Source organism: Telopea speciosissima, chromosome 8, assembly GCF_018873765.1.
Source record: "Telopea speciosissima isolate NSW1024214 ecotype Mountain lineage chromosome 8, Tspe_v1, whole genome shotgun sequence".
In the NCBI taxonomy this organism is placed as follows: domain Eukaryota; kingdom Viridiplantae; phylum Streptophyta; class Magnoliopsida; order Proteales; family Proteaceae; genus Telopea; species Telopea speciosissima.
The window spans coordinates 10270532-10412785 of NC_057923.1; the positions used below are offsets into that span (position 1 = coordinate 10270532).

Here is a 142254-nt window from a genome sequence, read left to right on the forward strand (position 1 = left end):
GATTTGGGTGAAACTTCAAATGTGAACTTAAAAAAATGGTTAAATACGGCTATGTTAAGGGTTTAGGCTCTATTTGGGACAATGTGGTTACAAAATGTGGGGTAGGGGTAATTTGATAATTCTTGCCATTCAGTCACCACACGAGTTACGAACTTTACCATCATTGCCAAGACACACTTCCCAGGTGTCAAAATGTGGTATCTACACTCGGGCACATGAACAAATCCATGGAGCACAAAAGCTACAATTTTTTGCGGACAAAAAACCCTAAACACCCACAGAACGGGCCCACCACTCCCCAACACAGCTTCGCAGGACTGGTCCTGTTATACCCGCACCCCAGGAATATAATTAATTATTATTTCTTCCTCGTGACGTGTAGATACCGCTGCCATGTATGCTGATGACCTGTTCTCCATGATGGTCAAACCCATCTACAAAATCATTGACCACGGTACGGGTTTGCCTGTGGAGGAAAGATTCCTCAACCGACAGTGGGGGAAGTTCGTCGATGGAAACTTCGTCGACTATCCTCCAAGTACCAACCCGAAAAGCGAAGAGTTTAGGAGAGAGCATCCGGGACCGTCACCTCAATTGGACACTTCGTTCAGTGATGAACTTGGCATTGCTGTGGCGAAGCTATTCGGAGTCATGGGTGACAAACCATGACGGCTAAGAAGTATGTTCCTAACCCTTTTCTTTTGTTGTTTATCCTTTCTTTGATGTCCTCGAAGTACGGGTCAAGGTTTGGACCGCCCGGACTATTTCTTTAGTGAAGGGAATATTTTTTTATTGTGGGTCCCACTTACTTAGGGAAGCTTGTGTGAGGGACTAATGACCCCATATTAGGTGGACCCTATTCTTTAATAATCTTCTTTCCTATTTAGAACCAATGGGTCAACCCATTTGGCTTAATGACCCATTTAACTTAAAGTGACCCATTTAACTGATGGACCCAAGAATGGGTTTATTCTATTTTCTTGCCCAACCAAATGGACCTTAAGCCCCCCCACTTACCATAAATAGAACTAATGGGGCATTCATTGGCCTTTAATTCTCCCATCTACCCTAAACGTGGAAGAGAGAAAGAAGGAAGGAGAAAAGGAGGAAGGAAGGTGGAGGAGCTTGGCTGGAAGCTTGAGGCCTCACCTTTTGGAGCCCTCAACGTGAAACTCCTCTATCTTGGGGGTAGGTAAGTAATTAAAACCCACCTCTCTTCTTCTATTTGGGTTTTGGGTTTTGGGGTTTGGGAAATGGGAAAGACTTGACCTAGGGTTCCACTTGGAACCCAAGGATCAATTGAAACCTCTAACCTAGGCTACTGTGGAGTTGTTGCAGTCCATTACTGGCCCTAAGACTCACAATCTCATTCTATTTGAAAGACCTAGGATTTCTTCCCTTTTATGCCTTAGAATAGGTTCTCCTTGGTTTCCCCTCTTGAATCCCTTGGGTTGTATGGACCTAATGTGGTCTTAGAATCCTAATGGACCTAAAGGGGAAACACCTTTGAAGTCTCCATACCTTTAAACCCCTTAGGAAAGGAACCCTTGGTGAGAAACCCCTTGAATTTTGGACTTGCAAGTATGAGGTTTTACATGTGGTTTTAAGACCTACGAGAAACCACCCTGAAATTTATCTTCCTGAGTAAGCCTTTGTTAAAGTCGGATTTACGTGCGGTTTCATGTTCTGAGAAAAATCACCCATAAAATCGCACTTGACCGAGACCTTCCTGAGCCTCTGGAAAGCTAGGATTTACATGCGGTTTCAGGAATTAGGCATGAGACCACCCATAAAACTACCCTGTCTCTGAAACCTTATACTTAGAGGAATTAAGAGAGACCTTTTGGGGATCCTTCCCTTCTCTTGTTTAACCCTATTCTCACTCTTTCTTTAGGTTTAAAATTCCCATCTTGTGACGTGTTACTTAATTGCGGCAACAACTTGTAACTTCGAGGCATAACATATATTGTGAGTGAGTTTGGTTGTTGTTTGGGCTTGTTATTATTAAATGTACATGTACCATGCTAGTAGTATATATTTTATTAAGCATAATTGTGCATTTTGCATACTTTTAATACTTGATGGATATAATGATGTTCTGGTTGATTTCCATTTCTTATTGGGTTACGGTGTCGGTGAATGCTGGTGCTGGAACCCCAAAATATATATATAATACATTTGATTGAATGTCATATTGAACTGTATGTGCCGTGCTGTGCTGGTACCCGGGTGCTAGATGGAATGGGACGTTGATGCACCTAGAATACCTCTCGGGATGATAGAACTTGCATGTAGTATATCTGCGGCTAGGACTTGGCACCCTTATGCTACGACCTTTACCAACAGGGGTTTAGGTGTTGGATAACCAAAACCCGGATTCTGTGGTGTGAGAGAGAGCCAATCATGGTAGTGATGGTTATCGGGGTCTGCCAATGGGAAGTTTTGGTGGCTTTGTCCGGCGTAGGCCTCCGAGTGACAATTGAGGTTTCATTGTGACGATGACTGAAGTGACCCACAGTGTTACCCGAGTTGTCATAGTAGCATATACCTCTGACTTAGTTGTGTAATAGGTGGAGAAATAGAATTAACATGTGCATGCATCATTGGACTATGTGAATTACGTGTTTGTGCATCCCCATCCCCTCACTGGCTCAGTGGAGCTAACCCCATCGTGTACACATTTTTTTAGACTATGATGCAGATGGCGGGAATCTTGCGGGACTTGAAGTCCAGCCCTTGGGATACGATGACATTGGTACAGGGGAGCCGAAAGTCGTGTTAGAGAAACATGGTGACGGGTATCCTTGTGATGATTACACCTACGGGCCGTGAGAATATTTGGGACTTGATCCCTTTTTGATTACTTTTGGGGCTTAGGCCCATGTATAAACATTTACTATTATACCCTTTTAATAGTTATTAGATGGTCATGGGAAATGTATTTATCTACAGTACTTTATCATTTAGCCTTTGAACATCTTGTAACTATTTGATTATATACGCTTCCGCAAAACTACTGATCATTTTGTAATGTAATATTCCCTTTCCGTATTCTGATATTATATTGCTTTAATATTAGTTATGACAGTGCATTGGGACACTGTGTCAGTGATCCGGACGGCTTAGTAGGATGACACACGTCGTCCTAGTCACCCCTTATAACGTATTATATTCCTTGTCTGAAATGGGGGCGTGATAGGTCCAGCCTCACAACCAATCGTAGTTCCACTGTGCCCGAGCGCAGGTCGGCAAATCCACAAGAGCCAACAGCGAAGACTGAGGCGCCAGCGCCGGTACTATCCCAAACGAAGTCAAGGAGCTCGCTGTGGGTGTCCAAGGCCTTGAGATTGAGGATACAGAGAGTGCCAGCGGAGTCGCTGCCAGAGAGCCCGATACTCTTAAACTTAGATTCATTCCTGACAAACGATAAGGAGAGCCCCAACACCAACACCAACTCCTCCCTAACATACAAATCAGGATCTCTGGTGTCGTCAACGACGGCGATGAGGATGAGTACGCCAACAACCTGATGGTCGAAGATCCAAAGCGTGAAGGTGGTATTGCTGCCGGAGATGCCGTCAGAAATGCACCAGATGCAGAGGAAGTCTGTTGCCTTGCGCTCTATGTCCCAGAAGGTGAGGTCAAAATTGGAGGTGCCGGAGCGCTTGGCCTCCGCCTTGCTGTTCAGGTTGCCGTTGAGATGTTTGTTGAGCTCCACACATTCGTTGCCACCAGATCTGGTCTCACCGTCTGGGTCGGTGTCTTCTTCGGTGGTGGTTCCGATAGTCATGATGGAAGAGATGAGGAGGAAAAAATGAGAAAGGGAAAGAAACATGCACAAGTCGGACGAGATACACGCACGGCGACGGAAGAAGGGAAAAAAAGGAAAACCCAAAGCGATAGGGTTTTTTCCTCGCTGAACGGCGGAAGAAGGGAAAAAAAGGAAAATAACTAATAGAGAGGGAGAGAGAGAGAGAGAGAGACTTCTACCATAGACTTCTGATTATTGATGTATTCCTCTAATTCTCTGTAGCTCTCTGGGTCGAGCTCTATTGACCAAGACCAGAGCAAATGCTTCTTTTGCTCACTCGTATTCCAAAAAGAACTTCCCTTTTACGTCTTCAGTAGTTTCCTCTAAATTTTGGATTCCAATGAAACGAAACCCTCCTTATCTCTCACAACTGGCTTGCTTGAGAATCTGAAATTTGTACAATGAAACTTTTGTAAATGAAGAAAGATTGTAGAGAGACATCATTTTATTTCTCTTCAGATAAATTTTTAGGCTTTTTGCGTTTGAATGGACCGATTATTGGAACATGAGGTGTTTGATGAAATGCCTGAACATTCTAAAATCTAGTATGCGTTTTAACTAAACATCCAAATTCCAAACAAGGGTCACTACTCGCTTGATCATTTCACAGCCACTTGTGAGAGGGCGTAGCCGCGTAGGAGAACATGATCAGGGAACATTCTTTTTCCCTTTATTAAATTATTACTTATTAACACTAATCATGACCAATAAATTACATCCCTACATAAAGTTATTGAAGCAAATGCCAATTAACTTAGTAACAAATATAACTAGTTGAAACAAAAAGGAAAAGACGTCCGGGGAACCCAAGGTCAGCCATCTAGATGACCCCCACTTAGGAGTATCTAAACACCTCTATAGGTGTATATAGAACTAGACAGCTTCTTCTAATGGCACATTTTTTTATTCTTAAAATTTATCTAAGATAAGGATATAAAAAGTTTTCAAAAATATTTTGAAAGTGATATATCAATGTGTCATTTTCAAAAGGTGTTATTGTCATGCATATTTTTTTAGTATACATGTGAAATTAAATATTACCCTCATAGAAAAAATTTGTATATTATACTAAAAAAGGAAAAAAAAAAAGGTTATAAATTACTTGATACCTTAAAGGGTGTCATAAGAAAGTCCTAAAATTATGGTGTTGCTTATTATAGTCTCTCTCCCTCCTTAGAAGGGGAATTTTTTTTTGGTAAATAAATATCCATTTTTGTATGTTTACATAATTTTATATTCAAGTAACATGGTATGGATAAATGCATATATAGAGAATCACTTGGTTTGAAATTTGCTTCATATCCTCCCCACAAATATGAACTCCGGTTGAATGATGAATATATACTTTGATATTCTACCAACCAAAAAAAAAAAAAGAATATATGCTTTGATAGATTTTTTTTCCGGTAATAATATGTTTTGATAGATTGTATGGCCTAAAATTCAATTGGGAGAAAGAACGCTATTTGGCCATGCAGCGCACACTACCCCTGCGCCCATACACAGGGGCGCTCGTAATGACCGCCGCATCCCTTAGAAAGATAGAAATAACCAAGGGTGCGACAATCATTTCACGTGCCCCTATGTCTGGACTTAGGGATGGCATGTGTTGCACGATTCTTAATTTGATATAATTTATTTTTGAAAGATGATCTTACAAATCCCCTCTTCATAATTAAGAAGGATTTAATAATTTGACAAATACTTCATAATAACATTAATATTAATTTTTTCCCCTCTAATTTAAAGAAATTTTAAGAATAAGAAGAGACACAATCAAAAGAAGATTTCAACTTTTTATCTCACCAATTTGGTAAACGATAAGATGCACCCATATGTATGTATAACAATTGACAAAAATAGTGTGAAAATAATAACTTTTGCCTCACTTTTGTATTCAACACAAATTAACTATGTTAGTTAATAATAGTGTTTTAGTGAGCCGTGAATGGCACATGGCTTGCATGTGTTTGAATGGGCATGGTAACATGTTCAAGCCCGGATCCGATTCGATTCCAAGAACTAGACACTTTAGGTAGATCTGGTCAAGAATCAACCCGAATTGAGAAGTGGTGTTAGTCTCTTCTTATAGTAAGTACTAAGTAGTAACATGGGGTTCACATGCGCGTGTTGGAATTGGCACATGGAAAAGATAATGCTTGTCGATAGAAATCTCCTTATCTATTTTTTGGGTAAAGGGGAGATTTATTGAGAAGCGGTGTGTGTACAACCAGCAGCTTCAGCCCTACAAAGTTGCTGAAGCCACTGCATGGAATGTGGTCAATCTGTCACACACACAATAGACAGGGCCTTCCTGGCTAGGGCATCTGATATAACATTTATAGCCCTAGCAACAAGAGAAAAAGAAATCGAAGAGAAAGAAGCCGAGAGATTCACCACATCTTCCACCTCCCAACTCGAGGATTTCTCTCCATTGAGAAAACCAACCGCATCAGAGCAATCCGACTCCACTAGGATGTGATCAAAGTTCATCTCCAAAGCTAACAACAGAGCACATCTAATAGCAAGAACCTCCCCAAGAACAACCGAACCAAAGTGAAGGGGTATAGAACGAAATCTCCTTATCAGCACGGCCTTATTGCCACTCCACATTTGCGGCAATTCAAAGCTGGGCTAAGCCCATCCAAGCCCACCCAAACCTAACATTTACAACAAATGAAGAAGCTGAGTTAGAGCTAGGTATCATAAATAAGTCGGGTTGGTTTTGAGATGTCTCTCTCAATTAAGGGTGTCAATTGGGCGGTTCAGTTTGATTTGTTTTTTCCCCGATTTAGGTGTAAGTTTTAGGGAAATTGAAACCGAACCAATAAGGACTTTCGGTTCGGTTTTGGTTTTGGTTGGACGAGTTTGGTTCAGTTTGTGATATCAGTTTCAATTCGGTTTGAAAATCGGGTATAAACTAGTTTTGAGTAGGATTACGTAGGGTTTTTAGGGTTTGGGAGGTCGGTTTCAGTGTTGGTTCGGTCCTCTCGGTCGATAAGGCTGCGGTTTGGTTTGGATTGGGCTCAATCGGGTTGGTCCACGCCGATTTGCTCTGTTCGGTTTAGGTTTTGACACCCTTACTCTCAATGGTTTTAGAATTAAAAGACCAATTTGGAACAGAAGTTGGAACACGGCATGGCAGTCGGCGACACGTTCGGCCCATTCCATGGATGGTCGGCTCGATTTGGTTTTTTCTGATCAATTATCCTTCATTATATCAGTAAACCGGATTGGGTCTATTCAATGGTAATCAACCCTGACATCATTTTCTTTCATGCTGGGCCATCGGTGTAAACGAAGCTTATACATTAAAATGGTGATTGTAACGTGTAAGAGTTGCTTCGAAGTAATATCAGACAAATTTTTTTTTCCATCTTTTGAGTCTAAAAGAAAGAAAAGGAAGACCCATGACTAAGTAAGTCATTATCATGAGAATTAACATCAACAAACAATTAAGTGGTGGTAATTGATTTAAGAGATTGATATCTGGATGGGTTTTTGTCAATAAACCTATTTGACTAAGACATTGCTTCTTGGAAGTCTATGGTTGAACAAACCACAAGCAATGACGTATTGACCGTTCATCTCCCTATTATGGCCACTAATTTTGTAGAGAGAAAGAGAGAGATGTTGAGGATTGATGTCTTGCATTCTATCGTTTGGGTTGTGGGTCAACTAGAAAAATTTTTAGGGTTTGCATCGAAGTAGTTTTGGAAATTATATCTTTTCATTTTCCCTTTAAATTAGTAGCGATGAGGATTATTAGGATTATAGAGATTTCTTTGTAGACAGGGAGGCATGAGGTAGAAAGTGTGCAAACTCTATTCTCCATAGCTAGTGAAGACAGTCTCATCTTACAGTAGATGTAGACACTTTGTCGAACCATGTACATCCTTATGTCGTAATTATATATTATGTTTTCTGTATCGTGAATAACTTTCAGTTTAACAAGAGAATGTTATTTGGTCTTTTCATATCACATGTAAAAGAGTCTAACTCAACCATATGATCCAACATATACGGGGTTTTCTCTTATTTAAGCTAGGTTCTTGTACTACATCTAATAAATATATGTTTTACGTACAATTAGCTAATGACATTTGTCCCTAAGCATAAATATACAGGTAGGTGATCCAAACTCATAAAAACGACTATTCTAATACATTAAAATGATATTTGAATCAAACTAGCTAGTTTGAAATTCTACCGCATGCTTACATTATAATGTGGACACATTTCTACCTGTTTGGAAATACTTGGTCCAAACTTCAAAAGCCCAGCCATATATTTGACTCTTATATACATGAACGTACATCACAAGATTTGAGTAGGTCAAGAATCTATCTAAGGGTGTCAATATGTTCAGTTTTGGTTTTGTCGGTTTGATTATTGTTCAATTCGAAATATGATATATAGAAATTGAAAACAAATAAGAGCTTCTTTTCCAAACCACAATCACATTGGCACGGTTAAGTTTCGGTTTGGTTTTTATTTCGATCCATATTAGGTCCACTATTTGGTTTTGACTTGATTAATATTTGGTTAGGGTTTTTATTTAAGTGTTTGGGCAAACTTTTTACATCTTCACCAAATTTTTTCCAAACATTAAAAAAGAATATAATTTATCATCCACCATATTGATTAACAAATTTTAAAATAAAATAATTTATTCGATTCCTAATTCAAACTCAACCATTAAACTGAAATCAAACCAAACCAAGAAAAGATTGCATATTTTGAAACCATAATTGAAGCGATTTGTTTTGGGTCAATTAGGTTTTAAACGGTTAGTTTCGGTTTTAGTTTCAATTCTAAATTAACACCTATAAAGTTAAATAGCTCAATACCATGGTAATTAAATCTTCTTACATGAAGATTTTATTTAGATCAGTATAATCAGGGACAAGGCTGTGTTACCCAATAATACAATTAGGAAAAAGGCAGTGTGTCCAATATGTGTCTTCTTCTATCCCATCCTTTTGGAAAAGATCCCCTTGCCCTCATGTGTCCAACCATATGATTGGTGTATGTCGTTAGCTTACCGAAAGCTGGCGACATGTCAAACCCTCTCCCATACCATACAATTATATCAAATGTTACAAAAGGCATTTTTATTCATGAAAATGTTAACTCCATTTACATTTTACAGTCGTATTTATTTCTTAATATTTTTTAGGGAAGCAATTTTCTGTACAGGAGTGTGGCCTACGCTAGCACTCCCATGTCTCTATCTCTCTCCTCCTTAAAACAAGGGGGCAGAGGTGTCTTCTCACATGAGGAGGAGAGAGATAGACTCATGGGAGTGTTGGCGTAGGCCACACTCCCGGACAGAGAACTTTTTTCCTATTTTTTAATAGAACCAATCACACTTGTGAAATGAGCTTCCATAGTACTTTGGGTCATTAGGATTGATAAGTGTTCAACAAATTAAATGACATATTTTTTGGTAGAAAGACTCATTTGGTAGTTTAACTACAAAATTACATAGAATAAATTCTTTTGATATTAAAGCGTCTGGTTAAAATAGAGAGGAGGAGAATGTTGGGACAATATACCCTAATGCTTCTCATAAGTAGAGATGCCCATCCCTGGCTCTAACTGGCTAACTGCACACTTATATGCAATAGACATTTCAATTATAGATTTTAACAATATTTACATTGATAAAGTCCTCATTGGACAAGATAAATCAAATAATAAAGCATAGTTCTCTCAAGGCCATCCTTTACTGTTTTCCTACGTTAGTCAATCCACCACTTCTTAAGAATCTGTCCAAACATATACTTGCCTTCATCCTTGTGTTAGATAAAATAATGCCCAGAATGACGATTTTGTAGAAGAAATTGCAAAGTGAAAGAGAACACACATATATAAGACAAGATTTACGTAGTTCACCCCCAAGTAGGAAGGCTACGACCACGGTTGAGCGATAGTACGAATCCACTAATTAGGAAGCAAAATGCGAAACCCTCTCCCCCATCTCTCAAAGAGATAACAAGATTATATAAGAAAACCCTAACCCCAGAAAGTACAAAAATGCCCCTCCCTCTGAAATCCACTCGATTTGGACTTGAACCGAAATAGGTCAAAATACATATCAGATCGAAGCTTTCGACGAGCACTACAGGGGCCATCAATCAAATTACTATAAGGACGGGGAAGTAATAAATTCGGATCGAAGACCTAATGGTCCAACGACAAGAATATGCTTAGAAAAATCGCAAGAGAGGAACACATGCCATTCCGTCTCAGTTTCTTTCCAGTAAAAACCACAAATTGAATCCTCAGATACAAACGTAGTCAACTTACTCTTTACTGGCAATGCCCCCAACAAACAACTTACTCTTGCTAATCACTAGATGATTAGCATTCCTTCAATGCAAATATTTCAAGCTTATCTCTTCAGTTTATTTTTGTTAAAGGTCATTGAAGAATTTTTATATTTTTCTTTTGTTATAGGAGTTTCGTATTGCAATGTCAATGACTCTTTATGCATATGCTTCCTTCTGTCCAAGTATGTGCATTATCTCCTTAGTTTTTTTGATATTCAATCTATATACCCCATATAAGTAGATTCTCACATCTATATCCATGATTGTGAGAAAACTATTGTGAAATTCTACTTCCATTTCTAGTGATAAATGGCTATAAAACCTATCCAAAAAATGGACCATTTTAATAACTTGCTTATAATTGAAACAAGAAAATATATCTCTACACTGTTGACATAAAATAAGATGTAGATTGCATTTAATTAGTCCTTCATATGGCTACTCATCCTAGTCATTGGTGCTATCAATAGTTACTAAGAAGGGATTAAAAACCTTAAGCCCATGTGTTTCTACATCAAATAAGTTTTCTATCTTCTTAATGCCTTTCTAGTTTAGTAATACAAACAAGTGCTAGCACATTTCCATGCAATTGCAAATATTTTGGTCCCTGAATGGTGTATGGCAATGTAGCTACAATAATTATTTATTTGCGTATTAAAAATAAAAGTCAGAAAACTTAGTATCAGGGCACATCGATCACTTGTTGGTTCTAGGAGCACTATTGTTGGAGTTGGATGAGTAGACCTCAAGGTCCTCAGTAAACTGGCAAAACTTGAAAAAACAAAGCACTGTAAAATTCATGACTATATGAAAAAAAGAGATGGATGGATTATGGAAGACGTGCATAAACATACATGAGAGACTAAATGATTGCATTTACGTGAATTGCCACATCACTCTTTCACATGGTACAAATGAAGCATGTCATAAGAGGTAGGTTCCTCTTTAGACGAGCCATTTGAATAAACTTTTCTGACTAAATATTAGAGAAGTCAAGTGATATCTCCTTAACAAGCTATTACTTCCATTGTTAAGCTTTAATTCTTCTTCTTCTTCTTCTTCTTATTATAACTCACTTGATTTTCATGAACCCCCATGATGATGAGAGAATCTCTTCATCCATGGGTTCCAGCGTTTCGATGAGACTTCAAAAGCAATGCTAAGGGCACTTAAGACATTCGTCATCTAAGGCTGAGAAGTCATTATGAGATCACAGCTGTGGATTATTTCTCTTCACCCACGGTGAAAAAAACTTTCTTTTTTTTTGATAAATACTTTTTAGTCATGTGATTGGTTTGACTATCTATGTGAGAACCCTTCCATATCACTCTTGCAAATTTAGATTTTAGCTAGTATGGTCAGAAGCCACCTACTACCATTGTTTCTCATCCCTCACTTCCAAGCAAAAGAATAATTAAGAGCTCTCCTTTCACCCAAAAATATAAAAAGAGTAATTTTTGTTGTACAATTCAATTACGAGCAGCCTGAAATGGCAGGCTTTATGGTAACTTCACATTCCTTGAACTCTAAATGTAGACCCAAACAAAACCAATGCAAATTGAATGTTGCCAACCATTCAATTTTGGATCATTTCTCTGCCTTGTCCATTTTCCCAAGTTCCTCTAATAAAGGTGAAAATGATCACCCTATCCCCTACTCAAACACACTGTCTAGGTGGGATCCACTCCCCCTATTAGAAGAACTAGGAAAAATGGACTGGACAGGAAATGGAGCAGATAATGTTCCTTTAATTTTACAGTACTTCATAACAAAAGGTTTCAAAGAAGCCATACTTTGATCCTACCTTGTAGAAGGACATACCATAACCAAACCATTAGAGGTGATACAAGGTGGGTACCCACTTTGACTTGCCTCATTGTCATCCCTATTATTACCCAATAATCAATGGACACGTGGCAAAAAAAAGGCATGCTCCTTTAAAACCGTTTATTTGAATTAAACCAAACCGAATAAAGCATGACCTGTATAAATTGTTCATACTAAATTCTACAATCACGTGTTTTTGGTTTTTTTTTTTGGGGGGGATAGAAATCACTTGTTTTTGTTGAATTGTGTGAAATTTTCTGTTAAATGTTTCTTTGTTGAGTTGTGCAATAAGGGTTGAACATAATAGATTTGACATTTTGGGATTATATCTTCATGAGGTAGTAATTTAGGGTATGCATGATAACACTTTTGTTTTTTTATTTTTCTGTTTTTTTGTTCCTGGGAACAAAAAAATAAGAGAAATCCGTTTGTTAATATCGGTTCATTTTTTGGTTCCTGGAAATGAACTAGGACAAAAAAGTTGTTGAGAAAAAAAAAAAAGAGCTATAATTTGAAGCTTCTCTGTTCCAAAAATAAAAGGAAAAATTAAGAGAGTTGTTCTTTAATGAGCACATGGTTAATTTGATGGGCAAAACAGTTATTTTCATGTTCAAAATAAAACATCACTTCCAATGCAACTTCAACCATCACTGTCGCCGCCGCCACCTCCACCACCGTTGTCGCCACCTCCTCCACCACTACTGCCACCACCACCACCTCCACCTCCACCTCCACCACCACCATCGTTGTTGCCACCACGGCACCACCTCCACCTCCTCCACCACTACTACCACCTCCATCGCCACTACCTCCACCGCCACCACCACCTCCATCGCCACCACCACCATCACCACCACCACCACCACCTCCACCTACGCCATCGCCACCACCACCTCCATCGCTACCACCATCACCACCGCCACCACCACCTCCACTGCCACCTCCATCACCGCTACCACCTCCATACCACCGCCACTATCACCACCACCCTCACCAAATTTTTGGTAATTCAATGACATTTTTAAAATTTTATAGAAGTTCTAGGAACAAAAATGATTGTACATAACAAACGCATTTTTGTTTCTTTTCTGGCCCAGAAATACAAATTCTTTTGCGTTAATAAATGCATTTTTTTGCCCAGAAATTTGTCCTAGTAACAAATTCACAAAAATTCATTTCTAGAATAGAAACATGACCTAGAAACAAAAGTGGTATCATGTAGCCTTAATTCCTAGGTTTATTTATTTCAGTTGAATATTTCCATTTAAATTGAATTATCGTTTTACAAAAAAAAACAAAACTGAATTACCAAAACTATATGTACGAACCGAATGAAACCGAATAAGAAACCCAATAAAACTGAGCCATTTTAGTTTGATGTTGAGGTTATGAAAATTATTTGGTTTTGATTTGTACATATAGTATCTTGAATCGAACCAAAATTGAACCAAAAAAAATAAAAAAATAAAACAATAAAAACTAAAAAGATGCAGTGTACGCCTTGTCGCCTTAGGCTCAGAGAGTTGTTTTTTTTTTGTCCAAACAGAAATATAATAAATAAATAAATAAATAAAAATAAGAAGTGACTGATTTTGATTTATATTAATTTGATGAAGAAGAGGAAAGTTTGGTTGCGAGTCTGAGACTGTGACTTACTAGAGGTTTAGAATTGAGTCTTTGGGAGCAAGCTAGCTACCTATAGCTCTACCTATATAATATAATACAAAGTCAGACATATATAGATTGACCATCGTGTCCTACTATACCACCAAGGCGTATGTTAGTACAAAGCATCGGCAGGAATTGGTGGGCATTTTAGCTAAAACATTCGGAAACGATTATACGTATAAAACAGTATGGGATGAGTAGAGTTCTGTTCTGCCCGACCTACCAGTAGTCCCGTACTGCCCTTGCTGCGCTACCAATTACACCCTTCGCTTCGCCGTCTGGATTCTGGCGTGGTCTCAAATAACTATTTCGTTTCTTTCTCCAGGGCCATTTCTTCCTCTCTCTCTCTCTCTCTCTATTTTTCTGTGAGGACTGAGATCGCGAGCGGAATCATCGCTTGGAAGGCGGCTCGATATCTCTTGAATTAGCTACTTCGAGTTGATTAGCTGTCGACCTGGATCTGAACTGTGGAGCGTCAATTCGATCGGGGTATCAATCTTTGCCATAGATGGTTGAGCCCTAATATTGGAATTCCCTTGTTTCGAGGCGTCGTATGAGCGGAAACTAGGGTTTTTGTTTTTGGAGAATTCCTGGAGATGGTAATACAAGTATTTGGAACGGATCTAGGGTTTCTTGCTCCTCGAATTATTGAACGACTTTAGGGTTTAGTGGATCGGGCGGTGGAATTACGGCGGGATTGATGTTTCTCGTTCGGGACGAAGGTGGGATCGAATTCAAAACCGGCGAAGATGCAAGGCTATGCATGGGCGGGAAGGTGAGGAGAGGAAACGGAGGCGGCACATGTGGCCGGTCCCTGCTCTCGGTACGACGACTGTAGTTTCTGATTCTACCACATCATCTACCGCTGATCACTTCTGCAAGGTATCATACCTTCTATATCTTCGGGTTTATTTGCCTTCGTTCCGACTGTGTTTTCGAGTTGATTTGGTCGATATAGATCCATTGGCGTTCTTTTGTTGGGGCTTCGTGATGGTAAGCATCGGTAAGAGGAAAGAACCTGACTTTCGGGGACTATGGAATCTGTGCATTGACGTTGATTATGGAATTCAGAATTCTATTACCTGTCCCTATTTACGCCTCTCCTCTTTGTATTTTTTGGTGGTGAATAACGAGGAATGATTGGGAATTTGTTTGGTAGACTTGTAGTCGATGGTAGCGTTTTCATTCACTGCTTTGTGTTTTATTTTTTGATTTCCGTTTTTGTCTGGGGAGTGTCTTTGATACTATGCGTGTAGAGAGTTCTGTATGTTGTGAAAAATGGGAGTTGGAGTTATGGTTGGTGTATTGAATTCGATTCTTTTGTTTAGCTGAAACAATTGTAACAAGTTCTGGGGTTGTATTCTTCGTGGTTGATAGTTTCTGAACTGAATTTACAGGACAGTGCAGCCTCTTTGATTATTCTTAGATTGCCCAAGTTATTTTATCGTTCATGCTCTTTTGGGTCAGATATTGAGTCGATTTTATGAAAAGTGAATCTGGTGATATTGCATTGCTAAGTTTGCTTTCATAAAAATCATTCTTGTTGAGCTTATTGAAACTTAGTGAAGTATGTTTCTAAAGCTTTTGGCTGCTTTTTGATATATCAATAACCTTTTTCATTTGTTGTCAATAAAAAAAAAATTAGCTGTCTTGTGTATCAAAGACATTGCATGACATATTTGGATATGTATGTTGGCTGTGCCACACTGTGGATGTTGTTTTGGGTGGAAACCGCGTGGAAATGGTGATGTATGACCGAGAATTGGGCAGTTTCATATCAATTGATTTTTTCCTTCTGATGAGTGTATTTTCATTGTTTGACAGAACTTGATTGCTTTCATGCCTGATGAGAGGATGAGAGCTGATTCCCTTATGACAATTCTTGGTTATGTTCTCTTCTACATTTGGAATTGAGGGACTTAAAGCATTAGCTTATTGGTTAGAAAGAACATAAGGGAATTTTTTTTTTTTTAATGTGGATGGTCCATTACCTAAACCTTCTTTCTTTTGAACTTGTCCTATTTGTGGATGGCTGTCGTGTATGGCCTCCTATGGTGTTTTGATAGCAAATTCTCACACTTTTCTTTTTTATAAGAAACTTTTCTCATTTGTTATGGGCTTTTGGTAGTAACTATTTTTTTATAATTCTTCTTACCATCTTCATTGAACATTGTCTCTAATTATATATTTTCACATATTACTATTTCAGTCTAGTTGAGTCCTTTTGCTATAATGTGAAGCTTCTTTATGGTTTTGTCATTTTCTTCGGCCTTTTAACTCCATCTTGTCTGATTTTCCATCATCTAGACACCTACTGCCTGGTCAGATCTAGATGCAGTTGGATTTTTATAAATTCCAGCTTGGTATCCAAAAACAATGTTTGCAGTTGCAATTAACAAACCTGTTGGTTGTTTCTCACCTGCTTGTTCATATCCCAGCATATTTATCTCTGAAGTCTTTTGTTGAATTTTGGTACCATTAAGTAAGTATGATTTCCTTCCATGTCCACCTAATTGGGAGTCACTTGCTGGGTAGGGATAATTGTTTAAATTGCAATTTTAAGTGTGTCATTGGCAGAAGTTCCTGTTTGGAGACAATAAAGAGGTCATTGGTTTTGATGTATGTATGAAATTTCTGTTAGGTGGTGGAAAAGGAAAATCTAATGATGGCGGCACTGATATATAATTAGTTGGCTTAGCTTCTTCCCTATTCTTCCTTTTGAAAACTTGTATTCTTCTTGGGGCCCACTGGATTCTGAATTCCTGAGTTTGTGGTCATCTGCGAAATTTTTTGTTGTTTAGTTTTGGATATGTTGCTGATTTTATGAAGATGGTTAATTGTTTGGCCATTCCAATGGTAATCCTATTTATGATTTGTTTTTCTATTTCCTGATGATCCAACCTCCAATTTCTCTTTCTTCGAGCACAGCTCTTATTTGTGACTTGTAGTTTTGTTCTGTACGCTATTTTGTATTCCTTTTACTTATTGTACTTCCACTGAAGTTTCTCTTGTTTTGTAGGATGGACGCAAGATTAGTGTTGGTGACTGCGCACTTTTCAAACCCCCACAAGAATCCCCACCTTTCATTGGCATAATACGGTGGTTGACATCAGGCAAAGAGGATAATCTTAAGTTAGGTGTAAATTGGCTTTATCGACCTGCTGAAGTAAAGCTTGGCAAAGGCATTCTGCTGGAAGCGGCACCGAACGAAGTGTTCTATTCGTTTCACAAGGATGAGATACCTGCTGCATCGTTACTCCATCCGTGTAAAGTTGCATTCCTTCGTAAAGGTGTTGAACTTCCTTCAGGGATATCCTCATTTGTTTGTAGGCGAGTTTATGACATTGCGGACAAGTGCTTATGGTGGCTAACTGATCAAGACTATATCAATGTATGCTTTGTAATTTTCTGTCTATGACCTGATTCTGGCATGTTTGCTTGCTGTTCTGATTAAATGTGTAGTTCTTATAATACTCTACTATTTTCCGTAGGAGCGACAGGAAGAAGTAGACCAACTACTAGATAAAACACGACTAGAAATGCATGCAGCTGTGCAGTCAGGAGGGCGTTCTCCAAAACCATTGAATGGTCCTACATCAACACCACCAATAAAGACTGGATCAGATAGTGTACAGAATAGTGTCACCTCATTCCCTTCTCAAGGTAAGGGAAAGAAGAGGGAAAGGGGTGATCAGGGCTCTGAGCCCATCAAACGAGAGCGTTCGTTGAAAACAGATGACGTGGATTCTGGTCATTTTAGACTGGAGAACATGCTGAAATCTGAGATTGCCAAGATTACAGACAAAGGAGGACTAGTTGATTTGGAAGGGGTTGAGAAATTTGTGCAGCTCATGCAACCTGACAGATCTGAGAAGAAGATAGACATGGCTGGCCGTATAATGCTTGCTGATGTGATTGCAGCTACTGATAGGTTTGATTGCCTTGGCTGCTTTGTGCAGCTCAGGGGTCTGCCTGTATTGGATCAATGGCTCCAAGAGGTGCATAAAGGGAAGATTGGAGATGGTAACAGCTCCAAGGAAGGGGATAAATCGGTTGAAGAGTTCCTCTTGGCATTGCTTCGTGCGCTTGATAAGTTGCCTGTGAATCTTCATGCTTTGCAGACCTGTAATGTTGGTAAGTCTGTGAATAATTTGCGTAGTCATAAAAACTTGGAAATCCAGAAGAAAGCTAGGAGTTTAGTCGACACATGGAAGAAACGTGTGGAGGCAGAAATGAAAATCAATGATGCTAAAACTGGGTCTGCACATGCTGTTTCATGGCCGAGCAAGCCTGGTTTTTCAGAAGTTTCACATGGAGGAAGCAGACGGACAGGAGGATCTTCTGAGGTTGCCGTTAAGAGCTCCATTACTCAGCCGTCTGCTTCTAAATCAGCACAAGTTAAGATTGGCCATGGAGATGCTTTTTCCAAGTCAACGCCGGTTTCTCCTGGGTCTGTGAAGTTGTCAACATCATTTCCTGCTCCTGTGGCTACTGGTTCAAAGGATTCACATTGCAAAATGGCAGTTAGTGGTGGTGCCTCAGATCCACCTCTGTCTACGATAAAGGAAGAAAAGAGTAGCAGCTCTAGTCAATCCCAGAACAATAGCCAGTCTTGTTCAAGTGATCATGCAAAAACTGTCGGTTCTTCTTGTAGGGAGGATGCAAGGAGCTCCACTGCTGGGTCTATGAGTGTGAATAAGGCTTCCAATGCTGCCTCCCGACATTGGAAATCAAGTAACGGTTTCCTGGGATCAGCTGCCTCTGGAGTTCAAAAGGAAACTGCAGTTGGCAAATGCAGCTCCATGACCAGGAATACCACTTCTGAAAAAGTATCACAGTCTGGACTAACATGTGAAAGAGCACCTGATACACCTATTGGTGATCATGGAGGTAGCCACAGGCTGATTGTTAGGATTCCAAACCCTGGCCGCAGCCCAGCACGAAGTGCCAGTGGAGGTTCTTTTGATGATCCTTCCATCATTGTTAGCAGAGTTTCTTCTCCTGGGAACTCTGAGAAGCATGACAACTATGATCGTAAGGTGAAGGGGAAGAATGATGCTTGTCGGGCTAATATTGTGGCAGATGTGAATACTGAGTCATCATGGCAGAGTAATGATGTAAAAGATGGAGTTGTTGCATCTGATGAGGGGGATGGGTCACCTGCTGCAGCTCCTGATGAGCAGTGTAGAAATACTGATGAGATTGCTAAAACAACCGATGTATCTAAATGCTCATCATCCGGAAATAATCCGAAAACTGGTAAATTGTATGAGGCTTCTTTCAGTTCCATGAATGCTTTGGTTGAAAGTTGTGTCAAGTACTCTGAAGCGAGCACATCTATGGTGGGGGATGATCTTGGAATGAATTTGCTTGCCAGTGTGGCTACTGGAGAGATGTCAAAATCTGATCTGGTTTCTCCCATTGGTTCTCCTCGGGGAAGCTCACCTTCACAAGAGGATTCCTTTATGAGTAATGGCGCCAAATTTAAGTTATCACATGAAGATGCTGGACCTCGAAGCCAAGTTCAGCCTGATGAGTCTGCAGATGATGACACTGAGAAGCAAGGTAAGATTTTTTGGGTCTTCCATAGCTTAAGGATGTATGGAACCATATCCTTGGCCTGAATTTTTTTTTTAAAATTTTTGTTCTTCAGGGGACAGCAAAATCACATGCTCTGATGAGAAGGTAACAGGGGAGCGAATTGAGCAGCTTCAAGCACCCGGTAAAGGTTTGCAACAAAGTGGAGACTTGTGCTCCATATCCGATGGTAGACCTGACGACAACATAGGTTCTGCTTCCTTGACTGTGTGTACTCCAGAAGCTAGAGCAGATGGTGTGGAGGATGAAGGCGGCAACCAACTTCGGGAGAGGAAGAAGTCAGCTGTTCCTGGGGTCCATGATGGTTTATCAGATATAAAACTGAAAACTAGGAGTCCCCTGTTGGATGAAAAGAAGAAAGTTGATCATGTGGAAGGAAAAATTGCTAGTAGTAGTATAGCAGAAGCTTCTGATTTTGTCCATGGTTCGGTTGTTGATGCATGTAACACAGACAATGCAGTTTCTATTACAAAAGTTGAGAAGGAATCTGTTGATGAATCACCATCGTGTCCATCTGTGGAATTAGATAGTGAGAACAAGAATCATGTGCATTTGGGGTATAATGCTGGCGTTGCAAATGATCGGAGGCTACAGGGTGGTGTAGATCATGGGGCTGTAGAGTCAAGTGATAAGGATGCGCTGCTGCCCTCTGGTCTTGGTAATGTGATGGCTCCAGAAAATGAGCTCCAGGGTGAGAAGTCTGATGAGATGGATGTCAGAAATCATTTTGGGCAGAGTGATAGTCAAAGAAAGGAGCAGACAAGTAATGGTCCTACTTTTGATGAGCGAGGTGGAGCCGTGGGTTCAGTTGTTTCAGATCATGGAAATGAAGGGAATGAGGAGAAGAAGACTTCTGAAAAGAGGGAGCATCTTGAGACCTGTTCTGTTGGATCAGCTCCCAATGAAGAGTCGTCCCCAAAACCTGCTGGAGAAAATGACCAGGCCTTGAAGGCAACTGGATCAAGGTTGACTGGCCCTGAAGCAGACGATGTGGAGGAGTGTATGACCATGCAAGAAGCTTCTTCATCTGCCACAGCAGGATCAGATATGGCTGCAAAGTTAGATTTTGATTTGAATGAAGGCTTTCCTGTGGATGAAGGGAACCAAAGTGAGCCAGTTACTTCTGCCATTCATCTTCCAAACCATCTGGCCTTTTCTGGTCCTTCCTTGCCAATTGCTGTTCCTGCTCAAATTACCATTGCTTCTCCTTCAAAAGGGTCTTTTCTTTCTCCTGAAACCCTGTTGAAGAGTAAAGTGGAGCTTGGATGGAAAGGTTCAGCTGTTACTAGTGCATTTCGTCCAGCTGAACCGAGGAAGGTTTTGGAGATGCCACTAGGTACAACTGATATCCCTCCTGATACGACTGCCAACAAACAAGGTCGTCCTCCATTGGATATTGACTTGAATGTTCCAGATGAGAAACTTCTTGAGGACATGGCCTCTCAAAGCTCTGCTCATGAGACAGTATCTGAATCTAGGCCTGCTAATAATCGTGATTTGGGTTTGGGTGAGATGTTTGGGTCTTCAAATGCACCTGGCCGTAGTGCTGGAGGACTTGACCTCGACTTAAATAGGGTTGATGAAGGTACTGATGCTGGGCAATTCTTGGTGAGTACTAGTTGTAGGTTAGAAGTCTCTGTTATGCCAGCTAAGTCATTGTTGTCCAGTGGGCTACCTAATGGTGAGGTTAATGTGTTGAGAGACTTTGATTTGAATAATGGGCCAGGAATTGATGAAGTGGGTACAGAAGCAGTACCTCGCAGTCAGCATTCCAAGAGTAATTTGCCATTCTTACCTTCTGTTACTGGATTTAGAATGAACAATGCAGAGCTGGGAAATCTCTCATGGTTCCCTCCTGGCAACTCTTATCCTGCTGTTGCCATTCCGTCAATCTTGCCTGATAGAGGGGAGCAGCCTTACCCAATTGTTGCTACTTCTGGGACACAACGAATCTTAGGGCCACCCACTGGTGGCACCAATTTTGGGCCTGATATGTACAGAGGATCAGTTTTGTCCTCATCTCCTGCAGTAGCATTCTCTCCGGCTTCCCCATTCCCATATACAGGATTCCCTTTCGGCACCAGTTTCCCTATACCTTCAACCTCTTTTTCTGGTGGCTCTCCTACATTTGTAGATTCCTCACCGGGTGGCGGAATTTGCTTCCCTGCTGTTCCTTCACAGCTAGTGGGACCTACTGGTTCAGTCACTTCTCATTACCCGAGGCCCTACGTGATTAGCCTTCCTGATGGTGCTTCCAACACGGGGGCTGAAAGCAGTCGGAAGTGGAGGCAGGGTCTAGATCTAAATGCAGGTCCTGGAGCTACAGATATGGAAGGGAGAGATGACAGGATATCATCAGCATCAAAGCAATTTTCAGTTGCCAGTTCCCAGGCCCTAGCTGAAGAGCAAGTTAGAATGTACCAGGCAGCTGGTGGGGTACTGAAGAGGAACGAGCCTGAGGGAGGGTGGAATGCGGAGAGTTTCAGTTACAAACAACCCTCATGGCAGTAGGAGAGGTTTGACAGAAAAGAGTGCTGATTTATGGATGCTGGTGAGCTCAGTATTTACTTTTCATAGAACCTTGAGAATGTTGATGGACATAATGTTCATATTATTTGTGCTGTGGCATATATTGCTGGTTTACACGATGAATTACGTCTGTCTCTCTGAGTTTCAAACTTCACTCCCACATATGATGCACTTCTAACTGTGAAAAGAAAATATCATTTATTGTAATGCCTTAAAATCTCAACATGCTTTCCCTGAAATGATTTTCATGGCGCTGCTGTCTTCCTTGGTTTTTTTTCCAGCTCTCAGGATGAGTACTGGCCAGCTCCAAGAGGACTTTATATCAAATGTGTCTCAGGGGATGGGTGGTAAGTGAGTTCTTTCCATATGTTTATATAGCTTCTGACCACCAATTCTCTGTTGTACTGCTTGTAACTTACAAGAGTCGTTCGGCTTGTGGAAGCTGTTTGTTCCTTGAAATTGTTCTGGGTGAGATGGCCTCTGCAGATCAGTTTCCCTTTGTAGATATTTAACTACTGGAAAGAACCTGTGCTATGTTGCCCAGATACTCGGAGATTTTGGTTCACAACATGGTTTGGTACCTTGGCTGTATCCTGTAGGGTCAACATCATTACCTTTTCCCATTCCAGTCCCCTATATAAATGGGTCCGGGTGTATGAACTGGCCTGAAGCCCTTTCATATCTTCATTGATGTTATTTATGTCTTTTTTCTTTGCATATATAGATATAATTTAAAATGATCAAAGAATTTTTGGTAATTGAGGCTTTGGTTCTTGATTCTGGCTGGAGTGGTGCTCATGTACATTTATTTCATGTTATATTTAGAGTCACTCTACCCTAAATGTAGTTCCACAAATACCATTTTGATGTCTTTTTGAAGTTGTTCTCATTTAGCTTTGAACAATTTTGACTTTCAATAGTAGGTTTGACCTTTTGTTTATCAGATCTTAATTGTTTACAGGAATAATTGTTGGCAAGAGTTGAACGTGTTGACAATGTAACGTGGTTGAGCATTGCAGGTTTTCTTTCTTCGTGGTTGTTGGTCTGGTGAGAGGGAAAATTTGTAATGTTGCCTGTGTCATCATGTCCTTTGTCATGTAATGTTTTGTAGAATGCTCATCACCTAGATCCTATTTTATAAGTATTATAGGAAAAAGATTGATACACTGACCTTGTACAGATTCCTTTATACCCTCCTCACATAATAAACAGTGGGACTCATACTATACTGATAATTTTACCTCTTATTTTGACCATGTGAGCCCCATATGGATGATACTATTTTTCCAACCTCTTTCATTGGTTGTAGTGTGTAGATTTCTTCATACAGTCCTTGTAGGAAACCCTCCTCCTATAAGGGACATCTATGCCCCCCCTCCCCTTGTAATTTCACTTGAGAAGGTCTAGCGGGAGCAGCCCCTTGTGGTTTTCCATGTATTAACCTCGTAGTTGTGTTGTTGCTTGAATGTGCACCCCCTTGTGTGCCAGACGGTATGCTACCTTGATTGCATCTGTGAAATCTGTCAAATATGCGGGCTGTTGGATTCCTGTTGCTTGATGGAATTTGTTTAGTGCTTGCTTTTATGCTGGTCTTGAGGTTTGTGTTGATATCCATTGAAGCAAGTAATAGGATTGATCTGTGGAAAAATTGGAGGATGAAAGTTGTGTAGGAATCCCGTCACCTTTGATGGCTGTGGGCGGGGGGGATAGTAGATATGTTCTTTTGTCTGATCCCAATAATAGTATAGCCTTGGGGCAAATTGGCCTAACCTAAGAAATTTCAAATTGGAGGAAGGGGTTGTGTGCCTTAGGATCGCACTTTTAACTTAAAATGTTTGAATGCTTGGGGAAACGTGTTTGATTCCTCAGCGATAAGATGAGAAATTCCCCCCCTTGGATTGTACGTTGTATGAGGCAAGAAAATAATGGACGGGCGAAAGATACGCGTGGGACAAGGGGACAGCAATAAGGTGAGAGGTTGTGAAGAACAACCAGCTAAGAGCGCTAACTCAATCTCCTCAGGAAAGAAATCTTTGCAACAACTGAAACAGGTCTGGAATTTGCAGGGCTCTAACTCCGATGATGGTGATATGATAAAGTGATAAAGTGATAAAGTGATAAAGTGATAAAGTGATAAAGCTGCACGCTGATGTAGGTGATTGTGACTCTTTTTTATGATAAGGACAGAAAGGGGGAGGAGTGGACCAAATAGCACCTACGGACAGGGACAGCGGGGGGTGGGGCGCAGAGCGCGGAATGCCTAAGCTATTCCTCGACCCCCCACTAGCAAAATAGATTCCGATTTGATGTTGACTTGTAATGATCTGAATGGCCCACCCTAAAGTCTAATCAGACAGTACCCTCATGTGGTATTAACCTCGTCGTCGCACGAAAGGAAGCACCTTTCATTTCACCACTAGAAATGGGGGTCAGGCTGACATATGCTTATACACTGAATTGAATTCTGCGGTCTCCCAATACGGACAAAAATGTTACGTTGCTGTCGCGATGACATTGTCGCCAGTCAATTCAATACATGTGAAGAAGCGTCAGAAACTTCCGAAATCAAATATCGTGTCGCTTGTATGCAGCATGATATTTTTTAATCTGGCAATTCCTCACAATACAACTTTCCTTGTACGACACGGGGTGTTAAAAAAATCCTGTGGTGGAGATTGAATTTTTTCATTTCATTAAGGTCAACCCGATTTGGTTTCCGGATCAATCTTAACCCGATGAGATTCTAAATCCAAAATGCAGAAGAAAGTAGGAATGAAAAAAAAAATTTTAAAAAAATAGAGAAAGTATACATTTTCAAACCTCAACTTTCGCTCTCTGTCTCTCGTGGTTCATCTCCTTGCCTCCTTCCCACTTTTGGAGAGCTTCAAACTAGGTCTTGAATGAGCCGTCTCTAAACCCTTTTATTTTTCTTGTTTCGAATCTATTTTGATTCCTCATTTTGATCCAACTGTTGAGATCATTGAAAATGGTGTTTTCTTGTTCATGGATCTTTTATCGTTGCTTTGAATCATTGGGTTTAGACATTATTTCGGCAATTCTTAATCATTTCAAAATGGCAGTAACATACCTTTAGTGATTTCCTCGGAAATGAAAAAAAATCGATCTACTTTCATTTGTATTTTGCATTTTGGCTTAATTTCTTTTGCTCTTTGATACTCAATCAAATCCTCTTTTTTGACGATTGAATGCACCTCTATAGTCCCAGATTTTGTAATTCCCGAGCTGTTTCTTCCGTATCGGGGGTCATCGAAATATGCAAGAATACTGTTTCTACGAAAAATACCATTTATGGGTATTTCAATCGAGATACCCAAACAGGATATTCGTTCGTTCTCCCAGCAAGAATAAAAAATTTATTATCTACCTACTTTTTCTATTTTGAAAAGAATAAAATCCGAAATCGAACTGGACAGAATCAGATTGGTTTTGGTTTTGAAAATGTGTTTTTATTCTTGGTAATCTAGAATGATTTTAACAATGGTTTGTTATGACTTCTGCTTGTCTATACACAAGTTGGTAATCTCATTTTCACTTCTAATGGGGGGTATTTGACAATAAGTACATAATTGAGATTGTCACTGTAGGATTTTGCTCGCTGTGTTATTGGGATGTGAAGCATAAAATCTTGCCTACTTGGAGAATTTCAGATGATTGCTCCTCCAACATCTCCCGACATAAATTCATCAATCTTGTCATCACATAGTTCTTCAGCATATGCCATTTAAGAAACCTGTCTCAACAATCTAAGTCTGCCCTGATGGAGCCTTAACCAATGTTGGTGTCGGTAAATTGCTCCAGATAAGTTGGTCTTCCAGTTTTTAGAAGGAATTCTTTCTCTTTCAGTTGATTTAAACTTTTTCGGATTGTGATGCCTCTGTTTTGGACTTTAGATTCCGGGATTCTATGCTCTTGGCGGTTCAAAGGATTTGATGGTCAGACTGTTCTGCTTGGAAATATTGGATGGCTTTAATAAGCCATTTTTGTTTCTAAGGCATTAGGATACCATCGTAGGTGGCTTTAATGTAGACCAGTCACAAGTGCTAATCAGTCCACAAGAGGGTCACAAACTTCAGGTCCAACAACAACAGTAAACACAACAAAATAAAATAAAAAAGAAATTGAAGAAGGGAAGAAGAAGATAGGGTAGTCTCTCTTAGACTTGGGTTTCTTACCCACGGCCTCTTACCGTATTTTGGTCTCTCATCAATGGCTTCTCACCATACTCTCTCACAGATCAAAGCACAAAGCTATTGTTTTTTTATATATATATTTTTCTCAATCTCATTAATCAAATTCGTGAACCAAGTTGTAGCCCTTACAAATTTATATATAAGATTCTAAAACAAACTCAAACACTAAAAAGAAAATGCCTAACCCAAACCTTAACTAATAATATAACAAATTGACTAAGAAACAATGCAGGGACTTAAATTAGAGTGCCCTTTCCCCTGCCTCCAATTGGGTCAGAATAGAGTGACCCTCCAGGGCAGCAGCCACGCGCTCGTCGCTCCACTCAGCAGGCACCTTGCAGCTGTGACACCCCTGTCTCCCATGCCAATACGGCCCCTGTTGCCCCTGCTGCCTCCACACCTCATCTTACGCCTGCCCAGATACAGCAGCTCCTCAGTCTTTGGGTACCGATTCATCTCTTCCTAGCGCCCATTTCGGAGATACATCGGCCAGTCTCTTCGTTTCAGGTATGTCCTCGCCTACATGGATTCTCGAAAGTGGGGCTTCGGACCACATGACCTCTGATCTATCCAGCTTGGATCACCCTTCCCCCACCCTCACGGCTTCCCTTGTCCATTTGCTTAACGGCCAAACCCTATCCATCACTCACCTTGGTGCCTTGCGCCCTGGTCCTGATCTTCTTTTATCACCTGTCCTGCACGCCCCTTGTTTTCAATATAATTTAATTTCTATTAGCAAACTCACCTCTTCCCTTAACTGTGCCGTTATTTTTTTCCCACCTTCTATGTTTTTCAGGACTTGACTACGAAATTGGGGTGGGAACGATGCGTGATGACCTCTACTATTTTTCGCCACCATCCACCTCACCGTTGCTGGCCCTACTTGCTATTTGTGACTCTTCTTCCCTCTGGCACCTACGTCTTGGGCACCCATCCTCGGATCGTCTCTGTCTCTCTAGCTTGTCACCCTTAATTGCTCCAAAAAATAATGCTTTAATTACCCCATCCTCATGTGATATTGTTTGCCATTTGTCCCACCAAATGAGTTTTTCTTTTCCATCAAGTACTCATCGTTGCACTAAACCATTTGCCTTAGTTCATTGTGATAGTTGGGGCGGTTATCGTACCCCCTCCTTGTCTAGTGCACATTATTTTTTGACCTTAGTTGATGATTTCTCACGTAGTGTTCGGGTATATCACATGCGCCATAAATCTGAAGTTTTTTCATTATTTACTGGTTTTTCTTATATGGTGAATACTCAATTTCAATGCCAAATTAAATCTATTCGTACTGATAATGGTTATCCACGATATTTGGGGCAGTTATCCGCACACCAGAACTGCTTAAAATCCTTCTCTTCATTGCATGTGCACCATACTAGTGTTTTGGGTCTAAACCAGATTTCCCCAAAAAAATAAAAGAAAATCAAAGGCTTTCAAATAAGGGTACCAATTTAGGTCAAAATCCAAAACAATTTGCTGAAGTCTAAACAAGAATTCCCCCTAAAAAACAAAAGAAAATCAAAGGCTTTCAAATAAGGGTACCAATTTATGTCAAAATCTAAACAATTGCTGAAGTCTAAACCAGAATTCCCCCAAAAAATAAAAGAAAATCAAAGGATTTCAAATAAGGGTGGCAATTTAGGCCAAATCCAAACTGATCGTTTTTAAATGGAACCGAATTGAACCGAAAGGTCCGAAACCAACTGATTACTTCTTACTATCTTGACTGGGCTAACTAGGCCAATTTATTAATACAACAAAAGAAAACAAGAAAAGGCCTATATAAGATTTTCTGGGTAGGCTCAAAACCAAGGCCCATCTGAATAAGGTTCAAGAGCGATTTGGGTTAAAAGGCTTTTCTGAAATTTTCCTGCATAAAAGTCATAAAACACCAGAATTGTTGGAAATTAAGAACTACCCTCATAATTAAAAGTCAGAACCTGAGCTGTGCAGCCATGAGATGAGAGTTGTCATCAATTTTAGGTGTCATGATTGCTAAAGATACACCAAGCCATGAAAGTTTCCAAAACCGCTGAGCTACCACATGTAGAGAGCAGTTTATGTAGACTCCATTTTTCTTCTCCTCTTTTTGCCTGTGGGGTTGCAATTCTATTTTTACTCAACTCTCATATGAATTCACAATTCTCTCTATTCCCTCATGTTAAATTAGGATTTAAAAAAAATAAAATAAAATTATGCAGAGTTAGAATTAAGATAGAATTAAATTTAAACTCTATCCCCTTTTCAAATTTAGGGTTAGGGCAGATTTCAACCTAAGGATGCAAAAGTTAAGCCCGAATCGGTCAGATTGATTGAATCCAATCGATTAACCCAGACCGAACCCTTATCAGTTTGGTTTTAGAATGGGGTTTTATGGAACTGATAGAAACAGTTACCAAATGTACACTTACAAAATATAAAAAAATCGGGCCGAACTTGATAAAAAAACTTGAGACCAGACTGATAGCAACTAGATAAGTAATCGGAAAAAAACCAGGAGTTTCCCATTAATTTCCTTATGTATGCATGTAAACCTGAAACCAGGCTGGACGAGACCCGATAGTAATCCAAGTACACGCCAATAACAAAAAATCGATAAAAGACTGGACCAAATTGGACTGAAACAATCGAAACCAAAAATTTCCTTAATGGCTTGGTTTCAAGTTAGCCTAATTAACAGATCAAAATAGATTCATCTCAATGGAAACAAAACCAAAAAATTGACACACTTATTTCATCCAATTCTAGCAGATTTCAATCAATTCCGATTGATTTTGATTGAATTGATTTAACTCCAAGGTTTTAGTAATTGGGATTGGTATCTGTTTGATATTGGCCTGTATTGGTCTGGATCAGACAGTTATACCCCTGTTTTCTTCAAAAAATTATTTTTTTTTTTTTTTTTTTCATTTTTACTCTTGGTCCGTATCAATCCATTGATACGGGATTAATGAGGAATTAATATCGGTCTCTACAGATACCAATTATATACGAATCGGCCAATCCGATACGGATCCTCAAATTATGATCCCGATTCCACTCTATGAAACCTTGTTCACAACCTCCATATTCCAAAACCAGACCATATTTAAGTCATAGGAAACGGACAAGTATGTCTCCCCCTCATCAATGAAGAAGCAAACCAAAAAGCCTTAACATGAAATATTGAATCCCCAAATCTCCTCCCTCTCCACTTAAATGCTGAAAATTCCCTCTCCCTTTCTCAGTATTACCTTCATCTCATTCCAGTCTCTCTCTCTCTCCTTGAAAATCTAGAAAAACATGAAGTTCTCTCTTCCTCACCACAAGAGAGCAGAGAGGCAGTACTGGTACATGAACCCAGGAAGTCTAGGATTCTTATCCCTATTGTCACTCTGTCTTGCTTCCTTTATCATCTTCTTCTTCATCTTCTATTCTCCAAACCATTTTAGGGTTGGAACCCAACATGATCTGATCAATCAAAAAACCATCCTCATTAGCCCTAACATCAATAATGGTATATATATATGAGCCATTATCTTTCCTCTTATATATATATTGTAGAGATTCTTGAGTGATCATCAAAATCCATTTTTTTCTTTACTTCAGATGCAGATACAGGAGGAGGAGGTGGTGGTGGTGGAGAGGAGTACTGTGACTTGTTCAAGGGAAAATGGATTCAGGACCTGAAAGGATCGCTTTATACGAACTGGAGTTGCAGAACGATACCAGATTCCAAGAACTGTGGGCAAAATGGGAGGAAGGACTTTGATTTCCTGCAATGGAGATGGAAACCTGATGGCTGTGAACTCCCTAGGTTTGACCCAAACATTTTCCTCAGAATTGTTCATGGGAAGAAACTCGCCTTCATCGGTGACTCCATTGCTCGCAATCAAATTGAATCTCTTCTCTGCCTCCTCTCACTTGTAAGTTCTTCATTACCAATTTTATCTTTATCTAGATGATGGATAAAACTGTAATTTTCATTCTGGATGTTTTAATCCCATCTACTGAATTGAAATGCCAAAGGAAGTGTATAATAGTAGTTTGAGATTTTCGACGAGGCAAGGCTAAGGATACCAAGTTGGTATTCAACTCTCCACCAGCCATGGCGGGAGTTGGAGGATCCAATTCAGGAAAAACAGGGGTTTTTGGGTCATTTCATAGGCGGACCTCCCTATGAAATGATCAAACCCCCCCTATTTTTGCAAGATTGGATCCTCCCGCTCCTATCACAGCTGAAGGAGAGGACTACCCACATTTAGGGAGAGAAGCTCGAGGCAAGGCTCGATCCCTTCTCTTTCCTTTTCCTTAAGCCAATTAAGGATACCAATTTGGTATTCGGCTTTCCTCCAGCCATGACGGGAGTTGGAGGATTCAATTCAGGAAAAACAGGGGTGTTTGGGTCATTTCACAGGCGGACCCCTTATGAAATGATCAAAACTAGGGGTGTCAATAAAGCCCGGCTGGCCCGAACCCGCCCTAAGCCTGGCCTGGACCCGACCTTGATTTTTCAACCCTGAGGGCGGGTTTGGGCTTAGTTATAGTCTGACCTTGCCAGGGTCGGGTCGGGTCAGGATTTAGATCTGGGGCTTAGCCCGGCCCGGCCCAACCCGACCCTGTATTAATTATAAGTATATAATATTACATATATATATATATATATATTTGGTCTAATATTTATTTATATATATATCCTAATAAAAAAATTAAAAAGCAAAAGGCCAAATAAACCCTAAAGGCACATGGGATTACAGACAAAATTAGGGTCAAGACAGGGTCAATCAGGGCCAACCTGACCCTACCCAACCCTATCAAGGTCAATCAGGGTTGGATCGGGTTAGGAAAAACCCTGACAGGGTCGGGACTGGATTGAGGGTTTCTTGGCCCTGACAGGGTCGGGTCGGGTCAGAGTTTAGGTTAAGACCTCTAGGGTTGGGTTAGGGTTTAGGGTAGGCTAGACCCAACCCGACCCATTGACAACCCTAATCAAAACCCCCCTGTTTTTGCAGGAGTGGAACCCCCAGCCCCCGTGGAATTTAGGAAAAAATACTTAAATAGGACGGGACGGTTGGTTTTCCAATGATACCAGTTTTGAATCCATTTAATAAATGAGGTTTGAGAATTTTCTTAAATAGGACGGGATGCTTCTATGATTGGTTTTCCAATGATACGAGATACTAGTTTTGAAACCATTTAATAAATGAGGTTTGAGAATTTTCGGTAGATTGGGTGTTCATTGAGACTTTAGATGAGTGTTTTTACTATTATGCCCCTAATATTGTTTTACTCTTTTACCCATGTTTTATACAAGAAATTATATTTCGGGATATCATCTGGGTGAATATAGAAAATTACCAATTCTTCCTTTTTTTTTTTTTGTTGTTTCTGACAAAGGAAGTAACGGCTGGAACAGAAATATACCCATACATGCAACTGAGCATGATACACGTTTTGGAATCTCAGGGAACCCATTAAATACAAAATTCAAAATTAGAAAAAGATAATAATGATATTAAGAGCTTTTAAAACCACCCTTCTTCTCTAGTTTAGTTTTTATTGGTCATGAGTCTCATGATGACCAATAATCATTCTTTGTAATTTTATTGGTTGAGGTTTTCGAAACTTCCATTTTTTACTTCCTTCCCTCTTATCGTATAATATGTGTCTAGCCCATGGGGGCATTGATGCTTTGGTATGGTACAATATAAATATTGTAAGGTAAGAGATCTCTACTTGGTCGAATGGTCTTTATACAAACGTTTGGATCAATAGGGAAGCATTCTTGGGTATCTACTTAAGGGGCAGAGATGTCACTTCACAGTGCATAGGAAACACCACGAAGAAGTAGAGAAATCTTTTTCCCATACTGATAATCGGACTAATATTTGTCCTTGGTATCAGTCCCCAATGATACTGATATTGATACATATCAATCGTATTAAGTAGATATAGGATCAAAACAATATTTTTTTAACAAAAAAAAAACATTTGATGTTTATATAGTATCGATTGATCTGTACTGATATCGATCACGATCAATATCAATACGAATCGACCGATATGACTAATCTAATAACAATACCTAAAACCGTATATCAGTTGATGAGGGTCCTTTTTAGTCTGAATACTTGTCACATCTGTGGTTAGAAGTATCAACATTGGTACCTATATCAGTCTCGGTCTATACGTGACGGGGTCAAATCGGGCCGTATCAAGTTGATTTGGCTGGTCTGATCTTCTTTTTTTTTTATTTTTATTTTTATCCAATCGACCTATTAAGCATTGGTATCGGGCATTCGAGCCCAGCAATATCAATACAGTATGATTGTACCAATATTTAGAACCATGGCCATCTACCAAAAAAAAACAGAACCATGACCATATCACCTGGGTCATAAATCCGAGTTTCTTTCCTTGAATACTGATTTTCATGAGGACTGAACCCTTGGTTCCTCCTCAACCTCAACCCCAACCCCGAAAAGAATCCAAAGCTTTTGGCTTACAAACCATCTTTCGGGTATCAATGTATACAATTTTCTGTGGGTATCCCGGCCTTTGATTATTACTGGTTTACTGATAAGGGATACAGAAGTAGAGTCAAATTAAGGCTATGTACGGTATGTATTTCCATTCTTAGAACCCATAATACATTCTTAATAAAGAATGACAACATTGTTTGGATACATATTTAGTTAAAATGGATACTTGATTTTAAAATGGTCAAGCATTTCATCAAACACCTCATATGCAAAAATATCTTCCGCAACGCTAAGACGGCAAATCCAGGGAGATTTCATCGCAGCCTGCCACGTTGAGAACTATGGGGATACTCCGATGGTTATTAGGGATTACTCCCTAAAATTGAGGTGGTTAGGTAGGGGGTGGGGCAAAAGACTAGATTTTTTTTTTTCTTTTGGAGACAGGAGGGGTATCCGACTTTAGGCCGACTAAATCCCCCCGGGCTCGTACATGACCCCTGCGCCACGCACGAACCGGGAGCTTTTGGGCCCTAGTGAGCCTCAGGCGGGTGGCCCCAAGAAAGACTAGATTTATTAGACTCTCGTTTCGGAATCCATTCTTGAAATTTAGATTAGGAATGCATACCAAATAACGTTTCCATCACCACAAAATGTTTTCTTGACCTAAAATGCATTCTAAGAACCCATACCAAACAGAGTCTAAGATTTCATCATATAAAACACTTGCTATTATTCATTCAGATTAAGGTGATAACGTGGGTTGATGAATTAATATAGAAGAATTAGGAAGGGGGCAGAAAAGGAATGACCGGCCAATAGAAAACACACTTCCCCATAGGAAATTCACAAGGGTACTTGGATAGGTAAGAAGAATCATATAGATAAACTTTGTGTAGCATAGATGAGGATGTTGAGATGGATATTAAAGTTGATTTGAGAATAGCTCTGATACAGGATTAGTTACGAGAAAATAGTTTGAAGTGGCATTGTCATGTTCAACGGAGGTTTTTAGAATGTTCTAATATGGAGGAGTAGTTAGATTCAGATTGAATGAACTAAAAGAGCCAAAGGTGGACCTAAAATAACCCTAGGGAAGGGATGAAGAAAGACATGAATAGTTTAGACTTTGTATCAAGTATGATCTTAACTAGAGCTGATTAGAGGGCAAGGATCCATCTAGCGAACCCCATTTAGTGGGGAAGGCTGAGTTGTTGTTGGTGTTATGAGTAGAAAATTATCTGCTCCTTTTTCTGCTCGATCCATTTTCCCAAGTCCCTCTAATAGGGGAGGGGGTGTGGATCCCACCCGAGCAGTGTGTTCGTGTAGGGGGTAGAGTTGTCATTTTTGCCCCCCTATTAGAGGTGCCTGGGGGAAATGGATCGGGTAGGGAAATTGAGTAGATAATGATCCCGTTAAGAGCTAACTACTATGGAAAATTATCTCTCGCAATTCCCTGTCCGGTCCAATTCCCTGGTGCCTGTAATAAGAGGGGGGTGGACCCCACCCGGGTAGAGTATTCTGGCAGGGGTGGAATGGTCATTGCACCCTTCTTGTTAGGGACACTAGGGGAACTGGACCGGGCAGGGAATTGCAGGGGATAAAGATCCTAAAGATCCAACTATTAACTAGTGCTTTTTTGTGTTTTATATAAGAGAAACGAAATGTGCCAAGTACTACTTGATAAATGACAATACTGAACTATCTTCTTGCAGGAGGAGACCCCAATAGACATTTACAAGGACTCCGAAGACCGATTTTGGACATGGTACTTCCCCTCACACGATTTCACTCTCATGGTTCTCTGGTCCAAATTCCTGGTGGTCGGAGAGGAAAGGGTAATCAATGGTTCACTCTCTGGGGAGTTCGACTTGCACCTGGACAGGATCGACAACAATTGGGCCAGTAAACTTCTTGGTCTGGACTATGCCATCATATCTGATGCTCACTGGTTTTTCCGGAAGAACTATCTGTATGAGGATGGTAAACTCATTGGTTGCATATTCTGCAATGAAGCAAACCTCACTGATCATGGTTTAGTTTTTGCAGTCCAAAGGGTTTTTCGAACTGTACTGCAATACCTCAAGATTGTAAGGAGTGTAAGGGCCTACTTGCCTTGATAAGAACTTTCTCCCCAGCCCATTTTGAGAATGGAACATGGAATGATGGGGGAAACTGCAATAGAACAAAACCTTTAAAGGAGGAAGAAGCAAACTTTGAAGGTACCGAATGGGAACTCAGGAAGATTCAAGTAGAAGAAGTTGAGACAGCAAGAAAGCAGGGAGAGAAGAGGACCAAGTTTGGGGCTTTGGATGTGACAAGAGCCATGTTGATGAGGCCTGATGGACATCCAGGGTCCCATTGGAACAACAAATGGATGGCAGGTTACAATGATTGTGTTCATTGGTGCTTGCCTGGGCCAATTGACTCATGGAATGAATTGTTGCTGGCTGTACTGAGCAGAGAGAAAGAGAATGGTGGTGGTTCATTCCTGAACTAAATCATACCATACATTAATTTTACATAATATATAGAGAGAACAAAATCCTCATTCATTTAATGGTGGTGGAATAATTGATTTGTTTTAATCAGATTCTTGGACCACTTAATCAACCTCAAATAGCAGTTCACACTTCACAGGCTCCCTCCCTATGCCCCCTCATTTGTGCTAGAACCATCACTGGATATAACTAAATCTAATGGATGTACCAGCCTTAATTTCTTTCCCTGTAACCAACCAACGCGTTACCTCGAAACTAGAAGACACTAGAACACACTTTTAATCTAGCTTGGCTTCTACTAAGGTGCTGAAAATTTTCTATTGATTCATGAGTCAGTAATTGACTCGGATGCAAAATCTTACATTCATTACTCAAAACTCTGCAGATAAGGATTTAACACAAAACCTTGAGGGGAGGGGGAGACAAAGCAAGCTCTAGAAGCTATCCAACACAATGGCCAAAATTGCCACAAGAATTGACGATTTGGTTTTTAACCATTGAGTAGATGGACAGAGGAAACGTGTAGAATTTTCTGCCCCATCACACTCGTATTGCCAACCATGGATGAGGTTTTCCCCTTATTTTCTAATGGTACCTGTTCTTCAAGCAGTTTCTAATAGTTTTGACTTTTTCAAACAATTTCAGAATATTATATGGATGTCCAGAAGTCTGATTGGTCTAAAAATTAAACTATGACTAGATAAGGTGAATTCTACCGAACAAAAAAGACTAGATAAGGTGAAGAACATGCCCACTACCTGATTGGTTTCCTGTATTTTATGTGCTGGAATCGCCCACCCATAAAACAAATGTTGAGGTTATTGGAAATACAAGAATCAAAATTTAAAATAAGAGAACACGGCCATGCGCTCTTTGATGTTTAATAGTAATCAAAGCCTCAAAGGTCCCTTGCCAGCTGATCAAAGTCTAGAAGATGAAGGTGTATATGGAAATGCTACTCAGCTACTCCTTAAAATTGGAGCTTCCTACCTTAATAATGTGCAACCAATGTGTACAGACATTCCATAACATTAATTCAGGAATGGTCCTGAATTCCTGATCATAGCACTTATTCGACAACTCTGATATAAGCATGAATTAGGGAACTTTTAAATGATTCACTTCACTACTCTCCAAGGCCAAGTCCGAAACTCTAGCTCATCCCTCCTCTCTCCCCCCCCCCCCCCCCCCAAATCCTTATCACATCCACAGGTTCACCAGAATGAATTCTGCCTGATGCTCATCAAAAGTTTTCCATGAGAAGACAAATACAACAAGCACCAACATGGAGTTGTGGACACTCAAAAAACTCACTTGATGGATTTGGATTTTAATCGAGAAGTTAGTCAATCGAGACTTGGAATCAATGCAATTAAACTGGACCATGATGAAACTGTTAAGACCAAATACTAAGTCTAATTGCTTGATCCGTCCAGACCGCAATGCCATATGCACCCAAGACCCCAAGTAATGAAACAGGTAACAGAAACTGCCATATATACAGTAGTGGAGCTGCAGTTTAATGATAAAGGTGTTTATCTTGGGATGGCACAAGGGTTCAAAATTTTCTATATGAGTTTTAAACATTCAAATAAAGTACAGATAAGTAGCAATTTTTTCTAGAGGTATTTTCTTGCTCACAACTAATTCTCCCAAAATCACAAAAGAGGAGACGTTCAACTTCGTTGAAGTGGGGCATTGCATACACCAAGTAGCAAACTTGGTTGAACTTTGGTCAAAGAAAGAACCTTTTGTCCCCATTGAAAAGGGTTTAATCTAAGTGCACTGACACACGTGGAAATGTTCATGTTCTAATTAACTGAACAATAAACTGCAACGAAAAAAATATACGAGCAAGATTGAAGCAAAATCTAATCTATTTGATACTGAAATGAAACGTTTTCTTGAACGCTAAACTAATCTACATCTCTACTCTGAACCTGCAATTTCCAACAGCAAATCCATAGTTTTTTCCCCGCCACCACAAGCTCAATCATTATAACCAATGAAAATCAAGAAATTACATAGACTATATCTCCACAAGCATGATAGCACTTTTCTGGAATTTTACGTTGCATCGTTGCTATTGTTTTACCATCATGCATCATCAATGAAGCCAAAGTTGAAAAAGATCATCCCACAATCAAGAGTCTCAGCTACAGCCACTACTGCAAGTCCTAGCATTATTTTCTGTATTCAACCTGCAGTTTATGCATTAAATTCATTAGAAAACAAGCCCACTTTCCTAAATTCTAGCAACTAAGTCGAGTTTGTGTAATCATTTCAAGAAGTTTGGATAAGGATATCACACTTATACAACAAAATATAATAAAAAAATAAAACAAGTCGTCTAGAGCTTATAACAATTATGCTAAGTTGGATAATGGAATGATAGAAAATTTGTGATGGTGTTTTCCTTATGTTAAAAAAACATTGGATTCAGACCTTCTATCATAGGAAATGATATGACAGTTGAAGGCTATATGGTCAAGCCTAGAGGCTTTTGCATGAAGATAACATTTCCAATACAGAAGGGAACACGTGTAGTCACAAAGCCTCAGCATATCCAAGCCATCCAGACAGAAGGTCTCGATACAACAGTTTTTACCTGAGTTACATAGACTGCAGTACGCAGCCTTAACCCCGCTATGCGTAGAGGCTGTTTCCATGATTCGAACCCACAATCACCAGGTTGTAATAGAGCAACCTTACCGTTGTGCCAAGGCTCGCCCTCTATACTTGGAAGCACAGTATTGGCCATTTTTTGTTTTTATTCATCATGGTCTAAATGCAAATACTGAGATAAAGAGGGGTAATAAATTGGACTTCTATAAATTAGAAGGAAAGTGGAGACTTTAACATATTCTTCAGTTAAACCACCATATTCTCAACTAGAACTCTTACGAGTACTCAAAAATTTTCAATTCTGAATTTCTCAATAACCTATGTACTTACATGAGAGGGTAGAGACACCATCAGACTAGAAAACATTGCTCTGGGCATCATTCTATTCAGAAGTAGCATAACCTTTGAAGTTTACATCCTCTATCCCCTTTAAGCCCTCCCTGCCCCCGATACTTTCCAATATAAGATGGCCCAGCAACAGTCTCCATAAGGTGTAAAAATCCTAAAGGCGCCCATGTGACCCACAATAAAGTAAGCGAATAATCATACTACCGAGGCTTAATCTTTGAACATCAGTAAAAAAAATCATACAGTTGAAAACTTTCCCCAACCCCCTTCTTTATCCCACGTCAATCTTATTTGGGTTATTTTTTCTTTATGTCCAAAGCACATGAAGATATCATGCCCCACAAAGCTGATCAATCAGGAGTCCCTTCACATTGCAATCAAATTTACTCTTTAGATTATCTAGCTAGACCTCCTACAAAGAATAAAAACTCTCAATGAATGATAAATGAAATTTCTGATGAATTTGAACGAGTCTATAGAAAAGGTGATGCATAAAGTGAAGGCAGAACTCATACATGACTAGTACATTCTATCCTCAGCTTTAACATACAAGAGTCTCCAATATCCCTTGTAAAACACTTAATGACTATATGCAATTAGTCTTAAAAAAATATGGGTTTTCTAGAAGGAGCATGAAACATACCACTTCATGAATCTTATAATCAGTTTAACAACCAGAAAATTCAATAATCAATAGCCAAAGCTATCAAGACCAATGCTTTCCTGGGAATAAAAATGGCTACCGAAGGGAGCTTTCTATCATAGCTATATCCAATACTTTTACCTGTCATCTCATAGCTGTTTAGAAGACATAATATATATATATATATATAAAGATTGATTAAAAAATCTCAGGCTTTAGCAGTTGCCAGCCTAGTGGAAGTCAAAAAATTGGCTAGATCCTATCTATCCAAATATATTAAAAAAAAAAAGTTAATGAATCCTGAACATTTCTACTTTAAATCCACCACTGTTGACATTCTTTAAAAGTCAAACCCAAGAAAAAGACATGTTTTAAAGAGCTAGTGATATCTAAATATAAATCCCCTGAAATGAATTGCACATATTTCATTAGTAGGACAGAGGAATACCTTATAGCATAAACTCCAAAGGTGTTCTCAACAACAAAAGAGACAAGTTACACATTCTAAAGACTACAAGATGCCCTCAGTGGACTTTAAAAAACAAAATACAGAAAGATTAGGTTTGTTTGTGTATTATTGATCTCTAACTCTAAGAATTGGAATCTAATACACCACTTTAAAAGCTCAGAATTGAAATGTAGGGGAAATTTATTCAGTTCACAATTTGAATAGTTAAACTCATTAAAAATTATTACAACCCATCTATCAAGTTCGTACAAATAGAAAGGTTTCACATCCAATTGAATTTTCTTGAAAAACAAGCTCATGGCATGGAATCTAACAATTTTCTTTTAGAAGGAAAGAAGAAAAAATTCAGTTCAAAATTCTAGCCTAGAAATTCTCACAGCTATCCAGACAATCACAATCTTTACACCAAATCGAGTTAATAGAGAGTATCATGAATCTGTAATCATCCTCCAAAATTATATCACCAATGAATATGCAAGTGCATCTAAAGAGAGAATTTTAAATAAGGGAAAATCTGAAACCTCATCCTGATACCTCATGCTTCAGGTACACTTCCAAGGGTGTATGAGAAGAGCTCACGAACAGGGGAAAACTCTACCAATCCGATATCCATTGCATACCCAGTAACGGGCAATTTCAGATCTCGCAGCACACTGAAAGCCTCTGCCGTCCGGTTCTTGGGAACTTCTTGTGCAACTGAGCAGTAAGGGACCCAGGAGTCCGGGCTATATTCCTCACTGATGTCCACACTTTCCTTCTTCAGCGCATCACACAATTGCGAGTGGAATTGAAGGAGTGCCAGTGAAGGAGTTGGGCCAAGGAAGAGAACGTTGCCTCCATCTGGGAAGCTTCCGATGGTAGAAAAAGAAAGAGGCAAAGGTTCTTGCTTCGAAGCAAAGTTCTTTATAATGTTTTCCAGTTTCGAAGGATCAAGAAGGGGACTGGAGAGGAGGGTGATGTGTGGCCGAGATTCCATCTCAATTAGTTGTGTGCTGATCTGTCGCCGTGCCATAACATTCCAAGCCTTCAGTACCTGGTTCTCCAGTGCAGGGTCGAAGTAAAGTTCAACTGCAAAGCCTTGGGACATTTTTTCTTGATTCCAACTTCGGAGAAACTTGCTCACAAGAAAAAGAAATTCGCAGAAAAAAGAAATCCACCAAAAAAGAATGAAAAATCCACAAATAGAATTAAGAGATGATGGGTAAAGAAGTTAAACTTAAAGAGGGTAGGCAGTGGAATGGTTCAGCGATACTCCAAAGTAGCATAGAAGAAGAAAATGGAATCCCAAAGAAGCAGACATAGATCCTCGCCGAAATCAAAGAAAATGACGAAGCACCCAAATTTTTTTTTGATTCAAAATTACGAAGCACCCAATTGACAGGAGAAGAAAGGCAAATCGGAAGAAAGATGAGTAAACAGAATGAAGAAACCCAGTTGAGCGATTCAACAGAAGGGAAAAAAAATGCAGTTTAAATCGACCGGAGTTACGAAGGAAAGAAAGATCGAATCAAACCCAGAAAACACCAATTGACTTAAAGACGAAACAACATGTGACCGTTGCGAGACGGAGAGAATACACGTAAAAGGAGAGGAAATTGAGAGAACGAAACAAAGCTGCAGTAAAGATCTTGAGAAATCATACAAATCATCCCGTATTTATAGGGCTATGAGACGAAGACTTTCACGAATTCCCAAATCGAAAGCCCCTTTTTTTGATTCTCTACAGCTCGTCGTCATTGTTGTTGACTGTTATTTGAGCGCGCATTTGCAATGCAGCTGTGCAAGAGACTTGTTAGAAGACTGCTTAGTAGTAGTAGTTGCTAGTTGGTCAGTTCCTACCAGAAAAAGAAGCATTTTATCTTTTCTTTGCTACTGAAGTATACCGACGCACGCCATTGCCAGAGATCCCAGTTTACCTCTGGTCCTCTACCATGTGTCCATGTCTATCTCTTACTCTACCAAAATCAAGATATTATGGTTAGGCCAACATCCATTACTTGCTGGAATGCTGCTGAGACAGATACTTTTCTTCTCTTTCTCTCCAATGGTGATGTAGCTGCCACATTGACAACCTGGCGTACCGTAGAAAGGTAATGGTGTTTTTTTTTTCCGGATTGGACCTGGGCTAGGATTCAGACCAATGGTAGAGCGGGGCTGTGCCTAGGCTGAGGCCTCAGACTGAGCCCCGCCCAGCCCAGCTCAGCCCAACCTGACCTTATAAATTGTATAGGAAAAAGAAGATTATCAGGCTGGTAGGAAGGGTGAAATGACCACTCTGTGTCCTCATGAAAAGAAAAATCCAACCCTGTTGGATGCCCTCGTGCATGCTCTCATTGGCCCCCATGCTGGTGTAAGGGCCACACATGCATTAACTTAATGTATGTGTGTGTGTGAGGCAAGAGATCGTTGTCTGATCGTGTAGCGCTTGCACCAGTGCGAGGGTCAATGAGAGCGTTCTTAGGGGTATTAACATAGATGCAATTTTTTATTTCATAGGGGGTGGAGGACGGTACCCACATGTTAGGGAGGAGAGAGTATGAGAGGGGTGTATGACATCGACAATGTGGTTATAATTTTTCCTTATTATTTAATGGGAGGTAGTTTTTTTCCGGGAGTGTGGTCTACACCAACACTCTCATGTGACTATCTCTCTCCTTAAAACAAGGGGCAGATGTGTCTTTTCGCATAAAAAAGAGATAGATAGACTCATGGGAGTGATGACGTAGGCCACACTCCCAGACACAGTTCTTTTTCCCTTATTTAATTTACGGACCATCAAAAGTATGTTTTTTTTTTTTTCATTTTTTTAAAAGAAAAGTGTTAGAGGAGAGGGTTACTTACACGGATCGTGTATGAGAAATGTTCTATGCCATACCAATCACGACTTTGAAAACTGATTTCATCAACAAGGGGCCCACATGGACAGGATATGATAGGATGTGGGAAAGCATCCCCACACTATTGGCTTGCTAATCTTATAATAGAATTTAAAAAATAAGCTAATGCAATAATAATCATAATAGAGTGAACAAAAAATACTTTAATCAATTCAATTAGTATATGTTTACCACAAAAAAAGGGAATCCAATTAGTATAATAAAACTATAATTCTATATTTGCATTGTGTAATGCGATAATGTAATTATGTTGCATAGGCAAGGAAATGACCATACGAAAAAGAAAAGAAATCGGGCATTGGGTTCTAGATTGACAGACTAGAAATAAGTTTATGACAAGCCCACCTATATTTGTCACATGGCAGGTTAGATGAGGCTGAAATTTTGTGAATAGATAGACCATAAAATCTTCTACTTACATGTCAAGTTTCAGATTAAATAGAGTTAATCAAGTGGCAAAATAAGACTAAAAAAAATTAAAAGAGATTTAATTCAGATTGTGTCTTCTCTTTAACATGCTAAGCAAATCAGGGTGCTAGACTAGGTATTTTCGGCGAAATTTTGCCAAGGATTTAAGAGAAGAAAAGGATTTCTCTAGAGTCTAATGCATGTTCATTGTAGAAGGTTAGTTTCATCATCGACTATCGAATAACAATAAAAAACGTCTTAAAAAGAACAGGACAGATTCTTTCCTATGATGCCCAGAGTGTAAAACCACAATAATGAGAGGGCAGGAGACAAATTCTTTTAATCAAGAACCCACATTTTATCAGGATAGAAAGTGTCAATGTGAAACCTATAACTTATCATGTGATAGGGCATGTGAAGGAATGAACATTAGAACATTACTAGAATCTTTTTCATGAAAGAGAAAAAAAAATTAAAGGAGAATTTGAACAATTTTCAAAGAGCGAGGAAGGTTCGAACACCAACAGTAACAGCAGAACCGGTCATCCTCTAATGTTGATGCTGACCTGACAAGAAGACTCATATGACCATATATCCCTCTCAATCAATTTAGGTTACACTTTCACCCAGGACCCATATGACCATATACATACTTTGAACAGGTTTGTAATGGTTGTCCATGAGAAGTAGTAGTAGAACGCATAAGGGGCCAAACTTGACATGCCATGAGAATTGGTTAATTGACCAAACAGTCCTAGATTATTCTTGAGAGTTGAGACCATTTCTACATGATACCCATAAAATAGATTGCCCATTGAAGGCATGCCACGTGGTCATCAAGAATCTCGGGGGAGATCGGTTAACTACACTACCGTCTAGTGTCAGGATCCAGATCCTCTACTGTCGAGCTGCCTAGCAGGACCGTGCTACCAAGATACAACGAGGCATGTAATGACCGCCTTACCCCTGCCCAAGCGCCTTGCCCGAATGAGGAGAAGGTGGTCATTGCATGCCTCACCGTGTCTTGGCAGCACGGCTCTGTTGGGCAGCTAGTAGAGGATCCAAATTGATAGTCTTGGCTTGCCAAATAGAGACCACCTACTGCAAATAGGAATGCAAGGGAACATGTATGACAATTCTAAGCAATGTGATTTGCTTTGCAATTCTTGATTGCTGTTTAGAGAATTGACTTAAGCATCGGAAAGCGAAAGTCCGCTCCGATCATCTTTGTTGTTCTTCTCGTGAATATTACAGATCTGCCACGGGCTATTTATATTGGCTGTTATTTGTTAAATTCCATCGAGAGACCCAATTTATCTAAAATATTGACACCCCGTCATGATCTATCGAATTAAATGGACGATTTGAATCCAAACCCTTCCACTCAACACTTGCACTTAAGCACATATTCTATTTGGAATCAAATCATCAGGGTTCGTATCGGTTCTAGCCGTTTTGATTTGATTCCAATCCAGATCAGCCGAAATGGGTTAGGAATCAGCCAGATCCAAAAGTTAAGTTCCATTTGTTCGTTGTCTTTGTAATGGAAGAAAGGATCCAATGGCTAAGATGAGCATGGAGAATTGAAGATTAGAAATGGAGACATGGAGAAGGTATGCTTCCCTTTTGGGAAGCCTGGTCCTACCCATCAACCATCGATCATCAATAATTGATATTTTTTATTCCTTCGTACGGGGTGGAATCACTGGATTGGATTGGATGAAGATAATTGACTTTAGTTTCTGTGATCGAAGAACCTTTTGGATTCTGCTCCACTTGCTCGGATCGATCCATCTAAATGAATGACAGGTGATTATTGTGGTGGTATTGATTTCTGGGTTCCTTCTTAACTAACTTGCATAGCTTCCCATGACCCCTCATCCTTTTTGCCACTAGCAGAGCAACAGCTATTTTTCTTTCGAACAATCCATTAAAACAACTCGCGACTGGCTGCTCTGCTCTCCATGGCTGCAACCATCTCCTTCTCTGTCTGCTCAGATCCTCGCCAAGCCCACACCCACCTCCACTCACACCTTCACACTCAGCCCCTTAAGAACCTTCTCTTCAATCCACACCACGCCCTCTCCATTACATCCTCATCTCCGAAGCCTACGCACCCTTTGCTCCTTCTGCACAAATTCGACAGTTTTAAGTTTTACCCTGCTTGTACCTCATCTCATTCTTCTTCTTCTTCCTCTTCTGAATCATATCTCAACGACCCACTAAGAATTGGCCGGTTTCTTACCAGCGAAGAAGCTGAGAAGCTCCAAATCCTACACAATTTCAGATATTCTCAAGAATTTGTATCTGGGTCGTTGTTGGTTCGTGTGATGGGTGCAGAAGAGATAGATGTCACAGTTGGTTTGCTTTCTGAATCGTTTGCAGAGTCCATGTCTCTACCTTCAGGTTACGTCCGTTTCTTGGCGTTCCTGGTGAATAAGTATATGATTGAGAGGAGAGCCCTAATGCCCCACACAGCGACCCTCATTGGATTTTATAAGGGAGAGGGTGGTGAAGAGGAGCTGGCAGGTACGGTTGAGGTTTCTTTCAATAACCAAGGTGTCAATGCTTCTCCTCCAAGCCCCACTCCTCCCAAGGACTCCCCTTACATATGTAATATGACTGTGAAGAAGCAGCTCCGAAGGTATTTTTACAGCTTTGCCTATTTATTAGGAAATTTTCTTCTTCTCTTTTTAATTATTGTCTGTTTATTCATCTTGTTTCTCAAGTTTCAGCCTTTCCTTTTAAGGGCATCTTTTTAGCTTTATCTGTTGATTCTTTCATGTTCTTAGAGATGTTAGACAAAAATTTGCTCCCTTCTGGCCGATGGCTCTGTGGTTCATATGAAAGACCCTCTTTTGTTTTAAATTCTCCCTCCAGTCGTTCATTGCCTTAAAACATAGCAACACTTAATGCTTCAGAGACATTGAACTTGAAAGTGAGTTTGGCAGCCATTAAGAAGAAGAAGAAGCGGGAGGCACTTTCACTGGGTCCATTAAGTCCAGGTCAATTGGTGTCACTCATGCTAGATTCTATAACTAGTAAGTGGCGTACTGGGAGTATTCCTCCACTGAACTGGTATTCCTCTGATCTGTTCAGTAGGTATTTTCTTTCAAGGTTTGCAATCCACGATTATGTATTTATTATGTCCATCCCAGTATAACTGAATGATCCATTTTATAGAAATGCAAATGTAAGAAACTCGATGGACCTACTTTTTGAGTTGGACAAACTGACAACTGACAAGAAAGGTAGAATCCCAATGAGTCATTAGCCCCTGTCAGAAATTGAGCCGTTGCATAATACAAAAAATGGAAATTCTACTGAGCCATCTGGTGCTCAAAATCTTGGTTGTGGTTTTTACTGAATTTCATCCCACTTGATGTTGAGCACAGGATGCATTGTGCTAGTGTCGTTATTGTTATCAACAAACTAAGTCAGCAGAGTTGTCAGTACAATAGGCAGCACTGTGGAGATGTATAAGATTTGTAGATGATATGACAGCAAACAGTAGGTTATCAAGCATATGATCAGCTGAGTCTAGTGGCAGAGGCATGAGTGTTATGGTAGATAGCAGTGGGTTGATAAGCATATGATCAGTTCGTGTTAGCAGAACCGTGGGTTAGAAAGAGAGAATTAGAAAATAGAATGTATTAGTTTCATTGATAGGTAAGCCCCTCTAGGGGAAAGTTACAAAGGGACTGAAATAGACATAATTACCCCTAACTAGCTGACTCAATAAGAGCAACAATCTGCTCCTAATAACTTAACAACTAAGTAAACCCAAAAGGACCAGAATACCCCCACGGTATTCTGGATTACATATTCCAACACTCCCCCTCAAGCTGAGAAGATCCAGCTTGAACTAATAAGAAAAAAATATCCATAATAATGCTAACACTCCCCCTCAAGTTGGCGCATATAAGGCAGTAATGCCCAACTTGAACAAAAAAGGAAAAAACTAAGTTGTAGCAGAATCCAGCTTCAAGACGAATGCAGCTCCCAAATAAACCTTCAAGAACTTGAAAAAAAATAGGTCTTCAAAACCTAGGCAGACTTGATCAGCAAACTTTCACCAATCTTTAACAGATGTCCAGTGATGAATCTCTGACTGATAATCTTGAAAATAAGCAACTAGGGCAGCAAGCAGCGGAAACAAATAAATCAGGTAGCAGAGTGAAACTGTATGGAATGACGGAGAGAACTCCAAGAGCAGTAATTGGAAATATGATCAAAAGATCACCAAATCTTGCAACACAGAGATCAATAGGAGCAAACGGTTCAACAGCAAGCAGCCGAACTGTAAGTCAACAGATCGCCTTCTTCTCCCTTCGTCTTCGTCCAACCTTCAGTAATAAACAGAGCCCATCGGAACACGAGCCAGAAAAAAATGGAGACAAACCTCGTGTAGCCCTATACTCCAAAAAATCAGCAAATCAATCCTCCTTGTTCAATATCTCTGTTCAATTCGACATTGTTCGTGTAGCCCCCGATCGAAACGAGAACCTAGTTCAAATATGATCTTCAGCAGTAACAGCAAACCGATACCCAAAAATTGAAGCAGTAACAGATAGAAGACCATATAAATCTTCGATCATCAAATCAGCAAAACAATGTTTACATAATCACAAGTATGAAAAAAGAGGTAGGTTGGAGGGCAGCAACTAGATCATTGGATCACCTCATTAGTGCTGCCCTCTTACAAGGATGAGAACCAAAAAAGAAGAAGAAGGAAAAGTCGAGAGAGAGAAAAAGAAGGGAGAAGTCGATTGAAGAAAAAAGGGTTTTTTTTTTTTCTTTCTAACCTAGATCGGACCTGCTTTGATACCATGTTAGTAGAACCGTGGGTTAGAAAGAGAGAATTAGAGAATAGAATGTATTAGTTTCATTGATAGGTAAGCCCCTCTATTTATAATAGAGGGGAAAGTTACAAAGGGACTGAAATAGATATAATTACCCCTAACTAGCTGACTCAATAAGAGCAGCAATCTAATCCTAATAACTTAACAACTAAGTAAGCCCAAAAGGACCAGAATACCCCCACGGTATTCTGGATTACATATTCCAACAGTTAGATTAGAAGGCCATGGCAACATCAATTGAGATGTTACATTTATCATAGGCATCATGTTCAATATCAGTGTTAGACTAGATGGATGAGATGGCATAGCTTGAGGCCGATATGTTAGTTTGCTATGGTAGTGGCAGCTGATATTTGCAACACTGGAAGATCAATGTAGATGCGAAGACCATTGACCTCACCTAGAGTTGAGCTGGACTATTGGCATCTAACATTGTCTGTGCGCAGTTGAGCTTGCATTATGGGCTGATATGGAATGATGAGGTGGCCAATGTAATGCTCTGTATGTTGGAAGATATTGTGACAGACTCTGGGATGCGTGATGATGATGTGTAGTTGTACAGATGAAGGCAGCCAGTTGAGTGGCAGATGCTATGTGCAGATGTGGAGGCTATGATAATGTAGCAGCGACTTCGATGATTTTTTGAGCCATCATTTAATTGGTATTTGGATGTGCTTAAAAAATAAGAAATGAAGATAAATGATCTGGCTTTCTTTGAAAATTTGAATGAGGTTCTGCTGATAATGGAGTGGAGAGTTTTGGCATAATCTTCTGTCATGGCGCGTTGCTGAAAGTAGCAGTTTATGTATATCAGTTAGGTTCAAGAAGGCTTTTGAGAACTGTGCACCAAATATGGTTGAAGGTGTCTTCATATGAAATGTAACCCTTCGAGTCTTCTTTCCAATGCTGCTAGAATCAGGTCGAACAGATCTTGGATGAGAGAGTTATGATAATTTCTGTAGAGATATGCAAATCTGCCCAAAATAGGCTTCTTCTGTCATCCATGCCTTAAATTGAGTGTCCATGGACACAAGGATGGACGTCCATGATTTGTGTCCATCATCGTCAATAGTTACTGGGTCTGAAAAATTCACATGGACACAAGGATGGATGTTCATGGGTTGTTTTTGAGTTGCAAGCAGAGTCATCTTGTGTTGTTGCAGTTCACCTGACTTTGAGTGAATTTTTGATCATCTTCCAAGCAGAATTAGAAGAAGGCTATTTCTATCCAAACTGTCAAATTTTGAGTCTTAATTCACATGAAACAAGAATTAGATCATTTGGAGTTATACTGAAAGAGTTATGCCTTCCCGCACTAAACAGAGGTCAATCTGTTAGACAGAGTTTCAGTCAAATTGGGTAGGTGAATCAGCTTAGGTTTGGTTCTTTTGGTGGGGCCATTTAAATGAAGTTTTTGTATCATTGATGAGCTGGCAAGATGTTGGAAGTTTTTGAAGTCTCAAAAGAGGATTAAATGGAATCTTCAGATAGCAGTAATGATGTGGCCAAGCATGAGAAACTTCTGAGTTGCTGAATTATGTTCTTCCTTCCCAAATGAGGTGCTGAGAATGGTATTTCCCTCCAAAACGGGGATTCTTACTGCCCAAATCTCGGAAAATATAAAAGGGTTCTTTATTTTTGAATTAAAGTACAAGAGAAGAGGAGAAAAAGAAGGAAAAGAAGTAAGAAAAGAAAAAGGAGAAAGCTGAGTAGAAGATTGTTCTTGCATTTGAATGCATATCCCCTACCTTTGAATGAAGTTCAAATGCTTCATTAATGAAGATTGAGCTTGGTGGTTGTGCGTTGATGATCATACATTAAAGGCATGCAAGAGACAAAGGATCGGTGAGCAGTGGCAGCTACCGAACTCTTCTCAGGATACTAGGAACAGTTACAGAGCATGGTTGTAAGCTTTTCTGCACATTTGGCCTGTTTCAGATTCAATCCTGTATCCCTGTATTTATGCTAGCAGTAGGGTTTCTTTTGAATACCTGTGCTAGATATGTTTCACTGTAGGAAGAAAATATAAGCCCATTTATTGTTTTGTATAATTGGAGTGTTCAATGGGTATTGGACACTGGTAGTTATACCTATCTGAATCTGTTTGTATTGGGGTGTTCAATGGTTATTGGACACTGGTAGTTATACCTACCTGAATCTGTTTGTATTGGGGTGTTCAATGGGTATTGGACATTGGTAGGTGTTCAGGGGGTACTGAACAATGGTAGTTATACCTACCTGAACTTGGCACAGTTGTGCCCTCCTAGTTGTATGCTGGGTAAGCAGTAGTGTATTGAGTAGATATGAAGCCCAAGTGATATTACTCTTGCGACGTAGGCATCTTGCTGAACCTCGTAAAAATTCCTGTGTTGTGGGTGGACTTTTGATGTCATTTGTGAAGATAGAAGTGCTTGTTTGCAGGGTGGGTGTGCACTGCTTGGAGGGCCTGACCATATAGTGGTTGCAGTGTGAGTGTGCACATGTGACACGACTGTGTGAATATCAATGTTTAGTGTCGGCAGTGTGTGTCAGTTTCAGTTGTATGGACAAAAAAAGAAAAGGAATTTGATTCACTGATTCAGCCCCCAGTGACGACCATAGTCCAACACTTGAGATATATCATTAGTAGCTTATATTTGGTAGAAATAATGTAGCTGCACAAACAATAATAGAGGATGGCATTCGTAAGGGATAAGCATTCAACAATAGTGTAACTTGGTTTTGGCCTCCTCACTGTATATGGTAGAGAGAAGTTCCAACTGCTAGTCAGACGTGTATGTTGCTCCACAAAATGAGCTTTGGTATTTATGCTGGGGACGATTGCATTTGCATACATTTGTTTTATCTTTTATTTTTCATAAAAGGCTGAATACAAAAATTAACTAAATTAAAAGGGAATATTTTAAGTCTTTTGTAATGAATAAAAAGGGCATGGGGGGAAGAAGTTGTACCACTGCCTTACTGAGTATACAACATCTTTCCCAATTTGTGGGTCATCTGGAAGGCGCATATATCTCGCCCTACGGTGTTTTTTGAGTCAAAGTAACAGATTTTCTTTTGCGTGGATTAGGGGGGTCAGAAGATTTTTGCTTCTGTGATCCATGCGAGTAGCTTTCGTGCAAGAAGAAGAGATCTTTGGGTAGAGTTGGTTGTTTTGCTTATTGTGTCTGCTCCCTGATTGATTGTTAGTGATTTTAATGCTACCTTGGCTTCTCATGAAAAAAGAGGCCCAAAAGCTTTTAGTTGGGGCTCAGCTGCGAAAATTGGTGCCATGATGGATGTGTGCTCGTTGTTATTAGTGCCATCTCAGGGAAAAAAATTCACATGGTCTAATAACAAGTGAAGGTTCCATTTGATGAGGAAATCAAACAATCAGTCTGGAAGCTGGATTCAGATAGCTCCCCGGGCCTAGATGGTTTGTCAAGGGCTTACTTCAGAAGGTGTTGGGATATTGTGGAGAAGGATGTGTGCATGGCAGCAAAATAATTTTTTCAGGCATTTTTTAGACCGAATGGCATCACCGTATAGCAGTATTTTCCGTAGGCTGCTATGCTAGTTGTAGCGCGCTATTGTGAGTGCTCTCCTCATCGAGAGTCGGTTCTTTATGGTAAAAAAAAATCTACTTGCGTTATTACCATAGGGTAACAATTTTATTGTTTTGATTCCCAAGGTAGATAAAGCTTTCTCCCTGGATCGTTTCAGGCCTATTTGCATGGGAATTTTTTTTGTTAGGACTTTCAAAAATTATTGCTTCAAGTTTGGTGCCCTAGCTTCCCAGATTGGTATTTGAAGAAAAATGGGAGTTTCTAAAAGACAAGGTGATTACTTCAAATATCACCATGGCATCGGAGTTGGCAAATTTGATGCACGCATCTATAGAGGAGGAGGTATGGGGATTAAATTAGATGTTCTGAAAGCCTATGATACTCTATCATGGGATTTTCTTTAGCCGTCTTCATAAGCCTTGCTTTCTTGAACTCTTCTTTTAGTCTTGTAACTCTAGTGAAAGGGTGTTCCAATCTTTGTATTACATTAATGGGTAACTACAAGACTTTAAATGCACGTTAAATATATTCAAGTGTTTGTTATCATCAAAACCTAGTTGTGAACAATTTGGTAAAGTAGGATTCTTGAATGGGCAGTTCCCCAACAATAAATCTTCTTCGGTATGGACAGGAGTGAAGAATATGTGGGACTTTGTTGCTAAGCAGGAAAGATGGATCGTTGGAAATGGGAAATCAATCAATTTCTGGAGGGATAGATGGCTTGGCAGTACATCTATTGAAGTAAGCTCGGGTTTGTACCCTAGTATTTTTCTTGATGCCAATACGTTGTTTTCGGATTTCATTCATAATTATCATTGGAGGTTCCCTGTATTGGGATCGTCTTTTATGAAGAATGTTTGTCGCTCTGCAATTTCTATCAAAATCCCTAGCTGTCCAAGGGAAGATAAATGTGCTTGGTGTCTTAATGCCACAGGTGTTTTTAGTGTCAGATCAGCTTGGGAGGAGATCAGGAAGAGGAATCTAAAGGTGCCGTGGAAGGAGATAATCTGGGGGACTAGGCACTCACTATTTGGATGGCGTTTGGTTCATGGTAAGATTCCTACTGATGATATTGTTGGCAGCAAAGAAGTCTATCTACCCTCTTGGTGCGAGCTGTGTAATGCAGAGTCAGATTCTCAGATGAATCTATTTTTGGAGTGCAATTTTTCTCGTATGATATGGGCATCTTTTTAGGGATGCTTTGGTGTTACGTGGATTCATCATCAATCCTTTTTGGATTTCCTATCTTGGTGGAAACGTAAAGGGAAAGGGTTGGCTTTAAAAGGAGTGTGGTTTGTAGGGGCTGTATTGATTGCATATAATATATGGATGGAAAGAAACTTGAGACATTTTGAAGGGAAGCAAAGATCTCCATATCAGATTACCAATATGGTATTGAGGGATATTAGAGCACTGAGACAAAATTTGAAAGGATTTGTGAAATCTGTAGCGGATCTTCTATGTTCTAGAAAGTTGGAGTTGCCAATTGTGTCAGCCCCTTCTAGGACTATTTCTGAAGTCTTCTGGTGCAAACTATTTTTTTTCCCTTTGGGCTGTTTGGCTCTCCCCTGCTGATGGCAATGCCGAAGGTGGGGGAATCCATTCAGTGTTTTTGTTCTTGTTAGTCTGGTTTCTTCCAGACTCTTTGTTGTAATCTTTTTCTCTTTTAATTCTTTAATACAAACACCTTGAATAAAAAAAGAGAGTATACATCATCTTAAACAGATTTAAAACTCATTTTTCTTTCCTAGTTTCTGGAAAATTATTATGAACTTCACTAATGATTCTATTAATTGATGTTATTGACACACTTCTTATCCTTCATTTCTGTTTATGGAACCTTTCATTCTCCTTCTTTGACACATAGAAGGCTAAAATAATCAGACTTTTTGTTTTTTTCAATTTCCATGTTGAACTCAGACCTACTTCACAGCAAGGTACTAAAACTCGGGTCTCAGTACCAACTCGGCCCTTGGAAAAACCGAGTCGAGTCGAGATCTCGCCGAGTTGGTGCATTTTTTTTTTCCGACTCGAAGCCTCAACTCTGTGGGTTTTAGACCTAGTTTGGGTCTGAAACTTGGTATTCAGCCTATTTTAGGCCATTTAAACACAATGGCACTATCACATTTTGCAAAAACAAATTCCAAATATGAGTTCCAATTCGGACCATTGTTTGGTAGGCGATGACGTACTGAAATACCCTACTCTACACATAATTTAGTAATAGAAAGCAAGCAAAACATTCAATTAATAGCTAAACAACTTAAATAAAAATTAGAAATGTTAAAGTGATACATCAAACTGTTTAACAGTGTTATAACTATCATCACATAAAATGACTTTGAATCAAGTATTCAGTCCCTGCTAGTGTCACATAGTCTTCCCATGACATAGTGTTGCTGTAATGTTGCATATAGTGCTCCACAACAAGCATATAAGAGTTCTGTCGAGTTAGGTAAGTAAATACATAGTAGATGGGTCATTTCCATGGGTCAACCCGAGATCTTGACTTGCGATCCGAGATCTCGCCAAGATATATCGAGTTCTGTCGAGTTAGGTAAGTAAATACATAGTAGAAGGGTCATTTCCATTGGTCAACCCGAGATCCAAGATTTCGCGGAGATCTCGGCGAGATATTGCAATTTTGTGTACCGTATGCCATCTCGTCTCGGTTTCTCAGAAAACCGAGAAACTCGCCGAGATTTTGCCGAGTTGAGACGAGTTTTAGAACTATGCTTCACAGAGAAGGAACCAAACTACTTCTCAAGTGGTAATAAAAATTTTGCAGACAGAAGAAAACCTTGAAAAAAAAAACAAAAAAAAAAAAAAAAAAAAAAAAAAAAAAAAAAAAAAAAAAAAAAACCAAAAAACCAAAAAAAAAAAAAAAAAAAAAAAAAAAAAAAAAAAAAAAAAAAAAAAAAAAAAAAAAAAAAAAAAAAAAAAAAAAAAAAAAAAAAAAAAAAAAAAAAAAAAAAAAAAAAAAAAAAAAAAAACAAAAAAACACAACAAAACAAAAAAAAAAAAAAAAAAAAAAAAACCAAAAACACCCCCCAAGATGCAAAACGCATGACCAAACCCAAAAGGTCAAACTATGTTGAATCTGAAAACTAAAGTACTGGTCATAGATTTCACATTCGTAAATGAGTATACCCTAAAAATCTAAGTTCACTTGGACCCTGGAATTCTGGAACAATCAATACTTTGTACCTGTAACATTACTCCTAATTTGCATCACTGTTTCTGCTCCACTTGTAATTTTTGAAAGTATTTTTTTTTTAAAGCAACCAACTTTGCTCATTTCAGTTGCAATAAAAAGGGGTGACTAGATAACTGTCATATCGGATATATGATGACATTAGAGCAGTGATTCTGACTCATCACTTAAATGTTTTACCCCTTTTGAATAATATAGTCAGAATGCTGCACCTTGTAGATTAACAGTTCATATGGATTGTCTAACAGCTGATTTAAGGTGTTTCTTTGTGTAATTTTTCAGGAGGGGCATTGGTTGGCATCTTTTGAAGGCATGTGAAGAACTGATATCTCAGATGAGTTGTACTTCTAGGAAAGTGTACCTGCACTGCAGAATGATTGATACAGCTCCCTTTAAAATGTATATTAAAGCAGGTTACAGTATTGTCAAGACGGATAGCATCTTTGTCCGATTGACCTTCCAACCTCGTAAGCACTTGATGTGCAAAAGATTGTCAGTTTTCAATTACCATTCAGAAGTGGATATCACGAATCCTGATGGGGAATTTTCTTCATGAAGGTTGCAAAAAACGAATAATTTTTTCAAATGTATACACAATGTCCTTGACAAACTCACTCCTTCCTGCTGTAAATGCTGTTTTTTTGTAGTGATGAAAACTTGAGTTCAGTTTTATACATCTTAAACATATAATCTAAGTTCTCCCCCTCCCCCTCCCCCCACCTATTCGATTTTTCATAGTTAGTTGCCTTAATTGTGACAGCCAACACAATGCAGTGAACAGCTTTCTTGCTGAGTGATTTAAGAGTAAGAGACTGATTGGATGGTTTCTGTTTGCGTCTCATGTATCTGGTAGGGGCCTTGTGTTCGAAGTATGTTATGCTGTGGATGCAATATGGGTTCCAGAACTGAAGCACTCTCTAGTAGGCTCTACCTCTTGCTTGAGGTTTGTTTCAATCAGATTGCTTCCTGTGCTTTTGAAACCTTTTTAGAGGGAAAGGAATATCTAAGACAGGGATTCCTTCAGTGCACTGGAAATACATTGCTGTTAATATTTGAGAAGACAGTTGGCTGCATGGGCCAACAAATGGGAGAATTATCGCACTTAGGCCTCAATCTACTCACACACAAATGGTTAGTGATCTCTTAGATCGAGGAGGAAATGTTGGAGACCGGCTGAGATTAAAATTTTTAACCTCATAAGGTGACTGAGATTCTAACGTTGGCAATGAGCTCTACTGACAAAACTGATAGAAGGATTGGAAGTTCTCTAAGAATGGGCTTGCTGTGAAATCAGCTTATCATCTCACACTCTCACAGAGAATGGTTTTTCAGTTGTGTGAGACATGGAGTCTACTCTCTTAGCGAAAAAGTGTGGGTGGAAATGTGGAATTTAATGATGCCCCCCCTCTCAAAGGAAGTTGAAGCTCTTTCTGTTGAGGTGCTGCTCAGGCTATCTGCTGGTGGCTAAACGACACAGCTCTGTACGTCACTTTTGTGGCAAAAATGAGGAGTCAGTGGTTCACATGATTCTCAAATTCCCACATCCTGTTTGGTTCAGTTCATGTTTTTTGTTGCACTGATCAAATTAACGGCTGGATTTTCAGGACTGGTTCCTGCTTATGTTGAGCATAGTTAAGGGACTTTCAGAAAGCTGGGGTTCCATTGCATTTTTGGTCAGTTCTTGTTGGGAGATCTGGAAGACTTGTAAGAATGTGCGCTTAGGTTATCAAGTGCTAGTGCTTTAAAGACTATTTGGCCTCATCCTACCTCTCAGAAGCGCTTTGAGATCTTTCCTCGACAAAGCCTGCATCTGGCAAGGCAGCAGATCTATCAATGCTTTTCCCTATTTGACATAATGTTCATTATACGGTGGTCATGGATGGGGCTTGGTCAAATTAAGAAATGTCTTTTGGGCAGAGTTGTGTTCAGAGAAAACCTTAAATGAGGCCTTTTGGTAGTAAGATGTAGCTCTACACTTGAACTGGATCTTCCATTGCAGAGAGAAAATATTAGAGAAGCTCCATTGCTGGGCAGAAACCTTGGTCTGTCTTGATATGGATCTTTTCTGATTGCAAGCTTTGATTCAAAGTGTCACTTTTGAAGTTGTTAATCCTCCGTGGGATGCACAGGTGATCGTTGAGCATGGTTGATTGCCTTTCTTCTCTCTTCTCTTATCTGTTTCCACTGATCTTCCATTACAGAGGTTCATTGCATAGCAGTAGCAGTTATATACTTAAATTTATATTAGCTCCATGAATGGTGTGCCTCTCCCCCCCCCCCCCCCCCCAACGAAGATGAATAAGAGTTGTTCAATGTAGGTGTACATATATGTATGTATAGGAAAAATGGGAAAATATGTTTGTAACCAAGGTGGTTACAACATAAGGACAGAAGAAAAGGTTAAAAGTTCATATATATTCTTATGGATTCTGTTTGAAAGAAACATTAAAAATCTTTGGCCTACTTTTCATGTTTTTTACTTTTCAAAGGTGGTCTAAAATGCATGTATCACATGGCTGCGAAATGTCTTCATTTCTTCATCTTGCTTATTCTTCTCCTCCCCCCACCAAAAAACCAGTCCGTCAAATTGCCTATTTCCTTTTCTAGCTATTCCTGTTCACTATATCACCCCCCCTCCCCCCTCCCCAAGAAAAAGAAGTTTGAAAACTTTATTCTGAATTTTCCTTTTGGTTTAGAAATTGTAGCTCCAATTTGTATAGTTTCAAATTTTAACATGTCACTGAAAGTTTTCTTTCCTTTTCAACCTCTTATTTTTCTTGAATGGATTCTCTCTCCTCATTGGTTGTTAAATATTCCCTACAGTAGAAGTTTGATTACCAAAATTGCAGAGGCTGTATGTTCAATAAACCATGTGCAATTTGCAGTTCTATTTATACTTGTGTTCTACTTCTTTGTTGAATATCTTTTAAAATTTACATTAAGAACAGTGAAAACTGAATGTGTTACCATAAGCAGGTCCAACATAAATTGGGAAGTCATTGGATTTCCTCTTCCTGATTCTGGATGAGAATACATTTACCAAATCTTAAGGGTGTTCTTGAATGAAGACACACACACACACAAATGCCTCCATCAGCCGTTGAGCAGTTGTTGAGCTTGCTCTTCCTGGCTTCTCCACACTTGAACAAGTTTCTGAAGTACTTCCTTCTGTTTTGTTCTATCAAACTACACTAACATTACAGTATTGACCTTATGGATGTTTCATAGATACTGAACACTCAATAACCTACTCTAAAAGAAAGAAAATAAATTACAATTATGTTTTCTGTTAAAAAACATAGCTCAAGTTTTCAGACCATTTTGAATGAATGTATACCCATGCTTAAGCCTTTTGCATTTGTAGTGGAAATTTGTTGTAGTTCCTTTACACATTCTGTCACTGAGGGTCTCCCACTACTCTTAGCACAGATGCATCAATATGCCCATTGGCAAACATGGCAATTGCCTCCATGGTGTATGAACTCTGACACATCTCTGGGTCTATCACCTTATGCAACTTCTTCAGATCATTCAATATATCCTTAACTTGAATTATTCACAGGTAAACCATTTTATGGTTTGATGGCCTTTATGGATTATTCTGAACACCCAATTTACCTGTAATACTAGGTTCTGATCTGTGGATTCCTGATTCAATTCAATAGCTCTGCGTCTAGCCAACAGGTCCAGACGAATGACTCCAAATGCGTACACATCACTTTGTAAAGTGAGCTTTCCTGTCTGGTGGAAGTACAAACATCCAATACCTAGACTATCAGGTACCATTCACAAATCATTCCTGTTCTAAAGGTGACAGAGATAAATTCCATATAGAATTTACTTCTAACATGCATTAAAAATTGGGCATTTCCTAAATTTGATGGAGAATATTCAATAAAATGAAAATGATGTCAAAGAAAGGAGTAGATAGTGAGCCTTTGACCACTTTAAACTAGGATTAGTGACAGTAATTTTTCTATGAATAATTTGATTAGGTAAGGCTCAAAGAACAGAAGATGATACAAACTCTACAAAGGGAGGTGGAAAAAGGGGGGTAGGGGAAGGGGAAGGTCTAGGCTCCGTTTGCTTATTCGTTTTGAATTCAGAGAAGAATTATTGACCTCCAAAATTTAGTTTGAACCCAAACCATGTATCTTTAGCAAGATCAACATAAGAAAAAATGTGATCAAGCCATGTAAGCATAAAATAGAATCTGATCCTGGAAATCTATTTATGAAATTTCTCCCAAGTTTGTGTCACTACCCTATTCAGGTTGCTAAAGAAAGCAAGTTTAAGGAGAATTTAGACCAAAATAAAAAATGATGGAACTGGATTCTCATGGATTAGATTAGCTGAAATCACAAGAAATCTTCCAATCAAAACTGAATAATGAGGTGGTTTTCTTCAGAATCAGATGCCATAAATAGTGTTAACAATGCCATTGAAACTTCAGTTTTCTAAACATTTACCCCCCAACATATATAAATGAATATGAACAGAAAAGGCAGAAATAATAAGGAAAAACCATAAGCATCCTTGTGGTTGTACACATCTCCTGGCCCTCAGGCATCAACTTGGCAAGACCAAATCAGAGATCTGGGAAGCAAGACCAATGAATATCCTATCCATAATACATGAACTAGCAGACAAATGGTCTGTACAGTAAATTACCTTTGCTTCAAAATTAGCTGTTAGCAGAATATTGGTGCTTCTTGTATGCTTTACTTTTTCACTTTGATTTGGCCTAATGGAGCCCAAAAAATCTTATCTAAGAAGTGACTTTATAACTTGAAAGAAACAACCCTGGTCATGCAATTAAGTTGACTGATGTGTATATAAAGGATGCCTTGTCTTGGTTTATAATTCTGATCCATAACTTTGGGCTTCCTTTTGTACTGTAGAATTTGTAATGTGTAGTAAGGGTGTAACAAGGCCAGGTTTTACTTTAGTTTCAAGTTGTCATCTATTATGCTGGACAATTGAAGAACAAAATTATACTGAAACTTGATAGATATAATAAGCAAAGCCAAAACAGGTAATTATTTATCCTTCAAATAATGAAAGCAGTATAATGTAACACAAATAAGAGAGAGAATCAAATCTTCAAAATGCTGTTCAACCTACTATCTTTGTAAAGACCACTCCATTCTCATTTATCCAATGACAGACTTCAATTAGGCCTGGGCCAAAACCTAACAGCTTAAAAGCAAGATGGTTTGGATTCCATGTTGATGTATCATAGTGACATGCCATGATTGCATGATTCACTTTCTTCCTAGCATGTATATCAACTACATATACTTTTACTTTCGGTAAAACATGACAATAATAGACTTGAAATGGGAATGGCTGACTATGACATAAAACTGGAGGTTCAGAGAGGTTTCCATGGATGAGTTTCACAGATCCAATTGTGACATTCTCATATGATCCTTCGATGCTCTCAGTACTCCATATGCGTACATGGTGTCTTAATTTTTCGACAACAAAATCAACAAGAACCTCGGCGGATGTTGCACAGGTGCTCTGCTCACCTTGAATGGGTTTCTTCTCACATATCTCGAGGGTGTATCGAATATACTCATCCATATTTGATTCATCTACCACACCAAAAAGCTTCTTTAATTCCTCAATTCGGGCAAGAGATAATGGAATTTTTAATGCCAGAAGTCGCGGCAAGAACGATTTATATGACATTGGGTCCCTTAGATCAGGGATAGGCATGAAACCTCCCTCTTTTACCATCAACTCTCGGAAATACGGCAATCCCCCTTGATTGGCAACCGAAAGGGGTGCGTCATTTGGGAGGTCATATTTCATTTTGGCTGCATTCCACTGGGCTATTGGTGGTAGGGTTGTGTTGTCAATTGTCTTCTCCATCAGTGCATTTGTAGAACAAGCAATATTAGCTTGCTTACAAAACAAACTTAGGTGGGAAGATAATTCATTTTCCTCCATAAGTTTCATAAACACTTCTGTTTGATAACGATTTAGTGGAGAAGTCTTTGCTGCTAACCAATGTGGAGGGTGTGGAAGACCAATATGCTCTTCCCAATACTGTGAAAAGGCATTTTCAGCTTGAGAAACCTACAATTTTATAGGGGGAAAAAAAAAAAAACACATTAGAAAGATAAAATAGAAACCAGTAATAACCACATTGAAATGAATGAATAATTGAAAATCATCATTTTTCTTACACTAAAGTAAGCTACTATCAGAAGTCCAAGTAACAGAATGACATGTGACATGATGGATTTGAAACAGAGAACAAAATGAGTTTGGGTGTGTTAGGTTTTTCTGCATGGAAAAGGGTTGTTTGAATTTATATAGAGGGGAAATTTTGTAATACCAAATAATATAAAAACAAGGGAGCTTTATTTTTTTGTAAGTATTTTGTACTTTCCCAATTCTGTGGATTTGTTTAATGAACAAAAATTAGGCGTAAATCCATTGGACTTGCACTTGTTTTTGTATGATCTTCTCAATTATGTGAGACCCAAAATTTTCTGATTGATAAGCCTCACTATATATGTAGGACCTGGCTCTCCTCCAGCTGTGGCGGGAGCTGGAGGATCTAGCCCGGGCAAAACAGGGGGTTAGTCATTTCATAGGGTGGGGTCGCCTGTGAAATGACCCAAACACCCCTGTTTTGGTTGGGTTAGATCCCTCAGCTCTCGCCACGACTGGAGGAGAGCTGAATTCATATATGTAGGTAAGGTCTGTTACCCTTCCCCAAGGAATCTCAACTCTGTGTTCAACTCTATCTATATCAAAATTTAAAATTTACTCCAATTACTGGAGCTCCTATGCAGCCAAGAAAGAGTATATATTTATTGTTAAAAAAATTGTTGAGGAAGATAAAGATTACAATATATCAAATTTCACTTTTTACATAACACCATTAAAACAATGGCATATGACAAACACAATCCAAAATGTTGTGAATTCAACAAGTATATCTTGTTCAATAGGGTAGTTGCGAATGAAAAGAACAAAAACTGACTACGAAAAGTGTTTTCGACGAAAGGGACCCAAACCTTCCCCCTTTTCCATTCCTAACTTTGCCAAAAATTGAGAAGTTAGATTTTTTTTTTTCTAACAAAAACACATCAATCAAAAAGTTGATGTCTCAAAGTTTTTATTTAATTAAGAAAATATAATTTTACAAAGAACATAAACCATACATATTTTAGGTCAGAATAACCTCCCATATGATTGGCTTTTGGAACAATTCCGATTTCTTTTCTATGAACCAATTTTGAGACTTTCGAGTCAAAATGCATGAGCATGGAAGGAAAATTTTGAATGGAAGAAACTGAAAAATTTGATCATAAAAAGAATATGTAAGAACAAAATTAGGCATAGAAAAGCTAGCAGTGTGGTTCAAGAAAATTTTGGTAGTAGATAAATTAATTAAAAATGCTTAATTTAGTAACAAGTCAAAATTTTAATTTTGAAGCTTGATGACGAAGCTTTTTTTATTTTTTATTTTTTTTATATTGTTGTACTGCTTTAGAGGGTATTTCTAGAAATAACCAAGTTTTGCCACATGAAAAGGATCCTTTTATACATCACTATGAAGAGTGAAACAATTTACTTCACTATCTTTTTATTTACCCTTGAAGTTGATTTGGTGAATTGAAGTGAAGGGGTAGAATTTGTTCCCTTCTTGTTGGCAATCAACTTCATGACATTTGCTGCTGCTACGTTAGGGTCCATTGGAAACAACTGAATTTGCCATGTTTTGTAGGAACAAAATAAGATGTGAAGAAAGTATAAGACTAAAAATATAATAAACAAACAGTAAATACAAGACTTATTTGATTGGTATGACAAAAAGTATGGCATCACTTAGAAAGAAGTACACCAATACACATCTTCTTGTGTAACTCGAACAGCAAATGGTAGAATTAGCTAGAGTCGCATCAACCAATTCTCTCCTTAAGGTTTTTAAATGTCCCAATTCTGCAATCCGGATTGATATGCACTTATACCTCCAGGATAAGACAACTCTCTAATCAAATAGGTTGCAGTTCCAAATATGATTACAAAGGGCGTCCAAAAGCTATATTCACTAACTCATCGACAGTGACCAACTACGGTGGGAAAGAAAACATAAACTAAAATTGCTTCTAAAAATGTTTTAAAAAACAATTGTTAGAGACTGAGCAAGATATCTTCTCTTTATATAGGAGAGGAAGAGATACCACTAAGGGATGTCTCCAAAAGATATGCCCCAATACATGTCCTTTCCCGTAAGACTTGTTTGTTAACCACTCAAACAAGTCTTTCAATAGATATCCATTGGCTATTTAGGTGTCTATTAGGAAAAGACTCAACCCTCTAGCACCACCCAACAAAACGTATTTTGAATTTTGAATTTTAAAAATAAAATACAACACGTTTCCAAGCTACAAACAAGAGAGGGTTTGAGGACTGTCACTGATGCTTCTCCGACAGCAAAGCGGCCTTGCAATCAAATGCCTTGAAACTTCAAAGTAGTCACCAAATGGAGGTACAAATATATTTTTAAGCTTATGATTACCATGATTTCTGCCAAAGGGCTCAACTGGTGGCGGAGAAGGGGGTGCTGCGGGAAGTGGGAGAGACAGAGTGAGGGCGGTGCTAAGGGATTAATAGCTGGAGAGAGAGAGAGAGAGACGGGGGCGGGGAAGGGGTGAGAGTAGTCAATGTAGGGATTTGGTTCAATTATATTTGTGTGAAATTCCTATAACTAATTTCAAAATACTAAATAATTACTATAAAATATATGGATAAAAAAGTTATAGTGAGACAATACATTTCACTCTTGACAGTGCTACGTAAGATTACCCTAAAAGGTCTAGGGTTTAGCAAACTCATCAACTTTTAGACTTCAATCCAAGCATATACCCTCCCATGTATTGGCAGATTCACTTGTATTTTCAACAGTCTATTTGTTTTTAAATGAATTTTTTACTTAATTTTTAAGTATTTATTTTGCTACTTGATCAATTCTATTTTAACTAAAACTTGATATGTGAGTAGGGGGCCCTTGCGTTCTACCTGTCCACAAATATCTTTTTATTTTTGGTAAGAGCTTGTTCACAAAATATTAGTTTTAATCTAATTCACCACATGGTACATATTTGCAGCACTCTAAACTCTAAAGATACCACTGGCTTATTAAAACTTCTCCTAAGGTTTATAGACATAAAATTGATTTCTTCCTTCCCCCTCTCCCTCTTATTTACAAATTCAATACTTACAACTGAATGGCAATGCCAAATCAAATGATTACAAGCAGCCTTGATATCGATTCCATGTCTTCTCTCAATAAATTTTTTATTATACTCAAAATAGCAATGCACCTTAGTCTGCTGTTGCCTGCTTATATCTTAACATTCAAAATTCACTTATTAAGCCTTTCAAAATTAGGAACTACATCTTCGAGTATACTCCTTAACAAGCTTTGAAAATGATGACGACTTGATTTCTAACAATTTGGCTGGGGAATCATATTCCAATACGAGGCCTGTTTAAGACAAGAAAACATGTCAATCTAATTAGATAAGTGCTAGAAAAAGATGCGAAGAAGTATTACCAAAATTAACTGAACCAATTTGATTGTGGAGTACTACTAAATACTCGTTACTAACCATTATCGAGGAGGAGGACCCTATCGATATCAAGAATTGAGGTTATTCTATGTGCGATTGTGATAACAGTAGACCCTGAGAAGTGTTGCCTAAGTGTTTGCTGAATTAGATAGTCAGTCGCAGTATCCATTGATGCAGTAGCTTCATCGAGTACCAACACTTTGCTCTTCTTCAATAATACCTGCCCTAAACAGACTAACTGCCTTTGACCCATGCTCCAATTCTCTCCATTCTCAGTCACTGTGACAACCACCATATGACAATGGGTTATCTACTCAAGATTTTATTTTCATTTACTTTTTCCTCTTAATATTGTTAGAAAAGGGGTTGGGGGTTGGGGTTACACACCAAAAAGATATATAAATACAATATAATGCTTTTTTGCATGGATAAATTGATATTGAGCAACTTTGGATCGAGTGAATATGAGAAGAAATCAACCTGCAGAATCAAGCTTGCCTTCCTTCTTTCTAACTTCATCACCAAGCTGACATTTATCTAAAGCCTACGACAACAAAAAGTCTTGTCAAATTACAAAGTAGCTTGATTCTTAAAGATGAAATAGAATTGATCAATAAAGATGAGCTAAGGAAAAAATGAAATGAACAAACAAGGGGGTGCCAAATGGAAATGGAAAATAGGAAAATAGGAGAATAAAAATAGTGTACTTTCCAAGTCCCAACTAAAGGAATCTCTTAAAACTTGGCCAAAAGATGATTCCACCTCAACCAATGAAATTATTTCAATATCTTAGCGAAAAGATTTCAAAATTGAACAAGAAATAAAAAAAAGACAACCACGAGAAAGTAGTTTTTAGAGATACATGTCCCAACCAATGATGTACTTGTTTTATGTATGAATCTTATAGAAGAAAAAGATATGTCCATCATATCCTTGTCACTGATTAAAGATTATTCATCAAATAAAAAAATCCCACCTCCCAGATTTGTTCATCATTGTACTCTTCAAGAGGGTCAAGATTGCTTCTTAGAGTACCCTCAAACATTGTTGGGTCTTGTGGGATGATGCTCAATCTTGACCGCAAATCATGAAGACCAATCTTAGAGATGTTGATACCATCTACCCAAATTTGGCCGACTGCAGGTTCAAGCATGCGAAAGAGAGCTTGTACAAGAGTTGATTTACCACTTCCTGTTCGTCCAATAATGCCAATCTTCATTCCTCCGGGAAAAGTGCATGTGAGATCTCGCAAGACAAGAGGAAGGTGTGGGGCATACCTGACCTACATACATATAAAATAATAAAATCATAAAACTTAGCAGAATTCCATAAGAGCAGAAGAACTATCCAACAACATTAGGCTTAGAGGGTCTATTCTATAAAATGAAAAATAAGCAAGGAAATAAAGACTTGAGAAATCTTGATTGGGGATTACCTGTAGATCAACAATATCAATTTTCCCCTGTGATGGCCATTCACGACTTGGCTTATTTTCTTCTACATACAGAGGGGGTTCACTAGGGATGCATGTGTACTGCAATATTCTCTCAATGGATATGATTTTATTCTCAAGGCTGCAAAGATCCCATACGACCCCTTGCATACTAAAACTAAGCCCATAAGTGACTGCTAAACCAACAACACCTTCAAAAGGGGGGAAAAACAAAATAAATTCAAAATTATGCCTTTATGGGAGAAATCAATCATGGTTGCCCTAAAAGATGATTTATAAGATCTCAAGTTCAATTTTTTACCAGGACTGAGTACTCCCTTCGATACTGAAATCAAGAACATTAAAGAGATAGCATATGTAATAGATGCTAACATATCCATGCGAAAGCATAACCACTCCATTGCACCAGAGAAGTGAAATATAGGTCGAGCATACCCATCCACTAACTTGAGGTTTGTGTCCATAAACCTCTCTTCTTGATCGAAGCACCTAATTGTAGTTGAACCTAAACTAGATTCAGCAAAATGTTGTATTATTGGAGCTTGACATACTCCAACTAATCGTGATAGTTCTCGTGCTGCAGATGTGTAATATTGCTGTAAGATAATATTGATAATAAAAAAAAGAAATTAGGTACAGTGTAAATAAAAATAAATGTATAGTTAGTGTGAAAATGATAGTATTTGTTATGAGTGATTTCTTAAGGTGAGCTTCTTACATTTAGATGGTTGATAGTGACACCACAAGCATGGATGGAATTGTAGGAAAATTCTTATTTACTTCAACCATTCTCATTTGATTGGTTACTCTTTTTTTATGGTGATCAGATATTGATTGAATCAGATACATTACTAATATGTTGATTATCCCAAAATGCTTATCCCAAAATCGTTAGATAAAAAGTTTGTTGAACATGAACATAATTGTATCCAAAATTTTGTGCTATCTGTTTCTCTGTTTTCTTACTGATTTCATTATATTATCAAACTTCAAATTCAATCTACATGTGTCCATATCCATTTATTTTTAATGATGGACTGGACAATATAACCTAATTCACTACACCAAAAACACATGAAATGCAATTAGTGCAAAATGTAGCATAATACAATGTAGGTACTTCACTTAAGCTAAGTACAATGCTCTTGCATGCTTAGCATAAAGCGTGGTCCACACACTTCCCTTAGGAAAGAAAGATGTGAAGGAAAGATGGAAAGAAAGAAAGAAATTGGAAAAGAAAGATTGAAAGGAAGGAAGAAGAAGATTTTCCATTGAAGAATTTCAACTAATTAATATTGCGACACCATTTCCTAGGTGGTCCACTTAGATATGCTTCTCTTGACTGCTCAAATATTTGCCACATGACAAATACATTTGAGCTCCAATTTTGTTGATGTGGGTTGTCCAAATCACAATCTATTCATCTATCAAATTTAAACCATGCATGATTTGCAGAGAAATTAACTTTCACAACTTTAGGCTTCTTCAGTTTAGCCATTAAAAATACCGGGGTAGAAGTCCAAACATAGTGAGCTACACAATAGAGATTAAGTCCAAAACTTGACACATGACTATTCCGAATAGGTAACAATCATCCCATGGTCTATTTGACTAAAAACAGCTCTCCCCATAATATGAAATTGTTGTACAACTAAGACATCGCTATTATTCAGGCCTTGTAATGAACATTTTCCTTTAATCCTTAAAATTTAATTATCGATAATTATTATTAATTTATCATTTACTAATTTATATTGGTTAACAATTTAACAATTTAAAATTATTTACTAGTTATTTTCATCATTAGTAATTGATTTATTATTTATCTAGTGACAAAATGATAAGTTATTCTTTGATTTATTGTTTGCAAAAGTTTTTCTAGTCGGTAGACTAGGTTAGGGTGTCTATATGGTAGGATCAAATGATAAATCTGACTATTGGATACCTACGGAGATGGTCTGGAGTGGCCACACATTAAATTTCAAACGCAAGTTCAATCATTTACTTCTCCCCATGTGATGTCATTTCCTCCCATGTATGTCCATGTACCACTGGTAATCATTTTCACTCATGTCAAATCCCTAGACTTTTCAAATGACCTGTTTGCCACATGGCTAACTCTGTTTGGGCTGAACTTGACATGTAAATAGCAGATTTTATGGTCTACCTATCCACAAAATTTTAGCTAAATCTAATTTATCACGTGGCAGAAGTAGACACTTGACCATGGCTTGGTTATGTGGACTGCCAGACTAGAAAACCTTCTCTCTTTATTAGTTGTTAACTTCTATTAATTATTAACTTAACTTTAGTATGAGCTCCAACCGACAAAATTACCGACAAAGCTAATAGGCCATATTATAATTTCAACTATATATATCCAAAATATTTTATGCATATCAAAAGCACAACTATGTCGCTTTAGGTGCACTTTGCACTTCTATAACATTGGCATTGGTTGTTTCTTTCTTCCCAAAAAGTTTGGTAAGCGAAAGACCACAAAATTGCATTAATTTACATGAACATGTGTGATTGGGAAAATGGATTTCTTACGTATATTCTTTATAAAGTTAAGAAGAATATTAAGATTTAAATCACAATTTTCACACCTAAGCATATATGCATGTACCACTAAATAATCTTTGGTGTAAACAAAACAAATTCACAATTCACCGACCAATCAAAGTTTGAACCAACTTGTATCATGGCCTATTAACCATGGGAAAAATATGGCTGAGCTTGATTAAAAATTTCAATCATAAGAAGTGGAAGTGGCTATAAGATTACCTGGTAGTAGATGCATGTCACAATCATTGGAATAAAAACTATTAACATTTTCCATGCAACCTGTGAAAGTACAATAGCAGTTCCTAGGAATCCAATGATTGAAATAAGAAGTTCTTCAATGTGATGTGGAATAGAGGTATCAACTGCACTTTGATCTATGGAGACCTAAACACAAAATAGATTTTATTTAAAATTTAAAACTATATTAAATTTTATGGTGATCAAACAAGATCATTTGGATCCCAAGAGTATATAAGCATATTTAATTACCCGGTTTAGAATCCTTCCACTTGGAGTAGAATCAAAAAATGACAAAGGAGCACGAAAAATGCACAAGTGCATTTTGTTGAAGAGAAGAGTGGCTATCTTGTATCCAGCAGTTATAGTGAGCATGGACCTTGTAAGTACACAAAGAGAGCTTCCAAGGAACAAAGCAGCATACACAAAAATGAGAGTGGATCCTTTAACATAAGGTCTCACATCCTCTGAAACAGGAGCAGCCAACACCATCCAGTAACTACTGACTATAAAGAGAAGCTGAAAAAGAATTTGTGCCAACAATATCATTGGTACAAAAGCCCCTTTATATGCAGTGGTAAAATACCTCCAGTAGACTGAAAGACTAATTCCACCTTTTTCTCTTTTCTCTTCTTGGACAAGTTGCCCTTCTGACCTAACTTCCTTTTCTATTTTGTAGATTTTGGGTTCCCTTTCCTCATCATCTTGAATAGACTTTTTGCTGCACAACTTATTGCCATCTTTCTCACCATTACTTAAATTATCTGAAACAGTCTCATGTTTGACAAAATTAAGATCTGCCATAGCTTTTTCATGTGCACCTACTAACTCCATCAAGTCAGTTCCTGAACTAAGAATTTCTTCGTACTTTCCTATTTGAGTAATCCTTCCATTTCTCATAACCTGCCAAACAAGAGAAAGTAAATAATCACTCTCAAACTAGGTGGAGGAACTTGAAGTGAGAAAAAAAGATAGCATATATATTCTTACCAAGATCAGATCAGCAGAAGGTAAAAACTCTACTTGGTGGGTAACAAAAATGACTGTTTTCGAACCCAAAATCCCTAGCAAACACTCCTGTCACAAAAGTTTAGATATTTACATTAAGGCATGAAGAAAAATTTTTAATTACTTACAACAACCACATAGTTTTATCTATATTAAAATAATTTATTTTTTATAAAGATAAGTAGCATAAGGCCATAGGTTTTATGTAAGAACATACACAGTTCAATATCATGTGTCTGTATGTCTTGTTGGTTTAGGTAAACTATATTTCATTCTTTTTAGATCAACTTTATATCAGACTAAGTTTTTTGCGAACAACATTGCGATTTAAATAATGAGGTACTTTGGAAGTAGAGGTCAAAGTGCAACTACCTTAAATAGATGAGTTCCTGTGTGAGCATCTGCAGCACTAAAAGGATCATCAAGTAGATAAATATCCGCATCATGGTATAAAGCACGTGCCATCTGGATTCTTTGCTTCTGCCCACCACTCAGATTGATCCCCCTCTCCCCTATGATAGTCTGGTCCCCAAAGCTACACAATTCTAGGTCCTTCTTCAGTGAACATGCTTCAAGGATCATCTCATACTTTTCCTTGTCCATCATCTTACCAAACAATATATTGTCTACTATTTTACCACTTTGTATCCAAGGTGATTGTGCAACATAGGCCTTCGTCCCATTTAATTTAATGCTTCCAGATTTTTTTGGCACTTCCCCCAATATGCATGAAAGTAGGCTTGACTTTCCTGACCCCACAGAACCACAAACTGCCACTCTCATACCACGATACACTCGAAAATTAAGATCTTTCAATGTGAGATTAGGGGAATTAAGGTCCCAAGTGAAATTCCCCTTGACCATCTCAACTGCAACCTCCACACTATCTTTTGGAAGCTTTTGTACTATATTTGGTTGAAGATCATCGAGACAAAGGAATGAGGCTATCCTGTCAAGGGACACTTTAGTCTGAACTACCATGGAGATTAAGTCTGGGAGACTATAAATGGGCTCTTGCAATATCTCAAATGTTGCTAGTGCAGATAGAATTTTCCCTGACTCTAGTGGAATTCCCATAAGCACACAAAATCCAAAAGTAACCATGGATACAAACATGGGAGCAGACAAGTAGACAAAACTAGTCATGGCTGATGTATAAAGTAAATTTTTTATCCATCTTGTTTCAAAGTTCCTCAGCTCAATTATTTTAGCCAAGAACTTCATCTCCCATCCTTGGAGCTTGAGAATCCTGATATTCCTCAGAGCTTCAGATGTTACTTTCATTCTTCGATCCTTTGAATCCATCAATTCCCCTTGAAACTTCTCCTGTAGTTTTCCTAGTGGAACATTGGCTAACATCAAAATTATTGTGGCTACAAAAGCTACAAGTGAAGCAAGCCCCAGACTCTTATACAAGATCAATAATGCTAGAACAACCTGAAGAGGCACCTTCCATATATCGTGCACATACCAGCTGAAAAGACCTGTCCTCTCAACATCAACACTCATCAAATTAATGTTCTCCCCACTAGTATGGTCTTGCTTTGATTGACTTGAAAGCCTGAGACCCTTCTGATAGATTAATGGGAATAAGGCAGCACGAACCCTAATTGCCATTTTTCGCAATCGAAAGAACAAGTGCCTCTCCGAGAGACATCTTATTAGCTTTGAAAGAAAGAAAATAGACACAAGCACATAACCTTTATATTTTTGTTTGTGAGGGCTAATGAGATACTGAATGAAGGCATCAATAAGGTATGGTCCAACATAAGAAGCCAATATGCATACAATGGAGAGTATAGCAGTCCATAGAATTTCTTTCGATGTTGAGAGAATCAATGCCTTCGTTAGCTTAAGTGTACTTACTTGACCATCATTCCCACTATCATTACCATCAAATTCAAGTTTATTTCTAAAACAAGCAAAGACCACCCTGGCACTATCATGATTATCAAGTTGAGGAACATCTTCAATGTCCACTGTTTTTTTATGCCCGAGTGCAAGTAAAGGGCCCATCCAAGCGAAAGTAAAAATACTCCAAAGATGGGCATCTGAATAAAGAGTTGCACTGTCTCCATCAACACCAGATCCTTTCCCATCATCATGATTGTTTCTCTTGGACCTAATTTTCAAAAGAGGCTCCAAAATATGGAAATCACCACCTTCTTGCCCCTTGTCAAACAACTCAGCATAACAAAGTAACAAACCAACAATAATGGATATAGCATCAGAGACCCATACTAGGAATGATAAGGATAAATGGTTCCAAAACAAACCAAGATGTATAGCAAGATAGGAACAAGACATTAGGAAGTAGAAGGCGCACCAAATCCATAGTAGAATGGGGAACTTGTGCTCCCTTGAATGAGAAAACTTGGCGTGTAAGTAACCAAATATTACAAACCAAGTGAGTGTTTTGAGTGTAAAATCCAATTGGGCAACAAACTTTAGCTCAGACCAACCATGTCGATACCCAGAGAGATAGTTTAACATGCATAAGAGAAGATTATAGAAAGACAGAACCATGCAAGATATAAGGGCTAATGAATAGTATGTATTCTTCAACATTGGTTTTGGACTTTCAAGGGTAGCAATCTTAAGTCTCTTGTAAGCCCAAGAAATGGATAAAACTAATAACATTATTAGGTGTGAAGAAGCAGAAAACCCATGTAGGAAAATGATTGTAGAAGATTGTGAAAAGAATTTCCATATATTCATATCATTCTTCAATTCTTCAAAAGAATCCATGTTTGCAAATTTAATTTTCTTCTCTTTGCAATTTGGTAGCTCAATTCAAGCAAGTCCAATGCAAATACTTTCAGATTTACCACATCTTGAATTAATGCAGGTCCCTTTGCAAAGATGTTGTGGAAACTCTAGCTTCTAAATTCCATTCACTTCCACCTTGTGTTCCAAAAAGATACGACAATGTTGGAATCTCAATATCACCCTCAGGTGTAGTTGAACCTGTTAATGAATTGGCAAAACATAAAATGTTTGAAAATATATAAAGATCAAGAGAATTAGTAAATTTATCATTGAATAATCAAGAATGGAAGAAGTTGCAGTTATGTATGATTTAGTCCATGTTCAATTAAGAACAGTAATAAAGAAAATCAAAATCTAGTAATATGTGATGAAATAAACCAATAAATATTACAAATAAACATCTTAGAATTAACATATTGGATCAAATCCAACGAATGACAAAGAACTTCATATCATAAGAACACCAAGTGATGCATTACAATACATTTCTATTGCAAAATAAAATGAAACTAAAATTTGAACTTCCCCAATGCCAGACCCATGTATGAAGTTCTATATAATGTAACCATAAAAACAAACATCAGCAGCATAATTAACTTGTCAATAGAATTGTCAATTGATGATATACAATAGATCATTTGAATCCATCTCAACCTGATTTTATCAATAAATCAATAACTAGACTGAGTCTTACACTAAGTTAAGTGACTCATTTGAATCCATCTCATAATACAAATTCATTTGTTAAATATGGCAACCACATTTTTGAGTTGCTAGTTACGCAACACTGCAACAAACCACACTCAACCTGATGTTATCTATAAATCAATCCCTAGTTGAGTAATACACAAAGTTAAATGAACTATTCAATTCATTTTATATGACCAATACAAATTCTTTTATAATATGCAATAACTAAATTCTTGAGGTGCTAGTTACACTTCACTAATCCTAAATTATGAGAGAGTATGCAAGGTGCCTATTAGAACTCTACTACATGTGTATTTGTCAGTTAATTCTTCTAACAAGACAAGCCTAAAGTCTATTCTATCAGACGATGATGAAAGTCATTAATTTTTATGGGTAAAATACTCCAGCCACTCACAGAAAGACACATGGAGACACAAGAATAGAAAACGTGGACCACGAGGTTTCTCGCCTTACTTTCCCAATATGGAAACCTTCTTAAAATCCCAATAGCAGGAAAATACACTCCGATATGGAAGCTTAGAAGATCTACGCAGCCGGCTCCCCATTGAGAAGGAATCTTATCAATCTCTAAGAAATAAAGCTTACCTAAAACAAACTCTCCAAGAATAAGTTCCTACTCCTATTAGGAAACTACTAAATCAGGCCGGCCACATCAGAGAAGGATCCTCCTCTCCAATCAAGGCTACCATGCCATCAAGATAAATTAAATTTCCCCCCAGGGGGCAAGGTATGGTACAACTGCTGCTTTACACTTTGAGGAGATTACTCTGTTATTCCCTTCAGTTGCAAGGAAGTTGACTTAAGCATCGGAGAGTCTTTGCTGGGCACAGCCCTAGCCCTCTCACAGTGTCAATCTATGTTTTCTTCCATAGATATTTTGCAAAGCGTAGCTCATAACTACGGAAAGTCAGTTTTTTGCTGCAACGGTCATGATGTAGGATAGCTATGGATAGCCTATGAACACTAAATATGACATCTCTAAATTCTTAGGCACTAAATCAACCAACTCACGTGATAAAGCTTCTTTAGGAACTACGAAAGAAAAATAAATACTTTCTATGAATCCTCTAGTTTTGATTAACAGAAAAACTAAAAGAAGTAAATCAGCCACCTTAAAACCTTAATGATGATTTGATGTTGTGTGCAACATTTGAGTCAAGGGTTCAAAACTCAATGTGAGAGAGAGAGAGAGAGACTATTGAGGATATATTGGTCTTTCTCTCTTAATTGGCGCATGTGATAACGTTTCCTATTGAGAATGGAAACCCAGATTGCATATCTCCTTAGAGATCTACATGCGATATGGATTCCCTGCGGGAATGGCAACTCGGCTCCTTGTTGATTCACCACATCTTTATTTCCATATTTTATGTTTCCATTTTCATCCACTTACCTTGTTCAAATCCTAAAAGGATCTCACGTTTTGTATTCTCTATTAATACTCTCCATTGACAGTAATCTGTAAGGCAATGAATATATTCAATCTAACAGAGAGATAGAGAGAGAGAGAAAGAGAGTAAAAAAAACAAACTGAGCCTTGTTGCAATTTCCTTGGTTAAGCTTTATGTTGATCTTAAATCTGATACATGAAATGATAAAAGCGTTTGTTTCAACAAAAAATATTGCGATAAAAGCAATAGAAAGTTGTATGATTAAAGATTAAGAAAACACATTATTTATTGAAATACAAAATATATATATATATATATATATATATATACTACTTTGTTAAGTGAATTTGGTTCCTAAAATTCTTCCTGGTAGGTATGTGGAGGTAGCCTTTTTCTTCTTATTATTTTTTTCCGGTTTTTAAATTCCAAAAGCACCATTATATACAAGAGAAACTGTATCTTCTTTGTTAAGAAAAAAAACAAGTGACATCATTCTAATTCCTTAACTTCTAGAGAGCTAGCCAATCAGTTATACTTACTGCTTTCACCACTACTTCCTCATCCATATGATCTTCCCTTCCCCCCCCCCCCCCCTTTCACATTTACTCTATCTCTCATCTTTCTTTTGTCATGTGCAGTATTAAATGGGATTTTTATCTTCTTACTGTCCAGTGCACCACACTTGAGAATCCAACCGTTAAAACATAGGTAGTGGTGTCTTTTTATTTTCTCAAGTGTTGGGTGTACAGTTGGATTCTCAAGTGAGGTGCACTGGGCCATCTTGAGAGGATAAAAATCTGTACTACTTGTGCACATTTCTAGTTTTGGTAAGGTGATTGGGAACAGAGGGACAGCGATCTTGGACTGATGGTTGCCGCCACTCGTCGTAGTGGTGCTTGAGGCATGTTGGTCTCAAGTTCGAGGGCCCCCTCCCATATCACCCGCTGCAAGTCAGTTAGTTTCTGTTAATAATTGTTTGGCCCCTTGTGGGCTGTTCTCCTGGCCCTGCCGTGGGTGGATCCAAATCCTCTACGGTCGAGCTGCGCAGACACAGGGCCGCGTTGAATGACAGCCTTACCCCAACCCGGACACAACACCGTGTTGGGGCAGCGCACCATAGAGGATCTGGATTGTTCGTGGGTCTGGCCCTTGTGAACCTTTCACAGCATCGATTTGGGGTCCTTAATTTCATGAGGAGGTTTACTTAATCTTCTTGGGTTTCCCCTACAAATGTTGTTGGTGGGGTTTGAACCTAGAACCTCTTACACGCATAATAAAAAATTATGACAAATTACTGAAAAAATAAAATAAAATTGATGATTTATAGCAATTTTCTAAAAATTATTTTATGTTGAAACAATCCAAGCCTGTACGTGTTCATGGGAATTGTGTATACCAGTGTTGATTTATAATATCACTTTCATTCCTACAAAGTTTCAATTTTTCTATAGCCAATTAACCAGCTGCACCTACCTTCGTCACCATTACAAAACCTCAATCCTGCTCAACAGAACCCAAGGAAAACAGGAATCCCACATGGAGAGAGAAAGAGAGAGAGAGGGATCCAGATCCTCTACGGCGTGTTGCCTGTAACGGTTTGAGCGATGCAGACTGAGCCGCACGTGTAAGGACCGCCTTACCCCTGTCCAAACGACTTGCCCGAGCGGAGATAAGGCAGTCATTGCACGCACGGCCCAGTCTATGCCGCACAAGCCGCTACGGGCAGCTGCGCCGTAGACGATCTGCATTGGAGAGAGAGAGGTATACCTTGACGAAGTTGCTTCAATATATTCCTTGTTTCTGGATGGGAAACGTTTAAGTTCTTTATGTACTTCTTCAACGAATCAAAAATTATCCCATTCAATTCCCCTCTTCAAACTTCAAAGAAGTTGGACCGTAGCCTCTGCTGGTACCGTAACTCAACATGGGAATTGAAGCACCTTAGATGAGTTATCGGTGAGCGGATGAAGCATTAAAAAGTTACCAAGGAAATGGGCGTCTATGACTTTGCCCTCTTAACTCCTGATTTCCTGAGAAAGAGGAAATGGCGGGTTTGTATTCTCAGGAACGCTCCATCTTCCGGAGAAATAGGAAAATAGGGAATTGGAGACGATTGACCCAGTTTTTTTTTGTTTTTTTTTCTTCTCAAGATCGGCATTGTTGGATTTAACATATTCCAAGTGTTGAACTCTCAACCACAAACTACATCGCACTGCACTTTTAGGAAATTAGAAAAGATTTTAATCCACTTTACCAAAAAAAAGAAAAGATTTTAATCCATAGTAAGAAAATAGAATTTAGAGAATCCGTTGAGGTGAAAACTTCACTTAATTATTCTATGAACTATTGTGGGGTTATATACAGAAAATACAAAGAATCCTTGGAGAAAATCTCTCCAAGATAAAATCTATCTTCCTATAATGGGGAAGGGAGATAAGAAGGAAAGAATAAAGGAATATCTAATACAGTTACAGATTTACAAGAGAAGAATTAGGAGAAAATAAGGTTGGTGAGCTGGGTGTGCGCTAATACTCCCCCTCAAGTTGGAGCATGGAGATTAGAGATGCCCAACTTGGACCGTAGATACTGAAATTGCTCACGGCCAAGAGACTTGGTGAATAAATCGGTCAATTGATCTTGGCTTGAAATCTTGGCCGGACGAAGAAATCCCTGTTGGATCTTGTCACGAACCACATGACAGTCAATTTCGATATGCTTAGTGCGCTCGTAAAAGACCGGATTGGCGGCGATGTGGAGGGCCGCCGCATTATCACAATAAAGAGAGATTGGTGCGCTGATAGAGATGCCCAAATCATGTAAAAGATAAGAGAGCCATGTGAATTCGCAAGTTGCCACAGCCATATATGGCTCGATATTCAGCTTCAGCCGAGGATCTAGAAACTGTGGTTTGCTTCTTGGTCTTCCATGAGATGGGGCTAGAGCCAATGAAAATACAGTATCCAGTTGTCGACCTGCGGGTCATTGGACAGCCGGCCCAATCAGAGTCATAATAGGCCCTTAAAGAGAGATGTGATTGGCGGGGAAAGAAAATGCCTTGCCCTGGTGTAGCCTTGATGTAGCGAAGTAACCGTACGCCAGCATCAAGGTGTGGTTGTCGAGGTTGATGCATAAATTTATTCAAAATGTTTACTGTGTGCACAATGTCAGGTCTGGTAACCGTCAGATAGATTAACCGACCGACCATCCGTCGATAAATAGAAGGGTCGGACAGAACATCACCCTTGAAATCAGATAACTTCAGATTCTGCTCCATAGGAAAATCTACAAGGCGAGCGCCAGTGAGGCCTGAGTCTGCAAGGATATCTAAGGCATATTTGTGTTGGGAGACATAGAGGCCTGATCTGGAATGTGCAATCTCAAGGCCGAGAAAATACTTGAGTGTCCCAAGGCCCTTGGTCTGGAATTTCTGACAAATGAGGTTCTTTACAGTGGTGATTGAAGAAATGTCAGAACCAGTTATGACGATGTCATCAACATATACCAGGACAAAAACAGAGGCGCCTTGCTGATGAAGGAAAAAAAGAGAATGATCAGCCTGAGATTGTGTGAAGCCGGAGTGCAATAAGGCCTTTGAGAACTTGGAGAACCAATTGTGAGAGGCCTGTTTGAGGCCGTACAAAGATTTTTACAAGCGACACACGAGGTTCTCCCCCTTTCGCCGATAACCTGGGGGGGGGGGAGTCATGTATACTTCCTCATCAAGATCCCCGTGCAAAAAAGCATTGTTTACATCTAATTGATGCAAAATCCAACCACGAGCAGCTGCAATGGCAAAGAGAGCGCGAACAGTTACTGTTATACCCGCACCCCGGGAGTATAATTAATTATTAATTCTTCCCCGTGACGTGTAGTTATCACTGCCACGTATGCCGGTGAGTTGTTCTCACTGGTGGTCAAACCCAGCTATATTGACCATAGTACGAGTTTGCCTGTGGAAACTAGTCGGGACCACGGAGGTTGCACCTTGACATGTCAGGGGTAAGTAGTTGACCAAATTTGTTGTGTGCTTACTGCCCTCTCAAAGCCCTCGAAGTGTGGTCCAAAGGCCCTGACCTCTTATGGTGGGAACCACCTTCCTACTCGCATCGGAGGCAAGGTTACTGGCTGCCTCCGACCCTGCATCCAATGCTGCTAACAAGGACCCTTGTGGGTGAGACCCTGTGGCTAAGGTGCTATTGGTGCCCTGCCATGTTTGACCCTACCCAAATAGACCCTAGGTTACACTTATGAGGCCTTATCCAAATAGACCAATAAAGGTGATTTCTATATGAGAGAGAGGGGTAAGACTATTCCTTAGTCTTTCTTTTTTTTTTCTTTCCTAACCTAATCGTGAAAGGAGAGGAGAGCTTTGAAGAGAGGAGGCGGCAAGGAGGAGAAGGAGGAGAAGGAAGGGAAGAAGAAGAAGGAAACGGCTGCTGGGTTTAGAGCTTTAAAGAGGGCATATCTTGTGTATCTCAGACCAGGTAAGCCAAGTGCCCCTTTCCCCCCTTTTTCTCTCTTTCCCCCTTGCTCGTTTGAGCTTGGGTGGTTCTTTGGTAGCAAACCCCAAGATGGGGATTTCTTTTTTTGGAAACCCAAAGGGTTAGCTCGAGCCATGTGTAGTTTCCCCTTGTAGGATGCTATCCCATTTTCATTACAATCCTATAAAGACCTCTATTTGACCTCTTGCTGAATCTATTTGATTCTAAAGCTTCAACCACCAAAGAAAACCCCAAATCTGGATTTTTGAGCTTTTGATCCTTTAAACCCCCTTAAATCTTTGAATGTTGGGTGTTTCTAAGACCCAAATAGACTCCAAGACACCCCTCCCTAGTCCCTTGAGGCTTAGAGAACCAAATGGGACAACCCTGGGGTTTTAAAGACCTTGAAATCACACTTGGATTGCATCGGAGGCAAGACTGCGTGAGTCCGATGTTTGCCTCCGATGTGTCCTGAGCCTGCAGGGAAGGTCGGAGGCAAGGTCGAAGGCAAGACTGCGTGAGTCCGATGTTTGCCTCCGATGTGTCCTGAGCTGCAGGGAAGGTCGGAGGCAAGGTCGGAGGCAAGGCTGCGTGAGTCCGATGTTTGCCTCCGATGTGGCTGAGCTCGCGGGAAGGTCGGAGGCAAGCCGCTGAGTCCGACGTTGCCTCCGATGCAGTTTTAAGGCTTATAACTTATGTAAACTGTGGGGTTTCTCTATGAGGCCTCCCCTACACTCTCTCACACTCTTATTCACTTCCATAGGCGCCAACATATGTGCAATGGGGTGATTTTGAGCTGGAATCGTTGCGCTTATACAAATTCCATTTGAAGTAATTGGTGAGTGGGTTTGGGTGACTGTTTGAGCTTGTTTACTATTGCTTATTCATGCATTTATGAATTATATTGTGACATTATCATTCAAGCATGATTGCATATTTGCATTTATTCTTATTCGATGATGATGATTTGGATGATATGGATTTGTGTTGGGTTACGGTGCCGGGAAGTACTGGCACCGGAACCCCCGAATTACGTGGAATTGTATATTACATCTCATTCTTACCTGTATGCGCCGTGTTGTGCTGGTACCCGGGGGTTAGATGGAATGGGACGTTGACACACCCGAATGTACCTCTCAACACGATAGGATTCATATGGTATATCTGTGGTTAGGCTCAGTTCCCTATGCTACGACCCTTACCAACAGGGGTTTAGGTGTTGGGTAGCCAGAGCACCTGCTGCTTGTGGAGAGTTAGAGAGGCCAGGCCAGGGGTAGTAATGGTTATCGGGGTCTGCCTCTGGGTGGTGATGATTACGACCGGCGCGGGCTCCATAGTAATAATTGAGGTTGCATTGTGGTGAGAATGGAAGGATCCACAGTGTCTTCCCGAGTTATTGCAGTAGCATATACCCATTGACTTAGCATTGTGTGTTAGGTGGTAAATGAATTAATAAGGGCATGCACCATGGACTATTTGTGATTATGTGAGTGTGCATCCCCTTTTCTCTCTCACTAGCTCGGTGGAGCTAACCCCCGTGTACACATTCTTTTTTGATTTGGATGCAGATGATACTGTGGAGTCAGAGACCGTGACTAAGGATCATGGCGATGGTTGCCCATGATGATTGTGCTTATGGGCTATACTGTTACTTGGGATCGTTCCCGTTTTATTATTTTTGAGCATTGTGTTTTGTATAAACTTTTATGTTTTACCTTTTTGGTAGCTACTTGATGGTCATAGGAATTTTGTAACTATGTTACTTATTATCATTAGCCAATGAACATCTTATAGTTATTTCTTTTACGCTTCCGCAAACTCTGACCTATCTTGGAATGTAATATTCCTTTGTCTTTCGCACTCTGATATTATTATATTGTAATATTAGTTTATGACTGTGAGTTGGCCACTGCATCGAGATCCTGGCGGTGAGGTGGGATGACGCGCGTGTCACCCCAATCATACCCTGATATTGTATTTTATCCCTTGTCGGGATAGGGGTGTGACAGTTACTAATTTTGCAATGGGGGTAAAGGTGTCGTGATAATCAACCCCCTCAATTTGGGTATACCCTTTGGCCACAAGGTGTGCCTTATAACGTTCAATGGAACCGTCAGAGTGCCTTTTGATTTTATAGACCCAATTAGAGCCGATGACTCGCTTGCCAGGGCGTAATGGGACCATGGTCCAGGTGGCGTTGTTCTCAAGGGCCACAATTTCAGCGTGCATAGCATCACGCCACTCCTGTAACTTCATAGCTTCTGTAAAATTTGCAAGTTCACTAGTGACAGATAGAGAGCTAAGAAAGGAAAAGTGATTAGGACTAAAACGATCATATGATAAGAAATTAGAGAGAGGGTGAGAAGTACCTGAACCAACAGTAAAGGAAGAGTCTGCACGGGCAGCGAAAACATAGAAGTCCTCAAGGTAAATGGGTGGGGTACATGTGCAGGGTGGTAAGGTTCTCTTAGTTGGATCAGTTGGGTTGGGGTGGTTAGGAGATGGTGGATGGTTGGTGTCGGCAAGGACGGGGGGAGGGGGTATGTCAGATTCGGGGGGTGTGGGAGGCTGTGGAGAATCGACAATAATAAGATCGGTGGGTGTAGGTGGGGTTGGGGTGGTGGTTGTAGGAGGGGGTGGAGACCAATCAGGGTCATGGGTGGGGGGGGGGGGGAAGAGGTAGAACAGGGGATGGCGAAGTGGGGGTAAGCATGTTGTAAGGAAAGATTGATTCATGGAAGAGGACATCACTTGAAACATAAATTTTGTGAGTAGTGAGATCAAAAATTCTATAGCCCTTCTAACCATAGGGGTACCCAACAAATATACCTGGGGAGGCACGCTGATCAAATTTATGTTTAACAGTGGGGTTGTGACCAAAACAAAGACATCCAAACACACGAAGGGTAGATAAAATGGGATTTTTGTGAAAAAGGACCTCATAGGGTGTTTAATGGTTGAGTACGGGGGTAGGTAAGCGGTTGATGAGAAAAGCAGCGGTGAGGATACATTCCCCCCAAAAAGATAAGGGTAGATTAGCTTGAAAGCGTAAAGCCCGTGCAATGGTGAGTAAATGACGATGTTTACGCTCCACAACAGCATTTTGCTGTGGAGTGTGAACACAACTGGATTGGTGTATTACCCCCAATGAGCGAAAATAATCAAAATTTTGATTATTAAAGAAATCTCGGGCATTGTCTGATCGTATTTTACAAACCGGAACATTAAATTGGGTTTGAACCATAGCCATAAAATAACAAAGAAGTGTAGACACATCAGATTTGTGATTCATCAAATAAACCCAAGTACTCCTAGAAAAGTCATCAATCACAGTTAAAAAATACCGTGCACAAGTATGAGATGGAATACCAAAGGGTCCCCAAACATCAACATGAATCAATTCAAAACAACATGCAGTATTAATAGTGCTAGAAGGAAATGGTAGGCGAGTTTGTTTAGCTAAGGGGCAAACAGTGCAAGTGCACTTCTTGGAAAAAACAATATTATTATCTAAAGATTTTAAAGTAGGAAATAAAGATGTAGTCGGGTGACCAAGGCACCAATGCTAAAGGTCAAAGTGGGATCCTGTGACAGTTGCAACAGTGAAAGCAGGCGTGGAGTCCAAGAGGTAGAGGCCACCATGTTTCCTACCCGTCGCAAAAATCTTCATCGTTTGTTGGTCCTGAAAAACATAAGAGGAGTTAGAGAAAATGACATGGAGATTGGAATCACTAGTGAGTTGGCTGAGAGATAACAAATTACATTTAAAATGAGGGACATGTAAAACATTATGCTGAGTTAGATGAGGAAAAAGTTGGACGCTGCCAACATGGGCTACAGGAGTGTTGGTGCCAGTGGGCAGACCAATACAAAAATTGGGGCATGCTTTAGTATAGGAAGAAAAAAGGGATAGATCACAGATCATATGATTGGTGGCACCACTGTCAATAATCCAATAGGGTTGCGAATTGACCGTGAAACAAGAGGAGTTACCTGCAAAGTTTGCCAAGCCATGGGAGTTACCAGAGGGAAGTAAGGCCAAAAGTTGTTGCACTTGTTCGGCTGTGAATGACGGCGATCCACTGGTTGGACCGACAGCAGGGTCATCCAATGGAGAAGAAGCTATGTTGGCACGATGAGGGGACTGTGTGTATCAGGATGCCGAACCAGATCCACGACCACCGGTGGTAAAGCCACCACGGTTGGCTGAAGAGCCATCGCGAGGGAACCCGGGGGGTACCCATATAATTTAAAACAGCGGGAATTGGAATGGCCGTCAACGTTGCAGTGAGTGCAATGGTATTTCGGACGTGAGCTATTGTCCGATTTGGAAGATGATCTTGGATTCGCTTGAGTCGTCATGGCAGCATGCTCTGGTTGAGGATGCCGAGAATCGTTAAGGTTCGTTGACGCTCTTCATGAAGGAGAAGAGAGTAGGCTCTGTTAACGGATGGAAGGGGATCCATTAATAACAGTTGGCTGCGGACAGCGGCATATGAGTCGTTGAGTCCCTGTAAGAAGTCCATCAAATGATCTTCAGCCAAGAGTGTATTGAGAGGTGCAAGAGCATTGCATGTGCAAACTGGCAAGGCACGATAAGAGGCCAGTTCATCGCGCAAAGCTTTGAGATTGGTGTAATATTGGGAGATGGAACCAGTGTCTTGGCTGAGAGTAGCAATGGCCCGACGGATTTCGAAGATCGTTGGAGCATTTCCTTGAGAAAATCGATCAAGGAGTTCTTTCCAAATTTCAGCAGCATTATTGTTCCACATCAGGCTGTTTGCAATGGCCGGGGACGTGGAATGAATGAGCCACGATGTCACCATACTTTTGCATCGAAGCTAGGCAGAGAGGGTCGGTTCTGTAGCAGGTTTGGTGATGGTTCCATTGATGAAACTGATCTTAATTATTTTTGGCCTGAAGAGCCATTGTAACAGCTCGGCTCTAGGTGGGGTAGTTGTCACAGGTGAGGAGCTGGGTCACCAAGGGACTGCCAGGTTGGTCGGATGAATGTAAGAAGTATGGAGAAGAGGGATCAGCCGTGGGAATGACATTGCTGGAAGCAGTAGCAGCAGCTTGGTGTTCTCCAGCCATTGGAAAAAAATGGATCGACTAGACTGATACCATGATAAGAAAATAGAATTTAGAGAATCCGTTGAGGTGAAAACTTCACTTAATTATTCTATGAACTATTGTGTGGTTATATACAGAAAATACAAAGAATCCTTGGAGAAAATCTCTCCAAGATAAAATCTATCTTCCTATAATGGGGAAGGGAGATAATAAGGAAAGAATAAAGGAATATCTAATACAGTTACAGATTTACAAGAGAAGAATTAGGAGAAGATAAGGTTGGTGAGATAAGGTTGGTGAGCTGGGCGTGCGCTAATACATAAAGTTTCTCAAGACAGTAAATGACTAATATTAGAAAGGGAAAGAGACTGGACTAGGCACGCAATATCTTAGTGGGTTAGATCTTAAAGCCTCGTAGTCATACCAAATAATCAGTTCCAGACCTAGTTCTAATCATAGTTGGAAAACTAGGTATTTTGACTATACTCATCTTTCAAAAATATCTGGTGATTTAGTTTTGTCAAACCCGATCAAGGCAAATCACATATCAATGCATTTTGAGTTTATACCATTGAACACGAGAAGGGAGACGAGGAGTTGAGAGTTTCTTATTGTTCTAGAATATAGATTTACTAAAAGAATTGGGTCTTATTTAACTCAGACGATTTATACCATTGAACAAGAGAAGGGAGATGAGGAGTTGAGAGTTTCTTGCTGTTTTAGAATATAGATTTACTAAAAGAATTGGGTTTGATTTAACTACTCAGACGATTTACAACCAAGTCTTGTTTTTTACCTTGACCTAGTCTACATGATTTTTGACCAAGTGTTCCAAAATTTTGACTCATCTTGACTAGTCAAAACCCGATTTCCAACTATGGTTCCAATCCCAACAATATGGTTTTGGTTGGTTGTAAGGGAAATAAAGAGTAGGGAAGTGAAAACAAATCAATTACTAAAGTGGAAATTTCTTTGATTTTTACCTCACATGGTTGTGTAATTATTTCAAAACATATTAAATTTAGTTTATTTTGCAGTCGAATTCTTTTTATTTAAAACGCAAAAAACATAATTACCATTTACCAAATATAACATAAATTTAATTAGATTAATTACAAAAAAAAAGTTCCTTTTTGAAATGGATTTTACTTTCCTAAACCATTTGTGTAGCGTCCTTTTCCTTGCAACCAAATTCCTGAGGTTCTTACCCCCCCTCCAATGTGTGTGAGCGTGTGTACCTACGCTTAGTCGCTTAGACACAACCCGATGCAAAAAGATCGTTGCACCCCTGGACCTTTTTACCTTTATCAAATATGGCATGATTTTAAATAGATTACATTAGGGTTGCAAATTTGGCCCTGTCGGCCTGAACCTGCCCTGACCTGCCCTAAGCCCGAATAGGGTTTGGGCTGAGATATTTGGCCCTCAGGGCGGTTCAGGGCTGGAAATTTCTGGTCCTGAGTCAGGGTCGGATCAAGCCAGGGTTGAGGCCTCGGGCTAAGCCTAGCCCAGCCCAGCCCAGCCCAGCCCGACCCTATTTTAAGTTATACTATAAAATGTATATTATAAACTTGAAACGTCACCCACATTTTATTATATAATATAGATAATAAGTGATATAATATATTTTATTATAGTGTTATTTTACGAAAAATTGATAATTTTCTCCCCGACCCATTCCAACCCATACATTTCCTTCCCCCTCCCCATGATTAGGGCTAATCATGATCAACCTGGCCCGACCTTGAGCTAAGTTAGGATCGCGTCGGGCCTGGCCCAACTAAGGGGACTCAGGGTTGGACTAGGGTTCTACAAAGCCCGGCCCAACTCAGCCCTATTGCAGCCCTAGGTTACATGATCATAATTACAATTTTTTTCCCATTTTGTTTCCTAAAAATGATTTCACTTTCTCAGATCACTTTCCTTCACTTCCATTTACTTGTCATCAAACGTTGCATGTATTTATGAGCATGTGGTAGAATTGACAGACCTGTCACCTGGTGGCCCAACGACCCCAACCCAACTCCTTTGCTGCCTAGCTATGTTTAAAAAGCCACTTTAGTCTTTAGCTTTAAAAAGATTCTTTACAACCATGGCAATATATAGTGAGTCACGGGACTCCATCCGACCCGTTTCCGAGTAAAGCGGTCTTGGCATTAAATGGTTAAATGGAAGGACCTCCAATTCTTCAATGCACCGACCAGAGCTGTTGAACGTTGGAGAACGTACCTTAACATATTCACACCGGCCGGTTCGACCCATGGTTAAACAACAACAAAACATCAATAAATTCAACCTTATTTCAATTTAATGGAGTCAGCTACATAGATCCAAACAAAATAAAGTAAGAAAACTTCGATATAAACAAGGAAAAAAGAAAAAGAAAAATGACACATGAAAAATTAAAAAAAATAAGGGAAAAAGATATTTGTTTGGGAGTGTGGCCTCCACCAATACTCTCATGAATCTATCTCTCTCTTCCCCATATGAAAAGATTGCTTTTTAAAAAATAAATAGAAAGATGAAAGATGTAAATAAAAGGAAAAAGACACAACCCAAACAAGTAAAGAGAATCTCAGTTAATTGGAGTCTACTAAATGGATCTTTGCCCTCCATTAGGCTCTATTCAAGATCATACTTAGTACAAGACTTAGACTATGCATATCTTCCTTACAACTTCTCTTATGATCATTTTAAACCAATCGTAACTCTTTTAGCTTATTCAATCGAAAATATATCACTCTTCCTTAATTACTATGACATCCCTAGGTCTCCGTTGCATATAACCATATCACTCCGTTGAATATGACCCATGATTAATTGGACTCAATTACTCCAATCCAGAGGAGTGGAACTAGTGGAATAGTACAAGTTCCCTCACACAGAAAATTATCCTCTCCAATTCCTTGAAGCGTGGCAGTGCGACAGTGCTACGTAGAGTTGTCGACACTTGACAGTTGCTGCATCCAACTACCCACTCTTTCATTCAGGCCTTCAGGCTCTGCTTAATTACACATTAAATACCCATATTTAATATCCCACCAGTGCATGTACCATTTCACTTTTCAACTACTATAAATATGAACTTCTTGTTCCATCAGTGATCCACCATACTCGTCCATTCATCGATAGTTCTCTCTCTTTACAACACATATTGTTGTGCTGTGAATTCAAAGAAAGATCTTATAATGGGTTCCAATGGGAAGCTGGAAGTGGAGATGGAGTTGAAGTCCAGTGCAGATAAGTTCTGGGAAAGCATAAGAGACTCCACCAACCTGTTCCCCAAGATTTTCCCCACCCATTACAAGAGCATTGAAGTCCTCGAGGGAGATGGCAAGTCTGTTGGCTCCATCAGGCTCTTGACTTACGCCCAAGGTAATTCATTCATCAAAACTATTGTTGATCTCTTCTGTTCATTCCTGTTGAGGTTTTAGTGTCTTGACTTTTGATGATGGAAAATTTTTAAAGGACTATATGGGTATTTCAGTAAATTTTTTGTATAGGATTTCGTTATAAATCTGTAGCGAGAGTTTTTTCTCTGTATTGCAAATCTGAGAGAGGTGTGAGGAACGAACGACTGTAACCTTATTCTCCATTGATAGTGAAACAGATCTCATCTCATCTCATCGTGAACATAGACAATTTTGTCAAACTACGTAAATCTTTGTGCGCATTGTATACTTGTGTTTGCGATTTCCATTCTTCTCTGCATCGTGTTAGGTTTTACACATTCCATGACTTTAATTGCTAATTACTGTGATCTTTTTTGTATATAAAAGTAGAGATACCAGGGGTGAAGTTTGCGAAGGAGAAGATCGATGCAGTGGATGAGGCAGGGAAGGAAGTGGAATACAGTGTGATTGATGGAGATGTTGCGCATTTCTACAAACATTTCAAGGCCAAGCTGGTAGTTATCCCCAAGGGTGAAGGGAGCTCAGTGAAATGGTCATGTGAGTTCGAGAAAGCAAGTGGTGATGTTCCTGATCCACACCTCGTCAAAGACTTTGCTGTCCACAACTTCCGAGCATTGGATGACTACCTTCTCAAGGCCTAGCTAGGCCCGCCCTTAATTAATTATTACGTAATAAGGCCCCAGGTGTCCTCATAGAGGCTGCTGCCTGCAGTTATTGCCTAATAAATATTGTAGTAAATAACATCAAGTCTGTGAAAGAGAGAGTGCGATTGTCTATGTACGTACGCACAAATTCGTGTTTGTTTGTTTTCAATTGGCTTAAAGTAATCGTACTTCATGTTCGTCACTTCAACTCACTCCATGGTATAGTTCCCCCTCCCCCCCCCCACCCCGCCCTTTTCTACCCAAAAAAGGTATAGTTCCCCTTATTTGGATTAGTTTTTGCCATAAACAGGGCCGGGTTGGGTTGGGTTTTTTAAAACTCTAATTCAATCCTGAGTCCTCTTCAACCTTGAGTCCTCTTTGTTCAACCCAAGCCCAATCCAGGACTGAGATATCCCAGTCCAGTCCTAACCCTGCAGGCTCAACCCAGCCCAGCCCAGCTTAGCTCGATCATGATTTTTGCCAAGGGTAGGGTTGACTCTGATTTTTCCTAGGGCATGGTTGGCCTTGACTTGTCCTGCATTTTTGCCATTTACGTCGTCCTATACATTAAAAAAATGAGACAAATGTGAATTAGGTATTGGTTTGTTTCATACTCAATTGATTATTAGACTTTTCATTAGGTTAAAAACTTAGACCAATCTTAAAATTGTAAATATTTGGGGTCAATAGATTATTAGCCATTTTTTTTGGATAAACCAATAGATAATTAGATATAAACTATAAATTGTACAGCATAACCTAACACAGGTTGGGCTAGGCTTAGCCCAAAGCCTCAACCTTGGTTCAGCCCGACCCCAATCCAGGACCTAAAATTTTCATTCCTAACCTACCCTCAAGGTTGAAAAAACCAGCCCAAGTCTTGTTCGGGCTCAAGCAGGGTAGGGCGGGCTCAGACCAACAAGGTCAAACTTACACCCCTAATTAGGAAAACACATAATTTTTTTTTCAATGAAATAAATTTATCATTTCACATGAATACTATATTAAAAAAAAAATTATTTTTTGAAAATCATTTGCATCCCTGCACTGAATATTGCATTAAATAACCTTTGGAAAACAAATAAGGGAGAATTAAAAAAAAAATAAGGTGTAACTTCTTGTCACCAAAGTGGTGAACCAAGAACCCATATCCTTTCTTAATTGTGTATAATTCTCAAAAGTTATTTAATGTAGAGATTAAAAAAGGTTTTAAAAAATTGAAAGTTACTTAATGTAGTATGTACTTATGTGAAAGAACAAGGTTTACCCTCGTTGGAAAATAGTGTGTGATGCTAAAATGACAAAAAGTAAGATAATAACTTTTTTTTTTCACAAACTTTGGTTATAACAAGATTTTCCCTTCCGAAGGTTACAACATTTTAAGTTCATCACTTTGGTGACAAGTTGCACCTATTTTTTTTATGTAGATAGAAACAACATGGTATGTATTAAATACGATATTTTATTAAACAAATTTGAGAGCAAAATATAGATATATTTGCAAAACAATAGGTATGCGATCTTCTTGGGCTGCAACCTCATCTCTTGGTCGTCATGCAAACAAAGAACCATTGCAGTCTCCTATAATAATCTGAGTACAAGGCCCTGGATAGGATTGCCTTCGCTATGACTAATTATCGCATCTAGATTGAAAGCAACAATAGAAGATTCAAGCAACATGCCCGATCCTTGGGATTCGACTCCTCTACTTCTGCCTGCCTGGTACTGTCGTGCGCCCCCACACACAAGCGCAACGAAAAGTACCACCTTACCCCCACTCGGGCAAGGTGCTTAGACAGGGATAAGGCGGTACAGTCCAACTTGCTTGTGTGTGGGGCGCACGTGGCTGTAGGGGCAGGAGGAAGTAGAAGAGTCGAAATTGCGATCTTTGAACCTTATTTGGAGCCAGACAGGTTTCATCTGAAGTTGGACAAGATGTTCAAAGCTTAGTAGCTAGGGTGATTCCTTTGTCTGCCATTAATAGTCCTTCATGCTTCTTCTTTTATGATGTATTTCTAAGATTTTAGCTTGTACATCTTCTTCCTTTTTAATATATTCCTTTGGTTTCTCATATGAAAAAAAAAAAAAAAAACTTATGGGTGACTAGTAGCAGCGCTACGGTTAAAAACATTAAGGGAAAATTTCACGGACACCCCCTAAAAGTATCCAATATATCCGAAACTTACCATATTTCGTCAAAAAGGCACAGACTACCCTTATTTTATGAAGAAATATGAACTTAGACCACTCCGTTAGGCTTTTGGGGTTAAGGTGCTGTTAGTTTTCTCATAATAGCCAAATTACCCTTAGAAGGATTACATGTACCATAATACCCCTTAAGGGTAAAACCCTCTTTTACTAATCTATGGCAGAGAGAACCAGTGTTCTGAAAAGCCTAATCCATCACCGGCGGCATCCAACACCGGAATCCATCATCTTCCCTATTCTTAGCGGTTCTCCTGTTTATTGACACTAGCAGAAAAGCATGAGTAAACCAAATGTGAGACCATTTAGGCATTACACCAAGGATTTGAAAGTTTCCGATGCAACTAGTTTGGAAGAAGTGCACTCCCCAACAGATCAAGATGATGGGTGATAATAATCTTTCTGAACGGATTGTTCAACCCAATTTATCAATAATGAAGAAATGAAACGCAACAGCCGTTACGATCAATCTGAGAACAAAGAAAAGCAAAGAAAGATCAAATATTCCGAACAACGAACAGATCCCAACTTCTAGGGCAACTGAGATCAAAGGATGAAACGGACGTGCCTTTGAAGCCCACCGCTTTCCCTTCCTTAATACAACAAACAACAAATTAATTGAACCAAGAAAGCCCTAACTTTTACAGGCAAAAGCTTTTGAAGATAGATTTCCTCCAGCGACACAGAGAGAACGAAGAAACGAAGAGGCGAAGATATGAGAAATATAAATACATAATAGATGTGCATTGAAAGAGAGACAAGATGACGTTTTTTATTTTTTTCAATTTCTTTCCCCCCTTTATTCTACAATAGATCGAACAAATGTTGTCGTTTATCGGATCCGGTTACTGCAAAACCGTCTTGATGTCAAGCCATTGAATGAAGAGAAGTGGATTCCTGGAATGGGAGCCATTCATGAGAGTCTATACCGGAAGTGCCTCCCACTCTGTTTTGATCACACAAGTCATTTATACCTGGGAAAAATCTCCCTCCGGGACATTGATTGTACTTCTTTTCTGGATGTGTTGTGCACTGAGTAAAAATTAATCCATATTGCTGCTTGGTTTTGATCCCCTTCCATGTGCTGGGTGGAAAATGGGAATGTTGGTAGATCAGGTGAATGTTATCAGATTTGCTTGGGGTTAATTAATATACAGGACAAACATGTTTCTTTTATCAAAGGCTTTTAATTCTTGGATGTCTCTGTTCTTGCGTCTTCCTCCTTCAGCCCAGCGAAAACGTTGGAAGAGAGAATGGTGTGCCCACAGTCCTATTTTACCAAGTCAAATTGGTTTATTCAAGAGAGCAAGAGCACCGACTGGACCCACGAATAGCCCTAGTTTCTCAAGCCTAAAACCCAATCCTGCTGTGATGTAACTCACTATACCCAAATCTGAACCTATAACTCAGAGATGGAGAAGGAAAGGGATAGGGAGATGCCGCTGGTAATGGTCGCCGGAGAAGAAATCGCAAGACTTTATTGAAAGAAATCGCCGAAAATGAAATTGCCAAAGATGGTTTTGTTCTTTGCGCTCCAACGGGAAGAAAGAAGAAGAAGAAGATGAAGAAGGGGTACCTGTGTTACAAATCTCAAAACGTTAGGTACTCTGGGTGTTATTTTTTTTTATTTAAATAAATAAGAGGGTAAAATCGACTTTCTACTTTGAGTGACACTTAGAAGGGTAAAATCGACATTTATCTTTCGGGGTATCAATCTGGGCTTAACGTTTGGGGGAAGTTTGCTATTTTGACGAAATATAGTAAGTTTCGGATATATTGGATACTTTTAGGGGGTGTACGTGAAATTTTCCCAAACATTAAACGCACCTTAAAACACACCACTTGAAATCTACACTGTTGAAAATTTTAATTCAATCTTAATCGTTGAATATATAATCCCACTCAACCTGTTCACCATTAGAGCAGGTTTCACAACTTTACCCTTTCCTGTCATTGTCTCCCTCCTCTCCGGCGGTGACCCCTACCTCGGACCTCTTTCCTCCCACCACTGCAACTCTATCCCAACCCCATTCTTTCGTCGGAGTTGAAGCCATTGTGAACGTTAAAAATCACCGGATAGGAATGTTAAAAATTTTTTATTTGGGTTTTCAGATCTGAAACTGTAGACTGAGTTTTCAATTTTTTTTATTCACCCTCCTTCGTTCTTCGCCGAGGGTTTCAGAGGGTGGAGTTGGGAGGACGAACAAGGGATAGAGAGAGAAAGAGATGGGAAAGCATCGTTTGGGGCGAGGATTGTGTGAGAATTACCATAGTAGCAGAGGAGAAGAAGGCACGGTGTAAAAGGGCAATTTGGGGGGACCCAATGAGGCTTTACCTTTCCTTTTGCTGCGTTGGCTGCTGCAGGCTTAAGTCTGAAAAAAAAATTCATGCTTTAGCAAAACTCGGTGAAACTACATCAATAGCCCACCTGAGGCTTCGATCAATAATGGCAGAGGTTGAAGGATCCCTTAATTTCACCCTCGTTCCTCCCCTCTCTCATTTTTCTCATCCTTGATTCTCTCTCTGTTTAGAAAAGATCACCTCTCCTTTTTTTTTCTTTTTCTTTTTTTTCTTTTTTTGTTTTTTTTTTTTCTTTTTTTTTTTTTTTAAGAAAGCTGAATGTTTGAAGAGGAAGAAGAAGACAATATGGAGCAGCTAGACTCGAAACTACAGTTTCAGTTTTGGAAAAAAAAACAAAAAAACAAAATTTATGCCCAACAAAGTTGAGAAATCCAAAAAAATGGGAAAACCTGAGATTGATCTTTAGCTTGAGCAACCCCAGCAATTTCCCATATCAACAATCTTTCCCGTCTGAAAGGGAAGAAAGGGAGAGAGCTACAAAGGCAGAGAGATAGAGAGAATAGAAATTACAGGAAGGGCATGGCGGAGGTGGGAGGACGGAAGTGGACGGTGATGCTCAGTGAAAAAGAAGTGAATGCCTTAGCCAATAGTAAGTTACATTGTTTCACACCATCAATGGTTAGGATTAAAGGTAAAATGTTCCACGATTGAGATTTAATTGTTGCTTATAACGATGCATTTATCGGTCCCGCTGCGACTCTTTTCCCAAAACTTATTACATAATATTAAGGCACTGATTGTGACATTCTGTTTAATGACACATACATAGGACATAAACATTGAAAAACTAAAAAAAGAAAAGATAGGTAAGAAAAACTAAGTTACATTAGAGGTGAGATATTGAAAGCTAATTAGGGCTCAGTGGGGAATGCGAAGATAGAGAGGGACAAGATTATGAGGGTTGGGAGGTAAATCCCAAACAGAGAAGGCACTAGTGGAGTTCATCCACTTGTCTATCATCTCTGGGTGATGGCGGTGTATCACATCTCTAACGCTCTCTGTAGTGTTCACCCATTCAAGCCCCTTCTTTGTGTAAGTCTCCTCATTGAAGTAGCTCGTGAAGAACCGATCTGCTTCCAACCTCCTGTGTTCGGTTTGTCCAACCAACACCCACATATGTCAATTTCATCGATTATCACTAGAGAACAGAATGATTGATAGATCCAGATCCTTTACAATGCACTGTCCATAGCGGCCTGAGTGGTACAGACATAAGGCCACGTGCAATGATCGCCTTATCTCTGTTTCGGACAGGGGTAAGGGGGCCTGTGTCTACGCCACTCAGGCTGCTACTGGCAACACGCCGTAGAGGATCTGAATTGGTAGACATATGTGTAGTCGAGTTGAGAATTAGATTGAGTACCTGGTAGCCATGACGATGAAAATGACGAATGCCGTCTCGCTGATGGCGAATCCCTTGATCTTCTTCTCGGCCATGAGACCCACCAGTAGATCAAGTTGCTCAACATCATCATCGTACACTTCACGCAATGTTTGAATGGCTTCAGCGTCATCCGTCAGATCTTCCCATTTGGAGATTGGAATTAACATCACTCCCCTGCGGAACTCGTTGTACCTTGCAACTTTCCTCTCCCTATCCCTATAAACTGCATCAAATAACAACCACACCATATGTATCTCAAGTTCTTGAATCTTTCTGTGACTCATGAGTGAAGGGACTTAATTTCTACTTACCTTCAAGTGCTGGGAGATCAACGTGGTCAGGTCTATCAGTACCATCTGGGTTTTGAGGAATGAGGTCTCTCAGCCAAATTGGGTAGTTAAAAAGCTCCAAAGCACCGCATGCTTGGTGTCCCATGGAAACCATTTGTCTTTCAAACCCAATCTCAGATAGAGTTTTCTCTCCTTTAATACCGACCAGATCGGTTATTGGAACCCTGTTTTTGATATATATTGCAACGTTTTCATCAAATGAATTCAGATCAGCGTTAGTTAGTGATAAGAGAAAGAAATGTTAGTTTGTGTTAGTTAATTAATGGGGGTCTAAATATGAACCGATTCGTTTTGTCTCAAATTGGGATAAGTCAACCTAACGCACTGTGGAACTGAGATTGGGATTGAGACAATATTATATATACTGGTTTTGGATCCCTGCAATCTTTCGTAAGATTTTTCCCATCCTTCTTCCACAAAGAAGAGATTGGTGGAGTGACGAAAAGCAATGGAAGACTCAAGTCTAAACATTGTTGATGGTGTTACGACAAGAGATTTGATAACCTAATCGTCATCAACATACGTAGTAGTGTAAGGTACTTTTAATCCCTACATCTTCGTTTGTAATTTGTGGATAAATTGACGATATTACGATAAGGGATTCGATAGCCTAATCGTCATCAACGTACGCGGTGCAAGGAACTTCTAATCCCTACATTTTCATTTGTAATTGGTGTTCTAGATTTATGTAATGGAGAAAGGGTTTCAGTTTTAACACCTACAATGTTTTCTTCTAGAGAGAGAGAGAGAGAGAGAGAGAGATATACATTTCAAGTAAGGGTGGTGATTTGTTTGGGCCTGGAGAAGTAGAAAGATCCCAAAGGTGAAGGTAGTCCGGTAGAAGAGAATGCATCCTATAAACACTGACGAACTCCTCAGTCAGAGAATATGGAACCCCATGATTCTCAGTCTTCTTTAGGCCCACCACACCTCCAAAGATGGCTCCCCCTACATGCCCAAATCTATCCTTGAATTTCTTCCCCAAAAATCCATACCTGCAATTGCATTGAACAAATATCAAATCCATATCTATATCATCTTCAATTCTGAGAGAGATAGAAATAATAAGCAAGCGTCAGTGGCTCACCAATTGCCCCGCATAGCTCCAAGCATTGTATCGGTTTTAAGGAGTTCAACAGTCCAATCGATAGTGTGGATCTTGGCAATGACGGCAGAAGTGACGAGTCTTGCATGTCGATACAGATCTTCGTCTTCTTGAAGGTGAGGGTATTCCTTCTTTAGGGCAGCACATACGGCATTGTGTTCCTTCACGAATAGGGCTTGCAAGGTGGAGACACCTGCCCAACTGTTGCGCACGTCGCTAGATATAGCCACCCAATCTTGGTCATGCAGGAGAAGGCCGTCTTCCTCCGATATCTTGAGCTTCCCATCTTTATAGGTTCTGACTCTCCCCAACATTTTCGCGTTGTTCCCATATATAGAGCTTCCATCCCTTCACATTTCCAAATAATATTAACAGAGCTTCATCATAATAATTTTAATTTTTTAATTACTATTTCCCATGTCAACTATCTCCGTTATGTTTCTTGTTTTCTTTCTTTTGGCGTTGTGTGCGTATGAATGAATAGCCTTGCTTTCTACTAAAAAAAATTACTATTTCCCATGTATATATAATATATAACTTACCACCAAGGTGTCCGGGTGTTCAAAGTACCAATCTTGATATCGTAGAAACCGGTTGGAACCTCCTTGGTCTTGTAGAATGTGAATGTTTTGAGTGGGCACTGACCCTCTACTTCTCTTGGTGCTGTTAGCTCTACTTGGTTGGTGTCTTCCAAGTGATCAATCCAATCGTGTATCATGAACTGAATCCAAGAAGCTGCGATCATGTTGAATTGCTTTCCCGTGTCTATGAATTTTCTCCGGGCTAGAAGTTTCGTGGCCACCACCATTGGGTCTGGTTTTATACGTAGCTATGAAATACAGATGGAGCAAAAGCTATTAATACGTGCATGGTTGTTGTTGTGCCAAGCTTAGTACAACATGTTATGCAGATCCAGATCATCTACGGCGCAGGCTGCCCGTCCTGCCGTGCTGCGCAGACACAAGGCGGTGTGCATTGACTGCCTTACTCTTGCCCGAGCGCTTTGGTCAAGTGGGGGTAAGGTGATCATTGAGCATGACCCTGTGTCTGCGCAGCACAGACAGGACAGGACAGCGCGCCGCAGAAGATCTGTGTGCCATGATATGCTACCCACCTTCCCTAGATTTATAAATAGGGCTTAAGGTGTTTTTATTGCGTGCGTGGGTAAGCTTATGGGCAGCTGAGAAGATAGCTTCTCCGTTTAGGTAATTTTGGTCACATAGGTCACCGGTTAATCAATTATTGGTCCACAATTGGGTTCGTGTTAATCGGACTATAATCGCTTTTGAAACAGGCTTATATCAAATTGACTCAAACAAAACTGTGCCAATTACATGAATATTAATTAAAGGCCAATAGGGAATGTTACCAATTACTTATTTTGCATATCAAAAAATAAGGAATCAATTTCCTGCCCAGGAGTTGAAGGTTCGTGTTCACCTATCGCTCTCTATCTTTCTCCTTTGGGGAGAGAGGTCATTTCCTATCCCGAGGAGAGATAGAGAGCAGGAAGTGCTAGCGCAGCCTCCATTCTCGAACATGAATCATTTCCCCTAAAAATTAAATATTTTCTTAGATGGATTAAAGTGCTAGCGTCACAGGTGGCGGGATTTTCGCCTTTCTATGGGAGTGGGGCAATCATTTTGTAACCCCTATGTTTAAGCGCAGGAGCCACTCAACTAGGTAACGTTCTTTTTCCCATATATATATTTAGGAAAAAGGAGCCTGTCTAGGAGTGTGGCTCCTATGTAATAACCATCATGCTCCCATGAAAGACAGAAATCTTGCCTTTGTTGATGCTTCTTATAGAGAGAGAGAGAGAGAGAGAGGTCATCAAACTGAATCAGGTTCCTTTCCCCTGCACATAACCACCATGTACAACCCATCTCACACCATCCATTGGGTGTGATCCCCACATCCCATGGACGGTGTGAGATGGGTTGGGGTGGTTACCCGTAAGGGAGGAGATTAGTACTCCATCAAACTATCGAAGAGAAGAGACGAGAGAGTCAAGCAATCAAGAAAGTTGGTATTCGACAGCACTGTTAAAGATGGAGGAGAGAGCGATCACGAAACAATACATGCCTCCTCAACCCCTCCTCCCCCATCCCTTCTTCACTCATTGTCTTCCTCGTCTACCCCTACACCAGTATGGGGGGGCATTAATAGGGATGGAATTTTTACATTTAACAAAGGGCAGGCCCGTTATTTTGCCGCCCTCTTTGTTTGGGTGTAGGCACCACACAACCTAGTAAAGCTCTTTTTTGGGAAAAAAAAAAAAAGGAAATTCACGAATATCCCCCTGAGATATGGATTTATTACCGAAACATCTTTCTGTACGTACCTCTCTTACTTTTCATATTAATTGATAAGTTAATCCATGACCGTTAAATTGTTTAGAAAAACGTTAGATTTTTTACTGTACTGATCATATTACCCTTCATTATATACAAAGCCTCTCTTCCATTCTTTTCTACTTCTTTCCCAACCGAATGGAGAAGAAAGAAGAAGCCCAAACATGGGAAGGAACTTAACAGCTGCAACACTTTTGTTTTTAGATTGTGCACTAGGGTTTTATATCATCTGCAACACCTTTCTCTATGTGCATTTCATCTCCCTCTTTAAAGCTTGATTGGTCTACTTCACTATTGTACAATAACAGAGGCAGAGATTTTTGAGAGAGGAAGAATGCAATTGACGTGATTCCAATGGATAATAGTCAATTGAAATCCAGGTTCCTCAATCAATTAAACCCAAATGGCGTTCAGAAGTAGTGCTGCAGAGAAAATCAAAGAGATTGTCACAGAAATGGAAGTGAGAACGACCGTGCAGGCTTCAGAGAAATTCACTGCCGGAGATTCAAAGAGAACAGAGAATAACAAATTTGAAGATAACGGAACCCATAACCCCTACCTACCCACTCTCTCTCTCTCTCAGGGTTAGTGTTTCCTTGATTCATCTTTTTCTTCCTCTTCTACTCTGACACAGGAACAGAAGAAAAAAAATGGGGAAGGGACAAGGGAGGTTCTCTGAGCGAGAGCATGGTCTCTCCAAACCCTAGACGATTTCTTTGGATTCGATCGCTCCAGCTTTGGGTCTTGCATCCGGTGGTGCCCTTTGATACAGTTTGAGGGGAGTGAGTTTATGTAGGAGGTGAATGGTAAGTAAATGAAGGAAATTTGGTTGTGGGAGTTCCAACAGAAGTCGAACCCCTTGGATCGTCGCTGCTGCAAGTCGATGATTGCAGGTGCACAGGGGACGAAGAAGAGGAGGACATTAATGTAATTCTACCCTATCAAGGGTATATTGATCCTAAAATTTCTAAAACATACCTACCGTTTGTGACTAACAGGTACAACTAACGGCTTGGACTAACTTATAAATAATGCGTATAGATGGATGCATCAATAACCCAATTTTCCAACTATGCTTTAATCAGGTGGAATAGATCAAACACCCACAATATACAAAATCTTTGTATTTGTTCTTTCTTCCACCCTAATAGCTTAATCATCTTAATATTCTTAATTATTGATTAGGGTTAGAACAAAGACAAGGTACCAAACAATAGGGGTGGGGATGGGAGTTGGAATCGAGCCAGCCTGATCAACAAGGCACAGTCAATCTTAAACCCCATTTTTTCCTCTGTTGGGTTGGGCTAGCTGGGTTGTGGTTGGGGAGGAAAGACACCCAAAAAAAAAAAAAAAAAGCATCCCAATTCCCAATCAAATCGAACCGGAATAAGTAATACCAGACCTAACCTGAAACCGAACTGAAAAGAAGAAAGAGGAAATAAATGATGAAATACCTCATGCTTGTGATGAACAACAGGAGGAGTATTCCGGCCAAAGAAGGTTCCCTCACCACCTGCACCTTCGTTGAAAGGATCATTATAAGTTCCATCGACTGTCCTATAAGGATAATCAACCGAGTTAAATCGAACCCCAACCGGTGTGGTTCCCACGTTAATCAAGTTGTATTCTTGGTGAAGGTGTCTCCGGATAAGCAGATATATCATCCCCAACAACACTGGTAACCTATGCCATATCCCCATCTTGTCAATGCTGTGCATTATCTGCACCAACCCAAAACACACACACACACACACACACGCACAGCAAGAACAACAAGAATTTATGTTAATTAAGGGAGACTTACACCAAGAAGTGGACAAAGTAGGTAAATACAAAGCTTTTATTACCAGGAAAAGAAATTTATCGAAGAATATCATTCTAGTGACAATTCCATGGAAGTCTCTGTGGATGAAATGATGGAATGGTATGGCTAAGAGAGCCAGTAGAGATGCCATTTCTGGATACATTTTTAGTTTCTTCTCTAATATTATTGCAGGGCCTGGACACATGCCTCTCCATTTATAATTATACATCGAGATACACGAATGGGGCCCCATAAGGAGGCAAGAGAAGACTCACAAGGGATCAATATGATACCAATTCAGATAATCTACGGCGCAGCTGCCCGTAGTGTCCTGTGTGGGCCGCACGTGCAATGACCGTCTTATCCCCGCTCAGGCAAGGCATTTGGGCAGGGGTAAAGCGGTCTTTGCTTGTGCGGCTCAGTCTGAGCCGCTCAGGCCGCTACCGGCAACGTGCTTTAGAGGATCTAGATCCATATGATACCCACATGGGTTCCACTTCTTGGAAAACAAATAAATGTGGACTTGGTGTTGCTAAGGAGAGTTGAACCACCGATCAAACTCGTGACACAATTATCCCAAGGGAGTAGCAAACCATCAGGGCAAGCCCTAGATCAACTTATGGACACAATTCATGAATCTAACCATTTGGTGTCATTATTCCCTTGTCTCATATATTTTCTTTTCTTTTATGAATCGTTTGTCAATTTTCTGTCTTTTATTTTATTTTATTTTTCTTGTTTGGGTACTTTCTTGGTTGCTATTTTATTTCTTGGATCGATTTTTCTTCATCCGTTATGAAAAGAGAATCTCTTCATACATAAATTTTAGTGGTCTAATGGAATTTCAAGAGTAGTGGCAAGGGTATTTTGGATATTCATCATTAATGTGCTAATGGCGGGTTTTTCTTCAGCCACATTAAAGAAAAACTATTTCGTTATTTTTTTTTGTTTTTTCTTTAAATTATTTGAAATGAAAAATGGACTTGCTTTTTTTCCTGTTCACACTTCAAACTATATTTTAGTAAAATATAAGAATGGGCCGACATATGAAATGTCACAGGCAAGTCTAGAAAAGCAAAATTGGAAAATGATAGCCTCGTGAATTCCGCATTACAGGATTTGCTATCATATTTAATGGGGAGTCACAGTGTCAACTACTAAACCTAAGACCAATAAATTTGGAAAAGCCCAAGCACTACACATTAATATACCCGCCCTTAAAAAAAACCCTTCCATTCTTTGTGGATATTTTCTTTCTTTGCATGTAAGCCACACAATCACTTGTAATCGGCTAGAGGAAGAAGTAGATTCTCAATTTCTTTAAATTTATCACTTCTAAGGGTTTAGCTTCAGGTATAATTGGTCCTTGTTCCATGGAGCCCCAGATCAGCACCGACCAATTTTCTAATTGGTCCCAAGTCTTAATTATAATTGGTCCTATTAGTATTTTTTTTTTTTCCTAAAAGGACCATGCAACAAAAAGTCACACAAACACTCGAGTTGATGAAATGCACTTTGGGGGAGGAGTTTTGGATCCTTTACACGTATGTGCAGGTGCACGTACATGTGAGAAGCAACCATCTGTGCTACTATTGCTATTTATAAGGTGGGGAAGAGTATTTATGGAAATAAAAGGGACACTACTATTGCTATTTATAAGTATAAGGTGGGGAAGAGTATTTATGGAAATAAAAGGGACACTACTATTGCTATTTATAAGGTGGGGAAGAGTATTTATGGAAATAAAAGGGACATACAGGTGGTTGCCTCTCACATGTATGTGCATCTACACGCAGATGATCCAATCTGGGGGATTTTAAATAACCGCCCGACCCCCATGAAATGCGAAAAATGCCTTTATTGATATCTTCTCTTTTGACTGATTGGATATTGTAACTACTGCATAATTATGCCCATACTAAAATTTTCTATTCAAAATGGATCTAAGATCAATCCTTAAGTAATATTAAGGTATTCAAACCTTCACAAGGAGGAGATAAGAGTTACCTGTTGTACTACAAATGCAAAACCTCCTAGGGAATATTACTAGTTCTTGCCTAATCCAGCAACAATAGGGAAGACCAACATTTCTTTGTTGCAACTCTTGCATAAACAATAAAGACGATATGATCTCCTCTACATTACTAGGGTTCCAAAACCCTAATTCACAATTCACAGAGACAAGGGAGAGAATGACCCATGATTTTCCAAGAGAGAGAGAGGGGGGAAAACAATACGTACCTACGTATCGTATTTTATTGTGATCTACCAAAGAATCCTTAAAAAGAATATCTCTAATTCTCATCAAAACTATTTAAAATTAAGTACAACTACAGTAGATAAAACTCTTATGTCCCCAAAGAATTAAGTTAATTATAATAAAATCCCTCCACTTGACAATATTATATATAACATACCTACGGATATGAAGATAATTTCTCTCACCACCCTAGTCTTTCAGAAGGCCTTACGCAGAGAATCTTAACCATTGGTTGGACATCAAAACAATTTCAAAACCTTTAAAACAAAATCAAATAATATTTTACTAATATTTTAGAGCTTTTGTTAAGTATTTACAAAACTTGCCACCAAATTGAGAATTTCGTCCAATCATATTGAAATTTTCCTTACAAGGATATTGGATTCCATGTTAAGCATTTCTTTCATTCACAACCAAACAGCATGAGTCTGGCTAATCGATATATTATTTAGGAGACCAAAACTTATATTATATAACATCAACGATAAAGACCAATTACATCTCGATCTTGACCTATTGTAACCTGCTAATGAGAATCTTGTTCTTTATACAACTGACATTAACCCATTCCAGATCTTTAAGATATGAGACCTTAGTTACATTGAGGTGATCAGATAATTAATGAAAGTAGCTTAGGGCTCACTAGGGAATACGAAGATAGAGAGGGACTAAATTAGGAGAGTTTGGAGGTGAGTCCCAAACAGACAAGGCACTGGTGGAGTTCATCCACTTGTCTGTCATCTCAGGGTAATGTCGGTGTATCACATCTCCAAAAGAAAATTATCGCCCCCATTACTGGGGGCGGTCCAGTGCCCATCGTGCGGCTGGGCACCGCCCATGTGTGTACAGTGGGCCCCATCGTGCAGACATGGGTGGTGCCCAGATGCACGATGGGCATTGGACGCCCCTAGTACGGGGGGCGATAAGAATCCATCTCCAAGGCTCTCTGTACTGGTCACCCATTCTAGCCCCTTCTTTGTGTATGTCTCCTCATTGAAGTAGCTCGTGAAGAACAGATCTGCTTCCAACCTCTTGTTTCCAGCTTTCTCCCTCACAATTAATAACATTATCGAATATCACTTTTAAAATTATTGTGCCTCTACAGGGCCCAGCCCAAACCTGGTTGGGAGTTTGGGACAATTGAACCTTTCACGGGCTGGGCCCTGGGCTTTTTATTTTTTTTTTGGTAATTACTGAGCCCTGGGCAGGAGGGGAAGTAACAGCCAAAACTGGCTGTACCGTTAGATACAGTGGACACCGCACATATACCTACACTATCAACAGTACAAAACAGAATAATTGATAGTCCCTACATCCTAGTCTAATCTAGGATGTGTTTGGTATGCATTCTTGGAATGCATTCTAAGTCAGATTATTCTTGATCAATAAATACAATTATTTTTATCATCCTAAAATGTAAAATTGACCTAGAATGCATTTAAAAAACGCATACAAAATGCTGCCTTTAGTCTAGTAGAATTCGTTTCGATGAGCACCTGGAAGCCATGACGATGAAAATGACGAATGCCGTTTCGCTGATGGCGAATCCCTTGATCTTCTTCTCCGCCATGAGACCCACCAATAGATCAAGCTACTCAACATCATCACCGTACACTTCACGCAATGTTTGAATAGCATCAACGTCATCCGTCAGATCTTCCCATTTGGAAATAGGAATTAAATCAATCCCCTGCGGAACTCGTTGTATCTTGCAACTTTCCTCTCCCTGTCCGTATAAACTACATAAAATTAAGGGTAAATTACATATGCCTCCCCTGTACTTTGCCCTAATTACACGTTCCTCCCCTTGATTTTTCCACCTTACATTTTGACCCCTTATGGTGACGGTGTTAGTTTGTGTAAGTTAATGATTTGAAAAGACAATATTACCCTTGTTCTAAAACACCACAAGTTGAATTACAATGACACCCTTTTCATCATCTTCAACCTTAAAACACTCATTTCTTTCCTCCTCCACCGCCGCCACCACCACCACCACGGCCGCCTCCTTCTCCACCGCCGCCACTGTCGTGCGCGCCTCCTCCTCCTCGGACTCTTATTCCCTAAAACTTTAAATTCACGCCGCAAAGACTGAACAGCAGATGGGTTCATCATCATAGCTTCCATTACCGCGTGAAGAGCACGCAGAAGGTGTTGATTTCAATCTTCCATGCTCGCTTGAACACGCTGGAGCATCTCTTGTTCTATCACGTAGGAATCACAGAATAACAAATTAAAACTGCATTTTCAATTCTACCTTTCTCATCATCTTCAACCTAAAACACTCATATCTTTCCTACTCCATTGCCAGCACCACCACCACGCCACCACGCCAGCCGCCTCCATCACCGCCACCACTACATGCCGCCGCCTCCACCACAAACAAATAAGAAGAGATTAGAGGAGAAAGAAGGGATACCGATTGGTAAAAGATCACCGAAGGTTCGCAGTAGGACTAAAACAATAGAAACCGAACCGGCCGCAACCTCCGTCCCGCGCACATAAGAAAAAACACCGTGGAACCCCCCCCCCCCCCCACCCCCACCCCCCCCCCTCGCGCCCGTTTATATTTATGTCTTTCATCTAAATCATCTTCTCCATAATTGCAGAGAAAAATAAGAAAGAAGAAGAAACAGAGAGGCGAAGGAGCCCTTTGGTTTCTCCCGACCGAGGGCAATCAATTTCGGGAAGGAGAGACTAGAGAGAGAGAGAGATTGAAGGAGAAGACGGAATTCAATGCGTTGCAGAGATTCTCGTATTTAAATTTTCTTTTTGTTTTATTTGTTTATCAGCTTTTGAATTTTTATCGTCAATAGATGAGATAAGATGAAAGATCTCGATTATTTTCTTCTCGCTTCTTATTTCGGCAGTGCTTTTATGTCTTTCCTTCTTGAATTCTAACAGGCATTTTATTGTTTGATTCCCTTCTCACCCAAAATAGCCCCGAAGATTCACTTCCACCAACATAATTGGTAGTTTTTTTATCACTCTTTTCAATGGAATTTTTGTTTCCTTTATGCTTTGTAATTCATAAATCCAGCTTTTTCAAGGTGTACGAAATCACACACAAAGAGAGCATACCTTGTAGCAGAGAACCGTATGGAATGAAGAGAAGTTGGTGAAATTGAGGCCTGAAGGTGGGAATGGGTTTCGATAGCAGAAGAAGAAGAAGTAACTCCATTCTCTCTCTCTCTCTCTCCGTTAACAAGCCACAAATACAAGAATGGGGGCTGGCTGCCCTGAAACTTAAAACTAGAAACTGAATCCTATAATACAAGAATGGAGAAGGGCTTCTAATAATTGTAAAAGAAAGAAAAAGAAACCGGTTTGGGAAGGAATCTGTTTTAGAACCGAAACAATCAATGACAAAGAATGGTCACTGTGAGCATAAATACTCGTGCATCGGTAGGGGTATCGTTGCGGCGTTCACAAGGTTCAAAGGTTGAAGATGAAGTTGGGAGAGGAGAAAGGGCAAATTTTTCCTTCTTATTTTGGTTTTTATCAAAGGGTAAATGGGTCATCTCACAATGACCGGGTTAGTTTGGGCATTATAAAAATCTAATTATGCCATGTCAGCACTTAGACGGATGCTAACGACGGGGAGGAATTAGTAACTTTTGAAAACTATAGGGGAATCGTATGTAAGGTGGGAAAATCAAGGGAACGAATGTGTAATTAGGACAAAGTACAGGGAGGCATATGTAATTTACCCTAAAATTAATAACAACCGCCACACATATCGTAAGTTCTTGAATCTTTCTGGAATCTTCTTTACCAAAACAAAAAAAAAAAAAAGAATCTTTTTGGAATCTTGAGTGAAGGGACTTTCTACTTAATTACCTTCAAGTGCTGGGAAATCAACGAGGTCAGGTCTATCAGTCCCATCTGGGTTTTGGGTAATGAGTTCCCTCATCCACATTGGATAGTTAAAAAGCTCCAAAGCACCACATGCTTGGTGTCCCATAGAAACCATTTGCATTTCAAATCCAATCTCCTGTTTTACAGAAACCGCAACAGTTTTATGATAATCAAATAAAATTAGTGTCAGGGATAGAGAGAGTGTATTATACTTTTTAAGCAAAGGAGGTGATTTGTTGGGTCCCGGAGAAGCAGAAAGATTCCGGAGGTGAAGGTAGTCTGGTAGAAGAGAATGCATCCTATAAACACTGGTGAATTCCTCGGTCAGAGAATATGGAACTCCATGATTCTCTGGCTTCTTTAAACCCACAAGACCTCCCAAAATGGGTCCTCCTACGTGCCCAAATCTATCCTTGAATTTCTTCCCCAAAATCCCATACCTACAATTGCATTAAGCAAAAATCAAATCTGTTCTCGTATCTCCAATTCTTTATATGAGAGAAAGAGAGAGAGAGACTGAGATGCTGCCCAATTGCTGCGCATTGCTGCAAGCATTGTATCAGTCTTAAGGAGCTCAACAGTCCAATCGATAGTGTGGATCTTGGCGATGACGGCAGAAGTGACGAGTCTTGCATGGCGGTAGAGGTCTTCATCTTCAACCGGAGGGTATTCCTTCTTGAGGTCGTCACACACAATATTGTGTTCCTTCACGAAAAGGGCCTGCAAGGTGGACACCCCCGCCCAGCTATTGCGCACGTCGCCGGATATGGCCACCCCACCTTGGTCATGCAGGAGAAGGCCATCCTCCTCCGATATCTTGAGCTTCCCAACTTTGTAGGTTCTCACTTTCCCCAGCCCTTTTGCATTGCTCCCACGTATAGAGCTTCCATCCCTTCACTTTTCCCAATAATTTTCAAGTCCAAGGCTCCAAGCTAGGAGAAGGAGAAGACTATAAAGATCCATTTGTTTAGAGGGGAAGATAGGATGGGATTGTTGGTAAGATGGGATCCACATATTGGTGGGGTTTTCTTGAGGTGGAAATATTAAGGTAAAGTTATTTTTCCCATGAACAATAACCAAAGTCCCACTAATTTGTTTCTTCCAGCTTCCTGTCCAGCCCAGTCCTTACTATCCTAATAAGGGGGTGGACCTCACCCAAGCAGATTGTTTGGACAGGGGTAGGATGGTCATTGCACCCCCTGTTAGAGGAACTGGGGAACTAGATCGGACAAGGAATTAGATCGAGGAAATAAGGATTCGATTTTGGATAAGAAAGAGGTGGGATTTTGAAGTACGTGTCACATCCGTAGACAAAACATTTAATGATGTTCCTTAACCCAAGGATAACCAAACAAAGTTGGGATGGGATATTAAAATGTCACAGTATTTTCCCACCCCGCCTAAATCCCCTCTAAACAAACGGGGCCTATGGGTTATTTATTATATGTAATTTACCACCAATGTGTCCGGATGTTCAAAGTACCATTCTTGATCTCATAGAAACCGGTTGAGACCTCTTTGGTTTTGTAAATTCTAAATGTTTAATTTTGAGTGGGCACTGGTTGACTTCTTCCCTCGGCGCTGTGAGCTCTACCTGCATGCATGAGAGTTATTCCATTGATAAGAACAATCTATTAGATTACGTGCTAGCCATTTTGTCGATTAAACTGGTAGACCTTGTTGGTGTCCTCCAAGTGATCAGTCCAATCGTGTATCATGAACCGAATCCAAGAAACTGCAATAATGTTGAACTGCTTTCCCGTGTCAATGTACTTCCTCCGGGCTAGGAGTTTCGTGGCCACCACCATTGGATTTGGCCTCAGTAGCTACACATGCAAGACCCAACGAAACAAATAATTAACACATAGAGACATATTATGGACAAATAAGCTATGTAGAGGAAAGAGTGTTAGAAGTTTCAGAATTGATGGAACGTGTTAAATCAAGTCTTTTAACCTATTTCAAACTAAACTGATCCAATCTAATGTCCATACGTACACTAGATTGAGTCCCATTATAAATTAATTAATACCTCATACTTCTGATCAACAGGAAGGATATTGCGGCCAAAGAAGGAACACTGGTCACCCGCACCTTCATTAATGGGTGTACCATGTGAGAGATAGAGAGTTTGACTTGGAATGAATCTCACCTTACCCACTTTGTTGGGTAGTGATGATATTTATAGACTTGAATTCAAAGTGTTGTTACATTCGTATCTGTTACAATGGGATAAACCCAATTAGTTACAACAGCTAGTTTTAGATAAGTGTTGACTAATTCAAATAAAATTGAATATTTGAAATACCAACGGATCCTTATCCTTAACATCCCCCCTCAAGTGGAAGTTGGTCTCTGAACGATCTTCAACTTGTTACGAATCATTTCAAAGCGAGAACGTGATAAGGATTTGGTGAAAATATCCGCTAGCTGATCGCGAGTGGAGATGAATTTGACTCACAAGGACTCACCCGATGCAACTAAGATCCAATCCAAGGCCATCAACACGTTATCCTTTGCCATCTGCCCACTTAATAGAAAGGCCCATTGAGGTTGAACCTACTTGTTTCACAAAGGCTAACAAACATGATAAGTGGCGGACAGCTACGGAAATGGAGTTCAATGCACTGTTAAAAAATGGAACTTGGAGTTTAGTTCCACCACAGTCCCATCAGAATGTAATTGGCTCTAAGTGGGTGTTTCGAATAAAAAGAAAAGCAGATGGTACGATTGAGCGCTACAAGGCCTGATTAGTGGCCAAAGGCTACAACCAGCAGGAAGGTATCGATTACACAGAGACATTTAACCAGCTGATCTTTCCGAATCCAATTAGAGTAAGCAGGATTTGGAATTTCTTCAGTAGATTCAGCAGTAGTATGATGCATGGGTGGGCATTTAATTGTGCCATCGATGTAACCCATTAAGTCTTGGCATCGAAGAAGAGGAAACAATTGTGTTTTCCACAGAAGAAAATTATCACAGGTAAGTTTCAAGGTTAAGTGATGCTGAAACGCAGGTGTTGAGGAAGAAGAAGACATTGTTGAGGAAGAACAGTTGCTGCAGTAGATGAATGCTAAGATAGAGTCGTTGAAGAAGGCAGCAGATTACCAGGAATCGATAAGGTCGACTGATACCATGTGAGAGATAGAGAGTTTGAATTGGAATGAATCTCACCTTACCCACTTTGTTGGGTAGTGATGATATTTATAAACTTGAATTCAAAGTGTTGTTACATTCGTATATGTTACAATGGGATAAACCCAATTAGTTACAACAGCTAGTTTTAGATAAATGTTGACTAATTCAAATAAAATTGAATATTTGAAATACCAACGGATCCTTATCCTTAACACTTCCCACATTAATCAGGTTGTATTCTTGGTGAAGGTGTCTCCGGATAGAAAGATATATCATCCCCAAGAACACTGGTAATCGATGCCATATCCCCAACTTATCAATGCTGTGCATTATCTGCATCAACATATAAATGTATTAGTTAAGATTATTTCTTATGAAGAGAAGAAGTAACTATCCATGTATATATATACGGCCTTAATTACTTACCAGGAAAAGCAGTTTATCTAAGAAAGTCATTCTAGAGAGAATTCCATGGAAGTCCCCATGGATGAAATGCTGGAATGGTATGGCCAGGAGAGCCTGCAGAGATGCCATTGCTGGAGAAACGATCTTCTTTTTTTTCTTTTTCTTCCCCTTCTCTAATATTATGGAGCTTATAATTGATAAAGGAGTTAAGACTGTTAAGTAGGCTGGGCAAATATATGGTTGATGAAGGATTTAAGCCACGTTTGAAGAAATGGAATTTCAATTATCGATACTTCCATAAAATTGGATGTGCATGTAAAGCACTGACATCATCTCTGAAGATTCGGAAGTATTATTATAAACGACCATGATCTGTATCCTCTCAAATGCTACACTGCCCAGTGCATCTACGTGGTGCATTGGGCGGTGTACCACACTGAGCGGTGAGAATCCATCACCGTTCACGTAGGTGCACTGGCAGTAAGGGTGTCAACTCGGTATCGAATCGGCATCATACCTCATAGAATACAATTAGATACAGTTAACAGTATAAAAAAATGATATTGTCCTCAATATGGTATGGTATCGATATGAAGGTTGATACCGATGATACATATCAATACTGTATTGAATTACCAAATATTGATATCGTACCGTATTATCATAATATATACTTATATATTAATTTATATATATAAATATATGTGTATTAAATATATATAAGAATATAACATATTAAATATAATATTATATATATATAAAGAACCGTATAACAAATATCGTATACCGTATTGTATACATACCAAATAAAACTATATAGCGAATTGATATTGTATGCTACAGTATCGATATAGGAAAATGATATCGTATTCAGTACAATATGGTATCGATACGGGGTGTTTGATTTTGTTAACGTATCAGTACCATACCAGATACCATACCGATTGACACCTTTACAGGCAATGCATTGTACTTGAGAGGATTAAAATTTTAAAATTCAACGAATATGGGCTTTCCTCGTTTTTTTTTTTAGGTTTATGCATTGTTTGTCTATATCTCTTTCTTTTTTTATTGGGTCTATTGTTATTCGAGAAGCAGATAATATCCTTGTAAAAGTACCATCCAAGGTCCTCCAGAGCCACTCACATAGAATTGTTTTCTCCAATGGAACTTTATTTGAGATCAGACTCCTCTCCTACAAGTACCCCATCCGAGGGTGTGCATCGGGATGAGGCCAAGCACACATCCCAATGTGTTGCAATCAACCTTGTCATTGGATGCCTCACTCAGCATTCCCCGGACACGGGGTGCTCCCATGAAAGGAACCAAATCCCTTTATCTGTTGCTACTTTAGACTGCAACGTACAGATAAAATTGGGAAAACAACAACCCCCCCCCCCCCCCCTCCCCAAAATACCAAAAGACTAAAGAAAGGCAATTAATCAACTATTAGGGGGATAGGGCTCCTCTGTTGCGTGGCAGGGCAACACACATCGGATGGCTCTGCTGCCCTGAGCATGCAGCCAACACAGGGGCGGTGTATAGGGCTGTGTGCCCAGGGCAGCAGGGCCGTCTGATATGTGCCAAACGCCCTGCTATACAACAGACAATCCTAGTCCCTATTATGGTGGCTGATTAACTTTGAACTCAGATATGGATGAGAAAAATTATATGGTGTTGGCTGAATTGCCCATCAAAGCCTATAGAAAATGTGATTCTACGCAAATCTTTTTTTTTTTTTTTTTTGGTAAGGGATTCTAAGCAAATCTGACCGACTAAAGATGAGTAGCTTGTAACATTATATTTTTATATAGGGAGAAGTTTTCATACACAGCCGTGTAAGCATGCATGGTCGTGTGCCCTCTTACAAAGAGTTGAAAAAGTCATAAATCCCCACCCATTAATTAATGCCTTGAAAATCCCACCCTCTCACATACTGTCACACAGCCGTGTATGAAAACTTTTCTCTTTTATATATTCTGAAAATCTTATACGATCGGATAAGATGTATGGCATGAAGTATTGGACAGTTAATAAACATTATATAGATAAAATTAATATAACTGAGATAAGGATATTGAGATGAATATATAGTAAAATTACGAAAGATAAAATATAACATAATCAAATTAAAGCTGATTTGGGAGCAGCTCCAATACATGATAAGTTGTAAGGAAGGAAACAAAACATTTGAGGTGGCATGACGATGTACAACGGAAGCATTTAAACGTTCTAATACAAAAGAGTGATTTGATTCAAATTCGATAAATTTAGTTAGGATAAGAACGCTACTTGGGCGTGTGCGATATGACCACCACGCCCCAATGGAAAGGTGGAATTTCCAAGAATGTATCATCTTTACGTACATGTGAGAGGTAACCACTTGTAAAAAGGGTGACATTGGTTGAATTTAGCTGCTAAAGTTTAGCATGAAATAAACATACAACTCATTACAGAATATTAAGACATTGATTCTGTTTATTGAGAAACACAAGACATATAAGACACATATGAGAAATTTAGGGCTCACTGAGGAATGCGAAGATAGAGAGGGATAGGATTGTAACGGTTGGGAGGAGAATCCCAAACAGAGAAGGCACTGCTGGAGTTCATCCACTTCTCTATCATCTCTGGGTGATGGCGGTGTAACACATCTCTAAGGCTCTCTGTAGTGTTCACCCATTCTAACCCCTTCTTTGTGTAAGTCTCCTCATTGAAGTAGCTCGTGAAGAACCGATCTGCTTCCAATCTCCTATTTCCAGTTTTGCCCCCACAATATATGTCAATTATTTAATCAAATCCATTATGTATTCATTCAAGTGAGGTGTACCATTCGATGCACTTTAAAAATACACTAACGATACCTCGCATTTGAAAAAATAAAAAATTTAGAATTAGATGTACCTGGAAGCCATGATGATGAAAATGACGAATGCCGTCTCGCTGATGGCAAATCCCTTGATCTTCTTCTCGGCCATGAGACCCACCAATAGATCAAGCTGCTCAACATCATCACCGTACACTTCACGCAATGTTTGAATGGCTTCAGCATCATCCGTCAGATCTTCCCATTTGGAGATTGGAATTAACATCACTCCCCTGCGGAACTCGTTGTACCTTGCAACTTTCCTCTCCCTGTCCCTATAAACTGCATCAAATTACAACCACACCACATATATCGTAAGTTCTTGAATCTTTCTGGATTCTTTAATGGAGGACTGAAGGGACTTTCTACTTACCTTCAAGTGCAGGGAGATCAACGTGATCAGGTCTATCAGTCCCATCTGGGTTTTGAGGAATGAGGTCTCTCAGCCACATTGGATAGTTAAAAAGCTCCAAAGCGCCGGATGCTTGGTGTCCCATGGAAACCATTTGTCTTGCAAACCCAATCTCAGATAGAGTTTTCTCTCCATTAATACCGATCAGATCGGTTATTGGAACCCTATTTTTTGATAAAAATGAAAAACATCGTTACCGCTACTGTAATGTTTTTATGGTCTCATCAAATGAAATCAAATCAATGTCAGAGATAGAGTGATATATACTTTTTGAGCAAGGGTGGTGATTTGTTGGGTCCCGGAGAAGCAGAAAGATTCCGGAGGAGAAGATAGTCCGGTAAAAGAGAATGCATTCTATAAACGCTGACGAACTCCTCAGTCAGAGAATATGGAACTCCATGATTGTCAGGCTTCTTTAAACCCACCAGTCCTCCCAAGATTGGTCCTCCTATATGCCCAAATGTGTCCTTGAATTTCTTCCCCAAAATCCCATACCTGCAATTGTATTAGACAAATATATGTCAGACACAGAGCCTAAGAAAGAAAAGGGAAGTGTCATGTGGCTAATGGGACTCGATCTATTGAATAGGTATTAGATTAGGTTATCTAGCCAGCACTAGAGCTTTTAGTGTATCGATCAAGTACCTAACAGAAAAAAGAGAATGAGACTCAGTGGCTCACCAATTGGTACGCATAGATCCAAGCAATGTATCGGTCTTAAGAAGCTCAACGGTCCAATCGATAGTGTGAATCTTAGCAATGACGGCAGAAGTGACGAGTCTTGCATGGCGGTAGAGTTCTTCGTCTTCAAGGTGAGGGTATTCCTTCTTGAGGGTGTCACACACAGCATTGTGCTCCTTCACGAAAAGGGCCTGAAAGGTGGACACCCCTGCCCAACTGTTGCGCACATCGCCCGATATGGAGTTCCCATCTTTGTCATGCAGGAGAAGGCCATCCTCCGCCGATATCTTCAGCTTCCCATCTTTGTATGTTCTCACTTTCCCCAGCTCTTTTGCATTGTTACCATATATAGAGCTTCCATCCCTTCACATTTCCCATTATTATTAATAGATCATCACAATTCTACTGGCATTAATACCTAATTTGACTATGTATGTATGTAGTTCGGGGTGGAGAGGTCGACACCTGATAGGTGTAACATTTAATGGTCCAAACTCATTGACCCAGTTTTTTTTTTGTCTCTAGCTTGACACCGTTGGATATTGTACCTATCAGGTGTCGACCTCCCACCCTGAACTGCACCACACTGCACTTTTAGGGAATTGCAGAGGGTTTTTTTTTCCGTATGTGTGTAATATATATAACTTACCACCAAGGTGTTCGGCTGTTCAAAGTACCATTCTTGATCTCATAGAAACCAGTTGGGACCTCCTTGGTCTTGTAGAATCTGAATGCTTTTAGTGGGCACTGACCCTCTACTTCTCTTGGTGCTATGAGCTCTTCCTGCTTGGTGTCCTCCAAGTGATCAATCCAATCGTGTATCATGAACTGAATCCAAGAAGCTGCGATCATGTTGAATTGCTTTCCTGTGTCTATGAATTTTCTCCGGGCTAGAAGTTTTGTGGCCACCACCATTGGATCTGGCTTCAGTAGCTATACATTGCCAACGGAACAAAAATCGTTAATAGATCAATAAAATCTGCTCCTTTTCAAATATAAGATTATAGATAAATATTTTGACAAGTTAAACTGTATAATCTATTTTATTTTAGGGTAAGAGATCTCTACTTGGTCGCATGGTCTCTACACAAGCGTCTGGGCCAATGGAGAAGCATGCCTAGGTATCTACCCAAGGATAGAATAAATATAAAAAAAAAATCAATAAAACTTTCCAATTGTAGAAAGATCCACGACTTTTGAAATTAAAGTTTAATAATGTTGTATTTCACAGAATTGTAAAAATCTTTGTTACGTCTTCCTGATTCCAATTTCTATGATTCATGTGCAAACTCGACCGATTCTTATTTTATTGGTTGTTTTGCCCCCTGGTCTGCTTGGTTCCTTTCTGTTGTAGTTGTATTATTTTAGTAGGGTTTATGCCTTTAGATAACCTATTTGACTCTTGAGCTGTTTTAAAATTTTTTTTTATATAATTTTTCATTTACCAAAAAAGATATGCAAACCTAACATAATTTATCGTAAAGGTTGAATAGATGATCATCCAACAATGTTCGAAATATTAGTTTATGTTCATCATCTTATATTTTTATGGATCGAGTTTCCCTCTACCCACGATGAATGGGATCCATTCATTGAGGGGCAAGAGAGGACAAAAATATGTATCAGGAAGGTATTTTGGAACATACTAAAACCCTAGGAGGGGTTTGTGAAGTCTAGGATGGTCATTGGTGAACCATCCTCTATTGGTGGAGTAAAACTTAGTCTTATTTTTATTGATTAAGGTTGGAATAGAGTCTAGGGGTGGCAGGAAAATTATCTCTACCAATTCCCTGCCTTGCCAAGTTCCCCAGTTCCTCTAATAGAAGGTGGTGGATCCCACCCAAGCAGAATGTTCGGGCAAGGGTAGTGGTCATTCCAACCCCCCCTTGTTAGAGAAACTGGGGAATTGGGCCATGCAAGGAACTAGAAGAGATAAAGATCTAGGAGTGGCATGGGGTTAGAATCGAAACAGCCTAAACAAGGCATAGTCAATCATAACCTAGTTTTTGACTGGGTTAGCCCATGGTTTGAGGTATCGAGATCAAATCGCTCATTAGTATCATTAGCCACCAATCCCGATATTGCACATGCCAATATTTTACTGGTGAAACGATACGGATCAGGGGTAAAACCATGGTTCTAATTATCGGTATCGTACCGATTTTACTAGTCACCGATATTGATACCGTATCAATAGAACGGTACGGACAAGGGATAAAATGGTTAGAAAACTCATTTTTTAAGGAAATTCAATGGTATATTTGTCCGATACAGCCGATCCAGGCCAATATCGTATCGATTTTGCGTGTTATCGATACCCGTTCCAATACCGTGCACTAAAACCATGGTAAAACAATCAAAACCCAAATTTTTAGGTGAAACCCTTTTAAGAAAGAGAGAGTAAAGTGCATATATGACTGCATATATAAAAGCAAGCTTTGTAACTATAGGAAAAGAAAAGATGAGATGAGGAAAAGACGATCGATAAGAAAGAAGAAATGAAGAAGGGATGGCCCCAAATCATTAATATATACCTCATGCTTCTGATCAACAGGAAGAATATTGCGGCCAAAGAAGGTTCCCTCCCCACCTGCACCTGGATTGAAAGGATCATTAAGTGTCCCATCATCTGTTCTATAAGGGTAATCAGCCGGGTTAAATCGAACTCCATTCGGTGTGGTTCCCACGACATTAAGCAGGTTGTATTGGTCGTGAAGGTGTCTCCTGATGGCCAGATATATCATCCCCAACAACACTGGTAATCGATGCCATATCCCTAACTTATCAATGCTGTGCATTATCTGCACCAACAACAAAAATATATATATAATTGTGATGAAGGAAGAACTGTATATTTGTTATGATCGATCGAAAAAGGAATGAATGAATGAGAGGCAGTAGTTATTACCAGGAAAAGAAGTTTGTCCAAGAGAGTCATTCTAGAGACAACCCAATGGAAGTCTCCATGGATGAAATGATAGAATGGTGCAGTAAGGAATGCCTGCAGAGATGCCTTTACTGGTGACATATTCTCTCTACTATTACAACTAACAGAGAGCTTAGTTATAGATTTCTGGAATTAGAAACCTGTGAACAAGGAAGAGCCTGGACTTGCCTCTATTTATAGCTTTATAAATACATCTTATGGGTTTAGCTTTGTGATAGGATTTATGCAACACATCTTCTACGGCGTGCTGTCCTGTCCTGTTTGTGCTGCATAGACATAGGGTCGCACGCAATGATCGCCTTACTCTCGTTTGGACAAGGCACTCGAACAGGGGTAAGGCGATCAATGCGCACCACATTGTGTCTGCACAGCACGACAGCACGGGCAGCCCATTGAAATCAAATGGTACACATATACCATTTAATATGACATCATCATTACCATTACGAATTTAATTCATTATTTTTAATGGATTGACTTTTGGTTTTTTTTTTCTTAATAGAAATTTCCATCATGAGAACATCTTAAGCCACCAAATTTGACCTTCCAATGCAATAAGGAGAGAGAGAGAGAGAGAGAGAGAGAGAGAGAGAGAGAGAGTAGGATTCTACTTCATTCCTATTTGAAAGGATTTGCATGTGAAAGTTGGAAAATCAGGTTTTCTGATTCAACTTGTCCTTCGAAAAAATCTAGTGATTCGGTCTTGTCAAAACTGATCAAGGCGAGTCATGTTTTTAATTTTTAATGTAATAAATATGTATAAATTAGTAAAAGAAAATCAAGGAATTGAATCACATATCAATGCATTTTGAGTTTATACAATTGAACAAGAGAAGGGAGTCGAGGAGTTGAGGGTTACTTACTGTTTTATAAGTGAATCGCCTTTCTAATTTTGTGAAAAACGATAAAACTCGTCGAATTTGTCATGACTGTTGCGTGTGAAAACCTCCGGTAGTTGGTTCGCCCGTGGATGAACCTGCAAAAACCAAGCAATGAGCGCAAGAGGGCCGGTGTGGCTCCGGCCTAGGACTCTCCGATGCTCAAGTCGGTCTTCAACGCATACAGCGAAGCTGCGTAGTAAAAAGCAAGATGTGGAATAGAGCTCCATACCTGGGTATTTATAGAGTAAGTAGGAGATGAGACGGTTGGGAGAGTCCTAGTATGGTAGGAGTCCTTCTTTCGGAAGGTTTTCTCGCGTAGAGCGGAGTGGAGAGTTATTTTGGGTCGGACTCTTATTAAGGTAAGAGTCCATGTAGAGTGTGATTCGTGTTGCGCTGGGATCGTGGCTCGGTCCTTATCCCGTGATTCTCGGGATGTGCCGACGTGGCCGGAGATCCCGGTGGGGTGCTATGGGAGCCTCAATGGAGGAGGGCTCGGCCTACGAGGTCGGCATGTGGGGTCGGCAATGGAGGTCAGCCCGAGTGGAGGTTGGTCTCGGCCATGAGGTCGGCTAGGAGTCCCTGGCTGACCCGCATAATCTCGGCCTCGATCCACCGGCCGCTCGCTCAAAATAGGCTTTGTCGGTGACTTATCGGATATGGGGTCGGCCCAATTTCTGCTCGGCCCAACTCGGTTCTCGGATTGAGGTCGGGTCGGCCACGTGGCAGCCTCGATAGGTGGGTGTTTTATGCCTCATCACAGGCCCCCACTCATCGGTGTCGGCTCGGCTCGATGAGTGAAATTCCACGGGCGCTTGTCGGGAAGATTCTTGCGGTTGGTGAGATTATTTATTGCTCGGATTTGACGCCGCACGATCGCGGTTGGGCGTCGTGTCACGTCGCCGATCATTATGGCGGGCTCGGGAATTGAAACGTCCTTTGATCCGGGCCGTTGGATCATGTTGAGCTCGGTCGACCGTTGGATCGATGGGACCCAAGGATTATAAATAGGTGACTTCTAACTATTCATTCTTCACGCTTTAAGTTATTGACTTCTCGGCAAGTTTGGATCCGTCACCTCGGTAGATCTCGCCGCTTGCTTGCTCGACTTCTCGGCAAGTTTGGATCCGTCAACTCGGTAGATCTCGTCGCTTGTTTGCCCGCGATCGACTCGGCCAAGCTTCGTTCGTGATCAACTCATTGCCGTTTCATTCCCGCTCGCTCTTCTTCAACCAGTAAGTCTTCTCCTGCATGTCGGTTTGTAGTAGTCCTATGGGCGGGCGCTCGCCAGGGCTGCGGAGGGCACGAGTCCGAGCCGAGAACTCCCCATTCGCTCTCCCACCATAGACCTGTTGGGCTCGACATCGAGATGAGCCCGACGTAGTGGAGCTCGTCGAGGCCGAGGTGGCCGAGCCCCGTTACCCATGGAGTCGACCACGCGGCCCAATCCACGGCTGCGGTCCGGGCCGAGAACTCCGGGCCGTCCTCATCCGATGAAGAGTCAAGTGAGGAAGATTCGTCCGAGGTGGGGCTGGCTCGGTCGGCTCGTCTACCGACGCCCCGAACCCGAGGAAGGCGATGTCGGACTTTGTTCGAGCACGATCACGGAGGCCGACCTCGACTATCGAGGACGACCTCGCCATCCCCGAGGACATTCAGCTCGAGTTCCTAATCCGGGAGATGGCCGCTTCATCGAGCCCGGCGAGGTGGCTGCATGCGAGACGCCCTTCAAGTACGGGTTTCGGCTCCCGTTCTCGGCCTGGTGGACTAGATCTTGGACCACTTCCACTGTCCCCAGTCGGTGGTGCCGAACTCTTGGCTGGCCGTGTATGGCTTCTACTCTTTGTTGCGAGATGGGCCGAGGTGCGGCGTGGCGCTTTTTCTCGGCTCTTCTTTCGAAGAAGTCTCCGAGAAGGGCTGGTACTATACGCCGCCGATCCGGGAAGAGTGCGGCTCTAGGCGGCCACAAATTTAAGTGCACGCCGCGACCTTCAACAAGTATTGGAAGCCTCGCTTTTCTTCGCTTCCATTCCCAACGACCCTCTCCGAACCGAGTGGAAGGAGATGAACCTGAATTACGTCAATAGGGTACTACCCGACCGAGAACGAGATGACCTCGCTCGGGCGATCCCCGGCGTCGCCCTTCGATGTCCTCCGGCCTTCGGGACGAGGGGTTTCTCCGAGTTGGCATATGACCCGGGTAGGAGCCCTTGCCGAGCCTGTCTTTGTTGTCCGAGCTGACCTCTTTACTTAGCTTTCTTTTCTTGTTCGACTTGTTTTTGTGTTTTCGATTTCTCTTGCAGTGGTCGGCCACATTCCTCCTATGGACACGGCTCGGCTACGGGCCGAGATCATCGCAGACAGGAAGAAGAAAAATTCGGAGAAGAAACCCCGGGCGAGTCCTCCAAGGCCTCCAAGGGCAAGGGCGTGATGCCGGGACCATCGGATGCGGTGGTCGGTCCGGAGGCCGAGAAAAACACGGGTGTTGGGTCTCGAGGAAGGGGAAGGGCCGAAAAGTCGAGAGGAGCCCGCCGAGAGACATCAAGCGCCAAAAGCTCTCGTGAAACCCGACGAGTGGCGGCCTTCCGCCCGTGGCCTCTCCCACCAATATCTCCGATCGTCCTCGGGAGGGCCCGCCAACAACGTTCTGTGAGGCCGACCTGGCGCCTCTTCCCTGGGGACTCGGCCTTGGCGTCGGCCGCTCACGCCAAGGAATGGCTGGATGCGGTCGGCTCCCGGCCGACAAGGAGAAGCTCGAGGCGCTGTCCGACCCGAGCTCCTCTCCACCCTATTTCAAGACTTCAATATGGTAAGTTTCCTTGTCGGCTCTTGCCTATGATCGATATGTATGTAGTTTATCCCGATTCTTTGTTCTCATGCTTTTTTGTAGGGGTTTGCCAAGCAGGGAGACCATGCTCCACTTCGAGCGGCTCTCGACCGAGAACTATTCCTTGGACGTCCGGTGCAAGAAGGCTTATCAGACGCCCGAGATGTCGTTGAGGCGTCGGGAGACCCAAGAGAAGCTCACCGCTGCGAGGCCGAAGTGGAGAGCTCTCGGGCCGAGGTGGCCGAGGCAGAGAGAGGGTCCGGGCTCTGCAGGCTCGGCTCGCCGAGGTGAAGGAGAAGGCCAAGGAAGATCGGCCACGGCTCGGGCGCGGTGATTAGCGACTATCTCCACTCGGAGAGTACGCCAATATCTCGCCACGAGATCGGGAAGCCTCCCTTCGCCGAAGGTTTTGAAGTGGCGAGTGAGCTTTTGGCCGAGATCAAGGCCGCGTATCCGATCTCAATCTCTCCCACTTTGACGATGATGCGACTACTTTCGCAGGGGAGAAGGGAGATGAGGAGGGAGCCGAGGTCACCCAAGCTCGCCCACGAGGCACACTGCTTCAGCCAGACGTCGTCCCTCCGGGGCTGGTCCTCAAGATCCTGCTGCCGAGCCCAACACCGTGGATGCCTCCGAGGGTGCCTCCAAGTCCCACGCCGAGGAGGTGAGATGTAAAATTTTCTCTTCTTTTTTTTTTTTTTTTTTTTTTTTGTATGGGTGGGGCCGAGCTGCCCCTTTTGTAACTGTGCGATCGGTCGGCTTTCAATGAATAAAACAACTTATTTTTGTCAAAATTTGTCTAAGTATTTGAACTCGGCGCCCTCAATATTCTTTTCCTTGCGTATTCTATTTTGTTTGTGGCCGAGCGCGAGTTGTTTCCCTAGCCGAGCTTAGGAACTCGTCTCTTTTATCCATGTTCCACTATGTCGGCGGTTTCGGCCATGCAACGCCCGAGGTCAATGTGATCCTCACCTTAGTTGTTTAATTCGCCTTTTCCTTCGATCCAATTGGAGAGGCTATCATATACGCGGACGCGTGGCGAATATCCTTCTGGCCGAGCCCAATGCCTTAGCTTAGTTTTGTACTTTGTTAGGCTCGGCCAATAAGAATGGCGGCCCGTGAGATGTCGGCCATGTCTATTTGGACAGGTCTTACGGCCCGGTGACAACCTATGAGGGTCGGTCTTTGATGTCGGCCTGGTCTATGAGGACCGGTCTTATGACTTGGCTGCCGACCTATGAGGGTCGGTCTTTGATGTCGGCCTGGTCTATGAGGACCGGCCTTATGACTTGGTTTGCCGACCTATGAGGGTCGGTCTTTGATGTCGGCCTGGTCTATGAGGACCGGTCTTATGACTTGGCTGCCGACCTATGAGGGTCGGTCTTTGATGTCGGCCTGGTCTATGAGGACCGGTCTTATGACTTGGCTGCCGACCTATGAGGGTCGGTCTTTGATGTCGGCTGGTCTATGAGGACCGGTCTTATGACTTCGACTTGGGAGCTTGCCAATACGTTGAGTGTTGGAGGAAAAACTTTATTGAATCAAATGTCGGAAGCGAAACCGAATACAAGCATGTTGAATTATTGAAAAAACTTTTTCAAATTTTCCGAGTTCAAGGTCTCGGTACCTTCTTGCCCCGAGTGCAAGCGATATGTGCCGGGCGAATTTGCTTGGAGACTATGTACGGGCCTTCCGGTTTGGTGCTAATTTTCCTTGTTGCCTCGGCTGAGATGCGCTGAGTTTTACGAGAACAAGGTCCCCTTGACGAAAATGCCGCTCTTTGACTCTTGAGTCATAGTAGCTTGCCGTCTTGTTGGTACGCCGCGTTTGGAGTAGGGCATTTTCTGGACTTCATCGAGGAAGTCCAAATTGGCTCGCAGCCCATCTTCATAGGTCTTCTCATCGAGTTGAGCACTCGGTATGATGAAGCCATAACTTCAACCGGTGCGAGGGGCTCGGTCCCATAAGCGAGGCGAAATGGACTCTCCCGGTTGGAGTTCTTACGATCGTCCGATATGCCCATAGGACGCTTGGGAGTTCTTCCACCCATCTTCCTTTGGCCTCATCCAACCTCCTCTTAATGCCGGCAAGTAATGTTCGGTTGGACACTTCTACTTGTCCGTTTGCTTGTGGGTGAGCTACCGAGATGGGTCGGAAGTCAATGTGGAAGTGCTCGCGAATTCTCGGAAGGCCGGGTTGTTGAATTGCGCGCCATTATCGGTGATGAGAACTTTCGGTAGCCGAACCGTAGATGACCTTATCTCGAAAAAAATTTCCATATTCTTCTCGAGTGATGGTGGCAAGGGGCTCGGCCTCGACCCACTTGGTGAAGTAATCGATCGCCACTACTACGTATTTTACGTTTCCCGATCTTTGGGGTGAAATCTCGAGAATGTCCATTCCCCACATAGCGAATGGGATTGGGCTCAGCATTGAGGTTAATTTTGTTGCTGGCCGGCTTGGGATTGGCGCGAACAGTTGGCACTTCTCACATGTTTTCACGTATTTCATGGCCTCTTCTTGCATTCTTGGCCAATAGAATCCTGCCGAAGTATCTTGTATGCAAGAGCTCGGCCGCCCATGTGACTCCCGCATATTCCCTCATGCACCTCGGCTAATGCATACTCGGCCCCCTTCGGTCCCGGACATCGGAGAAGAGGGGCCGAGATTGCCCCTTTGTAGAGTACTCGTCGATCATCGAGTACTTGGAAGATCGGATCTTGACCTTCCTTGCTTCTTCTCGGTTCCCGGAGCAGGTCATTCTCCAAGTAGTTGACAATGGGGTCCAACCAGGTCGGCCCATCCTCTTCAATGTGCTTTATGCTTTCGTCTTATAAGGATGGCTTCTCCAATATTTCTATGTATACTGACGGCTCGGATATTGGAGGTCGGCCTCGACCAACCTAGATAAGGAGTCCGCCGCGGCATTCTCTTCTCTCGTATTCGAGTCATCTCGAAGTGTTCGAGCTCGGAGATCAGATCTCGGGCTCGACCGTGTATGCTATCATCCTTTCTTCTTTTGCCTCGTAGTCTCCGTTGACCTGGTTGACCACGAGTTGGGAGTCTCCTCGCACCTTCAACCGCTTTATGCCCATAGCTTTGCGACTCGAAGTCGGCTAGAAGGGCTTCATACTCGGCCTCATTGTTTGAAGCGGAAACTTGAACCTTAGGGCATATATTGGACCGAGAAAGCCTTCGGGGCTTACAAGAATTAGGCCGGCCCCGCTTCCTCCGAAATTGCTTGAGCCGTCAACATTCATTGTCCAAATCGGGTCGGCCGTAGCCCGACCTCTTGGACTACCTTTTCTTCTCCAACCTCATGTTCGGCCCCGTGCATTCAAGCAATGAAGTCGGCCAGGGCTTGTCCTTTTATCGCCGTCCTCGGTCGATAGCTTATATCGTATTCACTTAACTCAAGCGCCAGGAAATCAGCCGTCCCGAAGCGTCGGGTTTGTGTAATATCTTTTGAGTGGCTGGTCGGTCGATCGCGATCGGATGAGCTTGAAAGTACGGCCTTAGTTTCCTTGGCCGTGATTAGGGCGAATGCTACTTTCTCGAACCCGAATACCTTGTCTCGGCATCAACAAGAACGTGGTGACATAGTATATCGGCCTTTGAGTTCGACTCTCTTCCCGATCAACACCGCACCGACCGCTACGGGAGTGGCGGCTAAGTAGACTTGAAGCTCCTCTTTTGGTTCAGTCATGAGAAGAGGTGGGTTCTCCAAATATTTCTTCAGCTCTTCAAAAGCTTCTTGGCATTCGGATGACCGGATAAAATCTTTTGGGTTCCGGATATTCTTTAGGGCCTTAAAAACGGTAGGCACTTGTCGCCCGATCTCGACATGAATCGCGCCAACGCCGCCACACGTCCGTTTAGCCTTTGTACTTCTCGGATCGTCCTTGGAGGACTCATCTCTTGGATTGCTCTAATTTTTGCCGGGTTGGCTTCGATGCCTCGACAGAGACCATGAAGCCGAGGAACTTTACGAGGTCACGCCGAATGCACACTTGGCGGGATTCAGCTTCATCCGGTTCTTCCTCAATACGCCCGAAGGCTTCTTCCAGTCGGCCAAGTGGTACTCGGCCTTCAAACTTTTCACCAACATGTCGTCAACGTAGACTTCCATGTTCTTTCCGTGCTCGCGGAATATATAGTTCACGAGGCGCGGTATGTCGCTCCGGCGTTCTTCAATCCGAACGGCATGACCTTGTAGCGAAATTCTCTTGGTCGGTTCGGAAGGCCGTGTACGACTCGTCCTCCTCATGCATCATGATTTGGTTGTACCGGAGTATGCATCCATGAAACTCAAGCAACTCGTGACTGCCGTGGCGTCGATCAAGAGGTCGATCCGAGGTAATGGGTACTCATCTTTTGGGCAGGCCTTGTTGAGGTCGGTGTAGTCGACACACATTCTCCACTTCCCGTTCGTTTAGGGACCATGACGACGTTAGCCAACCAGGTCGGAATTTCTCTTCTCGGATGAATCCGATCGGCGAAGCTTCTCTACCTCTTCTTTGATTGCGGTTTGCCGATCAAGTGCGTAGTTTCTTCTCTTCGCCGGATTGGTTTCCGACCCGAATCCACATGGAGTCGGTGCTCGGCTATATGTCCAGGTATGCCCGACATGTCGGCGCCGACCAGGCGAAGACATCGGCGTTCGCTTTTAAGAAAACTCCGAGCCGCCTTCTTTGATCTTTATTTAGTAGTGATCCGAGTGGACCACCTTGGTTGGGTCATCTTCCGAGATGAAGTGGGATCAAGTCTTCCACGGTCGCCCTCTTCTCTCGATAAGCTCATCCCGCTGATCCTCGGGGAGATGTTCGACGCACATGGCCATTCCTCGAACATTACCCTTGTTTTGCTTGACGAAGGTCGCGTAGCACTCTCGTGCCTTCTTTTGGTCGCCTCGGACCTCGCCGACACCGTTCTCGGTGGGGAACTTCATCTTCAAGTGAGTCGGGAGATGATGGCCTGGAGGGCGGTCAATGACGGACGGCCGAGTATGGCGTTGAAAGCCACTACCTACCGTACCACCATGAATTTGGTGGGATCGTCGCCTGGCGGGGAGCTTGCCCAATTGTGACTAGTAGATCGATCGAGCCCTTGATAGTCGCGCCGCTCCGAGAACCCGTGAAGCGAGGTTCCTTCGGGCTTAAGCGCCGTCGCCGGGCCGAATTGTCGGTACGCTTCCAATGACATAAGGTCCACGGATGCGCGGTATCGACCAATACACGGTGTGCGGGTCATTCGCAATTTCTACCGCACCACTAAAGCATCGTCATGAGGTAAACTTATACCTTCGAGGTCGGCTTCCGTGAAGGAAATCGTCACCGCCGGCCTGAGTTTCTTGGCGGGCATCTCGGCTACTCCGACGAAGCGAGCGTTTGCCTTAGCCTTTCGAGTACCCTCTTGCCGGGCCCCGAGGATAGTGTATATGGGGGCTCCCTTGTCATTGCTCGGCCGGATCCGTCCTCCTTCTTCTCGGCTCGGACCTTGTCATCGTCTCTTTCAACTCGCCTGGTTTCGGCCTTAGGCTCGGCTCTTCTTTGATCTCGGTCATCCGCCGCCGACCTCCACGATCTTCTCGGCCTCCTTTGACATATCTCTTCAAGTGGCCCCCTTTTATCGCTCTTGATTTCTCTTTCACGGTGATAACAATCTTCGGTGTCGTGACCGATGTCCTTATGGAATTGGCAATACTTGTTGGGATTCCGAGATGACCCCGCTTGCATCGGTCGGGGTGGCGAATGTACCCCCATCTTGTATTTGCATCAGGATCTCCTTGCGAGATGCATTCAATGGCGTGTAGTCGGGGCTCGAGCTCGATCCGACTGTCGCCTGTGATCCGTCTTTGGCCTTTTGTCTTCTCTTGGTCGTCGTTGTCGGCCTTTTCTTGTCAGTGCGACCTTCGTTGCCCTTCCAGGGCTTGGAGGACCTCGGCCATATTTGCAAACTCGTTGCACCTCTCCAAGAGCTAGGCCAGGTTTCTTGTCGGGGCCAAGTCCTTGATAAGGTCCATGTCGGCCAAACCGTTGCTCATAGCCGTATGGGCCGTGGCCTCATCCAAATCCTTGATATCTAAGGATTCCTTGTTGAAGCGGGAGACGAATGCTCGGATCGACTCGTCGGGCCTTTGCTTCACGCTAAGGAGGTTGACCGTGGTCTTCTTATGTTTCATACTACTGCAGGAAGCGCGTGACAAAGGCTCGGCGAGTTGAGCGAAGCTTTTATGGAATTCGGCGGCAACCGGGAAAACCATGAGGTCGCCGCGCCCTTGAGGGATGCAGGAAGGCTCGGCAAGAAACGATCTCGGTTCCCGTACATGGTCATCATCGCATTAAAGTAGTTGATGTGATGCGTCGGGTCGGTCGCCCCGTCATACTGTCGAACGGGGAGGTTTGAAACCGTGTGGTAGCGACGCGGTCATGATCTCGGGAGGATAAGGGTGACGCCCGACCAAAGAGTAGGCGTCCGGGTCGCTGTTTCTTCAACCCCTCCACTGCTCGGCCAAGTCTCGTAGCCGCTTCTCCAGCTCGGTTTCAGGTGCTTGGCCAACCTACTCTTCGCCCGGGGTTGATAGGATCGGTCATCCCGCTGTAGTCGGCCATTATGGTCAGCTCGGTCCTCACCGTCCTTCCTTGTTCTTTTTTCTTCTTGGAAGTTGGACCCTCGGGGACTCCCCGTTGTTCTTCTCGGGAGGTGAGCTCGGACGCCGGGGAGTATGACGCGATCCTTCTCCGTGTCTCGGTGCGCGCCTTTCAACCCTGTCTTTCCTTTGTTCTCGGAATATCCTCGGCGGTTCGTCCTCTCCGATCCGTCCAGAAAATACCGACCTCCTTGCTACGAGCCGGCTGGTTCGATTTCATGCCCTGTTCGTGGGCTTTGGCGATGTTCTTGTTCACCCCGGCCGAGCGCCTCTCGGGGCGCGGAGGTGGAGTCTTCGACGAGACGGATGCGAGGACGCAGCCCGACTCGGCTCGGCCCTACGCCGGCCATCATTTTGCTGCAAGTTCCTTTCAACGCGGGCCGGGGCTGGAGGGAGCGCGGCCGGTAGCTGACCCATCAGCCCGCCTCGGGCCATCTCGGTTCATGAAGGCGCGCAGCATTTCGTTGGTGTGGAGCATCTGCAGTTGCAAATCCATAACTGTCGATTATTTCCGGGAGCTTCGGGGTCCAAACTCTCCGGCAAGGGTGGCGGTGCAGTAGGACATTCCCGCCCAAACTTGGCTCGGCTTGTCCCCTCGCTAGCCGCGGCCGTGGTTAGTGCACCTCCCCATTCCCGCTTTCGGAGGTGGAATGGTGCCGTGATGGGCTGCGCACCACCCGCCCTAGGGGTCTTCTGTTTATCCCCGCCGAGAGGCTTCGGGGCGGTGATCGTCTCGTCGCCACAACGGGTTGCGGCTCCTCCGTCACGGGAAGTAGAGCCATGCTGCCCGACCTCGTATGCACCATTATTATCGTTCTAAGAATTGGCGAAAGCGACGAGGCTTGGCGATGTCGTTCCCACGACAGCGCCAAATGCATGGCGTGTGAAAAACCTCCCGTAGTTGGTTCGCCCGTGGATGAACCCGCAAAAACCAAGCAATGAGCGCAAGAGGGCCGGTGTGGCTCGGCCTAGGACTCTCCGATGCTCAAGTCGGGTCTTCAACGCGACAACAGAATCGCGTAGTAAAAAGCAAGATGTGGAATAGAGCTCCATACACGGGTATTTATAGAGTAAGTAGGAGATGAGACGGTTGGGAGAGTCCTAGTATGGTAGGAGTCCTTCTTTCGGAAGGTTTTCGCGTAGAGCGGAGTGGAGAGTTATTTTTTGGTCGGACTCTTATTAAGGTAAGAGTCCATGTAGAGTGTGATTCGTGTTGCGTTGGGATCGTGGCTCGGTCCTTATCCCGTGATTCTCGGGATGTGCCGGCGTGGCCGGAGATCCCGGTGGGGTGCTATGGGAGCCTCAATGGAGGAGGGCTCGGCCTACGAGGTCGGCATGTGGGGTCGGCAATGGAGGTCAGCCCGAGTGGAGGTTGGTCTCGGCCATGAGGTCGGCTAGGAGTCCCCTGGGCGACCCGCATAATCTCGGCCTCGACCACCGGCCAGCTCGCTCAAAATAGGCTTTGTCGGGTGACTTATCGGATATGGAGTCGGCCCAATTTCCTGCTCGGCCCAACTCGGTTCTCGGATTGAGGTCGGGTCGGCCACGTGGCAGCCTCTGATAGGTGGGTGTTTTATGCCTCATCAATGACTAAGGTAAAATTGCCAAGTCTTATTTAGCCTAGAGGTTGGTAGTGCTCAGTGGAGTATTTGACCAATGGGTTGATCCAAAGTTGGTCTTTGGATCAACTCTTCTCATGTGCATCAGTGTTTCATGCTTGGCTAATATGCACCAATTTCCCTGCTTGTTGCCAAAAGTGTGGCCTTGAGCCCCTGTTGACTTCTATGTGTGGGTTTGTAAAAAGGATGCTTAATAGAAATAAGTTAAGGGAAATGACTAAGAACACCACTTCCATACCGCAAGTGATGCCCTGTCCTGTGCCCCCGTTGGTGTTGTTTGGTAACTTACCGCATGCGGGCAGTGTGACTATCCCTCTCTTATATTTTAATATGAAACTCTTCCAAGGATTCATTAAGATCCTTTGAAGAAAAAAAAAACCAAACCTTTCCAACTTATTTTCTGTAATTGGTATCTCTCTCAAATTTTCCTTCCATCTTCTAGTAATTTAATAGTGCTTAATCTATTAGGAGAAAATTTTATTCTTACATTGGTGAAGGAAAAGTATCCATCTAGGGTCATTATTATTCTGCTCCCCTACAAAACACGAAGCCAAAATTATCCTTCCCCTCATAATTATGATGTATATTTTATTATGGTAATCCCTTGTAGTCAATGGATTCTCTTTCATCGTTGGTGAAGGGGAACGGGGTCCATTCTCTTAGCAATCTGTGGCTTCCTTTAAAAAATAATAGGCAAGAAAATTTTTGGGCACACGTTTGGTTGAAGGAGTTGAATTTTTAAAAAAATTATAGAAATAAAAATACACATACCCATACACACATATGCTTCCCTTCAGTCAAATTCAAACCGTCCAACTCAAAGATCTTTAATCATATCTCTTATGAGTAAATTTAATGGCATTTAATTCACTAATTAGGTATTTCAAATTTTAAATCAAAAAGTTGAAATCTTGTTCAGTCCTCCCATTGGCACTTCCTCATCTATCTTCGTTCTTCAGCTCTTACCTTCTTTCATCCCTTTTAGTTCACCCACCGATCCACTCCTCTATTGCTTATTATTTGTGCCATGAGCAACAATATATGACTCTATTTTTGCCCCTTAAAAGCTTAGACAATAAAATTAAACGTCAGCAAAAGGAATATTTTACTTTTATATATGGTGTGAGTCATCGTTGAAATTTATTTATTTATTTTAAATGAAAGAATAAATTACCATTCAAAATACTAAATCTAGATATGCATGGGAAAAATATCTCCAGCGATTCTATGCCCGGTACAATCATGGCGTTCATATTTGGCTGCTAAGTACCTCTCCAATGGCAAAAATGGATTGACCAACCCACCTCTTCAAATATCCTTTATCTAGAAAGGTATTATTTAGTACTGAGAGACTTTCAGGCAGAACTTGGGCGTCACTTTGGTTGGGCAATGGTAAGCTAATTCACTTCTAGGATGATGTTTGACTGGACCTGGATCTCCTCCAACCGTGGCAGGAGCCGGAGGATCCAGCCCAGCCAAAACAGGGGGTTTGATCATCATAGGGGGGGCCACCTGTGAATTAATGACTCAAACACCCTTTGTTATGCTAGGTTGGATCCTCCAGCTCCCGCCACAGATGGAGGAGAGTCGAATTGATGTTTGACCATACTGCTCTTCTCAGACATGCATGCCAAAATTTATATCAATTCACAAGGTTCTCATGACTTGGCCAAGGCCCTTAATTTGTGGACCCAAAAATCATGGTACCTATCCATAAAATAATTGTATCCCTCTAGAAACAGGGGTAAGGCTGCGTACATTTGACCTTCTCCAGACCCTGCTAAACGCAGGAGCTTTATGCACTAGGTACGATTTTTTTTTAACATATACGAGTCAAGAACCCTCATGGTACCTATTCCTAAAATAATTGTATCTCTTTGGAAACAGGGGAGGGACATTTGACCTTCTCAGGACTCGCTAACGCGAGAGCCTTGTGCACTAGGTACGATTTTTTTTTTAACATATACAATTCAAGAACCCATTTCAAAGTCAAGAACCCGAAAAATTAAAAAACATAACTTAAAAAATAAAATGAAAGCTAGATTTCATACACATCAAAAACAATTGGATAAAAATTCTCTTCATATCCACATACACAAAAGTGGTGACCACGTTTCATATAGGACCGTGTGAGAAAATCAATCCCTAAAGATAAAAGAATATATACAGAAGTGGTATCCTGGTCTCCTCATTCATCAGATCCATGGCTTTTCTTTTGAATCGTGCGCAAAGGACTGTGCCGTGCAGCAGTCCCAATTGACCCCGGGCGTTTAATTTAAGAAAAGAATGTAGTAGTCATGAAGAAAAGCATTTTTTACATCGTTCAAGTGGTGAATTATGAAAATTTTGACAGACGAGAGTTTGGACCTGATGCAACTTTTGTTGTTTTCAAATCCATCCATCATCCACCAACTATAAAAAAAAGAGGCATTTGTCGAAGGAGGTAGCTTTCCTTTACCCACGGTTTAAGGAAGGATTCCTTGATCGAGGGACTTTGATGGTATGTAGAGGGTATTATGAATAATCAAGAGGTAATTTTGAGTTCATACTAGAAGATGCATAGTATTTATAACCTTTCCCCATCCATGATGCAGGAAAACTTTTTCTTTGGATGAATATAACATGAACTAATTTGTGTCGACGACTAACACAATTACATACAAGAGCTGCCACAACTAAGTCAGTTTGCTTCTTACATGATTTTATTTATGTAAAATTAATAGAAAAGGGAGAATGATTTCTAGGCTGTTGACATATCCTATGTCCCTTCACAAGCATGTTTTATTTTTATTTATTTTTTCTCTTTTAAAAAATTATTTAAAATTAGGGACAATTTCCTGGATATACTAGATTAAAACAATAATTACAAAACAAGTAGATTTATAAGAAAAATAGGTGTAAAACAAAGTCAATCCTATTCATTTTATAATTTATTTTTTTATTTAATAGAATTAGGCAATTTAATGATATTTTTTCTAAATAAAAAAGGCTTATGAGGGATAGAGAAAAAAAGTGTCAACTTAAAAGAACATTTTCCCATGAAAGATAGAGAAAATTCAAGGATTGTATAGGGTGTGTCCAAGTAATTTTCGAAGGGGAAAAACTCTGTGGGGGAGCGTGTGTGTTGTCCCAAGATACACAAAGTGGCGAAAATCGTGTCCTTACTTTTTTGCATTTGAGGTTTGAACCCAAGACCTCCTAGTAGAAATGGACTATTATGCACCACAAACTATCAAGTGCACTAGGTGCTTGTTCACATGTGTCATAACTTTTATTTTGTAATCAATAAAGACTTTTTTCACGGAATACAACCCAGTAATGATGCTTCAGGAACCGTAGAACACATACTAGAATACTAACAAAAAAATTAAGAATTTTCTTCATAGAGATTTGCTTCTCTTTAATTTGGCCTTTTTTTTTCTTTTTTTTTGGCACAAAATATTATGCATCATGTTGGAATAATTGTCTCCATCTGAGAACTAATTAATTTGGTTTCTCTTTTGTATTGTGATGTTGCTTTGCATCTATACCTAGATGTTAAATTTTTTCTTGTGTCCCCCTTAGACCTTCGATACCTCTCAATCTTTTATTTGTTTAATGAATTTACACATTAATCCTTCCCTACCCTATATATATATATAATGTAGTAAGAGGTCAAATTTATGAACCCTATTTTATTTTTATAAAAAAATCAAAATAATAGAAAAGGAATCAGAATAGTAGTTGGAGACTTGCCGTCATGTTATGTTTTGATAAATAAAAGACCCTTTAATTATTAGTCGTTACATTAATAATTTTCTATATAATATAATATCATATTATCATTATATATAATCAAGGTCAAGATCAAGGTCAAAATCAGGGCCAAAATCAAGGTCGGGTTGAGCCCGAGGTCTCAACCCTGATCCGGCCCGACCCTAACTCAGGACAAGGAATTTCTGACCCTAACCCGACCTCAGGGCCAGAAATCTTTAGCCCGGGCCCTGTTCGGACTCTCGGGCCGACAGGGCCAAACTTGCTGTCCTAATAGAGGCTACTAGGGTCAATCAGGGACAACCAGACCAGCCCAACCCAAACAGGGTCAATCAAGGCCGGACCGGGCTGGGTTGCAACTGACATGGCTGATCCTGGGCTAAGATATCCCAACCTGACCTCAGATTAGGCTGAGCCTAGACTGAGTTAAGGGACGTAGGACTAGGCATTGCACACCCTGCAGTATGGGAGAGGATTTTTATACTTAATTCAACACTAAATAAGGGGAGAAAAAACTCCAAATGCAAAAAAGAACAAAATCTTTTTTACCAATAAAAAATTCTACCAAATCAACATTGAACTGAGAGTAATAAATAAGATTGCAATGGGGCCTTCAGAAATCCCCAATAGGGACTTCGGTGTACCTTGCTGACTTGACGGTGTAACTCTTTTCTCCTTTTTTAGGGTAAGAATGGGGGTGGGAGGGTGAGGTTGGACAAGAAGGAGGGAAAGCAAGGCAGAGGATATCATGCAAGCCAAAGAATTACCATTGCATTACTTTTTTTCTTTTTTCATAAAACAAATTCAGATTTCTGCTTCTTTTTATTTATTTTATGAGTGAGTTCCGGAAGATCACTAATTCCAAACACTAATTACATTGCAGATTATATTGAAACTTGTAACACTTCATTTTGATAAAAGAAACCCATGAACGCTCAAACTTTTTACATATAACATTTGAGTCAGATATCCATGCTCTTCTATGATTAGAACATTAAGATTAGAAATGGAAGTCAGCTACAATGAGTGTAACAGGATTCCAAAAACAAACTGTCTCATTTCTAACTGAAGCACTCACTATCCACACAAAATCAGTCAGTGATCTAGCAGCAATACCCAAACATGATGGAGAGATCCAAATGCCACATTAAGGCAGTGGAAAATGTTCTACAACATTGTCAAGAAAATGAATCTCACTTCAAACACACGAGGTTCCTACCGCAAAGGACATTCCTGCAGTTGAGACAAAATTTGTGGCAACAGGGAGGGGGTGTACAAGGTTAGAACTCATATCTTCTCTGCACTATACAATGAAATTTTGACCTCAATTAGTTACTGTGATTCCTAACCATTCTTTCATAGTGTCCTTCAAGTGCAATTTTCACAAACTGGAAGATGATTAGAAGAAGCAAGCTCCATGGTCATGGATTATTTCTTGCTTGAATTTTGAGGCCTCCTTTTAATATTTCTATGAGAACATTAAAAAGGAGTTCACTATACAGTAAGAATACTAATGAAGACCACACATGATCAGAAAGTGTGTACTTCCTCTAACACTGTGGTAGTTAACCGATTAATAGAGAAAAGCTAATCAAGGAGCAGATTTTATGGCTACTTTTCATTTTCCTCATATCCTCGACATTATACATGATTTTGGTATATATAGGTACATTTAAATGAGGTGGTTTCTTTTTTCCAATAATTCATTTTAAGGGAGAGGGTTCCCTGAAAGGCAGTGTGGCCCCTGCGCCAGCACAGGGTCCAATGCAAGCATGCGTGAAAGCATAAACAGAGGCAAGATTTCCACCTTTTATGGGGACTGGGGAGCGGGGTAGTCATTTTGTACCCTCCTGTGTCTGGGTGTAGAGGCCACGCTGCCATTTAGGGTTCTTTTTCCCTCGAGAAAAAAAACTAAAGGCAAAGAAAAAACAAAAATTAAACAAAGGAAGTTTTTCAAAGATATTACTCACAACATTGAACATTCTCGACTCGGTTTTTTCTTCTTTTCCTTCAGTTTCTGTGGTGGCTTGATAACTACCTTGATAGCAGCATCAAAGACTGCTTTAACATTCTGCACATTGGATAGACACATAAACCAAGGGCTGCTGATGAAGATCTACCTGCAGTATGATTGTACAAGAAACTAATGTGTGACCTAAAAACGGCCATTACCCAGTGTTGGTCCCACCTATGCAGGGTCCTGCAAGGGGTGAGTTTGGAGTCAGTCCTAAACTTTGGCCTTTTTTTGGCACAAAGCAGCCATCCTCAAGACTCGAACCTGGGCGTATGCCCTGGCAGTAAATTGCTAAGTAAGACTTCCTAATCTACTAAAAAACAGTACTATAGTATCCTAATTTACCAGTAGACTAATCTTACTCTTTTACAAGTTGAAATTACAAAACAATAAATCCTAAGATGGGATATTCCTCGTTTTCAGAATCAAATTTGGGACCCAAAGACAAACTGTACATCCAAACTAGTAGAGGAAAAAGTACAATGTGTCCACTACACTCAATAAACCTATAAAAGACCAATACCCAGACCGAAAGAGGCCCAGATTGAGGTCAAACATTAAGCCCAAGCCCATAAACAGCCCAACTAATGATTTCTACACTAGAAAAGTCCTGGGAACTACAATTTAACAATACAATTCAAGACTCAGTTTCATCAAAACCCCATTGAGAACTTAGCATAAAATTTCAAGTTGAAGAACATTGGTTCTGTCTAATTTTCTGCCCACCAAAAAGAAAATGTCCAAATTTACTATGCCCCATCTCATGGTGGAACCTCCCCCCCCAACAAAAATGTGTGCACTGTGAGAATCGCACCACGATGTTGAGTTTTGCTTAGGTTGCCAATTACTGTCATACATATATATGACATAACTAAGGTTGCAACACAAGAATTAGTTTATCATTACCTGCTGAGTTTTGGAGCTGCATTCAATATAATAAGCAGCACCAATCTGTTTGCAAAGTTCCTCCGCCTGATAATCATAGGAACCATTACCATTAAGAGTACTGATTATAAAGTTCACATAGAACAAAGAAAACTCGATGCATGGTACAAAAAAATACCTGTACTGTAGTCACAGGCACCAAGCCAGGATGATCAGCCAAATAGTGCTTATCTTCACGGAGATCTGTTCATCCATATAAACCACACCCACTCAGAAAATACTGGGAAATAATAAATGCATCGACCACAGATTTTTACAATTGGACTGGACCAGAGTGGCAGTTGAATCGGATTAAACCGGAATCACCCTTTTTTTTTTTAAATATATGGTCTGGATATATAACCATGGATGATTGAAACCCAAAACAAACCAGCTCGGTTTACTGGTTTTCTTTGGGGCAAAATCTGATATAAAGGCGCATCTATGAAGAGTTGAACCTGGAACCTATTACTTAAGCAGAATGACACAAACAATTGCACCTTCCTAACATTTCAACAGAGTACGGCAGAAATTTCTCTATGGATGATTCATTAAATCTGCGACATAGGCTGTAATTTTGCTTCATTTATTGTTGAGTGCAGAAGAAGGAAACACCATGGAACACTATAAGGGTGTTTCCTGCATATATAGTTTAAAAATAAAACTCACATAACCTAGAATTGTTAACCTGGCATTTACTTTTTTCAGTAAGTTTAGATTTGGTTGGTTCTAGGAAATACTGTAGGAGACCTAGTTTCTTTAGATGAAAATTAATCAAAAGAATATTCTAATGCCTTTTGAGTTGTGATAGGAATTTTCAGGAGTTAAGCTTTCCAGTTTATAAATATATGATGGCAAGTGAAAGCAATGCTTGTAAAATTTTTATCAAATGAAAGGCTTGTTTAGATATTTTTTGAAGTTCATTTAGTTCTTAATTCTTGGCTGTTTTTTCTTGATCGTAATAAAGGAAGAGTTCAAGAAAAGCAACCAATCAGCTCTAAGCACCTTTTTCCTTTTCTTATTAATTTCCTCAGGCAATACTAGACTCTTTTCACAAGCTTCCATGAAATCCTGTTTCATTGAAACAAACTTTTCCCAATCCTGCAAGTTAAGTTCTCTATCCTTTGATAAACACTCGACTAAATATCTAACAATAATCACCATATAGACCCTCTAAATGAAAACCCTAAATCCTTTGGCCCCCATTAGATTCCAGGATTTAAATGGCCCTACATCATTTAGTTATTCAGCTTCAATGCAGTTGCTCTGTGTATGGCTGCAAGAATATACTATGAACAGCCTATATTAGAGCTAAGCCAGTGGCTAGCATTCAAAAATATCCATAGGACCTTGGCCTTCAGGGAATAAAGATAGAAGACCCACGGCAAACATACATCCACCAATGTGCACCTATGATCTCTACTTCCTGTTCAGCACAAGGTAATCATGATCCGCATCTTGCCAAGAGAAGGTTGAAGACATAGAGGAACAACCATTCCTCCTTTTAACAAATTTAATTTCTAGCATCAATTCTATTAAGTCAATTTAAAGTATGAAATATTCTACCAAATAATTGACTTCCACCAAGAATGGAAGTCACTTGAATTTATTGACAGGCTGTTTGGATCTTCATTTGACATTCCTTAGCCCTGTAACAAGTTCAAAAATTATTTAAAGGTCTTTGAGCATGACAACAATTTATTTCCCACCCAGCTTCAACTCCCCCAGCCCCAAAAAAAAAATAAAAAAAAAAATAAGAACTTTCTAAAATCCAATAAACTCAATCTCAATCAAGTTTCAACCAAAAGGGCCCAAAAAGATATACAACTGCCAACTCCAGTGCCACAACCCCATCTCAACAGTCCAGTGAATCCCAAGAAAAAATAGGAGCGCATTGCATGGCAAGTCTGGATGAGATATGCTTGACTGTGAATCCAGAGAGAGAGAGAGAGAGAACAGGTAGAAGAAAGAAAGTAAACACAGAAGAGAAATGCACAGAGTCGTTCTCCTATGATGATTCATTCCATGAATGCCAATATCCAACAAAGCAAGACACCACCTAATTCTGTGTTGCATGCTAATTCCTTTTACATCAGACATAACTAACCCCAACAGAGTTGAAACATTTATTAGGTGATCAGAGGTTTTTAGGAACGCAGTAAAGAACTTTTTTTTTTTTTTTCTGGGATGGATTATCCAGTGAAGGATATTATTGCAATGGGGCTCATAAATCTTTGAATATAAAAATAAAACAACAAAAGCAATTCGAAATGTGGTACATGTTGTAATAGTATTTATAACAAGATGACTCTTTACCATGTTGAAAAAAGAAATAATGGGGGAAAAAAAAAGAATATCTAACAATGCTGTTGAACTGAAGTATGACAAAATAATTATCAAGAAGATTACATAAAGCAAGAAATTCATAACAAACCAGATAAGAATTATTGGAAGGAGGTGAGGACACATATATACGTGGAGCTCCCAGACTTACCCAATTTAGTACCCACAAGAACTACAGGGACTCCAGGCGCAAAATGCTGAAGTTCTGGGACCCACTGACAGAGGAATTATATATCAACATTCAACCATACACCCAAAAATAAAAAATAAAACTTCTCTCAGAATCAAGAGACTGAAACCTGTAATTCTTGCTGTTACGCACCTTTTTTAGTACATTCTCATAGCTTGCTCGACTAACTAATGAGAAGGCCAAGACAAATACATCCGCTCCTCTGTAGCTCAAGGGCCTCAATCTGTTGTAATCCTCTTGCCCTATCAGAACAAGTAAGACTTGATTCATGAGAGTGGGGAACAAAAAAAAAAAACTTAATAAAGATGGGGAAAAAGGAAAATGAATGCTGAATTCAGCAGAAGGGTTTATTCATCAAGTCTGTGAGGTTCATGCCACAGACCTATTTTCAAAACTGGTCTTCAATTCTAACAGTCAATTGGTAACCAGCTTTCTATCAAATAATGACATTAATAAATGTTTATTCATCAAGTCTGTGAGGTTCATGCCACAGACCTATTTTCAAAACCGATCTTCAATTCGAACAGTCAATTGGTAACCAGCTTTCTATCAAATAATGACATTAATAAATACTTGGCTAAAAAGTCTCTAAATCTAACCTGCTGTATCCCAAAGGCCTAAGTTGACAGTGATTCCTTCAACAACAACATTGGCACTGAAGTTATCAAAAACAGTGGGTATATAGTCCTAACATATGAAGGCATCGTTAGAGAACAATAACAAAGAAATAAGAACAATTAAAAGGTAAAATGAACAAAATAAAAGGTTAAAAACTGATATACAATATAAATCTCTCCAACATCTGAACAGATTACAAAAACAAATACAAAAAGGACGAATTTATTAAAGGAAAGCACATGTAAATATTTATAAAACTATGAAATCACCCAAAAAACAAACACACCCACAAGCAGAAACACATAAAACTACATACAAAGCCCAAAAGATTGGACATCGAAAACAACCAAAATCGAAATTTGGGAGGGTAAAGAGAGGCATACAGTGGGAAATTTGTTGTTTGTGTAACAAATAAGCATGCAAGTCTTCCCAACAGCCCCATCTCCTACTGTAACACACTTGATGAACCTTGAAGCACTTGAAGCCATTGCATAAACGATAATCTCAGAAGGGGGTGGGGGGGAGAAAATGTATATAAAAACAGAAAGAGTTAGAACAAACGGTGAGCTGTTTTTAGCTTTACAGAAAGATAAGAAACAGAGGTGCTTCACATGGTTCTCACTCTCTCTTACTTCCTTGTTTTCTCCTTTTTGTTTTCGTAATTGAGAGAGAGGGTCCGTATTAATGAATAAAAACAAAACAAACGAACCAAGAAGAAAAACAAAAAAAACCCCAGTAAGGCAACGCAGAGTGGAATCGAAGGGAGAGAAAAGATAACTGCTTTCTGCTTGATCTCTCTCTGTTTTAGACCCTTCCTTAGTGAGAGTGTCTGTCAGTCAGTCCCAGAGAGAGCGAAAGAGCTTTGATCGAGAAGTGAAGTGAATCCAAAGACTCCAAGTTATTAGCTTTCAATTACCAAAAGCGCCCTCATATCTAACCCATAATTCTCTTTGCCTTTGTGCCTAAATTTGCCTTTTTAAGACACTGCAACTCACATGAACCAAGATAGACTGAGACCCATGAGCACCATAAAGCCATTTTCATGTGATGTGAGGGGCCCCAAGTAGAATAGTCGAATTCAGGATCTGTGCATGTTTGTTTGTGTGTGTGTGTGTGTGTGTGTGTAAAGCCACGATAGCAATATAGAGAGAATCTCTACATGATATATTGTATCATGTGGGGAAGACTGTTGTTGCCATTGCCTGTAAACCCTTGAACTCTTTTACCTTTCATCCATGGAAGGATCTTATCAAAAAAAAAATTCATCCATGGAAGGCTGATCTAAGCCATTCTAAGACCCTAGAATGGTGGATGAACCCTCCTCCACCGGAGTGGAAAATTTTTCCCAAAAAAATAACAAGGGGAGCACAAGGGCCTACGAGCATAACATCCAATGAGAGCACGTGCATTGACATCTGGGGGTTGGATTTTTGCCTTTTATGGGGTGAGAGGGGGTCGCTGCCAGGCTGTGTGGCCCATGCACCAGCATGGGGGCATCCAACTAGAGTGGAATTATTCATTATGGGGATAGGATAGTCATTTTGCCCTTTCTGTGCTTGGATGCACGCGACACACAGCTTGGCAGCCTTCTTTTTTTCTAAATAAAATATAATAGAGGAAATTGGTAATCATATGTTTGAATGGGGAGTCGAAGTCTACCAAACCAACCATAGAGAGCTGAAGTCAACTTATTAATTAATATACAAAAGAAACTTTTTCGTCAGCCTAAATCAATTAAGCTCAAAGGATAATCTAAAGAGAGTAAAGTTTTGGTAGAACAAACATGTTACAATTTCTAAAATATTAGGTTGGCTCCTCACTTGACATTGTAGGACTTAATACATAAAAAGTAACAATAAAGCAAAGAAGTTGCAAGGCATGTGGAATGATTGGAAATAAATAAATATTGAAATAAGTAGAATGATGTCCAAGGCATTAGGCATGAGTGCAGATTAAGCAACAATGACTATGAGAGGGAAAGGATAAAGGAAAAGCAGCTAGGGTTTAAGAAAAACCAAAATTTAAATAGATAGATTAGAGAGAAAGAGAGAGAGAGAGATGGTAAAGGGTGGGTATCATATATGGATCTTTTTTTTTTCGACTATGTAGTCATGGACTCATGGGGTGGGTGATGGATCATCAGCATATTCTGAAACCCAAATCAATAGCTTTGCTTGGGGCCTATTTGGGTTTGCTTTTGGAAGCTCCTCTGGACAGAAGAACCTTAAAATGCCATCCTTTTTGCTGCTGGACCCAAATAATTGAAGGATCTCTTGAGGCCAGGGTCCCTCAGATGTCCTTTTCAGGTGAGCAATGGTTTCTTAATAGGGATAGCAGTTTATAGTTTCACAAGAACCTCTGTCAACTCAAGGTAGAAAAAGAGTGCTTTTAGGGCCGAAAGAAGCCCAAAAGCATTTGCCAGCTTCAAATGTTGACCCCATTTTCAATTACAAAATGACTTAAACTAGTCCTCTATACCTTTTTATGGTTATTGACTTATACAAAATTGTGTAACACTAAGGCTGTGTTTGGTATGAATTCTTGGAATGAATTTTAGGTCGATTTCGTATTCTCAGACGATAAAAAAAATATATATTTTTTACTATCCAAGACTACAAAATTGATTTAGAATGCATACCAAACGCAACCTAATGATGTGTTTGGTATGCATTCTAGGTTGATTTCACATTCTCGGGTGATAAAAACAACTATTTTTATCATCCAAGAATGTGAAATCAACTTAGAATGCATTCCAAGACATACCAAACACTGCCTAAATGTGTTTGCGTTCATGAACATGAGAAAACTCACTCACCAATCTGGATTTTAGCCCCTAGAAGGGGTGTTAATCAGTCGGGTTGAATTGAGTTCGATCAAGTTTCTAGACCAACCAAAAACCAAATCGTTAAATAAGTTTTGGTTTCAATCTGTTTTAGTTTTGGTCTGGTTTCTCATCGGTTTATTGTTATCAATTTGTACTCGGGGTTACTATCGGATTTGGTCCAGTTTGGTCCTGTTTTGGTTTTACATGTGTATACAATGAAATCAATGGGAAAATTCTAGTTTTTTGGGGGGAGGGGAGGGGTTTTGGTTTCTTAGCGGGTTACTATCAGTCCGGTCTCGGTTTTATATCAGAGTTTTTTTGTTTCAGTCGATGTATTCCATCGATCCGGTTTGATTTTGGGTTTCTACTGGTACCATATAACCCCAGTCAGAAACTAAACAGATAAGGATTCGATCACTTTGGACCGAACCGATCGGCCAACTGGTTCGGACTGAACTTGGACATCCTTACCCTATACACAATTAAATTGGTCCTAAACATGTAATCAAAATCTGACCCCTCTTTGAAATCTCTCTTCACCATTAGTAAAAAAAAAAAAAAATTTAATTAATGCTTTCCATCTTCAGTAAATACTGGCGAAATAAGTGGAAGAAATTGAGGCTCTTTCACCTCAAAAAAACTCAGTAGGAGTAGGTGGTGAGTGCCATAAAGTCTCCCATGGCACAGTGTTACAGTTGCTTAATAATGGAGAGCTATAATGAAGATCTGTGATCAGATATCACACTCAAATGCGACTTTGTATTACAATAATCACTGCAAACTCTGGCATTACAATGGAATACTAAGAAAATAAGGAGTGTAGCATTACAGATTGAGTTGTTCAACTTCTTGCCCAGTGCATCTTTCCTGGCCTAGAATACAAGATTCTTCAAGTGCAATCATGAACCACTAGAAGCCTTGATGATTAAGTAGGATCCACTCATGGTGGGGTCAGCTAGAAATAACTGTAGCAGCTCAGAGATGGAAACCATGTTAATGAACCAGTAACATCTAGGCCATAAAGATAAACCTACTTTTTCTAGTTTTTGTTTGTCAATGGGGAAAAAGGAATATTCTTTTTTCAAATTTGAAATCAATCTTGAGAATGGTAAAATTTGCTTTCTTTTCTAACAAAATTTCAAAAACTTTAATGTTTTGGGGGAAAAATCTTTTTCTTATTTCTTTTCTATTCATTTCTTCGGAATTCATTTCTTGCCAAACAAGCACAGTATTTTACCTAATGAGAATATTCTATATGTTACCCTTTCCCCTACTCTATTCTCGACATAGCACTCTGACTCTGGTTCTCTCTTTCTCTAGAGAAGCTCAGCCCTCTATTGACGTAGTAGAAAGTATGGCAGCTAGATCTCACGACCCTCAATTCCTCAAGGTAACGAAAACCATAATTCCAACATGAAGAAGAGCAAACAAACTGAATTGATTCAAAACTTCAAGATGATTTTTATTTCGTTTAAAACGACCTTTAAATAAGAAGATCAGATTACAAAGGAAAATGACACTTAAATAAAACAAAAAACGAACTTATATATTAAAAAATAAAAAAAGTAAAATATAAAACGAAAATTCCTAGATCATGTGCAAAACTTCAGAGGCCTAGTATATCGTTTAAATGTGTAAATTTGACCCTGAAACTTGTTGTCTTGAACAACCTGTAAAGCACGACACATTTCCGAAAAGGTATTATCACTCTCATAATTCCACCCAAGTGCTCTCAGAAGTTACTTTGGCAAATTAATACTTTCGAGCTAAACAGATGGACTTTTACTAGTCCAACCAATCCAGAAATTCTTCTGAAAACTTCTTTACATCATCTACCAGTCAATAGTTGCAAAGCAACATTTGCATCAACCAAGCTCCGTAAGACCTCCTCTGGTAATCCAATGATATACCCCACACCAACCTCTCAAACACCACCTTCAAATCCTATCACCGAATCACCGATCATTTTTTGCATCTCTTCAAGATCCAGATTCCTCACCTCGTCTCGCTCTAGTGAACTCTCTTGCCTCATCTGCGTCGAGAAAATCCAGCTTTCTCATCCCACATGGTTGTGCAGCTCTAGTTGTTTCTCCGTCTTTCACCTCCTTTGCATCCAAAATTGGGCTCATCAAGCCTCTGATATTGCAGGTGAATGCACCCTCCCTCGTCTCTCTCATGAACGCTTC

The 142254-nt window shown here is 40.4% G+C and overlaps 10 protein-coding genes and 1 long non-coding RNA gene across 18 annotated transcripts; 4 read left to right on the forward strand and 7 right to left on the reverse strand.

Moving 5' to 3' along the window:
• Window positions 1-13888: 13888 nt before the first annotated feature.
• Window positions 13889-22882, forward strand: LOC122638332. 2 transcript variants are annotated; one of them, XR_006329406.1, is made up of 6 exons: window positions 13889-14523; window positions 16661-17032; window positions 17133-19206; window positions 19295-21790; window positions 22050-22115; window positions 22730-22882. XR_006329406.1 is itself a non-coding variant. In XM_043831241.1 (5 exons), exons 1-4 carry the CDS (start codon window positions 14401-14403, stop codon window positions 21748-21750), a joined length of 5025 nt encoding a protein of 1674 aa, XP_043687176.1. In that variant the 5' UTR covers window positions 13889-14400; the 3' UTR covers window positions 21751-21790; window positions 22050-22640. The 2 variants fall into 2 exon arrangements, 1 of the variants encoding a protein (XP_043687176.1); XM_043831241.1 differs by lacking the exon at window positions 22730-22882 and having other exon boundaries at window positions 22050-22640.
• Window positions 22883-23256: 374 nt separating this feature from the next.
• On the reverse strand, window positions 23257-40360 carry LOC122638337. 3 transcript variants are annotated; one of them, XM_043831253.1, is made up of 2 exons: window positions 39561-40360; window positions 23257-23268 (listed from the first exon to the last, which is right to left on the reverse strand). In XM_043831253.1, exon 1 carries the CDS (start codon window positions 40111-40113, stop codon window positions 39562-39564), a length of 552 nt encoding a protein of 183 aa, XP_043687188.1. In that variant the 5' UTR covers window positions 40114-40360; the 3' UTR covers window positions 23257-23268; window position 39561. The 3 variants fall into 3 exon arrangements, with proteins under 3 accessions (XP_043687188.1, XP_043687187.1, XP_043687186.1); XM_043831252.1 differs by lacking the exon at window positions 23257-23268 and adding an exon at window positions 36801-37142; XM_043831251.1 differs by lacking the exon at window positions 23257-23268 and adding an exon at window positions 36801-37142 and having other exon boundaries at window positions 39553-40360.
• LOC122638334 (protein ALTERED XYLOGLUCAN 4-like) lies at window positions 29238-35038 on the forward strand. Its single transcript, XM_043831246.1, is given in 4 exon segments — window positions 29238-29478; window positions 29589-29887; window positions 34156-34525; window positions 34528-35038. Coding segments are annotated over 4 exon segments (1296 nt in total). The 5' UTR covers window positions 29238-29264; the 3' UTR covers window positions 34941-35038.
• Window positions 40361-44284: 3924 nt separating the features above from the next.
• Window positions 44285-54878, forward strand: LOC122638336. The gene is made up of 3 exons (XM_043831249.1): window positions 44285-44975; window positions 54235-54351; window positions 54713-54878. Exons 1-3 carry the CDS (start codon window positions 44296-44298, stop codon window positions 54747-54749), a joined length of 834 nt encoding a protein of 277 aa, XP_043687184.1. The 5' UTR covers window positions 44285-44295; the 3' UTR covers window positions 54750-54878.
• A 4167-nt stretch (window positions 54879-59045) lies between these two features.
• Window positions 59046-66569, reverse strand: LOC122638335 (polygalacturonase non-catalytic subunit AroGP2-like). 2 transcript variants are annotated; one of them, XM_043831248.1, is made up of 2 exons: window positions 66565-66569; window positions 59046-59924 (listed from the first exon to the last, which is right to left on the reverse strand). In XM_043831248.1, coding segments are annotated over exons 1-2 (858 nt in total). In that variant the 5' UTR covers window positions 66566-66569; the 3' UTR covers window positions 59046-59067. The 2 variants fall into 2 exon arrangements, with proteins under 2 accessions (XP_043687183.1, XP_043687182.1); XM_043831247.1 differs by lacking the exon at window positions 66565-66569 and adding an exon at window positions 60150-60228 and having other exon boundaries at window positions 59046-60039.
• On the reverse strand, window positions 63268-71617 carry LOC122638339 (ABC transporter C family member 3-like). Its single transcript, XM_043831256.1, has 10 exons — window positions 69190-71617; window positions 68800-68886; window positions 68062-68712; window positions 67792-67956; window positions 65306-65600; window positions 64987-65195; window positions 64528-64833; window positions 64032-64095; window positions 63591-63830; window positions 63268-63466 (listed from the first exon to the last, which is right to left on the reverse strand). Exons 1-10 carry the CDS (start codon window positions 71563-71565, stop codon window positions 63366-63368), a joined length of 4494 nt encoding a protein of 1497 aa, XP_043687191.1. The 5' UTR covers window positions 71566-71617; the 3' UTR covers window positions 63268-63365.
• Window positions 71618-86379: 14762 nt separating this feature from the next.
• LOC122638338 (MLP-like protein 423) lies at window positions 86380-87314 on the forward strand. Of its 2 annotated transcripts, none has more exons than XM_043831255.1 (2): window positions 86380-86620; window positions 87028-87314. In XM_043831255.1, exons 1-2 carry the CDS (start codon window positions 86431-86433, stop codon window positions 87294-87296), a joined length of 459 nt encoding a protein of 152 aa, XP_043687190.1. In that variant the 5' UTR covers window positions 86380-86430; the 3' UTR covers window positions 87297-87314. The 2 variants fall into 2 exon arrangements, with proteins under 2 accessions (XP_043687190.1, XP_043687189.1); XM_043831254.1 differs by having other exon boundaries at window positions 86382-86617; window positions 87025-87314.
• A 5324-nt stretch (window positions 87315-92638) lies between these two features.
• On the reverse strand, window positions 92639-99042 carry LOC122638340 (alpha-dioxygenase 1-like). The gene is made up of 8 exons (XM_043831257.1): window positions 98906-99042; window positions 98513-98779; window positions 95247-95533; window positions 94687-95052; window positions 94367-94594; window positions 93561-93763; window positions 93229-93472; window positions 92639-92949 (listed from the first exon to the last, which is right to left on the reverse strand). Exons 1-8 carry the CDS (start codon window positions 99023-99025, stop codon window positions 92724-92726), a joined length of 1941 nt encoding a protein of 646 aa, XP_043687192.1. The 5' UTR covers window positions 99026-99042; the 3' UTR covers window positions 92639-92723.
• Window positions 99043-101705: 2663 nt separating this feature from the next.
• Window positions 101706-115546, reverse strand: LOC122638333 (alpha-dioxygenase 1-like). Of its 3 annotated transcripts, XM_043831245.1 has the most exons (9): window positions 115391-115546; window positions 115017-115283; window positions 113132-113415; window positions 112483-112845; window positions 112069-112296; window positions 111763-111965; window positions 111428-111671; window positions 111163-111275; window positions 101706-101874 (listed from the first exon to the last, which is right to left on the reverse strand). In XM_043831245.1, the coding sequence occupies exons 1-9, from the start codon at window positions 115508-115510 to the stop codon at window positions 101765-101767; spliced, it is 1932 nt and encodes a 643-aa protein (XP_043687180.1). In that variant the 5' UTR covers window positions 115511-115546; the 3' UTR covers window positions 101706-101764. The 3 variants fall into 3 exon arrangements, with proteins under 3 accessions (XP_043687180.1, XP_043687179.1, XP_043687178.1); XM_043831244.1 differs by lacking the exon at window positions 101706-101874 and having other exon boundaries at window positions 110953-111280; window positions 111433-111671; XM_043831243.1 differs by lacking the exon at window positions 101706-101874 and having other exon boundaries at window positions 110953-111275.
• Window positions 102126-105099, reverse strand: LOC122638341. Its single transcript, XR_006329407.1, has 3 exons — window positions 104963-105099; window positions 102619-102861; window positions 102126-102140 (listed from the first exon to the last, which is right to left on the reverse strand). It is a non-coding gene; the product is annotated as an uncharacterized LOC122638341 (long non-coding RNA).
• Window positions 115547-132044: 16498 nt separating the features above from the next.
• Window positions 132045-137919, reverse strand: LOC122670331 (rac-like GTP-binding protein 3). The gene is made up of 8 exons (XM_043867170.1): window positions 137628-137919; window positions 137226-137313; window positions 136759-136868; window positions 136588-136651; window positions 134233-134297; window positions 134076-134141; window positions 133126-133226; window positions 132045-132388 (listed from the first exon to the last, which is right to left on the reverse strand). Exons 1-8 carry the CDS (start codon window positions 137730-137732, stop codon window positions 132349-132351), a joined length of 639 nt encoding a protein of 212 aa, XP_043723105.1. The 5' UTR covers window positions 137733-137919; the 3' UTR covers window positions 132045-132348.
• Between the last annotated feature and the right edge of the window lie 4335 nt (window positions 137920-142254).

What these genes read in the sequence shown, in the direction of transcription:
- LOC122638338 (XM_043831255.1), top strand. Translation starts at nt 86,431, where the DNA reads ATGGGTTCCAATGGGAAGCTGGAAGTGGAGATGGAGTTGAAGTCCAGT. An exon ending in CTTGACTTACGCCCAAGGTA is followed by an intron (nt 86,621 to 87,027) that starts ATTCATTCATCA and finishes TAAAAGTAGAGA; the next exon opens with TACCAGGGGTGAAGTTTGCG.
- LOC122670331 (XM_043867170.1), bottom strand. Translation starts at nt 137,732, where the DNA reads ATGGCTTCAAGTGCTTCAAGGTTCATCAAGTGTGTTACAGTAGGAGAT. An exon ending in ATGAGAATGTACTAAAAAAG is followed by an intron (nt 136,652 to 136,758) that starts GTGCGTAACAGC and finishes TTCCTCTGTCAG; the next exon opens with TGGGTCCCAGAACTTCAGCA. An exon ending in AGTCGAGAATGTTCAATGTT is followed by an intron (nt 132,389 to 133,125) that starts GTGAGTAATATC and finishes TCTCAACTGCAG; the next exon opens with GAATGTCCTTTGCGGTAGGA.
- LOC122638340 (XM_043831257.1), bottom strand. Translation starts at nt 99,025, where the DNA reads ATGTATCCAGAAATGGCATCTCTACTGGCTCTCTTAGCCATACCATTC. An exon ending in TTGTTCATCACAAGCATGAG is followed by an intron (nt 95,534 to 98,512) that starts GTATTTCATCAT and finishes TGTATTTCATAG; the next exon opens with CTACGTATAAAACCAGACCC. An exon ending in TCACCACCCTTACTTGAAAT is followed by an intron (nt 93,764 to 94,366) that starts GTATATCTCTCT and finishes TATCAAAAACAG; the next exon opens with GGTTCCAATAACCGATCTGG.
- LOC122638336 (XM_043831249.1), top strand. Translation starts at nt 44,296, where the DNA reads ATGGCTGCAACCATCTCCTTCTCTGTCTGCTCAGATCCTCGCCAAGCC. An exon ending in GTGAAGAAGCAGCTCCGAAG is followed by an intron (nt 44,976 to 54,234) that starts GTATTTTTACAG and finishes GTAATTTTTCAG; the next exon opens with GAGGGGCATTGGTTGGCATC. An exon ending in GATACAGCTCCCTTTAAAAT is followed by an intron (nt 54,352 to 54,712) that starts GTATATTAAAGC and finishes TAATTGTGACAG; the next exon opens with CCAACACAATGCAGTGAACA.
- LOC122638332 (XM_043831241.1), top strand. Translation starts at nt 14,401, where the DNA reads ATGCATGGGCGGGAAGGTGAGGAGAGGAAACGGAGGCGGCACATGTGG. An exon ending in CCGCTGATCACTTCTGCAAG is followed by an intron (nt 14,524 to 16,660) that starts GTATCATACCTT and finishes CTTGTTTTGTAG; the next exon opens with GATGGACGCAAGATTAGTGT. An exon ending in CTGATCAAGACTATATCAAT is followed by an intron (nt 17,033 to 17,132) that starts GTATGCTTTGTA and finishes TATTTTCCGTAG; the next exon opens with GAGCGACAGGAAGAAGTAGA.
- LOC122638335 (XM_043831247.1), bottom strand. Translation starts at nt 60,200, where the DNA reads ATGTCACATGTCATTCTGTTACTTGGACTTCTGATAGTAGCTTACTTT. An exon ending in TGATAGTAGCTTACTTTAGT is followed by an intron (nt 60,040 to 60,149) that starts GTAAGAAAAATG and finishes ATAAAATTGTAG; the next exon opens with GTTTCTCAAGCTGAAAATGC.
- LOC122638333 (XM_043831244.1), bottom strand. Translation starts at nt 115,510, where the DNA reads ATGTCACCAGTAAAGGCATCTCTGCAGGCATTCCTTACTGCACCATTC. An exon ending in CTGTTGATCAGAAGCATGAG is followed by an intron (nt 113,416 to 115,016) that starts GTATATATTAAT and finishes GGCAATGTATAG; the next exon opens with CTACTGAAGCCAGATCCAAT. An exon ending in GGATCTATGCGTACCAATTG is followed by an intron (nt 112,297 to 112,482) that starts GTGAGCCACTGA and finishes ATACAATTGCAG; the next exon opens with GTATGGGATTTTGGGGAAGA.
- LOC122638337 (XM_043831253.1), bottom strand. Translation starts at nt 40,113, where the DNA reads ATGTCCCAAGGCTTTGCAGTTGAACTTTACTTCGACCCTGCACTGGAG.
- LOC122638339 (XM_043831256.1), bottom strand. Translation starts at nt 71,565, where the DNA reads ATGGATTCTTTTGAAGAATTGAAGAATGATATGAATATATGGAAATTC. An exon ending in TTGATATTGTTGATCTACAG is followed by an intron (nt 64,834 to 64,986) that starts GTAATCCCCAAT and finishes ATATGTATGTAG; the next exon opens with GTCAGGTATGCCCCACACCT. An exon ending in GGTCCTCCTCCTCGATAATG is followed by an intron (nt 63,467 to 63,590) that starts GTTAGTAACGAG and finishes TGTCTTAAACAG; the next exon opens with GCCTCGTATTGGAATATGAT.